This window comes from Panulirus ornatus, chromosome 15 (genome assembly GCF_036320965.1).
Source record: "Panulirus ornatus isolate Po-2019 chromosome 15, ASM3632096v1, whole genome shotgun sequence".
In the NCBI taxonomy this organism is placed as follows: Eukaryota; Metazoa; Arthropoda; class Malacostraca; order Decapoda; family Palinuridae; genus Panulirus; species Panulirus ornatus.
Genome location: NC_092238.1, coordinates 38,011,554 through 38,155,732, shown reverse-complemented (window position 1 = coordinate 38,155,732; position 144,179 = coordinate 38,011,554). Strand labels below are relative to the sequence as shown.

Genomic DNA, 144,179 nt, shown 5'->3' with positions numbered 1-144,179 from the left:
CGGATTCATGGTCTGACAACTTGATTTAGCCACCTTATTCGTTTGTCAACCTTTACATCGTTCTAGAGAAACAACTGACTTTATTGAATTCCTCTTTGTTCACAAGTCAGATATTCTACGGTTCTTTCCCAACTCACACGAATCAATACAGTGGCTTGTGATCCTTCACATCGTTCACATTAATCGGTCGTGAGTTGCGTTTCCAATACATTACTCATGGGCCAAATGACAAGTGTTTCCTGTATATCGATCACTCGCTCGCGTTTCCTTCACATCGCCCTCAGTCTAATCAGCTTTACCCACAATCATCAGACAACGGTGCATTACGAGGATTAATACGAGCAAGACTGTAGCCTAGCCTATCTATATGTTGACACAAATATTTGCAAGCGACTTAACCATTTACAGAACACACTACTTGGCACAGGCGCTTATCCAGCATTTGGTCAAGTGGGTTGCGAATTACCAACTCGCCAAGATCATGAAAAGCTCAAGAGCACTAAACAGAAACACATTGTACCTGAGTGCACCTCGAGTTTCTTGACGTAATTCTGATGTTTACTTTATAACTAATGTTAGTTGCTGATAAAACTAAATACAACTGCTGTAAGAGAGTAAGTTTATCATGAAACTGAATATTTTCTATAACACTAAAAGCAGCTGATAGTTATAATCACAGAAGTTCTGCACAATAAAAAAAAATTGCAGATAATCTCGTTATCGTTAAACATATGGCAAAATGTAAAAACGAACGAGGTTGTTTCATTGGTCGCCAAACCATTAATATCAGTTAGGTAAACATTAATATCTGGTTTTCCTTTCGATGGATTAAAAGAGAATAACTGTATTAATTTATCAAACGTTCATACCACTGAGCTTATTGTATAGTGTATAGCTCAAGAAGTGAGGGCGATCGCCCCATCCAAACCCCCGCTTATCCGGATACACCACTGACATAGCAGGGTTTTCCTCCACCCACCCGACAACCGTCTTGTTCCCCAGAGTTAACGGCTGTGCAGCACGGTCAAATGTCGACCCTCATAATGGCACAACTTTGGTTTCAATCGTCTCGCATTCTAGTGGATTTTTATCCCTAAATCGCCTTTAGATTACACATGATGAATAAGATGTTTGCTGTTGTTGCACTGTATAGATAACTGAAATCTTGAAGGTCACTACAGTGGTGTCGCGAAGAGAATGTATACAGAGGTCGAGCTTAAAGTTTGTTTACACTCCACAGCGGCTCCAGTGAAACATTTGGTGCCGCAAATAGCGCCAACCCCAGCGGTGTATTTTTGCCAGGGGAAATCTTTTATGAAGCAATTCAGAACAAGAACAGTTTTTGTGTCTATCATTGTTATACACCAACCATGGTCAGATAAAGGTGGAAGAATCGTATCACAACTTGAATCCGAAATTGAATATTACCATACGTTACGACCTTCGACAGCTATAGTAAACATCATAATTGAACACAAAAGTCTAAGCCTCACGTGTTAGAATAACGGGAAGTAAGATGAAGGAAAATGTATATATGTTTAGTGCGAAACAATTTATAATGTCTAACATTCACAATAGAGGATACCAAAGCCTATCAATGATTATGACATGTTATGTGAGGTGGCTTAAACGGTTAGTACGTGAATATGTCGAACCCTGGGAAGGACCTAATGCGATTGCCATGGTATTAACGCATCTGGACACTGGACCCGGTAGAGGACTAATAGTACCCACTTATTAGTTGAAAAACGAATATGTCAAGATTTTTTTTTTTTTTTTTTTTTTTTATACTTTGTCGCTGTCTCCCGCGTTTGCGAGGTAGCGCAAGGAAACAGACGAAAGAAATGGCCCAACCCCCCCCCCATACACATGTACATACACACGTCCACACACGCAAATATACATACCTACACAGCTTTCCATGGTTTACCCCAGACGCTTCACATGCCTTGATTCACTCCACTGACAGCACGTCAACCCCTGTATACCACATCGCTCCAATTCACTCTATTCCTTGCCCTCCTTACACCCTCCTGCATGTTCAGGCCCCGATCACACAAAATCTTTTTCACTCCATCTTTCCACCTCCAATTTGGTCTCCCTCTTCTCCTCGTTCCCTCCACCTCCGACACATATATCCTCTTGGTCAATCTTTCCTCACTCATTCTCTCCATGTGACCAAACCATTTCAAAACACCCTCTTCTGCTCTCTCAACCACGCTCTTTTTATTTCCACACATCTCTCTTACCCTTACGTTACTTACTCGATCAAACCACCTCACACCACACATTGTCCTCAAACATCTCATTTCCAGCACATCCATCCTCCTGCGCACAACTCTATCCATAGCCCACGCCTCGCAACCATACAACATTGTTGGAACCACTATTCCTTCAAACATACCCATTTTTGCTTTCCGAGATACTGTTCTCGACTTCCACACATTTTTCAAGGCTCCCAAAATTTTCGCCCCCTCCCCCACCCTATGATCCACTTCCGCTTCCATGGTTCCATCCGCTGACAGATCCACTCCCAGATATCTAAAACACTTCACTTCCTCCAGTTTTTCTCCATTCAAACTCACCTCCCAATTGACTTGACCCTCAACCCTACTGTACCTAATAACCTTGCTCTTATTCACATTTACTCTTAACTTTCTTCTTCCACACACTTTACCAAACTCAGTCACCAGCTTCTGCAGTTTCTCACATGAATCAGCCACCAGCGCTGTATCATCAGCGAACAACAACTGACTCACTTCCCAAGCTCTCTCATCCCCAACAGACTTCATACTTGCCCCTCTTTCCAGGACTCTTGCATTTACCTCCCTAACAACCCCATCCATAAACAAATTAAACAACCATGGAGACATCACACACCCCTGCCGCAAACCTACATTCACTGAGAACCAATCACTTTCCTCTCTTCCTACACGTACACATGCCTTACATCCTCGATAAAAACTTTTCACTGCTTCTAACAACTTGCCTCCCACACCATATATTCTTAATACCTTCCACAGAGCATCTCTATCAACTCTATCATATGCCTTCTCCAGATCCATAAATGCTACATACAAATCCATTTGCTTTTCTAAGTATTTCTCACATACATTCTTCAAAGCAAACACCTGATCCACACATCCTCTACCACTTCTGAAACCGCACTGCTCTTCCCCAATCTGATGCTCTGTACATGCCTTCACCCTCTCAATCAATACCCTCCCATATAATTTACCAGGAATACTCAACAAACTTATACCTCTGTAATTTGAGCACTCACTCTTATCCCCTTTGCCTTTGTACAATGGCACTATGCACGCATTCCGCCAATCCTCAGGCACCTCACCATGAGTCATACATACATTAAATAACCTTACCAACCAGTCAACAATACAGTCACCCCCTTTTTTAATAAATTCCACTGCAATACCATCCAAACCTGCTGCCTTGCCGGCTTTCATCTTCCGCAAAGCTTTTACTACCTCTTCTCTGTTTACCAAATCATTTTCCCTAACCCTCTCACTTTGCACACCACCTCGACCAAAACACCCTATATCTGCCACTCTGTCATCAGACACATTCAACAAACCTTCAAAATACTCATTCCATCTCCTTCTCACATCACCACTACTTGTTATCACCTCCCCATTTACGCCCTTCACTGAAGTTCCCATTTGCTCCCTTGTCTTACGCACCCTATTTACCTCCTTCCAGAACATCTTTTTATTCTCCCTAAAATTTACTGATAGTCTCTCACCCCAACTCTCATTTGCCCTTTTTTTCACCTCTTGCACCTTTCTCTTGACCTCCTGTCTCTTTCTTTTATACTTCTCCCACTCAATTGCATTTTTTCCCTGCAAAAATCGTCCAAATGCCTCTCTCTTCTCTTTCACTAATACTCTTACTTCTTCATCCCACCACTCACTACCCTTTCTAAACAGCCCACCTCCCACTCTTCTCATGCCACAAGCATCTTTTGCGCAATCCATCACCGATTCCCTAAACACATCCCATTCCTCCCCCACTCCCCTTACTTCCATTGTTCTCACCTTTTTCCATTCTGTACACAGTCTCTCCTGGTACTTCCCCACACAGGTCTCCTTCCCAAGCTCACTTACTCTCACCACCTTCTTCACCCCAACATTCACTCCTCTTTTCTGAAAACCCATACTAATCTTCACCTTAGCCTCCACAAGATAATGATCAGACATCCCTCCAGTTGCACCTCTCAGCACATTAACATCCAAAAGTCTCTCTTTCGCACGCCTGTCAATTAACACGTAATCCAATAACGCTCTCTGGCCATCTCTCCTACTTACATAAGTATACTTATGTATATCTCGCTTTTTAAACCAGGTATTCCCAATCATCAGTCCTTTTTCAGCACATAAATCTACAAGCTCTTCACCATTTCCATTTATAACACTGAACACCCCATGCATACCAATTATTCCCTCAACTGCCACATTACTCACCTTTGCATTCAAATCACCCATCACTATAACCCGGTCTCGTGCATCAAAACCGCTAACACACTCATTCAGCTGTTCCCAAAACACTTGCCTCTCATGATCTTTCTTCTCATGCCCAGGTGCATATGCACCAATAATCACCCACCTCTCTCCATCAACTTTCAATTTTACCCATATTAATCGAGAATTTACTTTCTTACATTCTATCACATACTCCTACAACTCCTGTTTCAGGAGTATTGCTACTCCTTCCCTTGCTCTTGTCCTCTCACTAACCCCTGACTTCACTCCCCAGACATTTCCAAACCACTCTTCCCCTTTACCCTTGAGCTTCGTTTCACTCAGAGCCAAAACATCCAGGTTCCTTTCCTCAAACATACTACCTATCTCTCCTTTTTTCACATCTTGGTTACATCCACACACATTTAGGCACCCCACTCTGAGCCTTCGAGGAGGATGATCACTCCCCGCGTGACTCCTTCTTCTGTTTCCCATTTTAGAAAGTTAATACAAGGAGGGGAGGATTTCCGGCCCCCCGCTCCCGTCCCCTCTAGTCGCTTTCTACGACACGCGAGGAATACGTGGGAAGTATTCTTTCACCCCTATCCCCAGGGATAATATACATATATATATACATATACACACACACACATACACACACATACGCACATACACACACACACACACACATACATATATATACATATGAAAAATGTAAGAAACAATTTAGAAAACAAACTTTTAGCTTGAAATGAATGAAAAAAAAAAGAATGTCACATAATGGTTCAACCTCTGGCTATGGAAAGGAAATGTACAATTTATTCACACAAACGTCAATAGCAGTTCTCATCAATTTCACCACTGTATCAATAAGCTTCAATGTCTAAGCTACATTTTTCTCCAACTTCACTATTTTCTTGTCAAAAACACCATGCATGAAAACTATCACTCCAGTAACACAACTATAAACATTTACTTCCCCTTTAAAAGTTCTGGGGAAGTCTGTCTCGATACACTGCGGCGAGGCAGATACTTCTGTTAAACATGATATATATGAAGATACTGCAGTAGGTCAGAGTGATGCTCGTAATTTAGTATTTGCTGATAACCACAAGGAAAATGAAACACGGTAGGTCCTAAGTGGGCTTTCGTGTATAATCACATCGTCAGGGGAGATATGAGTGCTTCCCTTACGATGTGATTATACGCGAAAGTGCACTAAGGACATGTGTTTCATTTTCCTCAAGGTTATCAGCAAACACACACACACACACACAGCGGATGGAACCATGGAAGAGGAAGTGAATCATAGGGTGGGGGAGGGGGCGAAAATCCTGGGAGCCTTGAAGAATGTGTGGAAGTCGAGAACATTATCTCCGAAAGCAAAAATGGCTATGTTTGAAGGAATAGTGGTTCCAACAATGTTGTATGGTTGCGTGGCGTGGGCTATGGATAGAGTTGTGCGCAGGAGGGTGGATGTGCTGGAAATGAGATGTTTGAGGACAATGTGTGGTGTGAGGTGGTTTGATCGAGTAAGTAATGTAAGGGTAAGAGAGATGTGTGGAAATAAAAAGAGCGTGGTTGAGAGAGCAGAAGAGGGTGTTTTGAAATGGTTTGGGCATATGGAGAGAATGAGTGAGGAAAGATTGACCAAGAGGATATATGTGTCGGAGGTGGAGGGAACGAGGAGAAGTGGGAGACAAAATTGGAGGTGGAAAAATGGAGTGAAAAAGATTTTGAGTGACCGGGGCCTGAACATGCAGGAGGGTGAAAGGCGGGCAAGGAATAGAGTGAATTGGATCGATGTGGTATACCGGGGTTGACGTGCTGTCAGTGAATTGAATCAGGGCATGTGAAGCGTCTGGGGTAAACCATGGAAAGTTGTGTGGGGCCTGGATGTGGAAAGGGAGCTGTGGTTTCGGGCATTATTGCATGACAGCTAGAGACTGAGTGTGAACGAATGGGGCCTTTGTTGTCTTTCCCTAGCGCTACCTCGCACACATGAGGGGGGAGGGGGATGTTATTCCATGTGTGGCGAGGTGGCGATGGGAATGAATAAAGGCAGACAGTGTGAATTGTGTGCATGTGTATATATGTATGTGTCTGTGTGTGTATATATATGTGTACACTGAGATGTATGGGTATGTATATTTGCGTGTGTGGACGTGTATGTATATACATGTGTATGGGGGTGGGTTGGTCCATTTCTTTCGTCTGTTTCCTTGCGCTACCTCGCAAACGCGGGAGACAGCGACAAAAAAACATACATATATATATATATATATATATATATATATATATATATATAGTATAAAAAAAATATATATATATATATATATTCTTTTTTCTTTTCTTTTGTACTATTCGCCATTTCCCGCATTAGCGAGGTAGCGTTAAGAACAGAGGACTGGGCCTTTGAGAGAATATCCTCACGTGGCCCCCTTCTCTGTTCCTTCTTTTGGAAAATTAAAAAAAAAAATGAGAGGGAGGATTTCCAGCCCCCCGCTCCCTTCCCTTTTAGTCGCCTTCTACGACACGCAGGGAATACGTGGGAAGTATTCTTTCTCCCCTATCCCCAGGATATATATATATATATATATATATATATATATATATATATATATATATATATATATATATATTGGAAGCTCCACTCTACATAACAGCCGGGCCTTAATTGGAATACAGTGACGTTAATGAAAGGGAGAAAGATGGAGCGAGGAAGAATATCTACGAATTTTGGAGGAAGTGAAAAAATCTGTCTTTTAAACTGTGTCGCGTCATGATTAGAGTGGGAAACACATGAGGAGGTTAGGAGTTCCAGATATTCGAGGTGTAAGGAAAGAAACAGACATCTAGACGGCCCACTCATCAGTTAACACCGGCCACACACGTAAACATGTGACACAGCAGAGTGCCGAGTACGGCGTGGTCAAGCGAATGGTTGGGAACACATGCAACCACTTCTCGGGAGCAAAATCCAAAGTAATATATATACATATATATGTAAACTTCCACCAGCCAGGATCGAACCCGAGACCCCTGCGCAGCAGGCGGGAGCACTACTGCTTGGCTAAGATCACCTGTACAGTGATAATCCCGCTTGCTATGCAGGGGTCACGGGTTCGATCCTGGCTGTTGGACGTTTGTATGTTATATGGTATGCGCGTTCATATACACTATATTCGTCTGTGTGTGTGTGTGTGTGTGTGTGTGTGTGTGTGTATATATATATATATATACATATATATATATATATATATATATATATATATATATATATATATATATATATATATATATATATATATATATATATATATTACTTCGTATTATCATAGTCAAGAATATATCTATATTACTTTGTATTAACCTAGTCAACAATCTACTTTCTATATGCTATTTCAGGAGTGTTTGCTGAGACACACGTATACCGTCCTTGCCTTTACCCAGGATTCCAACGGATGCATTCGGGTTTGAGCACACCTTCCCAGCCTTCGGATATCTTCTTCAAGTCTCCAGCCAAATGTTTGACTGCTGGTTTTTTCACCGTGTAGATTTAACCCACGTGCAGGCAATACCCGACTTATTTCACGCACTGTATCATGGAACCATCCAACTGTTTGTATAATCTTTCATTCGGCAAGTCAGCGAATAGGCGGCAAGGACAGTGTTTCATCCCTCAAGCATATTTGTCTACATCTGCCCACAGTCGTGATTCATGGAGTTCAGACTTTCACTTTATGCTCGAACATGGACGATATAAATTACCAATGACCATACAACCAGCATGGTTTCTGTATTGATGATGCCCATATTTAGCACCCTTCAGTTCATGGTATTTACAAACCTCTTTGACCCCGCAATCCCTGCTAAGAGGCGGCTGCCCATGGACACTAGGACTTAGAATATGCTGGCAAACATGGCTGCACGGGAGTCTGCGCGGGGATTCCACGGCAGTGCTATACGCACTATTGACCCACAACTAACAGATCTTAAACTGTTTACACCGAACATCGAACCCAAGATCGCAAATTGAGGTAACGTATATATGATTCTCATCGATTAATGATTATCTCAGGACCAATTTCTACGAAAGAGTCCTGGTGTTACCCAGGACCTTTCTAAAGGCTCCTCCAGGCCAAGGCTGCGCTACTTTCTGTAGCAGGGAAACAGTATTCCCAATCGTACGGCCTAGCCAAACATGATCTTTCACGCGGGGTGTAAACATGAGCAAGCGGGACCCAGCAGCACCAATATATACAAATGTATACATCATTTCTGAGGGATGGTGTAGGTAATGAATACATGCCGCATACATCTAAGCAAAGTATAGAAATATAGATGGAAGAAAATAATCTACTCCAGCTGGAATAGAAATGGAAATATATTTCAAGGGAGGAATTTGACCAATCAAAAGTCAGAGGACTTGACGCCTACCAATTACCGCTTACTCAGCTGTTTTATCGGTTTAACAAAACTGTATTTTCAGTCAAATTTATTTCAGTCACTCTCACTGGCTGGAAGCCCGCACAGATTAGGGCAAGTTGCCGGCGCCGATGCACCGAAGAGGATGACAATATTTTAGGCCGTGTGACCGGTCGACGCACAAAGTGCTGCCGTTCCCCGTACAATTCAAACCACTACTTGTGTATGTGGCAGACGCGCGTTGATACCGAAGCGCCACACTAACGGACCATGTACGAAAAATTTTACAGAAACTTCTCTTTTTTAACATATTTACGAATATGGTTTAGTTCTGAGATTGATTCATCGATTATGTAATGATACATAATTCAGCGGATGATGAAGCACCTCGGTTATTATTTTCAGAAAACCAAATCGCTTGATTTTTTTTTTCCGTTTTCTCTTTCTACCGATTTGCACAAGAGGCCAGGTGTTCTTACACAGTGGAGCTGTTGCCTTATAGCTTTGCTCGAGTGAATTTACAGAATCTATGGGAAATGATGTCAGGCAGGTTAGTGGACGATGATCATGGAATACTACAGTATGTGTGTGTTATGAGGGGAGGGTTTTACGCGAGTGTACTGCAGGAGGCAAATTGGGCCACGGTATGTTGAAGAATGAGCCCAGAAACGTAATTTTAGGATAATGAATGCGACAATATATATATATATATATATATATATATATATATATATATATATATATATATATATTATTCATTTTATTATACTTAGTCGCTGTCTCCGGCGTTAGCGAGGTAGCGCAAGGAAACAGACGAAAGAATGGCCCAACCCACCCACATACACGAGTATATACATACACGTCCACACACGCACATATACATACCTATACATCTCAACGTATACATATACATATATATATATATATATATATATATATATATATATATATATATATATATATATATATACACACACAGACATATACATATATACACATGTACATAATTCATACTGTCTGCCTTTATTCATTCCCATCGCCACCCCACCACACATGAAATAACAACCCCCTCACCCGCATGTGTGCGAGGTAGCGCTAGGAAAAGACAACAAAGGCCACATTCCTTCACACTCAGCCTCTAGCTGTCATGTATAATGCACCGAAACCACAGCTCCCTTTCCACATCCAGGTCCCACAAAACTTTCCATGGTTTACCCCAGACGCTTCACATGCCCTGATTCAATTCATCGACAGCACGTCGACCCCGGTATACCAAATCGTTCTAATTCACACTCTTCCTTGCACGCCTTTCACCCTCCTGCATGTTCAGGCCCCGATCACTCAAAATCTTTTTCACTCCATCTTTCCACTTCCAATTTGGTCTCCCACATCTCCTCGTTCCCTCCACCTTTGACACATATATCCTAATTGTCAATCTTTCCTCACTCATTCTCTCCATGTGCCCAAACCATTTCAAAACACCCTCTTCTGCTCTCTCAAACATACTCTTTTTATCAACACACATTTCTCTTTCCCTTTCATTACTTACTCGATCAAACCACCTCACACCACATATTGTCCTCAAACATCTCATATCCAGCACATCCACCCTCCACCGCACACCTCTATCTATAGCCCACGCCTCGCAACCATATAACATTGTTGGAACCACTATTCCTTCAAACACACCCATTCGTGCTTTCCGAGATAATGTTCTCGACTTCCACACATTCTTCAACGCTCCCAGAACTTTCGCCCCCTCCCCCACCCTATGATTCACTTCAGCTTCCACGGTTCCATCCACTGCCAAATCCACTCCCAGATATCTAAAACACTTCACTTCCTCCAGTTTTTCTCCATTCAAACTTACCTCCCAATTGACTTGACCCTCAACCCTACTGTACCTAATAACCTTGCTCTTATTCACGTTTACTCTCAGCTTTCTTCTTTCACACACTTTACCAAACTCAGTCACCAGCTTCTGCAGTTTCACACCCGAATCAGCCACCAGCGCTGTATCATCAGCGAACAACTGACTCACTTCCCAAAGACCCTCATCCACAACAGACTGCACACTTGCCCCTCTTTCCAAACCTCTTGCATTCACCTAAAAACCTCATCCATAAACAAATTAAACAACCATGGAGACATCACGCACACCTGCCGCAAACCAACATTCACTGAGAACCAATCACTTTCCTCTCTTCCTACACGTACACATGCCTTACATCCTCGATAAAATCTTTTCACTGCGTCTAACAACTTGCCTTCCATACCATATATTCTTAATACTTTCCACAGAGCATCTCTATCAACTCTGTTATACGCCTCCTTGTATTCTAACTTTCTAAAAGGGGATACAGAAGAAGGAGTCACGCGGGGAGTGCTCATCCCCCTCGAAGGCTCAGACTGGGGTGTCTAAATGTGTGTGGATGTAAACAAGATAAGAAAAAAAGGAGAGATAGGTAGTATGTTTGAGGAAAGGAACCTGGATGTTTTGGCTCTGAATGAAATGAAGCTCAAGGGTAAAGGGGAAGAGTGGTTTGGGAATGTCTTGGGAGTAAAGTCAGGGGTTAGTGAGAGGACAAGAGCAAGGGAAGGAGTAGCACTACTCCTGAAACAGGAGTGGTGGGAGTATGTGATAGAGTGTAAGAAAGTAAACTCTAGATTGATATGGGTAAAACTGAAAGTGGACGGAGAGAGATGGGTGATTACTGGTGCATATGCACCTGGGCATGAGAAGAAAGATCATGAGAGGCAAGTGTTTTAGGAGCAGCTGAGTGAGTGTGTTAGTAGTTTTGATGCACGAGACCGGGTTATATTGATGGGTGATTTGAATGCAAAGGAGAGTAATGTGGAAGTTCAGGGAATAATTGGTGTACATGGGGTGTTCAGTGTTGTAAATGGAAATGGTGAAGAGCTTGTAGATTTATGTGCTGAAAAAGGACTGGTCATTGGGAATACCTGGTTTAAAAAGAGAGACATACATAAGTATACGTATGTACGTAGGAAAGATGGCCAGAGGGCATTATTGGATTACGTGTTAATTGATAGGCGCGCGAAAGAGAGACTTTTGGATGTTAATGTGCTGAGAGGTGCAACTGGAGGTATGTTTGGTCACATGGAGAGAATGAGTGAGGAAAGATTGACCAAGAGGATATATGTGTCGGAGGTGGAGGGAACGAGGAGAAGTGCGAGACCAAATTGGAGGTGGAAAGATGGAGTGAAAAAGATTTTGAGTGATCGGGGCCTGAACATGCAGGAGGGTGAAAGACGTGCAAGGAATAGAGTGAATTGGAACGATGTGGTATACCGGGGTCGACGTGCTGTCAATGGATTGAACCAGGGCATGTGAAGCGTCTGGGGTAAACCATGGAAAGTTCTGTGGGGCCTGGATGTGAAAAGGGAGCTGTGGTTTCGGTGCATTATTACATGACAGCTAGAGACTGAGTGTGAACGAATGTGGCCTTTGTTGTCTTTTCCTAGCGCTACCTCGCACACATGAGGGGAGGAGGGGGTTGTTATTTCATGTGTGGCGGGTTGGCGATGGGAATGAATAAAGGCAGACAGTATGAATTATGTACATGTGTATATATGTATATGTCTGTGTGTATATATATGTATACGTTGAGATGTATAGATATGTATATTTGCGTGTGTGGACGTGTTTGTATATACATGTGTATGTGGGTGGGTTGGGCCATTCTTTCGTCTGTTTCCTTGCGCTACCCCGCTAACGCGGGAGACAGCGACAAAGCAAAAATAAAAAATATATATATATATATATATATATATATATATATATATATATATATATATATATATGATAGCAATGGACGGATTATCAGATTGTCTGAGGAGAAACGGTATGAAAATCAGTAATATTAAACAAAAGTGACGAACAGTACAAGAAACGAAAACCACTACGTTTAACAAGTCATTCTTTATACTTGAGAGTAATTTTGAGACATGAAATACAACAGGAAAACAATATTATCAAATACAGGGCGAACCAGTGGGCTCTCTACCTTACACTGAAAAACAGAAAAAGTCCCACTGAAAAGCAAGTAGTGATATGTATGCTACTTTCTAAGACTCATACAAGATCAGAGATCCAGGCTATCGAAATGAGGGAAGTGATGCAAAGCAGAGAAATCACAAGAATGAGAAACACAACAAAAGAGAGGGTTTGAATATTTTATGTCAGAAATCACTTAAAAGATCAAGCTAGGGTAGTATGGCCATGTACAAAGGATGGAAGGCATGAGATGCGCCTCTAAGTATTTAAAATGAGCCTCCTAAAGAGAGCGTCCACCAGGACGTCATAGAATAGGGTGGACTGAGGGGATCAAGAGCTCGCTTAGAAGAGGTAGGACACTGGAAGAAGCTCAGGCAGAGAGTACGAGGACAGGGCGTGAAGATTGATTGGGAGTCCCACGACAGGCGAAAAAGATGTCAGTAAGGATAATTACCATAATGCAACAATAATTATCACGATGTAAATACACTTTTTGAAGTAATAATACGAGTAAACGGTAAATTCAATACATTGAAGAGGACGATAAAAAATTATTGAGTGTTACCTACTAAATGGAAAGAATGGACACGTTCAAAAGGAAAACGATTGCTCTATAACTGAAGTATTTACTGGATCTCTATGGTAGAATGGTACTCTGTAAATAAGATGTTTGTACCCTGAAACAAGTAATTATCAGTAAAAAGTTAGACTGTCAGTGAAAAGATTATATGCAACAAGTGAGATGAAAACTAAGCAGTCTCGCTTTGATTTTAGCTGAAATGTATTAATTTGGAACATAAGTTTGGATATGAAACTATAACATTAACTATATATATATATATATATATATATATATATATATATATATATATATATATATATATATATATATATATGTATATATATATATATATATATATATATATATATATATATATATATATATATATATATATATATATATATATATTGTCTCGTGCATTATGAATCTTATCTAATGTATGCAAAATGAGGACAGATTACTTCCCATACAAGGCATCTGGGGTTTATAGGTACTTGTAATTTCCCAATTAAGGAGGTTGATGAAAGAAAAAATGGAGCTTCAGCCAAAACAGAAGTGATTCACAGCGACATATGGAGTCAAAGAAAATCAATCACTAACGAGGGAAGGGATTTTTCCAACTGAGCAATGAATACTCAGTGCTATCTTCTATAAATCATAGAAAATTGAATATCAAATACAGTGATAAATTTCACACAGAACATAACAAATGAGCACAGCTAATAATGGTGTAGGAACTTTATGTAATGGTAAAATAACATAAAAAATCTAATTTTGCAAAGCATGCATAATTTTCCCACTGTACAATAATCAAGTCTGCCAAAACTCAGTTCTACATCCATTTAGAATTACTGATGTGCCTGATTCTTTTCTTCAAGGTTCGCTAAATAGTTCTATGCCACTTACATTAACCCCGTTTTGACCATACCATTCCAAATCTTATTGGTTTGGGACATACAGTATAGCACATACAAGCCGATTTGTCACTACAATACTCTTATTCGTCGTACTCTTTTTCCTTTGTTTCTGCATGACCTCGTTAGGTGTATTCTGAGATTGATCTATGGAACCTGACAGAATCTGTCCACAGTATATTCACGTTATGCTGTGCTAAGGTTTTGAACGAAGCTAATACAATCCATGCTTTTTTTTTTACCTGTGTGCAAAATTAACATCGTTTGGTCAGCAGGGCAGTTGAAATCATAGCTAATGCCAATGAGAAATGTATATTTCATTATGATGTTTAAAAAGAAATACGCAGTTCTTCAAAACTAGACAGGCCAAGTTGACATTATGACAACAGGAAATTAAGCATGACAATGAACAGGATGCGAAAAAAATACATCTCACTACAGAATTAAAAGTTAAGGATACAGGAAACAAGTTATGAGAAGAAACTAAATACATGCAATCTTAACGTACAGAATACTGTGTGATACAGGATAAAGTTTGATAGTTATTACATCTCCAGCTTAAAACCCTGTCAATGCACAATTTTCTAACCAAATGAAAAAAAAATTGATTTGTTTCAAGTCGCCCGAGATTATATTACAAGAAGAATTTGATACAGATAATAACAGTATAGAAGATTAAAAATAAAGAAATATCTTTTGCATTATTATTTTCTGATTGTGTTCCAAGACACTTTACGAAAGTATATTCATAATGAATCATGTTAAAAATGTGCTGGAAATATTTATTATGGCATTACTTAGATGTCACTTTAACCAATCAGACATCAGGAAACCCCAGCCTGGAGGCTCAGCTGGACCAATCAGGAGCAACAAGCCCGTCAGCTGACAGATGCTCCGTTTTCCCGCCAAATACAGACGCGTAAACATCCAGGTTGTGGTGTGTCTCCATTGAGAATTAACTGCATATTTTAGCTGACACTTAACTTCCCTGACTTCTCAGATATTATCAGAGTCAAGGTAAGATATACGTTATGTATATGGTGGGTAGATATAACAGATACTTTTCTCAAGGTTGCCTTAAATCCCACGTGATGTAGGTGGACGATGGTCGTGTGGGAATCTGGTTTTCTTGATTTGGGTTTTAAAGTTTGAGAGGAAGAGGTTATGCATGGCAGATTTTTAAGTACATCATCTTGTACTCGAAAGGTTGATAAATTACCAGTCTCGTGGAGTGCATAAAATTAACTTCAACCAAATATTTTTATGGCACAATTGCAAATTCATGAAATTTGAATACACAGTTTTAACCTTCGTATTTAAAATTCTAATACACAATTTTAACCATCGTATTTTGGCCATGGTATATAAGAAATGTTAAATGAAAATGAAGCTTCTCAGTTCAATATAAACTGATCTTAAGGAAATCCATAGGGATTGCAGAATGATTTGTGAAATGCATCTGTACAGCTTTAAGAAACCCATTGGACTAATAAAAAGTTTATATTATCAATTTATTGCTTTTCTGTATGTATTATGACTGTAATTCGTGATCTCCACCCCAGTGCTTCACTACACAACCCAGCCTAACCCTATCATCTAAATTACCTAAATCATGAATTTCAGTCAATTAGGTGTTAAGGATCCCATTAGATTTTGGCTGATTTCATTAACTAGGGTACGAATGTAAACATAGTCAAACAAGGACATATGTTTTACACCTATTATCACTGAATGAAAGTGATCGTGGCTTTACCAGTTACAGTGGTTACATCTGCTGGAGTTATAGGTTATGCCTGCTATACAGTTACACAAGTTACACCTACTGCAGACTTACAGCTTCACCCACTGTATAGTTAGTCAGGCTCCACCTACTGTAAAGTTTCACAGACTACACTTACTGAACTATTAAGGCTACAACTCTTTAGTTACGAAGACCATACCGTTTGTGTTTACACGGGTTACACCCTACAGTAGTTATACAGGGTACACCTGCAGTTACAAAGGCTACACCATCTGCAGGTATACAAGCTACACCTACTGCAATTATGCAGACATGATTTGCATTGTATTTCATCTTGTGAAGATGAGATACTGGGGAAATATGGGATGTGTAAAGAAAAAAGTTAAACACGTTGAAACCAATACAACCTATGAAAACCACCTACCTGCTGATATTCACTGTAGTTTTCAATAATATAGCCAAAATATAACTTTCACATCTTATATACCACAAACTTGCTTTATGTGGGGGTCTCCTCCAGCAAAAACCTTGCACAATGAGAAATGGTATATAGCAAACCAATAAACATACAAAGAAAAATGTAAGTTTTAGTGCAACTTTTTACTGCATTAAAAGTTGGTCTGGTAGGAAAAGGTTCCTTGCAGAATAGCATAATCACATATAACAATCCTGCATAAAGCAAGGACTGGGAAAAACTTTTCTCAAGAAGTGGTAGCATTGCCTGAGATGGGTTTGTGTGGATGTAGACAGGCACAGCAGCCAAACCTTTTAGCAACAGGATGTGAAAGATGCCAAAACAATCACATATTTTTCAAATGATAAAAGAATAAAGTAAATTTTGGCTTTCAGGAGAAGATAGCTGAAGTTTACATAGGTTCTATTGATCTAATCAAATGTTTTATATACTTTTCCCTACATTTCCTTATCTTTATGGCCCTTCCTACTATCAGTGGCTTTTTACTGTAGGTTTGATTTATGCTATGTATTTCATGAGCCCGTCAGAGTCACCTCTAATGTATGTTAGTCCAATGATATACTTTCATTCCCCTTCCATGTGGTTTTTCCATATGGTATCTCTAAACTATATATTTACAACAGAAAAATCATGTAAAGGGAAAAAGAAAAGACAGGTATAAGTATTTTCAAATTTTAGAGGAAGTGAAAAACGTGTCCTATAAAAAGTGTCAGGTCATAATAATTGGGAAAGACATGAGACGATACAGAGTTCCAAAGCTTTGAAGTATAGGAAAAGAAACAGATTTCAAAACAACCCACCCTTGAGTTTGCCAGCATCCACACAATAATCATGTGATGCAGCAGCTTGCCAGATGGTGGGGACAGCTAGCTCTCAGGAGCAAAACCCAAAGCAATACCTATAGAGGAGGGAAAGTGAGCCAACATTGTAGCTTAAGGTAAGTGGATCAGGTTTTAAAGTTGGCCTGGGAGAGTTGATAAGTCAATTACTTTCAACTCTGTCAAGGAAGGTTGCAGTGTTAGAACTACCTTAGATGTTAGAGCAGCACTCTACAAGGACAGTTCAGTCCTTTGTATAAGCAGAGCAACCTTATTGGAAGAAAAGAAATTTTAACACTTATTTTTTTTATTTACAAAACTGTGCCTAAATATTTAAGGTGTTAATACTCCACAAACAGTGTCTTAAGTTCCAGAATTAGAATTTGGGGAGAATTGGTTTGGACAGAATTCTGTTTAGCCAGTTCTTTGATGTTAATCACCACTGATGTGTTTGCTTCAGTGTAGATTACATGGGGTACCACAGATGTGTTTGTTTCAGTGTAGATTACATGGGGTTCCTGTCATTGACAATTCTGGAAAAGTTATGGAAGGGCTGTAGAAAATTGTGAAAACTAACCATTAATGTAAAAATCTTGGAAAACTGGAAAACCAGATTCATCTAAGTTTTCCATAGACATTCAAAAGATTTTGAGTTCTGTACCATGCATTGAGGGTAGTGGTATCATAACTAAGACAGTTTTTCATTTTCTTCATTGAACTTAAATTTTAGACTTTACAGATACTCTCTGTAGAGTAAGCATGGTCATTTTGCATTCATATTCCTCTTGAAAATGTACAATACAACACTGCGGTTACTTTTCAAATGGTGTATGATCCTATTGTATCTTCAGAACTCAATCATTTTATGAAGTTTCCCTTCAGGCAGTGTAGAAGGAAGCAGATGAGCTAGCAAAGAAGTCGGAGCAAGATTATGATTTTTATCATTAGGCTAAGTTTTGAGAAAACATATTCAGTAGAGAAAAAGTGTTCTAGAAGTCAGAACAAGCACAGACCTGCATTTGAAAATGGAAGAAAGTTGCCAGATTAAGGAAAGAAATAAAAGATCTCAAGCACAGATGATCTTTCTTTTGTTAATTGTAATTCTGTAAACCATTCAACTGATACTCCCGTGTTGAGCAGTGATTGTACGTGGTTTAAACACAGATTTGTGGAGAAAGAAATATCTTAGAAAATGTATGTTGATTTTGCTCCATTCATATTCAAATATCATTGCTATCATGATTCTTTAATAAGGCTGGGTAGTCACATCTGGATAAGACTTTTTTTTTATGATTTTGTTAACTCTACTCTAAATTTGAAAAGGGTGGTTCAGGTGGCAGCTGTATATAGACAAGGAGGCCATCTCAGTTGTCTGTAGAACAATTGTAGAAATTTAATTGAGCATATTTATCTTCATTGGCACTATTTGCTGCACAATTTTAATCACTGACCAAGTTACTGTGTAAGCCGTTAAACAGGTTAGTCATGGTAAAATCAGTGTGGGAACCTTGATTACATTTCTGGAGTCTGATACAAATAACAGTATAGTGAAAGATGGTTATAGATGAAACTACACTCAACCAATTTCTTATATCTAAAAGCCAAAATTCAAGTTCTGTAGTTTTATATTAGCTATGGAGGATTCAGGTATTAAAGAATTTTCTCCAATCATCTCATCAACAAAAATAGTGTATTTGAGTGGTTTGAATGCATACTTCTGTATGTGTCAGTGGTTGTGGATTTGTTTATGTATGTATTTTTATTTCTATTTATTATACTTTGTTGCTGTCTCCTGCGTTTGCGAGGTAGTGCAAGGAAACGAAAGAATGGCCTAACCCACCCACATACATATGTATATACATACACGCCCACACACGCACATATACGTAACTATACATTTCATCATTTACATACATATACATACATATATACACTTGTACATATTCATACTTGCTGCCTTCATCCATTCCCGTCGCCACCCCACCACACATGAAATGGCACCCCCTCCCCCGCACGCACGTGAGGTAGCGCTAGGAAAAGTCAACAAAGGCCACATTCAGTCTAACTGTCATGTGTAATGCACCAAAACCGCAGCTCCCTTTCCACATCTAGGCCGAACAAAACTTTTATGTATGTGTGTATATTTTTTCTGTGTCCTATTATGTTCATGTCTTAATTTTCCTCAAATTTTCTGATGTAATCAATGTGTTCCAGATGCACACTGAACAAGACTCTATCTGCTTCCCCATACGTAAGACACGTTCCTCAAGAACTAATTCCAAGAAACCAATTACGTCTCCTGCCAGTTCAACATTGAGTGCTGACTGTTGTGCCAAAAGTAAGATCCTTGATTGCTCACAAAAATGCACCTGCAAAGTAGAAACTCCATTCAAAGCTGACAACAAATGTTGCAGTACACAAAGATCTTCCCAAAAAGCAGAAATGCTGTCCAGAACCACACAGGTTGACATGCTACCCAAACTGATCATTTTATCTGATAGTCCACGGAGATCTTCAAGAAATAAAGACATTCATTCCAAACCTCACCCATGCAGTAGTCCACATAAATCCACAGAGAGGACCAGTACAGCATCTAAACTTGTCAGCGTATTTAGTTTAGAGAAGTCATCCCATGGAAGAGAAATACTGCCTGATTTTAGTAGTGTTCGAAGCACTCCTCGAAGAATTTTGCTTAGGTCATCATCCTCTGCACGAAATGAAAAGGGTGAGGCTGATAAGGGACAGGTGACACCCAGGAAGCAGCGAACAAATTCTCAAGGTAAGGCTGAAAGGGACTTTAAGTAAAAAGACGTGGAGTGGTAGGTACTGATTTTTTTTTTCACATGCAGACTTAGGGAATGTTTTCCCTGGTCAGCAACAAACTAGTATAGATATACATACATTTTTATCTTAAGGGTGAGATGAGAATAAAGGAACTTTATGTTAATATGTGAGAAATAGAAAGAATTGGGTAGGGTCAATAATGTATGGCATTTACTAGAGGGAATGATATTTAAGACCATAGGCTCAAAACTTAACTGAATAATGTTTATAAATTTATAGAAAAGCTCCTTTTATCTGAATTATGTGTGTATATACTTTAACAACCCATATTCTCTTCACTTTTTGTTTATTAATGACTGTCAGAACATAATCAGCATGACTATTTTCTGTAGATTAAGTAATTTCAGTAGAAATACTATGAATTTTCCTTTTGTCTTTGGTAGATGAGCACCTCTAGGCAATGTTAATACAAATTCTGTGTAATTTAAACTCATGCATCATATAGATTTTTACATGTAGTTCATCTTTGTGCTTGTTACTAGCTTGGTTATCCTGATTCTTTTTTCCATTTTGGACAGAAGTAGAAAGCTAGTGCTTTGCTTGTTTGTGAATTCAACTACCTTTCAGACCTATTTAGTAATGAGCATTCATTTTTTTCTGTGAATGTTTAATTTTTGAGGTTATTTAGTGACTGATATAAAGAACAGCTTATGTGATACTGTTAGATAGGAGAATTTTTCCAATGCTTAAGTTTTGAAGTACTTCCTTAATGCATTCCATAAACATAATTTTGATACTGATATGCGAAATGAAAAATTGCAGAAATGGAAGATGGTCTCAGCCCAGCAAAGAGGCCATTTGTTGTTTTGAGCAAGTTATCCATGGAAAGCCCAAAGCTTACATCTAAAGCATGCCGCAGATTGATGTCGGACCCCGCAAAACTGGAAGATTATCCATCTCAGTCATCACCCGAGAAGTCTATGGAGAATTTACCATTAAGCCTACAGAAATTATCCTCTCCAACAAAGACTTCTAGCAGCTTAGAGCCAAGGATAACAAGACAACAAACTCCCCAGAAATCCCCTTTGTCACCATCCACTTCAGCTAGTAACATTACTTCTTCAGACTGTGTAAATAAAGTAATTTTTCAAAGCCCTTCAAAATGCCCCGTTAGGTGTTTTGAATTGAATAGCCCTGTAAAAAAATCACCATCTAAATTCCCTGATTTGAATACTGCAATAAAATCTCCACTGAAACGTTTGGATATGGGCAGTCCAAGGAGATCACCACGCAAATATAACCAAGAGAATAGGTTCAGCCCACGTAGGAGCCCCAGAAAATTACAACAGTCCCCTTTGCAGTTCAGCAGCCCATCCTCACTGGTGTCAAGACTTTCACTTACCAGTCCTGCTAGTAATAAGAAGAACATTGCTGTTGGTCTTTTTAAACCAGATGGTAAGTTGTTTTGAAGCCTGTAGTAAATGTTTTTGTAATTCATCTATTATTAGCACACCTAATATACTTACAACTAAGTGGCTAACAGGACTTCCTCTTAGTCTTTAGTTACTCCCCACACACATGGCTGTTTAGAATATTTGCGTTATTCAGAGTATACTTGATGCATAAATGGCGGATTAGGTTTGAAAATCCATTTCTTTGTGCAAGGAAAATTAAATTTTTTTCCTTTACCAATTGGTATGCAAAAATAGATTAAGATAAAACTTGATATAACTACCTTTACGAAAAAAGAAGTTGATCTGGTCGAGATAAGGTAGCAATAAAGATATTTTTTCTCCTGAACTTACTTTCCATCTCTATGTGTGAGTAAATCTGCAAGTGAACAGGAATAAATTTTGAAATATTACACTACATGTACAGTTTTTGAATGGAATGAGGAAAGTTGTGATTGGCAAGTCTGGGGTTATCCTTCCTCACATCATGATGGGAAGGAAGGACATGGCATTCATGTCTACTTTCCTTTCATGTGTAGGCACAGTGGTGTTGGTGAAAAATTTGTATATAAAGTTTAGAAATTTTACTTTCACTTAGTAATGCACTATGTAGCACTGTACTCATTGAATGATATTCTATTATCGGAATGTGCTTAAACTGGATGCATTTGTTGATGAATGTCCTCTCACATAACTAGAAAAACACTTGAGCACGAGGGTGATTGTACTGCAGATGGAGACATTTGATACTGGCTTCCCTCCTCTTTCCTACTCCTAGAATCTCTCTTTGAGTCACTCACTTCTTCACACTAAACCTTTTCTTCTTCACAGTTGATATATATGGTGATAAGTGTTCTTGTTCACTATTTAGGTCATGTGAATAATGTAAGAAGTCGATGGATGTCACCAACAGTGATAACTAGAATTATAGAATTATTTTCCATACCTGCCTCATGACAGGAGAGTCCTCTGTCAGCTAGTAATTGCATGATAAACCAGCTGGAGGAAAAATTAAAACCATGTTGGCCTCCATTCTGTATACGTAATACAGTTTTAACTTTCACTCTCATATAAAATACTGTAAGATAATAGCAGCTGTTTAAGAGTTAATGAGGAAAGGGAAAGGTAGACATTTGAATTCTGAAGTTTAGCAGTTGCCTTCAGAAGGAAGAAACTTTGAAGATGATTCCCAGTAGTGAAAAATGCATGTTAAGTACTTGATAAGCATAAGTATAGAGATGTTGTATAGGGCATATCTAAATGCCTGAAGATTTCCTTTGCCTTCATAACAAAGGCACACATTTCACTACCTCCTTAAAATTAGGATTCATGAAATGATAATGTGTTCAATCTGTTTTATGATATGATCTTTGGAACAGATTTGAAGTTAGCTCTTGATTTTGTTGTGAGCAGAGTGAACTGATAGTTTCCATTTTTTTCTCCAGTGACAGCTTATTGTGCTCTCCGTCAGAGCTTAAACACGGGAACTCCTACAGTGTTGGTGTGTCGAGAGAAGCAAATCAGTGAAATGCAAGATTTTTTGACGCACCACCTAAGTTGTGCCAAGCCAGGGTCACTTTACATTTCAGGGGCACCAGGTACTGGGAAAACTGCCTCTCTGTACACCATACTAGACAGTTTAAAAGTAAGTGTTGCAGTTTGATTTTTGAAACTGCTAATTTTATATTAACTAGTAGGAACCTTGCTACCAAAAGTTACAATGAAATTTAAACAGCACTACCCTCTACACAAAGTGGTGCATGATCTAATCCCTTGATGCAATGGTCCACCTCCAACTTCTTAACTACACAAGAATTTCATACTTAATTAGCCACAATTCTATCTCCAGTACCCATATTTCCCATTTTTTAAATGACATATTTCCACCTAATGGTATATGATTAACTACCACCATCAAGTTACTCTTGCATAGATCTATCAATCTTCTACAGTGACTGTTTACAGTCACTCCCTATATTCCCTTGTAACTTAAAGAGCCAGCAGCTGTCAAAAATATGTGGTTCACCAACATGTGCATTAAAGTCTTCTAGTACAGTGACTCATTTTCTTTCCCCAACATTTACACTGAGGGAACCAAAATGAGAGACATCACCATAAATTGAATCTTTGGGGGAATGTACACTCTACCAAATCTCTGGAAAACAAGACAATTCTCACCAGATCTGGCCTTCATTTACAAATCTCATTGAAAAACTTTTTACTAACATCATAATACCTTTAGTACATCTGACAGTGAGATCATAGGTTCGCCCAAAACAAATGTCTGCATCACCACAGGAATGCTTTGGGATGATATATTTCTCATTGTGAATTTCTGTACTGTGCAGCATTTCTAATTTTAACTGGAATAATTTTTGATATGTTTACAGGTAAACAAGATAAAAAAAGTTTTCCTGAATTGTATGACCCTCAATACATCTAGTGCCATATACAAAGCTATAGCCTTGGAGATGGGCCTAAAGATGCGTGGGACAGAAAGGGAGAATTTGCACAGCATTGAGAAAGCTATAACCACATCAAAATATCCAGTGTAAGTCAAAAATAAATTTTTCCTTATTGCTAGAGTATCATATCAAACTGTACACAAAATTTTGTCCTTAATTTGCCTCATTGGTAAATTCTTGAGCATATCCATTTCCCTGTTATTCTCACACATTTAATGATTTTCATATGCATGCAGCTAGTGTTGCACTTTATTTTGTTGTATTGTCATTTCAGTAATAAGTGTCTACACTGTATTTTTAAGAACTAGTTATAGATCATGATTAGTTTTCAGGCTATTTAAAAAAAGGTTCTAAAAATGGCCCCTCTTACAGCTAATCTGCAGAAAATCTGCAGGAAAGGTAAGCATGTTAAATATGTGCAGGCTTTCACTGGTGGTTCATTGTACACAAAAGGTAAATGAAGCTCTATGAGTATGGAAGGTCCTTTTCACTACAACCTCTCATTTCTTTTCATTTTGGTGACAGATTGAAGTGAAAATTTTGATTTTTCTCTTGTGAAAGGGAATGTAGTCATTGAATATATACAGGAAACAGGGACATCAGCTACTGTTATTTCTATAAAAAAAAAAAAAAAAAGTGGATTTTGGTGACAAACTGAAGTGAAAATTTTGATTTTTCTCTTGTGAAAGGGAATGTAGTCATTGAATATATACAGGAAACAGGGACATCAGCTACTGTTATTTCTATAAAAAAAAAAAAAAAGTGGATTCTAGGTCGCATATGCATACCTGTGATATGCATTTTTCAGTTAAGTCATGGAAGATTCAGATTCAAAATTTTTAGTTTCATTATTCAGGATGTGCTGTCAGTGGACTGAACCAGGGCATGTGACAGCCAGGGAAGACCATGGAAAGGTCTGTGGGACCTGGTTGTGAAGAAGGGGGTTGTGGTTTAGGTGCATTATACACGACAGTTGAAGAATAGATGAGAGTGAATGAGGCATTTTGTTTGTGTGTCCCCTGGTATTGCTTTGCTAATGTGGGAAGTGACAAACATTAATGAACAAAAGAAAAAATAATGATGGATGTTCCTGTTCCTTTTTTGTTTGGATATCAGTAAGTAGAGTATGATTAAGAAAGTGCTTAAATGATTTTGATATTTAAGGAGGAGGAGCAAAGACAAGTTGACAAAGAGGATATATATATGTTAGAAGTGGAGGGAGGGGGAGACTAATGAGATAAAAGGATGTAGTGAAAGAGGATTTGAGCTATTAGGGTCTGAATGTTCAGGAGGGTGAGAGGCACACATAATAAAATGAGTTGGAGCATTGTGATATATAAGGGATGATTTGCTTTCATTGGATTGAACCAGGGTATATGAAGTGGTTAAGAAACCATGGTATGGTTTGTTGGGCTTAACTTTTAATGTTGGGCAATGATTTTGGTGCATCGCACATAACAGCCAGTGGATGTGAGGAAATGAGGCTGTTTTGTCTGTTGCTGGCACCACCTCACTGAAGCAGGGAACACAGTACAAGTTTGAAGAAAACTCAGTACACATTCTTACATTACTTTGAAAGGACTGTGTCCATACCATCTTTTGATATCTGTAAATGGTAATCCCTACAGCTTCATGCCCTCTTACAATTTTGTATCAAAATTAAGCTTATGCTAAAAATATTTGTATCATTAGGGCTGGACTCTCGTCTTGTTTTGTTATTGTTGTACTAATTTTTCACATGATTAATCACTTGATTTCTCTGGTATGCATTAATTTATTTACTGTAAAGAGTTGCAGATTTTTAATTTGTTCTTTTATTTTTAGGTACGTTTAGTAATTTTGCTTTACTTTTTGCAGATTAATCATGCTTGATGAGGTGGATCAGTTGGACAGTAAGAATCAAGAAGTCCTTTATACAATATTTGAATGGCCAGCTTTAGCTGGTTCCACACTGGTGCTGGTGGGCATTGCTAATTCTCTTGACTTGACAGATCGCATTCTGCCTAGACTTCAGGCACGGCCCACCTTTAAACCCAAGTTGCTCCACTTCCCACCATACACCAAGGCTGAAATTGTTAAAATTATTAATCATAGGATACAAGAGGTACATTTTTGCCATTTGAAGATTTGTTTCCATAAACACTTTTTATGATAATATAATGGGGCATTGGTTGATGAATTTTCATTTACTGCTACAAAATTGCTCTCCATCTTTCACTTATTACAGTACTTCACACAGTTTTTTATCCTAAATCACAAATATCCTTCATTACTTGGTATGGAGAAAGATTTTTTTTTCAATCAAAATGCTGACGAAGCTTTTTGTGGGGATAGTTAGAGTAGAATACATAGGTTGACTTGTGTGAGTCTCATAATATACCCACCCTGCGAGCCAGATCTGACCCACTCAGCATGCATGAGGCTTTCATGTAAGTATTGGGGACCCCATGTTAGAGGATTGGGTGGTGGATGTGATGCTTATGGGATGAGGTAGCATGCAGATGGTAAAGGTCTTGGCAAGTAGTATAGTGAAAAGAGAGGAAGTAATGAAAGCCTTGGGTGAAATGAAGTGTGGCAAAGTTGTAGGAGTTGATCAGATTGCAGTAAAGTTTATCAAAAAAAGGCAGTAACTTTGTTGTTGATTGATTAGTCAGGTTGTTTAGTATTTGCATGGCCCAAAAGGATGTGACAGATCCAATTTGTTTCATAATTGGATCAGTGTGGTACTCAAGGGATGATATTTCATTTCAATATCTACCTTCTTGTGTTCTTTTGCATTTTGGACCCGAAGCTTACATCAGCTAATGAGGGCCCGTGGAAATGGGTTCCTGAGTAACACCAGAGCCCTTTCAGAAAGGGTCCATGGGGCAGTCAAGAATAAGTAAATACATCCGATTCATTTTATCTCCTACACACTTCTTGCCATTCCAGTTGTACATAACCCAACACCCCAAAGCCTTTTTTACTCTATCCTGAGATTTCTTTTTTCTTCCCTTACCTTACTCGCAACACCTTTGCAATGTAAATCTTCTTGTCAGTTTTCTTTGCTCATCCTCTCTATGTGACAACCATTACAATCCACCTTAGTCAGCCCTTTCAATCTTAAGTTGTCATTTATTGCATGATCAACCTAACGTACACCACATACTGTCCACAGGTATTTCATTCTCAACACATCCACCCTCACACACTCCCAAACTGTTTTCACCAACTTCTGGTCCTTTTCTCTGTAGTGGAACTGTTTTATCAGCGTAGAAGTACTTATGAATATATAACCTGAATCTTGCTTTTACAGGCTGGTTTAGGTGACTTGCAAGTAATTCGACCAACAGCTATCCAGTTTTTGGCTGGTAAGGTAGCTTCAGTAGCTGGTGATGCTCGAAAAGCCCTGGATGTGTGTCGACGAGCAGTTGAACTCTGTGAAATTCAAGCACGTAGACAGTCTGTATTGAAACCCTCAAATGGTATGTCACTTTTTTATTTATCAGATTTTTTTTTCACTTGATTGCCATTTCTTGAGGCAGTGCCAGGTAAAGATTAAGAAAAGGCCTCATTAACTTGCATTCATTCTCTTGCTCTTAAATGTAATGCACCAAAACCCAAAACCACAGCCCCCTACCCAGAGCTAGGACCTGCAGAACTCCGTGGTTTCCCATGGCTACTTCATGTGCCCTGGTTCAGTCTATTAACAATACATATTCCTGTGTGTAACACTTGTCCAATTTAAGTATTGTTTTCAGTCAGAAAATATGCAGAGTGAATTTTGTGTGGCATTAATGGATCTAGTAAAAGTGTATGATGGTTGACAGAGAAGCCTTGTGGACGGTGCTACGAATATGTGTTGTGAATGAAAAGTTTACTGAATGCAGTGGAGACTTTTACCTGGACAGTAAGGCATTTTTGTAAGTGGGAAGGGAGAAGGGTAAGTGATTTTTGGTTAAGGTGGGTTTGTGAGGGAGGTGAATACAAGGTTCTTTAGTAAGGGGCAGGTCTTTGGTATACTGGGGGTTGAGGGGCATGGCAGGTGAATCAGTTGCTGTTTGAAGATGATGTCTTTTTTTGGCAAACTCAAGAAATTCCACAAGCCAGTAACAGAGTTAGGAGAGTGTGATGCAAAAAAGAAACTTGAGAATTAATGTAAAACAAGAAAGGTGATTATGTGTATTAGGGAAATGAGACAGGCTGGTGTGAAAGTAAGTCTAGATGGGGAAGACCTGGAGGAAGTTGAGTGCTATAGATACAGGGAAGTGGACTTGGCAGTTTGTGGAACTATGGAGGCTTAAGCGAGTCATAGGGAGTCAAAGGGCTAAGGTCGTGGATGCATTGAGGAGCATGTGCAAGGAGAGGTCTCTGTCTTGTAAGGCAAACCTGGATATGTTGGAAGGGATATTAATCTCAACAGTGTTGTATGTATGTAAGGCTTAAGTCCCAAATGCACAAGAAAGAAGAGGGTGGCTTTGTTGGAAATGAAATGCCTGGGGACAGAGTATGGTTTGAGGGAGGATGATCACATATGAAATTACTTTTAAGAGAGAGATGTGGTAGTAAGTAGAGTATGACTAAAATTTAAGAGTTGATCAGGGTGTGCTGAAGTAGTTTGGGTATTTTCGAAAAATGATTGAAGAGAGATTAAGGATAGTCTTGTCAGAAGTGGAGGTAGCAAGGAGGCTAGGGAGACCATGAAAATGGAACAATGGATGATAGGGACTGCAAGCTTTCAGGGCCTAATTGTTCAGGAGGGTGTGAGGTGTGCATAGGATAGAATGGATCGGAACATTGTGGTATACAGGGGGCAAAATGCATTCAGTGGACTGAGCCAAGACTAATGATGTGGTCAGGGAAAACCATACTATGTTCTGTGAAACTTGATTGTGGATAAGAAGCTCAGGTTTTATGGATAGTGCAGGGCAGGATATGGGTATGAGCAAATGAGGCTGTTTTGTTTGTTCTTGGCACTGCCTTAATTTTTTTCAAGCAGGAAAGAGCTAACAAGTATTGAAAAAAGAAATTAGTATTTGTATTTTGTTGCTTACATATCACAGGAAGCAACCCTGAGGGGGCTGAAAATTATCCACCATTGTATTTTTACTTTTGAAAAGTAGGGACAGAGGAAGGGGCCAAGAAAGTATATTTTCTCGAAGTTCCATTAATTTTTTCCTACTTCTACCCCACTGGCATTGAGTGATTGTAAGAGGTGCAATGAAAGCAGGAGGTTCATCCTCACTTTATTATAAAGAAGTATCCTTTCACAGGAAAGGGGTGGCATCTCCTCTGTCTCAGTCTGACTCCTGCCTGCAACTGCCCAGCAAGCATTCACATGCTGCCGGGTGCCCACTGCCCAACTGTCATACCACACACTAATCCTTAGTGATAGATGAGTTAAAAGAAAGGACGTGAACTTAAATGTGGCACAGAAATAGGTTACATATGGTTTAATGGATCTTTGGCATAAAGGAACACTTCCCCCAAATCAGTCCATTAAGATGAGGGTTTAATGTTTTCAGAAAACTTTTAGACTCTTCTGAAGAGAGATGTAAATAACTAAAAATAGTCTAAGATACATAATTCACAATTAATTCTTGTCTTTCCAAAGGGAGTCCTCGAAAATCTCCATTGAAGCAACAAGAAAATGCACGAATGAAAATGGTTGAAGTGCCGCAGATTTTGTCCATCTTTAACGAGATATATGGATCACGTGTAGTTTCTGCTGTAAAGGATGCTCCAGAGAGTTTTCCACTGCAGCAGAAGGTTTTGATATGCTGCCTCCTGCTCATCCTTAAGCATGCTAGATCTAAAGATGTTACACTAGGAAAGGTGAAACTTAATTTTTTCATAGTTTTTATCATTATCTTGAGATGAAATTGTTTAAAGTAGATTTTTTCATCATCTTTATTGACATTGCAACATATTTCATTATGTGGACATTCCTTTTTTCATTCATCTGTATATCACTTGGTTAAACTGAATGACCATCAGTCATCACTTTTTGGCTCATTGAAGAACTCACTTTAACAGAGTCTATCATTTCCTTGCTACAGGAGGGAATGCAACCTTGAAGCTGCTCGAGTTCCTTTATTTACTGTCATGTAAAACATACTTTTTTTCCTGGAAATTTTCTCCAAAAATTACTGTGCCAAGTGTCAGGCATTTTTTCTTTGATATTCCATTCTAAATTTGGAAGATATTCCATTCTAAATTTGGACTGTACCTTAATGTGATGGGAAATATGGTAAACTGGGTTCAGTGATATTTAGTTTTGCTTCTGATACTATTTTCTAACTATAGCAGATTATGTGGAACATTCTTGAAGTTTTTAGACTAACCGTCATTTTTTCCTAGTTTCATGAAGTACATGCACGAATCTGCAAGAAACGTCAGATGCCAGGCATGGACCAGAGTGAATTTTTGTCCATGTGTACATTGCTGGAGTCTCGGGGCATGTTGCAGGTCAAACGTGCAAAGGAAATACGTAGCTCAAAGGTGAGGCTTTGTTAGCGAACAGAAAACTGCATGGCAGCTTTTCATGTTCATAGTTAATAGTTTGTGAATATTTGATATTCTTTTTTGTTTTGTATTTGATACATTTTGATAGAGCAATGCCATGAGTTATCACTCCAGCAATCATAGATTGAACCTTAACCACAAGCTTAGATAATCCTTTAATCATGAGTTCTGTTTTTATCAGTAAATACTCTTCAGTGTCTGCAGTATCTTATTCATATACTGAAACTCCTGCATTTATTTCTCAGAATTCATGAGGCATTCAGCACAATAGTAACAAGTCCATCTTATGCAAAAAAAGAAAATCCCTTTTGTAAGAAGCCAGAATTGTGTGGCCTTCCTTTGTCATACAGCAATGCATTCATATGGCTGGCTTGTCACTGTCATGCTGGAATTTTAATGGGTTTAGCATAGTTGATTGACCATGCACTTGGGCTGGAAAATGAAGGATTGGGAAAGTGACAAGGGAATGGCAGTCTTATTGAAAGTTTATATAAGTTTTTTAATTAGAATATTTCACTCATACTTCATCACCAACATCCATATTTCTTTTAGATCATCCTGCGTCTTAATGCAGAGGAAGCAGAACAAACCCTTGGTGATCGCAACCTCCTGGCAAACATACTGGAAGACAGAGAGAGTTTAGGAAAGATGTGTAAATCATAGGACATAATTATAATTTTAATTACAGTTGAATTTAACAAGTACATTGACTAACTGTGTTTTTTTAATATGAAGAATTGGTTTTGGTTTTTAGAAGCATATGCATTTTTCATTTGTCCTGAAATCAGCACATATAATTCATTAACATATTGCATGTTGGAAATGTATTTCATCATAGTTTTTACATTACTTTTTCACTCCCAATCTGATCATATTAATTTATACAAAGCAATTACAGTAATCTGTTGGCAACGTACAATTTATTTTATGCTGATGAAACTCTTTTATGAGTGTACATCATTTGTTGATGTTGCAAAAAAGAGCACTGTATTTTTAGCTTTGCATCATCTCATTTACCTGCCAAAGATATGAAAGATATTTATATTGTGGTATGCAATGAATGCTTTTATATAATATTGTATTGTTAAAACTTCTATGTGTACCTAAGGTATGGTCAGTTATACCATACTTTTAAAATTTTGAAAGTAAAAGAATTTTTGGTTTTATTATGAGTTCATTTCTCATCCTGTTTTCCAACATACCCAAGTCTTTCTCAGTGTGGCACTGCTTCAAGTTTGGCATTTCAGTGTATCTTTGTAATGGAAATTAGATCTCAGGACTTTCAGCTATTCATAATTTATTTTATGGCACAATTGTTTGCCATTTCTTATTTTAGTGAAGAACACGAGCAGGCTAAATCACCTTATTTGCTCAAATCCTTCCTATAACTGTCATGTATATGCACCAAAACCATTGCCTCCTGTCCATAATCAAGTCCCACAGTTCATTCTGTAGTTCCCCCTGATCTGTGCATGTCCCCTGTATGCCAAAACAATACAATCCAGTTCATTCTACCCTATGAATACCTCTCACCCTCCTGAATGATCAGGCCCTGACAACTTACAGCCTCCTTCACTGCATCATTCCTTCAATCCCCCCCTCTTAGCTTTACCCTCTCCCTCAGAATCTCCACTTTTGACAAGATATATTCCTTGTCAGTCTCTCTTCATCCACTTTCTCCACTTACCCAAATCAGTAGATGGATACTGTGCTGGCCTAGGTGCTGTATTTAACTTGGTCCTGGACCATGCCTTGTAAGAATGTAGGAAAACACTATTATTTTTTTTTTTTTTTTTTTTTTTTTTTCTTTGTCGGTCTCCCGCGTTTGCGAGGTAGCGCAAGGAAACAGACGAAAGAAATGGCCCAACCCACCCCCATACACATGTATATAAATACGTCCACACACGCAAATATACATACCTACACAGCTTTCCATGGATTACCCCAGACGCTTCACATGCCTTGATTCAATCCACTGACAGCACGTCAACCCTGGTATACCACATCGCTCCAATTCACTCTATTCCTTGCCCTCCTTTCACCCTCCTGCATGTTCAGGCCCCGATCACACAAAATCTTTTTCACTCCATCTTTCCACCTCCAATTTGGTCTCCCTCTTCTCCTCGTTCCCTCCACCTCCGACACGTATATCCTCTTGGTCAATCTTTCCTCACTCATTCTCTCCATGTGACCAAACCATTTCAAAACACCCTCTTCTGCTCTCTCAACCACGCTCTTTTTATTTCCACACATCTCTCTTACCCTTACGTTACTTACTTGATCAAACCACCTCACACCACACATTGTCCTCAAACATCTCATTTCCAGCACATCCATCCTCCTGCGCACAACTCTATCCATAGTCCACGCCTCGCAACCATACAACATTGTTGGAACCACTATTCCTTCAAACATACCCATTTTTGCTTTCCGAGATAATGTTCTTGACTTCCACACATTCTTCAAGGCTCCCAGAATTTTCGCCCCCTCCCCCACCCTATGATCCACTTCCGCTTCCATGGTTCCATCCGCTGCCAGATCCACTCCCAGATATCTAAAACACTTCACTTCCTCCAGTTTTTCTCCATTCAAACTCACCTCCCAATTGACTTGACCCTCAACCCTACTGTACCTAATAACCTTGCTCTTATTCACATTTACTCTTAACTTTCTTCTTCCACACACTTTACCAAACTCAGTCACCAGCTTCTGCAGTTTCTCACATGAATCAGCCACCAGCGCTGTATCATCAGTGAACAACAACTGACTCACTTCCCAAGCTCTCTCATCCCCAACAGACTTCATACTTGCCCCTCTTTCCAAAACTCTTACATCCACCTCCCTAACAACCCCATCCATAAACAAATTAAACAACCATGGAGACATCACACACCCCTGCCGCAAACCTACATTCACTGAGAACCAATCACTTTCCTCTCTTCCTACACGTACACATGCCTTACATCCCCGATAAAAACTTTTCACTGCTTCTAACAACTTGCCTCCCACACCATATATTCTTAATAACTTCCACAGAGCACCTCTATCAACTCTATCATATGCCTTCTCCAGATCCATAAATGCTACATACAAATCCATTTGCTTTTCTAAGTATTTCTCACATACATTCTTCAAAGCAAACACCTGATCTACACATCCTCTACCACTTCTGAAACCACACTGCTCTTCCCCAATCTGATGCTCTGTACATGCCTTCACCCTCTCAATCAATACCCTCCCATATAAATATAAATATAAATCAGGTGTTTGCTTTGAAGAATGTATGTGAGAAATACTTAGAAAAGCAAATGGATTTGCATGTGGCATTTATGGATCTGGAGAAGGCATGTGATAGAGTTGATAGAGATGCTCTGTGGAAGGTATTAAGAATATATGGTGTGGGAGGCAAGTTGTTAGAAGCAGTGAAAAGTTTTTATCGGGGATGTAAGGCATGTGTACGTGTAGGAAGAGAGGAAAGTGATTGGTTCTCAGTGAATGTAGGTTTGCGGCAGGGGTGTGTGATGTCTCCATGGTTGTTTAATTTGTCTATGAATGGGGTTGTTAGGGAGGTGAATGCAAGAGTTTTGGAAAGAGGGGCAAGTATGCAGTCTGTTGTGGATGAGAGAGCTTGGGAAGCGAGTCAGTTGTTGTTCGCTGATGATACAGCGCTGGTGGCTGATTTATGTGAGAAACTGCAGAAGCTGTTGACTGAGTTTGGTAAAGTGTGTGAAAGAAGAAAGTTGAGAGTAAATGTGAATAAGAGCAAGGTTATTAGGTACAGTAGGGTTGAGGGTCAAGTCAATTGGGAGGTAAGTTTGAATGGAGAAAAACTGGAGGAAGTAAAGTGTTTTCGATGTCTGGGAGTGGATCTGGCAGCGGATGGAACCATGGAAGCGGAAGTGAATCATAGGGTGGGGGAGGGGGCGAAAATTCTGGGAGCCTTGAAGAATGTGTGGAAGTCGAGAACATTATCTCGGAAAGTAAAAATGGGTATGTTTGAAGGAATAGTGGTTCCAACAATGTTGTATGGTTGCGAGGCGTCGGCTATGGATAGAGTTGTGCGCAGGAGGATGGATGTGCTGGAAATGAGATGTTTGAGGACAATATATGGTGTGAGGTGGTTTGATCGACTAAGTAATGTAAGGGTAAGAGAAATGTGTGAAAATAAAAAGAGTGTGGTTGAGAGAGCAGAAGAGGGTGTTTTGAAATGGTTTGGTCACATGGAGAGAATGAGTGAGGAAAGATTGACCAAGAGGATATATGTGTCAGAGGTGGAGGGAACGAGGAGAAGTGGGAGACCAAATTGGAGGTGGAAAGATGGAGTGAAAAAGATTTTGAGTGATCGGGGTCTGAACATATAGGAGGGTGAAAGGCGTGCAAGGAATAGAGTGAATTGGAACGATGTGGTATACCGGGGTCGACGTGCTGTCAATGGATTGAACCTGGGCATGTGAAGCGTCTGGGGTAAACCATGGAAAGTTGTGTGGGGCCTGGATGTGGAAAGGGAGCTGTGGTTTCAGTGCTTTATTACATGACAGCTAGAGACTGAGTGTGAACGAATGTGGCCTTTGTTGTCTTTTCCTAGCGCTACCTCGCACATATGAGGGGGGAGGGGGTTGTTATTCCATGTGTGGCGAGGAGGCGATGGGAATAAATAAAGGCAGACTGTATAATTATGTACATGTGTATATATGTATATGTCTGTGTGTGTATATATGTATACGTTGAGATGTATAGGTATGTGTATTTGCGTGTGTGGAAGTGTATGTATATACATGTGTAAGTGGATGGGTTGGGCCATTTTTTCATCTGTTTCCTTACGCTACCCTGCTAACACAGGAGACAGCGACAAAGCAAAATAAATATAAATAAATAAATATTATTTATTTTGCTTTGTCTCTGTCTCCTGTGTTTGCAAGGTAGAACAAGGAAACAGACGAAAGAATGGCCCAACCCACCCACATACACATGTATATACATACACGTCCACACACACAAATATACATACCTATACATCTCAACGTATACATATATATAGACACACAGACATATACTTATATACACATATACATAATTCATACTGTCTGCCTTTATTCATTCCCATCGCCACCCCACCACACATGAAGTAACAACCCCCTCCCCCTGCATGTACGCGAGGTAGCACTAGGAAAAGACAACAAAGGCCACATTCGTTCACACACATTCTTTAGCTGTCATGTATAATGCACCGAAACCACAGCTCCCTTTCCACATCCAGGCCCCACACAGAACTTTCCATGGTTTACCCCAGACGCTTCACACGCCCTGGTTCAATCCATTGACAGCACGTCGATCCAAGTATACAACATCTTCCAATTCACCGTATTCCATGCACGCCTTCCAACCTCTTGCATGTTCAGGCCCCGATCACTCAAAATCTTTTTCACTCCATCTTTCCACCTCCAATTTGGTCTCCCACTGCTCTCGTTCCCTCCACCTCTGACACATATCCTCGTGGTCAATCTTTCCTCACTCATTCTCTCCATGTGACCAAACCATTTCTGAACACCCTCTTCTGCTCTCTCAACCACACTCTTTTATTACCACACATCTCTCTTACCCTATTATTACTTACTCAATCAAACCACCTCACACCACACATTGTCCTCAAACATCTCATATCCAGCACATCCATCCTCCTCCGCACAACTGTATCTATAGCCCATGCCTCACAACCATATAACATTGTTGGAACCACTATTCCTTCATACATACCCATTTTTGCTTTCTGAGGTAATGTTCTCGACTTCCACACATTCTTCAATGCTCCCAGAACTTTCACCCTCTGCCCCCACCCTATGATTCACTTCCACTTCCATGGTTCCATCCGCTGCCAAATCCACTCCCAGATATCTAAAACACTTCACTTCCTCCAGTTTTTCTCCATCCAAACTTACCTTCCAATTGAGTTGTCCCTCAACTCTACTGTACCTAATGACCTTGCTCTTATTCACATTTACTCTCAGCTTTCTTCTTTCACACATTTTACTAAACTCAGTCACCAGCTTCTGCAGTTTCTTACACAAATCAGCCAACAGCGCTGTATCATCAGCGAACAACAACTGACTCACTTCCCAAGCTCTCTCATCCACAACAGACTGCATAACTGCCTCTCTTTCCAAAACTCTTGAATTCACCTCCCTAATAACCCCATCCATAAACAAATTAAACAACCATTGAGACATCATACACCCCTGCCGCAAACCAACATTCACTGAGAACCAATCACTTCCCTCTCTTCCTACACGTACACATGCCTTACATCCTCGATAAAAAATTTCAATACTTCTAACAAGTTGCCTCCCACACCATACATTCTTAATACCTTCCACAGAGCATCTCTATCAACTCTATCATATGCCTTCTCCAGATCCATAAATGCTACATACAAATCCATTTGCTTTTCTAAGTATTTCTCACATACATTCTTCAAAGCAAACACCTGATCCACACATCCTCTACCACTTCTGAAACCACACTGCTCTTCCCCAATCTGATGCTCTGTACATGCCTTCACCCTCTCAATCAATACCCTCCCATATAATTTCCCAAGAATACTCAACAAACTTATACCTTTGTAATTTGAGCACTCACTTTTATCCCCTTTGCCTTTGTACACCGGCACTATGGAAGCATTCCGCCAATCCTCAGGCCCCTCACCATGAGTCATACATACATTAAATAACCTTACCAACCAGTCAACAGTACAGTCACCCCCTTTTTTAATAAATTCCACTGCAATACCATGTGGTTGCCGGCTTTCATCTTCCACAAAGCTTTTACTACCTTTTCTCTGTTTACCAAATCATTCTCCCTAACCCTCTTACTCTGCACACCACCTCGACCAAAACACCCTATATCTGCCACTCTATCATCAAACACATTCAACAAACCTTCAAAATACTCACTACATCTCCTTCTCACATCACCACTACTTGTTATCACCTCCCCATTAGCCCCCTTCACTGATGTTCCCATTTATTCCCTTGTCGTAGGCACTTTATTTACCTCCCTCCAAAACATCTTTTTATTCTCCCTAAAATTTAATGATACTCTCTCACCCCAACTCTCATTTGCCCTCTTTTTCACCTCTTGCACCTTTCTCTTGACCTCCTGCCTCTTTCTTTTATACATCCCCCAGTCATCTGCATTATTTCCCTGCAAAAATCATCCAAATGCCTCTCTCTTCTCTTTCACTAATAATCTTACTTCTTCATCCCACCACCCACTACCCTTTCTAATCTGCCCATCTCCCACGCTTCTCATGCCACAAGCATCTTTTGCGCAAGCCATCACTGGAAAACACTCATGTACCCATAATATGGGGAAAAGAACACAGCCCTCATATCTTCTGCTTGTAGAAGGCAACTACAGAAAAGGGGGAAGCAGGTGGCGGGAAACCCTCCCCTCTTTGTATTTCAATTTCTAAAAGTGGAAACACGGAGTACTCATATCCCATGAATGCTCAGGTCGGGGTGTCTGAATGTGTGTAGATGTAACCAGGTTGAGAAGGGAGAGATAAGTAATATATTCAGGGAAAAGAACTTTGATGTTTTGGCTCAGAGTGAACGTAAGCTCAAGTGAAAAGGGGGAGAATGATTTAGAAATGTCTAAGGGTGAGAAAAAAGGATGGAATGGTATTTCTCCTAAGGGAGTAGTTGTGGGGATATGCTGAAGAGTGTAAGGTAGTGATCTTCAGACCATAGAAAGTGGATATGGTTGGAAGGTGATGTCAGTACTTATGCATGTGGTAGTGAGAGGAGTGGCAAGTGTTCTGGGGGGAGCTGAATATGTGCAGTGGCAATTTTAATCAGTGATGGGAAATCTAACAATATAAGTATGTGATGGGGTTGAGTATATGACAGGTACCTGGTATTGATGAAAATGCTAAACAGCTTGTTGAGTATGTAGAAATGGACTGGGGATTGGGAACACTTGGTTTAACTATTAAACTGTGACGTACATTATTCATACATTATCAATCGATGTAACATACATTGTGTGAGACAGGATTTCAGCAATAGTTTTCAACTGTGCACTAAGTTTAAACTTAAACAATCCAACTTGGTAAAACAAAAGTAGGAAAAGAATCTAATATTTTCATGTTTCATATTTTTGCAATCATGTCTATAATCTTTTAAGAATTTTTTTCTTCTTTTTCCCCCCACTTGAGTTTACTAGTAATGGAGACTGTTGTCATGGCCACCCTCTTGAGGGAGTTCCAGTTGGGAATGGTGACAGATATTGATATATTGACAGCAAACCCTCTTCAGATTCTGTACCAAGGGTAGCTTTCCTAAACTATAACAAAAAAAACTAGTGAAAAGATTTCTTTTCATACTTTTGCATGGATATCTTTGAATTTGAATTTTTTTTTATCTCAGCCACAGTGAAAAAGATAAATTAAAGGTGCATACATAAGTAGATGGAAGTAGGAGGGGTTAGGGGTGAGTGGGGCTTTACTGGATTAGGTACTAACTGATTGGTGTGGAAAGGAGAGCTATTAGAGGTGAAGTGTTGGGAGAGGCAGCCGGTGGGATGTTTGATATCCTGGTGGAGTGTGAAAATTTGCTGGAGCTTTAAGAAAAGGGAAAGTGACAGGTGGAAAGAGTGGTGAACTAAATCAGCTTGGAAATGAGGTTTATGTGTTGAGATATCAACAGAGCTTGGATAAAGAATGATGTTAGGTGAGACTAAATAAACTACGGAATTTGATGAAGACTGGAAGGTATTTAGGGAAGCAGTGATTACATGTGTAGGTGAAGTGTTTGGCATGTGGAAGGTGGGATGTGTGTTTTGGGATGACGAAGCAAAATAGCCTGTGAAAGACTAAAGAAAGTAGTTTGGATGCCACATGCAGGGAAAGGTTGCAAGTGACTGTGATAAGTAAAAGAGGTGGGAAGAGATCAAGAGGAATGTGTCAGTGGTGAAAAAGAGGTCAAATGAGAGATGGGATGAAAGTATTGGTAAGATTCTTGGAGAATGAAGGTGAATACTGTGAAGAGAACAAAAGAACAAGCAGAAGCATCAGAGGTGAACAGATGGAAAATCAGTATCAGGCCAAAAAAAAAATGAGTGCAGTGAGTTGGGTGCTTGGGAAGAGGAGGTATGGTGAATGGTTTGGTTAAAAGTGAAGGGGTGTTGAAAACCCTTGTATGTGATGAAGTGTGGCAAAGTGGCTGGAGTGAATGGATTTACAGTTAAAATTTTCAAGAAAGGGGGTGACAGTCAGGATTTTCAGTGTGTGGCTCAAAGTGAGGTGCCCAAGGACTAGCAGAAAGCTATTATAGTGCCATTATATAAAGATTGGGGGTGCAAAAGTGAATGCTCAAAACAACTGAGGTTTAAGTCACTTGAGTTACATGTAATAAGTTGGATGGGATGTACAGAGAATTAGATTGAGGAGGAGCAATGCAGACTTAGTTATAGTAGAAGATGCATGGACCACAAGTTTGCTGTGTTAGATTTAAGAAAAATACTTGCAGAAAGAAATAAACTACAATTGTAAGTGGCATCTATGGATCTGAAGAAAGCATGGGATAGAATTGATAGCGAGACCTTATAAACGTATTTCAAATAGATGGTGCGGCAGGAAAGCCATTAGAAGTAGGTGAGTGACAAAAGTGTTTAGTGTCGCCATGGCCATTCTATCCCTTAAATCTTGATCCTTGGTCAATTTACAATACTGGAAGAATCAGTATCCATAAACTTCCTCTCCACACGACCTGAACAGATGGCCATCATCAAATAATTCAGAACCATCTTCTGCCTGTTCCTCTCAATCTAGTTTAAAGATGCACAGTTTCTTTCCCAGAAAACATACAATAATGTGCTGCTATTGACATAATTGAATGATCTGACTTTGGAGAGAAATTAACTTGTTCAGTCACCACAGCCACCACCTAGACTTGATGCATGAACTTAAAACAGAGGTGCGAAACTTATGCATAAATATCAGTCTAAACGAGTCGCCTGGCTCATGTTAATATACGTCTGAAGTAGTTAAGGAGGATAATCTGTTTATAGATGGGATGCAGAGGGACGTAAATGTGAAGGTCATGTAAGCTAGAGTTGTGGTGGTTGACAGATGTGTCATTTGCTCTTTGTGGATGATACTGTCCTGGTGGCAGAATCAAGTAAGAAACTGCAAAAGTGCTAAGTATGGGTGTGTATGGAGGAAATTGAGAGTTCATGTGAACATATACAAGTTCATAAAGCTTAGCAGAAAGGAGGGACAGGTTGGTTTGAATGGAAGGTACCTGGAGAAATGAGTGATTTAGATACTTTAAAGTCGGGGTGGGACTGTGAGAGCTGAAGTGAACTACTAGGTGGATGAGGTTACAAAAGGCCCTAGGTGCCTGGAAGAGTTGTGGAAAAAGAGATCACTGTCTGTAAGAGTAAAGATGGGTATGTTTGATGGTATGGTAGTCCCAGCAGTGCTTTATGGGTGCGAATCATTGGCCCTAAATACAAAAGAACAAAAAAAAAAAAAATGGATGTGTTGGAAATGAGATGCTTGAGGATATTAAGTGGTGTAAGGAGGGATGATCATTAAAGGAATGAGTGCAAGAGAGGTCTGATATGATGAGTACGACAGAGAACTGAACATAATGTACTGAAAAGTTTGGAAACATGGAAAGGATGAATGAAGATAAAGTAACCAAGGGATACGCGTGTCAAAAGTGGAGGAAGCATGGGGGAGAAGACCGAGAAGGAGACAGAAGGCTAAGATGAAAGAGGCTTTGAGTTACGGAAGCCTGAACATGCAGAAGGGTGAGATGTGTGCAACGGATAGAGCGAAACGGGATAACGTGATGTCTGTGGACATGAGTAGAGCACATTAAGTTTTTGAGGAAACCACGGAAAGGTTTATAGGGCCAGGCTGTAGTGGATATGGGGTTCTTGTTTTGTTACATTGTGCATGAAAGCTAGAGTGGAAGTGAGCAAATAAGGCTGTACTACGTCTGTTACTGGTGCAACCTTTCTACGGAAGACATGGCAAACTAGAATGAAAAAAATACATGGCCCAAGTAGTGTATAGTACTTTGGCACTGACCCTACCTCAGCAGTTGGACAAGTCATTATGGGTACCAAAACCTTGGCTGTGATGGGCCGTGAGGAACTGAACCATTTTCAGTATGTTAGAGCTCTAAGAAATGTTTAAACAAGCAGTAAGTGTTTAAGAAATCTTAGTATTATCGTTTTAGGAAACTTCATTTTACTACATCTAAGTTGGAAACTAACGGTTACACAGTTATGAAGATCTCGGTATAGATGAACAAATGCATACAAGATCTTTGTTCGTGTCACAAATATATATTAGATCCTCAAGTAACGACCCAAATGACAAAGAAGAATGATACAAAGCTGTCATTCATAAGCAATAACATGTCACCAAAGATAAATAAATTTAACACATGTTATAGTCAAACACCGAAGAAAAAACTCAATGACCACAGGTCAGTATTCAACAGGTATACTCAGAGAGTAATGATTAACACCTCAAAAAGCATGCTCATCGTTGTTGGAATCTCTATCTTCCCCACAGATCTATTAATGCTCTCATACAGTTCCTTAAGTGTGTACCAGACGATGGCAACATTACACTATGCACTACGTATCGCCTGGCATATGACAACACGCTGACTCACTCGGTCAACCATCAAAAAATAGCATGATGGTTATTGGGAATCAAATCAATGATGTCACTGAAGGACAGAGATAATTAAGGCACAGTTGAGCTGTATGTTGGGAGTCTGTAATGACTACAAAAGATAAACAAATCAGGATCATGACACGCGAGAGGTTTGACGAAGACACTGTTCAGTCAAGATCACACAAACTGGCCTCACTTGGAGAACACAACGAAGGAAGAGTCGAATCTGGGGAGATGAACTGTCGGATGTTGAGAACAGTAAGGTCACTGATGAGATTGTTTGAGCTCTTTCCAGCCTGCCCGAAAATGACCATTGCCTGACAAGATTTCTATCAAACAATTCATCTCTCCGACGTGTACTACTAAAAGCCAGACTAATCAGTCAGCTACAAAATGATCTGAGGTTCTTTACAGCCGGTAATGTACCCGTAAAACAAAGAACTAAAAAGTTTCCTTGAAGGCTAACAGACCGAGGGAGCTTGCACAACGTACTGACCTGTAAGATAATATTACATAATCGACCAGGCTCGTACCAAGAGAACCTGATGACTCATTGACCTCAGAAGACAGAGAGAGGACAGCTCCCTGGAATCGGCAAAGGGCATGTGTATGTATACGAAAAAAAAAGAAAAAAAAAAACTGCAGTTTGTCCGTCTTGCAGATAAACTGCACTCACGAGGTTTTCAATTCCTCTCCGAGATTATGATGTGCAACTTACGTAAAATCTAATGCAAAACGAACATATCCTTACCAATGTCGGTACAAATATTCCACTGAGAGATAGAGTGTTATTCAGATTATAGAATCAAGATCACAATCGAACTCTGATATTTGTGCCCTACTGCTGAACATCTTACTCAACCATGTTGTGGACTCGTGCATGATGCAACACATGTTTATGGCTAGAAGTTACTCAACAGCTATCAGGTACGTACGAATGATGTAGCGCACCCAAGCACACAATTCACGGTAACGTGGTGTACACACATTAGTTCTGATGTACCACACAGACACACACTCGTTATCATCTAGGAAATAAACCCGAGTAACAAGAGCACAATTGAGACCAACTGTACGCTAGCAAACATCATTACTGCATTTAAGTTCATGGATAGGGAACTATATTCCGCAAATTGTCCATATTATACAAAAGGTCAGAACTAGAATATGCATCTCAAGTTTGGTCAACGCGACTAAAGAAACACAAAGGGCAAACAGAGAAGGTCGGGAGGAAAGTAACAAAGGTGGCAACATAATAAAGAGACGTGAGTTACAGAGAAAGGCTAGAATTCTTAAATTTGCCCCTATTGGATGAGAGAAGAGTGAGGGGTGACCTAATGACAACCTTTACGTTTTCAAAACACTGATGATGTACACTGTGAGCAGTTTTTGAAGAGATGTACGGACGAAACACCCAGGGGAAATAACACGAAATTAAGGGGGAATACTTTCTCGGGTCAGGATCGGTGGATGAACAGACCAGACCGATGAAGAGATAGAAAATTCGAACACACACACACACACACACACACACACACACAGGGTTAAGAGAGATGAGTTACAGGGAAAGGCTGGAGGCCTTGAATATGTTCACCATGGAAGAGAGAAAAGTAAAGGATGATCTGATCAAAACATTTAGATTTTAAAAACTTTGTCCTGAAGAAGATCGTGAACAGTTCTTGAAAAGACGAAAAGGATGGAACAATCGGAGACCGTTACATGAAATAAATATCCTGTTAGTAGTCAAAGTTTGAGTCGCGACTACATGGAACAAACTAAATGATAAAATTGTGAATGTGGTGAGCAAACACCAGTTGAGGTTGCTGTGTGGTAGTAAAGAAAGGTCAGTAATATTTGAAGTTATGACACACTTACAGGATAATGAGAATCAATTATCAAAACACCAAGTAATTATATTTGCTTTGCGATAAAAGCGCCTGCATAAAAACCACACGTCTCGCATTAAATGCCTTAGAGTACTCATGAAGTACCTCATACGCCTGGCACTGGAGTAGCGAAAGCTAAGAGGCGGATAGAAAACGTAAAACAACAATTTGTCTGTTTGACTTGGACGTTATTCTATATAGAAATGTACGCTCTGAATTATCATAACAACAACGTTACGGATATGATATTTCTAGAATGTCTTTGAATATCCCGCGCACAGAATGTAGTTTAGATATTAGGGAATGCCGTAACGAGAGGGTAAGGGTATATAAAAAGAAACTTGCAAAAAACAGGAGAAATTAGGTGAGGCGTTTCATCACAGGAGACAGACCGAGGGAGGAAAGAGAAAGTGGGGAACACGGCCAGAAGGCAGAAGACAGGAACATCAATAGACGTCACAGAGCACAACAGCTCCGCCACTACTTGGGAGAGGTCAGATATGGACAGTGACGGGAACGTCAGGTTGAAAATAACTCATAGAAATGTTGATGGACCAGTGGTAACTGGCAAGATGAAGTTGTGAGATTCGAATTCGTGAAAACTTGGTCGTATGACAGGACTGTGGTGAGGGTGACATGAGAGTGGGGTACTCTGTGGTGAGGGTGACCTGGGAGTGTTACATTCTGTGGTGAGGGTGACCTGGGAGTGTGGCACTGTGGTAAGGGTGACCTGGGAGTGTGGTACTGTGGTAAGGGTGATCTGAGAGTGTGGCACTGTGGTAAGGGTGATCTGGGAGGATGACACTCTGTGGTAAGGGTGACCTGAAAGTTTAGCACACTGTGCTGAGGGTGACTGGGAGTGTGGCACTGTGGTAAGAGTGACCTGGAAGTGTGGCACTGTGTGGTAAGGGTGATCTGGGAGTGTGACACTGTGGTAAGGGTGACTTGGTAGTGTAGCACAATGTGGTGGGGGTGACCTGGAAGTGTGGCAGACTGTGGTGAAGGGGGGACCTGAAAGTGTGGCAGACTGTGGTGAAGGGTGACCTGGAAGTGTGGCAGACTGTGGTAAAGGGTGACCTGGAGGTGTGGCAGACTGTGGTGAAGGGTGACCTGGAAGTGTGGCAGACTGTGGTAAAGATGACCTGGAAGTGTGGCAGACTGTGGTAAAGATGACCTGGAAGTGTGGCAGACTGTGGTGAAGGGTGACCTGGAAGTGTGGCAGACTGTGGTGAAGGGTGACCTGGAAGTGTGTCAGACTGTGGTGAAGGGTGACCTGGAAGTGTGTCAGACTGTAGTAAGGGTGACCTAAGGTTACATCATTACTACTCCAGATGGCAGCAAAAAAAAAAAATATAAAAAGGGACATCGTAACCACGACAAACAAGTAATATTAAAAAAAAAAATGAAAAGAATAGGAAAATGCAAGTAACCAATCATTTATCCCTCGTGTGGACTTCACAATGAATATCAAAACTCTGGTGGTGGTGTGGACTTCGCCTTAGATCAGCTCTTACTGGGATGTGGTCATCAAACTCTCGGGTCTTGTGGATGTAGCCCCCACCTGGTCATGAGGTCACGGCCTTCCTGCTTTGGCCTCCTAATCCGGATTCTTAATTACGGTTAATCGAAACCTCATCATCACGACGTTACGAGCCTTGAGCAACACGTTACGATCCTTGACCACGACGTTACGAGCCTTGAGCATGTTACGAGCCTTGAGCAAGATGTTACGAGCCTTGAGCATGTTACGACCCTTGAGTAAGATGTTACGAGCCTTGAGCACGACGTTACGAGCCTTGAGCATGTTACGACCCTTGAGTAAGATGTTACGAGCCTTGAGCACGACGTTACGAGCCTTGAGCATGTTACGAGCCTTGAGCATGTTACGACCCTCGAGTAAGATGTTACGAGCCTTGAGCACGACGTTACGAGCCTTGAGCATGTTACGAGCCTTGAGGACGGTTACGAGCATTGAGGACGAAGTTATGAGTCTTGAGGACGATGTTACGAGCCTTGAGCACGACGTCACGAGCCTTGAGCACGATGGTACGACCCTTGAGCACGTTACGAGCCTTGAGGAGGACGTTGCGAGCTTTAAACACGACTTTACGACTCTTAAGTACGATGCCCTGAGCACACCGTTACGACCTATTATTTAGGATCTTGTTAAAGGTCACGCCATCACAATTAATACCTGTACCATCGTGCTGCAGGGTCGAACCGTCGTGTTGGAGGGTCGAACCGTCGTGCTGGAGGGTAGTACCGTCGTGCTGCAGTGTCGTACCATCGTGCTGGAGGGTCGAACCGTCGTGCTGGAGGGTAGTACCGTCGTGCTGGAGGGTCGAACCGTCGTGCTGGAGGGTCGTACCGTCGTGCTGGAGGGTCGTACCGTCGTGCTGGAGGGTCGAACCGTCGTGCTGGAGGGTAGTACCGTCGTGCTGCAGGGTCGAACCGTCGTGTTGGAGGGTCGAACCGTCGTGCTGGAGGGTTGTACCGTCGTGCTGGAGGGTCGAACCGTCGTGTTGGAGGGTCGTACCATCGTGCTGGAGGGTCGTACCGTCGTGCTGGAGGATCGTACCGTCGTGCTCAAGGAGTTAAACAGAAGTAGCTCAGCCAATAAATCTGGCGATGATGCAGTGAACTCCATCAAGCCTAGTTACCACCTGGTCACATGGTAGTCAATTTATTTGGAATTTACCTTGTAAAATCCATTTAGATACACAGGATGTCGTGTGGCAGAAACAAACATCTCAAAAAGTTACACACACACACACACACACACACACACACACACATACACACACACACACACATACACACGTGTATATATATATATATATATATATATATATATATATATATATATATATATATATATATATATATATATATACAAATCCATTTGCTTTTCTAAGTATTTCTCACATACATTCTTCAAGGCAAACACCTGATCCACACATCCTCTACCACTTCTGAAACCACATTGCTCTTCCCCAATCTGATGCTCTGTACATGCCTTCACCCTCTCAATCAATACCCTCTCATATAATTTACATATATATATATATATATATATATATATATATATATATATATATATATATATATATATTATCCCTGGGGATAGGGGATTAAGAATACTTCCCACGTATTCCCTGCGTGTCGTAGAAGGCGACTAAAAGGGGAGGGAGCGGGGGGCTGGAAATCCTCCCCTCTCATTTTTTTTTAAAATTTTCCAAAAGAAGGAACAGAGGGGGCCAGGTGAGGATATTCCAAAAAAGGCCCAGTCCTCTGTTCTTAGCGCTACCTCGCTAATGCGGGATATGGCGAATAGTTAAAAAAAAAAAAAAAAAAAAAAAAAAAAAAAAAAAAAAAATATATATATATATATATATATATATATATATATATATATATATATATATATATATATATAGAAAAAACACAAATGTTATAAGCTCTACTTGGTCCTGCTTTTTTAGGTGAGAGAAAAGAAAAACATTAAAAAAAAAACACCTGGATACTGCAGACAACACTTGGATACTGCAGACAACACTGACCACTGTAGAAAACACCTGGATTACTGCAGACAACACATGGATACTGCAGACAACACTTGGATACTGCAGACAACACCTGGATATGCAGACAACACCTGGATTACTGCAGACAACACGACCACGCAGACAACACCTGGAATACTGCAGACAAACACCTGACACTGCAGACAACACTTGGCTGCTGTGGGCAACATCTTGCTGCTGTGGGCAACACCTGACCACTGCAGGACAACACCTGACCACATGCAGACAACACCTGGATACTGTAGACAACACCTGACCACGGCAAGACAACACCTAGATACTGCAGACAACACCTGGACTCTGCAGACAACACCTGGATACTGGCAGACAACACCTGATACTGCTAGACAACACCTGACCACTGCAGACAACACCTGACCACTGCAGACAACAACTGGATACTGCAAACAACACCTGCCACTACAGACAACACTGGATACTGCAGACAACACTGACTACCGCAGACAACTCCTGACAATGGAGACAACACCTGGATACTGCAGACAACACCTGGACCACTGCAGACAACACCTGGCCACTGCAGACAACACCTGACCACTGCAGACAACACCTGGATACTGCAGACAACACCTGACCACTGCAGAAAACACCTGGATACGCAGACAACACCTGGAAACTGCAGACAACACCTGGATACTGCAGACAACACCTGACCACTGCAGACAACACCTGGATACTGCAGACAACACCTGGCCACTGCAGACAACACCTGGATACTGCAGACAACACCTGACCACTGCAGACAACACCTGACCACTGCAGACAACACCTGGATACTGCAGACAACACCTGACCACTGCAGACAACACCTGGCCACTGCAGACAACACCTGACCACCGCAGACAACACCTGGCCACTGCAGACAACACCTGACCACGGCAGACAACAACGGGATACTGCAGACAACACCTGGCCACTGCAGACAACACCTGGCCACTGCAGACAACACGACCACCGCAGACAACACCTGGATACTGCAGACAACACCTGGAAACAGCAGACAACACCTGGATACTGCAGACAACACCTGGAAACTGCAGACAACACCTGACCACTGCAGACAACACCTGGATACTGCAGACAACACCTGACCACTGTAGAAAACACCTGGATACTGCAGACAACACCTAGATACTGCAGACAACACCTGGATACTGCAGACAACACCTGGATACTGCAGACAACACCTGGCCACTGCAGACAACACCTGGCCACTGCAGACAACACCTGGCCACTGCAGACAACACCTGGCCACTGCAGACAACACCTGAATACTGCAGACAACACCTGACCACTGCAGACAACACCTGAATACTGCAGACAACACCTGATCACTGCAGACAACACCTGAATACTGCAGACAACACCTGACCACTGCAGACAACACCTGAATACTGCAGACAACACCTGACCACTGCAGACAACACCTAGATACTGCAGACAACACCTGGATACTGCAGACAACACCTGGATACTGCAGACAACACCTGGATACTGCAGACAACACCTGACCACTGCAGACAACACCTGACCACTGCAGACAACACCTGGATACTGCAAACAACACCTGACCACTACAGACAACACCTGGATACTGCAGACAACACCTGGATACAGCAGACAACTCCTGACCAATGGAGACAACACCTGGATACTGCAGACAACACCTGACCAGTGCAGACAACACCTGGCCACTGCAGACAACACCTGACCACTGCAGACAACACTTGGATACTGCAGACAACACCTGACCACTGCAGAAAACACCTGGATACTGCAGACAACACCTGGAAACTGCAGACAACACCTGGATACTGCAGACAACACCTGACCACTGCAGACAACACCTGGATACTGCAGACAACACCTGGAAACAGCAGACAACACCTGGATACTGCAGACAACACCTGACCACTGCAGACAACACCTGACCACTGCAGACAACACCTGGATACTGTAGACAACACCTGACCACTGTAGAAAACACCTGGATACTGCAGACAACACATGGCTACTGCAGACAACACCTGGATACTGCAGACAACACCTGACCACTGCAGAAAACACCTGGATACTGCAGACAACACCTGGAAACAGCAGACAACACCTGGATACTGCAGACAACACCTGGAAACTGCAGACAACACCTGACCACTGCAGACAACACCTGACCACTGCAGACAACACCTGACCACTGCAGAAAACACCTGGATACTGCAGACAACACCTGGAAACTGCAGACAACACCTGGATACTGCAGACAACACCTGGCCACTGCAGACAACACCTGACCACTGCAGACAACACCTGGATACTGCAGACAACACCTGAACACTGCAGACAACACCTGAATACTGCAGACAACACCTGACCACTGCAGACAACACCTGACCACTGCAGACAACACCTGACCACTGCAGACAACACTTGGATACTGCAGACAACACCTGACCACTGCAGAAAACACCTGGATACTGCAGACAACACCTGGATACTGCAGACAACACGACCACCGCAGACAACACCTGGATACTGCAGACAACACTTGACCACTGCAGACAACACCTGACCACTGTAGAAAACCCCTGGATACTGCAGACAACACATGGCTACTGCAGACAACACCTGGATACTGCAGATAACACCTGGATACTGCAGACAACACCTGGAAACAGCAGACAACACCTGGATACTGCAGACAACACCTGACCACTGCAGACAACACCTGACCACTGCAGACAACACCTGGATACTGTAGACAACACCTGACCACTGTAGAAAACACCTGGATACTGCAGACAACACATGGCTACTGCAGACAACACCTGGATACTGCAGACAACACCTGACCACTGCAGAAAACACCTGGATACTGCAGACAACACCTGGAAACAGCAGACAACACCTGGATACTGCAGACAACACCTGGAAACTGCAGACAACACCTGACCACTGCAGACAACACCTGACCACTGCAGACAACACCTGACCACTGCAGAAAACACCTGGATACTGCAGACAACACCTGGAAACTGCAGACAACACCTGGATACTGCAGACAACACCTGGCCACTGCAGACAACACCTGACCACTGCAGACAACACCTGGATACTGCAGACAACACCTGAACACTGCAGACAACACCTGAATACTGCAGACAACACCTGACCACTGCAGACAACACCTGACCACTGCAGACAACACCTGACCACTGCAGACAACACTTGGATACTGCAGACAACACCTGACCACTGCAGAAAACACCTGGATACTGCAGACAACACCTGGATACTGCAGACAACACGACCACCGCAGACAACACCTGGATACTGCAGACAACACTTGACCACTGCAGACAACACCTGACCACTGTAGAAAACCCCTGGATACTGCAGACAACACATGGCTACTGCAGACAACACCTGGATACTGCAGATAACACCTGGATACTGCAGACAACACCTGGAAACAGCAGACAACACCTGGATACTGCAGACAACACCTGGCCACTGCAGACAACACCTGGATACTGCAGACAACACCTGGCCACTGCAGACAACACCTGACCACTGCAGACAACACATGGCTACTGCAGACAACACTTGGCTGCTGTGGGCAACATCTGGCTGCTGTGGACAACATCTGGCTGCTGTGGACAACAACTGGCTACTGTGGGCAACATCTAGCTGCTGTGGACAACATCTGGATGCTGCGGGCAAGAGCTGGCTACTGTGGGCAACATCTTGCTGCTGTGGGCAACATCTGGATGCTGTGGGCAAGAGCTGGCTGCTGTGGACAATATCAGGCTGCTGCAGACAACATCTGGCTGCTGTGGGCAATATCTGGCTGCTGTGGGCAACACCTGGCTGCTGTGGGTAACATCTGGCTACTGTGGGTAATACCTGGCTGCTGTGGGCAACATCTGGCTACTGAGGGCAGCATCTGGCTGCTGTGAGCAAGATCTGGCTACTGTGGGCAACACCTGGCTGCTGTGGGCAACACCTGGCTGCTGTGGGCAACACCTGGCTACTATGGACAACACCTGGCTACTGTGGGCAACACCTGGTTACAGTGGGCAACACCTAGCTGCTGTGGGCAACATCTAGCTGCTGTGGGCAACATGTGACTGCTGTGGGCAACACCTGGCTGCTATGGGCAGCATCTGGCTGCTGCAGACAACACCTGGCTGCTGTGGACAACATCTGACTGCTGTGGGCAACATCTAGCTACTGTGGGCAACACCTGGCTGCTGTGTATCAGTTTAGAGGGTTTTCCGTACATACAAACATCGAGGTTACTACCCCCAAATTTGTTTCAAAACTTGAATAAAAGTTTTGCATCATCTTTTTTTTTCTTGAGGAAAGGAAGCAACGAAGAACAATACGTAATCATATGTGCTAGAAATAAGCTGTCAATGACCCCGACGGGAGAAGGTGAGCGCCAGCACCACGAGTACCATCGCCTGGCACAATGCACTTGACCTTTGACCTGAGTGTAACATTAACATCGATACCCCCAGCTCGGCCTCCGCTCGTCATTCTGAATCATTATGTAAGGAAGTGACTTAAGGTGAATGTCGGGTCATTAACACGCGACGGGTTAATTATCATTACGTCGTGTTTATCATGGTGGCCGGGTCCCCATCACGCGGTGGGGGGGGGGGGGCCTCCTTCCTCCCGCGCTGGCTCGTCCGCCCTCTTCCCACCCTCCCCCACATATCCGCCCACTGCCTCCACCTCACGCCCACTGCCTCCTCTCGCCCGCCCACTCTCCCCTATACTAACCTACCCACCTACCGTCTCCCACTCTCGCCCGCCCGCCCGCCCGCCTGCTGCCTCCTGCGTACGCCCACTATCTCACCCTCACTCGTCCGCCCACTCACCCCACCCCCTCCCCACCCTCGTCAGCCCACACACTGCCTCATGCCCTCGCTCGGCCACCCACCACTTCACGTCCCCGCCCATCACCAACTGTCTTCGCCCGCCCAACGCTCACACCACGGAGGACTCATTTCTGAAGAGATTCTCTCTCTCTCTCTCTCTCTCTCTCTCTCTCTCTCTCTCTCTCTCTCTCATCTATCTATCAATCTACCTATCTATCTGACTATCTATCGCCCGTTCGTTAAATCCCCACCTTTGTCTGTGTGTGACTCTTTTTTCCTGTCTGTCTGTCATTTTCGTTTTTGTCTGCCCGTCACTCTGTCAGTCTATTCTTCCCTGTCCGTCTGTCTGCCCATTTCATCTTTTGACAGTGTCTGTGTATCTTCATGCCAGTCTGCAGGTTTGTCTCTCTGACGGTCCACTTCTGTCTGTCTGTCCTATGTCACCTCTTGTTCTGTGTGTGTGTGTGTGTGTGTTTGTGTGTGTGTGTTTGTGTGTGTGTGTGTGTGTGTGTGTGTGTGTCTGTCTGTGTGTCTGTGTGTCTGTCTCTGTCTGCGTCTGTGTGTGTGTGTGTGTGTGTGTGTGTGTGTGTGTGTGTGTGTGTGTGTGTGTGTGCGCGTGTGCGTGTGTGTGTGTGTGTCTGTCTGTCTGTGTCCATTATTCCATGGACGTGTTCTGACGTCATTGGTGAATACATGTTTGAGTCTGGGTTCCAGTACGCCTCCTGGGCTGTACTGTACTGGACCGTTCGCTTTCCAGCATTACCTCCAGTACTCTCAATAGCCTATGCGGCTCTTTCTTTTTTCCCCTCCCTCCCTCCCTGAGCTTCCAGACGTCCTTGATCCGACTGCCTCGAATCTCGTACAGTGAGTGGGTCGAGATCTCATCGGGGCTGAATCTGTGCCAGTGAACACGCCCTGTGCTCTTAATACAAACCTGATGTGTCGAAACCTTCGCCTCCAAGCTGGTCATCGGCGCGAGAACACACGCTCCACAGCCATCAAAGACAAAACAGAACTTATCACTCCACCTTCCGAAAGGTTGAGCGAACACTACCAGCCACGGGGGAGGGCGGCATCAGGTGTGGGAGACACTGATGTCTACATAAGACAGATCTGCTTCGGTCATTTACTCCGGCATCATCCAGCCCTTGGCCGGCCCGTTAGTCCGGAGCCAGCTGGATGCATCTGTGGGTTTGAGCTACGCCCCCGCCCTCTCACTCGACTGTTTTAAAAAGGTCATTCTGGGGTTTTCACTTGATTTTCCCCCTCCGCTTACCTTCTGAGCGCGTCGGCACGACCCCCTGATCAGGCACGACGGCACGAGCCTTGAATGTGAACACTCACCGCAATCTTGAGGGTCAGGTAGTCGTACCGTTGTGGTCAAGATGTTAAGATACAATACCGCAAGTGCTCATTCCTACGTTAGGTAAACATTTCTTCTACTACTTGTGATACAAACAATCTCTGTTGATTCATCGATTATACACACACACACACACACACACACACACACACACACACACACACACACACTATATATATATATATATATATATATATATATATATATATATATATATATATATATATATATATATATATATATATATATATTTATATATATATATATGTATGTATGCAAAGGTGAGTAATGTGGCAGTTGAGGGAATAATTGGTATACATGGGGTGTTCAGTGTTGTAAATGGAAACGGTGAAGAGCTTGTAGATTTATGTGCTGAAAAAGGACTGGTGATTGGGAATACCTGGTTTAAAAAGCGAGATATACATAAGTATACGTATGTAAGTAGGAGAGATGGCCAGAGAGCGTTATTGGATTACGTGTTAATTGACAGGCGCGCGAAAGAGAGACTTTTGGATGTTAATGTGCTGAGAGGTGCAACTGGAGGGATGTCTGATCATTATCTTGTGGAGGCTAAGGTGAAGATTTGTATGGGTTTTCAGAAAAGAAGAGTGAATGTTGGGGTGAAGAGGGTGGTGAGAGTAAGTGAGCTTGGGAAGGAGACTTGTGTGAGGAAGTACCAGGAGAGACTGAGTACAGAATGGAAAAAGGTGAGAACAATGGAAGTAAGGGGAGTGGGGGAGGAATGGGATGTATTTAGGGAATCAGTGATGGATTGCGCAAAAGATGCTTGTGGCATGAGAAGAGTGGGAGGTGGGTTGATTAGAAAGGGTAGTGAGTGGTGGGATGAAGAAGTAAGATTATTAGTGAAAGAGAAGAGTGAGGCATTTGGACGATTTTTGCAGGGAGAAAAAATGCAATTGAGTGGGAGATGTATAAAGAAAGAGACAGGAGGTCAAGAGAAAGGTGCAAGAGGTGAAAAAGAGGGCAAATGAGAGTTGGGGTGAGAGAGTATCATTAAATTTTAGGGAGAATAAAAAGATGTTCTGGAAGGAGGTAAATAAAGTGCGTAAGACAAGGGAGCAAATGGGAACTTCAGTGAAGGGCGCAAACGGGGAGGTGATAACAAGTAGTGGTGATGTGAGAAGGAGATGGAGTGAGTATTTTGAAGGTTTGTTGAATGTGTTTGATGATAGAGTGGCAGATATAGGGTGTTTTGGTCGAGGTGGTGTGCAAAGTGAGAGGGTTAGGGAAAATGATTTGGTAAACAGAGAAGAGGTAGTAAAAGCTTTGCGGAAGATGAAAGCCGGCAAGGCAGCAGGTTTGGATGGTACTGCAGTAGAATTTATTAAAAAAGGGGGTGACTGTATTATTGACAGGTTGGTAAGGTTATTTAATGTATGTATGACTCATGGTGAGGTGCCTGAGGATTGGCGGAATGCGTGCATAGTGCCATTGTACAAAGGCAAAGGGGATAAGAGTGAGTGCTCTAATTACAGAGGTATAAGTTTGTTGAGTATTCCTGGTAAATTATATGGGAGGGTATTGATTGAGAGGGTGAAGGCATGTACAGAGCATCAGATTGGGGAAGACCAGTGTGGTTTCAGAAGTGGTAGAGGATGTGTGGATCAGGTGTTTGCTTTGAAGAATGTATGTGAGAAGGCATATGATAGAGTTGATAGAGATGCTCTGTGGAAGGTATTAAGAATATATGGTGTGGGAGGCAAGTTGTTAGAAACAGTGAAAAGTTTTTATCGAGGATGTAAGGCATGTGTACGTGTAGGAAGAGAGGAAAGTGATTGGTTCTCAGTGAATGCAGGTTTGCGGCAGGGGTGTGTGATGTCTCCATGGTTGTTTAATGGATGGGGTTGTTAGGGAGGTGAATGCAAGAGTTTTGGAAAGAGGGGCAAGTATGAAGTCTGTTGTGGATGAGAGAGCTTGGGAAGTGAGTCAGTCGTTGTTCGCTGATGATACAGCGCTGGTGGCTGATTCATGTGAGAAACTGCAGAAGCTGGTGACTGAGTTTGGTAAAGTGTGAGAAAGAAGAAAGTTAAGAGTAAATGTGAATAAGAGCAAGGTAATTAGGTACAGTAAGGATGAGGGTCAAGTCAATTGGGAGGTAAGTTTGAATGGAGAAAAACTGGAGGAAGTTAAGTGTTTTAGATATCTGGGAGTGGATCTGGCAGCGGATGGAACCATGGAGGCGGAAGTGGATCATAGGGTGCGGGAGGGGGCGAAAATCCTGGGAGCCTTGAAGAATGTGTGGAAGTCAAGAACATTATCTCGGAAAGCAAAAATGGGTATGTTTCAAGGAATAGTGGTTCCAACAATGTTGTATGGTTGCGAGGCGTGGGCTATGGATAGAGTTGTGCGCAGGAGGATGGATGTGCTGGAAATGAGATGTTTGAGGACAATGTGTGGTGTGAGGTGGTTTGATCGAGTAAGTAACGTAAGGGTAAGAGAGATGTGTGGAAATAAAAAGAGCGTGGTTGAGAGAGCAGAAGAGGGTGTTTTGAAATAGTTTGGGCACATGGAGAGAATGAGTGAGGAAAGATTGACCAAGAAGATATATGTGTCGGAGGTGGAGGGAACGAGGAGAAGTGGGAGACCAAATTGGAGGTGGAAAGATGGAGTGAAAAAGATTTTGTGTGATCGGGGCCTGAACATGCAGGAGGGTGAAAGGAGGGCAAGGAATGGAGTGAATTGGATCGATGTGGTATACCGGGGTTGACGTGCTGTCAGTGGATTGAATCATGGCATGTGAAGCGTCTGGGGTAAACCATGGAAAGCTGTGTAGGTATGTATATTTGCGTGTGTGGACTTATGTATATACATGTGTATGGGGGGGGGGGGGTTGGGTTGGGCCATTTCTTTCGTCTGTTTCCTTGCGCTACCTCGCAAACGCGGGAGACAGCGACAAAAAAAAAAGTTTGAATGGAGAAAAACTGGAGGAAGTAAAGTGTTTTAGATATCTGGGAGTGGATCTGGCAGCTGATGGAACCATGGAAGCGGAAGTGAATCATAGGGTGGGGGAGGGGGCGAAAATTCTGGGAGCCTTGAAGAATGTTTGGAAGTTGAGAACATTATCTCGGAAAGCAAAAATGGGTATGTTTCAAGGAATAGTGGTTCCAACAATATTGTATGGTTGCGAGGCGTGGGCTATGGATAGAGTTGTGCGCAGGAGGGTGGATGTGCTGGAAATGAGATGTTTGAGGACAATATGTGGTGTGAGGTGGTTTGATCGAGTAAGTAATGTAAGGGTAAGAGAGATGTGTGGAAATAAAAAGAGTGTGGTTGAGAGAGCAGAAGAGGGTGTTTTGAAATGGTTTGGTCGCATGGAGAGAAATAGTGAGGAAAGATTGACCAAGAGGATATATGTGTCAGAGGTGGAGGGAACGAGAAGTGGGAGACCAAACTGGAGGTGGAAAGATGGAGTGAAAAAGATTTTGAGTGATCGGGGCCTGAACATGCAGGAGGGTGAAAGGTGTGCAAGGAATAGAGTGAATTGGAACAATGTGGTATACGGGGGTCGACGTGCTGTCAATGGATTGAACCAGGGCATGTGAAGCGTCTGGGGTAAACCATTCAATCCACTGACAGCACGTCAACCCCGGTATACCACTCTATTCCTTGCCCGCCTTTCACTCTCCTGCATGTTCAGGCCCCGATCACTCAAAATCTTTTTCACTCCATCTTTCCACCTCCAATTTGGTCTCCCACTTCTCCGCGTTCCCTGCACCTCCGACACATATATCCTTTTGGTCAATCTTTCCTCACTCATTCTCTCCATGTGACCAAACCATTTCAAAACACCCTCTTCTGCTCTCTCAACCACGCTCTTTTTATTTCCACACATCTCTCTTACCCTTACATTACTTACTCGATCAAACCACCTCACACCACACATTGTCCTCAAACATCTCATTTCCAGCACATCCACCCTCCTGCGTACAACTCTATCCATAGCCTACGCCTCGCAACCATACAACATTGTTGGAACCACTATTCCTTCAAACATACCCAATTTTGCTTTCCGAGATAATGTTCTCGACTTCCACACATTCTTCAAGGCTCCCAGGATTTTCGCCGCCTCCCCCACCCTATGATCCACTTCCGCTTCCATGGTTCCATCCACTGCCAGATCCACTCCCAGATATCTAAAACACTTTACTTCCTCCAGTTTTTCTCCATTCAAACTTACCTCCCAACTGACTTGACCCTCAACCCTACTGTACCTAATAACCTTGCTCTTATTCACATTTACTCTTAACTTTCTTCTTTCACACACTTTACCAAACTCAGTCACCAGCTTCTGCAGTTTCTCACATGAATCAGCCACCAGCGCTGTATCATCAGCGAACAACAACTGACTCACTTCCCAAGCTCTCTCATCCGCAACAGACTTCATACTTGCCTCTCTTTCCAAAACTCTTGCATTCACCTCCCTAACAACCCCATCCATAAACAAATTAAACAACCATGGAGACATCACACACCCCTGCCGCAAACCTACATTCACTGAGAACCAATCACTTTCCTCTCTTCCTACACGTACACATGCCTTACATCCTCGATAAAAACTTTTTACTGCTTCTAACAACTTGCCTCCCACACCATATATTCTTATTACCTTCCACAGAGCATCTCTATCAACTCTATCATATGCCTTCTCCAGATCCATAAATGCTACATACAAATCCATTTGCTTTTCTAAGTATTTCTCACATACATTCTTCAAAGCAAACACCTGATCCACACATCCTCTACCACTTCTGAAACCACACTGCTCTTCCCCAATCTGATGCTCTGTACATGCCTTCACCCTCTCAATCAATACCCTACCATAGAATTTACCAGGAATACTCAACAAACTTATACCTCTGTAATTTGAGCACTCACTCTTATCCCCTTTGCCTTTGTACAATGGCACTATGCACGCATTCCGCCAATCCTCAGGCACCTCACCATGAGTCATACATGTATATATATATATATATATATATATATATATATATATATATATATATATATATATATATATATATAGATAGATAGATAGATATATATGCCCACATACGCACATGTACATACATATACATATCAAAACATACATACATATACATACACATACGCAGACATTACATAGATACACATGTACATATTCATACCAGCTTGCCCTCATCCACTCCATCGCTACCCCGCCGCACGGGAAAACAGCATCGCTATCCCCCTGCTTCAGCGAGGTAGCGCAAAGGAATACAGACAAAATCGCCACATTCGCTCACAGTCTCTAGTTGTCATGTATAATGCACCGACACCACAGCTCCTATCCACATCCAGGCCCTACAGATCTTTCCATGGTTTACCCCAGACGCTTCACATGCCTAATTTTCTATATCGAACACAATGTAGCTTAATTCAATTCACTCTTCCCCCGCCTAGCTATTACTCTGCCAATCTATACCATGCCTGCCATTTTGTCCTCCTTCGCTGCTGAAGGCGAAACACCTGTGTAGTAACGTCCTACCACAATGGCATATGCCGCACGTGCATTAGTAACACCTGCTGAATTATTGAACTTCAATTGGCGATGACGTCACCTCTGAATTCATGATACATCCCGGACGTTGCTATACCCGTCATACCATAAACATCTCCGCTCACGTGCGTGATAATCCTGCCCTGTCATCATTAATGATGTGTTCTAGTCGCCGATGAATCATTGAGAAATCATTGCTGTTTGCTGATGCTCAGCTCGGGGCCGCACGCTGCTAGCAGGCGGACTGACCCGTGTGGCGACGATGTAAGGAACACCTGTAGATCATGAGGTTGGCCTTTGCCAGCTAGTGTTATTCCTCTCAATCAATCGTGCCTTACAGTGCAGCAAAATCCCATCAGTTTCCTAAAACTTGCTATGGGAACCGAGTCGAGAGGTTAGTTGATGCGTGTGAGCTGTCGTTTGGTTTGTAAAATAAAAACAAATACCTTCACTGGCACCTGGTGCTAAGGGGGCGGACGCGGTGTATCAGATGGGAAGGCATCAGTCGGTGACTGGCCGTGAAGGCTGGTTGTTGTGGGTACTCGACCTGGTGTGTTGCTAACGTGGCGCTTCCCTTTAGTTCGAAGAATTCAACCGTCGCGATCTCCCATTCGCGGTGACGTGAGAACTTCCACAGCAGTGGTGCACCTCGGGGGGAGATTATATATATATATATATATATATATATATATATATATATATATATATATATATATATATATATATATATATATATTCCACAATGTGAATAAGTTTGATATTTTCAGTGTCTCTTGGGAAATTCTTAGCTGAGTTGACGATATGAAATCGAACATTTACACCAGTCTTGAAATACGCATATCATACATGTCATACACAATATATGAATGGTGATTAAAAAAGTCTGTGTGTAAATGCTAAAGATTTGTATGTCCTCCATAGACACCATGTATTATCATACACGATGTCTGTCATTTTTGCAGAGCTTCTTTGAAAGTTTGAACAGCTATACAAGAACTCTACCAGCACCTTATACAGTAAAACCATAGATGCAAAGAAAAAACAATCGCAACACCTTTCGTGTATTACATCATACGAAAGGTCTTGCCATGATTTCTTCCATGCTCCTGTGGTTATCATCGCATTTTTCACAGGCTGCTATCGTTATCATATATATATATATATATATATATATATATATATATATATATATATATATATATATATATATATATATATATTATCAGTTTTGATGCAAGACACCGGGTATTAGTGATGGGTGACTTGAATGCGGTTAGTAATGTGGCAGTTGAGAGTAAAACTGGAGGGATGGGGTATTCAGTATTATGAATGGAGATGGGGAACAGCTTGCGGTGATGTGTGCTGAAAAAGGACTAGCGATCGGGAATAAATGGTGTTAACAGAAGAACATACCCGAGTAGGCGTATGTGAGCCGGGAAGATGGTCAGTGGGTATTATTCGATTTCATAATCATTAATAGGCGTGTCCAAGAGAGATTTTTGGATGGAAATGTGCTGAGAGGGGCAGCTAGTGGAATGTCTGATCACTGTCGTGTGAAGGCGAGGGTGAAGATTTAGAGAGGTTTTCGGAAAATAGAAAACAATTTCGGTGAGAAGAGAATGGCAAGGGTAAGTGAGCTTAGAAAAGAGACTTGCGTGAAGAAATACCAGGAGAGACTGAGTGTAAAATGGCAAAAGGTGCGAGTGAATGATACATGGGGAGTGGGTAAAGAATGGGAGGTATTTAGGGAAGCGGTGTTAGCATGTGCGTGAGATGCATGCGGCATGCAGAATGTGGGACATGAGATAATCAGAAAGGGTAGTGAGTGGTGGGATAGAGCAGATGCTAGTCAAAGAGAAGATAGGAATTCGGAGGGGTACTTACATGGAAGGAGTGCAAGTGATTGGGAGATGTATAAATGAAAGCGGTATGATGTCAGAGGAAGGGGCAGGGGTTGAAAACGACGGCAAATGAAAGCGGTAAGATGTCAGAGGAAGGTGCAGGGGTTGAAACTGACGGCAAATGAAAGTTGGGGTGAGCGAGTATCAAATTAACTTTGGGAGAATAATATGATTTGGAAGGAAGTTCATAATGTGCGAAAAACAAGAGAACAAATGGGAACATCGGTGAAGAGGGCAAGAGAGGAGGTGGGAACAGGTAGTATGAAGTAAGGTGATGAGGTGAGTATTTTGAAGGAATGTTGAATGTGTTTAATGCTTGGGTGGCAATGTACGGTGTTTCGAACGGAGTGGTATGCGAAGTGAGTCATGGAGAGTTGTTCAGTGAAGAGACGTGCCTTACGTAAGATGAAATGTGACAAGGCAGCTGGCGTGGACGGTACTGCGGTTGAATTTATTAAGAAAAGGGGTGACCGTGCTGCTGATTGGTTACTTTGGATTTTCAATGTATGTGTGAATCATGGTCAGGTGCCTAGGGACTGGGGAAATGCATAAATAGTACCACTGTATAAAGGTATGGGGAATAAAGGTGAGTGTTCAAGCCACAGAGACATCAGTTTGTTGAGTGTACCTGGTAAAGTTGTATGGTGATTGAGAACATCAGAGTGGGGAGGAGCAGTGTGGTTTCAGAGGTGGTACAGGATGTGTGGATCAGGTGTTTGCTTTAAAGAATGTGTGTGAGACACACTTAAAGAAACAAATAGATTTGTATGTGGCACTTATGGATCTAGGGAAAGCATATTAACAGGGTTAGTAGAGATGCCTTATGGAGGGTCTTAAGAATATGCGCTGAGGGAGAAAAGCAGCCAGAAGCATTGAAAAGTTTTCAACAAGGGTGTAGGGCATGTGAATGAGTATGGAGGGAGGAGAGTGAATGGGTTCTAGTGAAGGTTGGTCCGCGGCGGGGGTGTGCAATGTCACCTAGGTTTTTTAAATACCTTCTTTATCTATGGGGTGGTGAGGGAGGGAAATGTGAAAGTCTTGGAAAGAGGAGGCGGGTATGCAGCGTACAGGGGATGAGAGGGCCTGGGAAGTGAATCAGTTGTTGTTTGCTGATGTACAATACTGGTGGTAGATTCGAGTGAGAAACTGAAAAAGTTGGTGACTGAGTTTGGAAGAGTGTGAAAGGAAGAAGTTGATAGTGAATGTGCAAGGTCATTAGGTTTAGCAGGGTTGAGGACAAGTTAGCTGGGGTGTGAGTTTAACTGGAGAAAAATTGGATGAAGTTAAGTGTTTTAGATATATAGGAGTGGACATGGCAGCGAGTGTATCCATGGAAGCGGAAGAGTAATAAGAGGCGTGATAGGGCGAAGGTTCTGAAGAATGTGTGGGAAGAGATAGCGTTATCTGAGAGAGCAAAAATAGGTATGTATGTCTGAAGGAACAATAGTACCAACAATATATGTATGGACGCGAAACATGGCTGTGAGGAGGAGGATGGATGTGTTGGAAATTTTATGTCTGACGACAATATGTGGTGTGAAGTGGTTTGATCGACTAAGTAATTAAAGGGTAAGAGAGAGATGTGTGGTAACAAAAAGAGTGTGGTTGAAAGAGCTGAAGAGGGTGTGTTGAAATGGTTTGGACATTTGGAAAGAATGAGTGAGGAAAGATTAACATAGAGAATATGTATGTCAAGTATAGGGAACAATTAGCACGGGGAAACCAAACTGGAGATGGAGGGATGGAGCGACAAAGACAATGAGCGATCGGGGATGGAACATGCAGGAGGGTGAAAGGCGTGCATGTGATAAGAGTGAGTTGGAATGATGTGGTATACTGGGGTCAACGTGCTGTCAATGGACTGAACCAGGGCATGTGAAGCGTGCGGAGTAAACCATGGAAATCTTGGTGGAGCCTGGTTGTGGATAGAGAGCTGTGGTTTCGGTGCATTACACATGACAGACAGAGAATGAATGTGAACGGATCGGCCTTTCTTCGTCTGTTCCTGGTGCTACCATGCTAACGCGGGAAACGACGATTAAATATAATATATATGTGGTATACCAGGGACGACTTTCTGTCACTGGACTGAACCAGGGCATGTGAAGCGTCTGGGGTAAACAATGGAAAGTTTTGTGGGGCCTGCATGTGGATAGGGAGCTGTGGTTTCGGTGCATTTCACATGACAGCTAGAGACTGAGTGTGAACGAATGTGGCCATTTTTGCCTGATCCTGGCGCTACCTCGCTGGAGAGGGAGGGGGGGGGGATGCTCTTTCGTGTGTGGCGGGGTGGCGACGAGAATGAATGAAGGCAGCAAGTAGGAATATGTACATGTGTATATATGTATATGTCTGTGTATGTATATGTGTGTATAAGGTGAAATGTATATGTATGTATATGTGCATGTGTGGGCGTTTATGTATGTAAATGCGTATGCGGGTGGGTTGACCCATTTCTCGTCTGTTTCCTTGCGCTACTTAGCTGACGCGGAAGACGGCAGTTAGGTATAAATATTATATATATATATATATATATATATATATATATATATATATATATATATATACTTTTATTGGGGTGCTCCTGGAGCTTCTATCCTGCAGGAAAACGGTGGATCCTTTGGAACGCAGTGTACTGACGATGATACAGCCTTTTCGAAGGTGACTTCTTGTCGACCGTGCAAATACCAGCAACTGGACTCGAGTAAACTCTCTCTCTCTCTCTCTCTCTCTCTCTCTCTCTCTCTCTCTCTCTCTCTCTCTCTCTCTCTCTCTCTCTCTGGAGAGAATGAGTGAGGAAAGATTGACCAAGAGAATATATGTGTCAGAGGTGGAGGGAACGAGGAGAACCGGGAGACCAAATTGGAGGTGGAAAGATGGAGTGAAAAAGATTTTGAGTGATCGGGGCCTGAACATGCAGGAAGGTGAAAGGCGTGCGAGGAATAAGAGTGAATTGGAACGATGTGGTATACCGGGGTCGACGTGCTGTCAATGGATTGAACCAGGGCATGAGAAGCGTTTGGGGTAAACCATGGAAAGTTCTGTGGTGCCTGGATGTGAAAAGGGAGCTGTGGTTTCGGTGCATTATTACATGACAGCTAGAGACTGAGTGTGAACGAATGGGGCCTTTGTTGTCTTTTCCTAGCGCTACCTCGCACACATGAGGGGGGAGGAGGTTGTTATTTCATGTGTGGCGGGGTGGCGATGGGAATGAATAAAGGCAGACAGTATGAATTATGTACATGTGTATATATGTATATGTCTGTGTGTATACATATGTATACGTTGAGATGTATAGGTATGTATATTTGCATGTGTGGACGTGTATGTATATACATGTGTATGTGGGTGGGATGGGCCATTCTTTCGTCTGTTTCCTTGCGCTACCTCGCTAACGCGGGAGACTGCGACAAAGCAAAATAAATGAATAAATAAATATATATATATATATATATATATATATATATATATATATATATATATATATATATATATATATATATATTATATATATATATGATAGGGTAAGAAAGTGTGGTATCAAGAAACAATACAGTTGAGGGAGCTGAAGAGTTTGTGCTGCACTGGTTTGGTCACATGGAATGGATGAGTGAGGAAAGGGTGACCGGACTGGGAAGGTACACATGTCAAAAGTGGAGGAGACGAGGCAGAGGATACGCAAAATTGGAGATGGAAGAACGGAGTGAAAGATGCTCTGAGTGATGGTCTGGCTCTCAGGTTGTGGGAGGGTTCGAGGCGTGCAAGGGATGGAGCGCACTGGAGCGATATGGTATTGGGGGGGAAGGGTGAAGTACTGTCAACAGGCTGAACAAACGGTATAAAAAAATGGTCAAAGGGAACCATGGACAAGTCTGTGGGCTTGGCCGTCGATAGAGTGGTCTCGGTGTGTTATATATACGACAGCTAGAGAATGGATGTGAGCGAATGGGACCATTCTTCGTCTGCTCTTTGCACTACCTCGCTAAGCTCAAATGAACAAAAATGAAAAGTAATGTGTTGTTATATATATATATATATATATATATATATATATATATATATATATATATATATATATATATATATATATATGTGTGTGTGTGTGTGTGTGTGTGTGTGTGTGTGTATGTGTGTGTGTGTGTGTGTGTGTGTGTGTGTGACAAGACTCCTTTCATCAACCCATCTTCTTGAGGTTATTCGCTTCATCATATACGTACCTGGACAGTGTAGTTAAGTGTTGGACGGGAAACACCATAAGAAACAAACCATCGCATCAAACAACACACTAACCAACACATGTGTCTTTCCCTTCTAGGTGACCGAGGATAAACCGTCTCTCCAAATGGAGGAACTAAATACCAAGAAAGTTAGAAATATGACCTAAGTAACTGAGACACACATTCATGAACAAAGTTTGGCAGAGAAAGACAGATTTTATAGATATATTTCTTTCTTTTATTCAACCAATAAAAACAGATTGAAAGATAATAAAAAGCTGTCGAACTAACCGGGAGCATTTGTTGATAAAAAGTCAATCTGTGGTGTGTCTTTCTACTATGATAATGAGTCAATGTAATAACAACAACCAAATATGTTATAAACAGTACCATATTAGAAATTAATATACCAGACTCCGTCAGCCAAACGTAAAATTGAAGAGTACAAAATGCCCGATGATTAAGTGAAACTGTATTTGATACAAAATATATGAAACTTTTTATAATCAACTGAGTTACGGAACGAATTTGAAAGTGAAAACTATGGAATGATCCCTTTGCTGGTGAGGTGTTAAAGAGGATATTTTGAAACGCATTTTCATGCGAGTTTTTTGTGTGTATTGTTTTTTTACTTCACTGAAACTGCTCTAGTGGACGACAACCGAAACGTGGAAAGAGAAAAAATCAACTTTGTACAAAATGCGTCTCTTGCCGAACTGGTGCCTTAAGAACACTTCTGTGACCCCCTCCACCGAGACCTGTGGAGGGGGTGGCGAAGGTGCAGCCGCAGCGGGAGTCTACCTGGGCAACGGCACCAGAGTGGACGCCCTCACCAACTTCAGAGGAACATTCACGCCGTCCAAGAGCACCAGGTGAGTGTTGGGGGCCTCGGCCGCCGATGTGGGGAGGAGGCTGTGGATGAAGGGAAGAGGAGGAGGAGGAGGAGTCCTGGGGGATGTGAGGCTATTAAAGGGAAGCATGGGAGATGGTGGCCGATGAGAGGAGGGAGTGGTGCATTGGTGGGAGGGGAGAGGTGGTAGGAGCAGTGGTGGCGGTGAAGATGGGCTGGGAGAGGTGATAGGAGGTGTGATGGTGCAGGTACTGGGCTGGGAGAGGTGGTAGGAGCAGTGTTGGTGCAGGTACTGGGCTGGGAGAGGTGGTAGGAGCAGTGTTGGTGCAGGTACTGGGCTGGGAGAGGTGGTAGGAGCAGTGTTGGTGCAGGTACTGGGCTGGGAGAGGTGGTAGGAGCAGTGTTGGTGCAGGTACTGGGCTGGGAGAAGTGATAGGAGCAGTGTTGGTGCAGGTACTGGGCTGGGAGAGGTGGTAGGAGCAGTGTTGGTGCAGGTACTGGGCTGGGAGAGGTGGTAGGAGCAGTGTTGGTGCAGGTACTGGGCTGGGAGAGGTGATAGGAGCAGTGTTGGTGCAGGTACTGGGCTGGGAGAGGTGGTAGGAGCAGTGTTGGTGCAGGTACTGGGCTGGGAGAGGTGGTAGGAGCAGTGTTGGTGCAGGTACTGGGCTGGGAGAGATGATAGGAGTAGCAATGGTTCCTTTAAATGGGACGAACGCATAAAGCGGGCGTTAATGACGACGTGGGAGAAGCAGGGGAGCCCTACGTGTTGCCATAGGCACACAGACAGTCTCTGGTTTTGACGCCACACTTGCTGTATACTCGCTCGTGACGTCTGCTTTGGCCAGCAATGTTCGCAAACCTTTGAACGCTTGAACACACATTCTGTTGATCATCAAGAGTGACTCAGTGTGGTATAAATGTGTCACTATTAAACGTGCTGTACAATACTCACGGTGACTAGACGTTTCATGCATAAAGATCTTTCCCACTGACTGTCACTCTGATTAGATGATGAATATATTCTGTCTGATTAGAGCGTTACACGTAGATTACATTTCACTTTCCCCTCTCACTATCCTGCTAAAGATGGATCACACTCATCGCCTTTCCATTACGGATGATATGTAAATGATTAGCGTCATTCTGCAAAGTGCACAGTAGCGTACCTCTCTATTTCTTCCTAGTGTAGTTCTTAAAAAAAAAAAAGTTATATTTCTGAGCCTTCTTAATATTTCGAAAAGTGACCGAAAAAAAAAATGCCCAGTGAGATACAATGATGAAGCCTATCATCTTTATAAAATGTAAGTGGTGGCAGGCACTAGTGTGTGTGTGTGTGTGTGTGTGTGTGTGTGTGTGTGTGTATATATATATACCCATGTGAGGGTAAGGCAGAAAGAAAAGACAGCTGCCTTGGTCAGAGGAATGCAGCTTGATAGCTACTGAAGTGCCGGCTTACTACACAGCCATCGCTAACCCTCCCAGTACTCAGGCAGGTAGTACTGGTAATACACCTCCCTAGTCATTCGCTGCCTATCTACTTCCATTTACCTGCATACAATTATTAATGAATATAGATTATTACATAACGTTATATTCATTAATTTTGAAATGGTTTGGGCACATGGAGAGAATAAATGAGTGAGGAAAGATTGACCAAGAGGATATATGTGTCGGAGGTGGAGGGAACGAGGAGAAGAGGGAGACCAAATTGGAGGTGGAAAGATGGAGTGAAAAGGATTTTGTGTGATCGGGGCCTGAACATGCAGGAGGGTGAAAGGAGGGCAAGGAATAGAGTGAATTGGAGCGATGTGGTATACAGGGGTTGACGTGCTGTCAGTGGACTGAATCAAGGCATGTGAAGCGTCCGGGGTAAACCATGGAAAGCTGTGTAGGTATGTATATTTCCGTGTGTGGACGTGTGTATGTACATGTGTATGGGGGGGGTTGGGCCATTTCTTTCGTCTGTTTCCTTGCGCTACCTCGCAAACGCGGGAGACAGCGACAAAGTATTAAAAAAAAAAAAAAAAAAAAAAAATATATATATATATATATATATATATATATATATATACTTCCTGGTCTAGTAGTTCCTTCGATCTTCCTGAGTCTGCTCCAGCACCCAGGAAGCTGGCCACGTGCACAGGTTGGGAGATGGGTCACAAAGTGTGTGCATCTATGTGCAAAGAGTGTAAGGCAATTAAGCACTAAGTGCTCGGTGTCTTCATGACAGATGCATCGTGGGCATGTAGGGCCCTGGCATATGTTCAAAAGGTGTTTGTAGCATTGTAGGGATGCGTGATGTCCATAAAGCAGACTGGAGAGTGTGACTCGTGTTTGTCTAGGGGGTGTGTGTTCTGCTGGGTGTACGTCTGGTGGGTCGGAGTTTAAGAAAGACCGGGTTGGTAGAGAGGATGGTTAGTGCTTCTCAGGTTATTCCATTGAGTCTGTGTTCTGTTAGTGTCATATTTAAGTATGGGGATCTCTGATTAGATGTGACTGAAGAGTGAGGCAGGGGTAGACTTCTTGTTTCCACCTGGAGGCTGGTGGTTCGTCAAGGAGATGTCTGGGTGGGAGGGGGGTCTAGTGTTGTAGCATGGGATGGAGTGGCAAGCAAGTTGAGGTGGGGCTGTATAGTGAGGATCACTGCTTCGTTGTGTAGGTACTGCGTGTTTGTGGTCTGCAGCTTTTTTTTTTCTTGTTTACAGTTATACATCAAGGATGTAACGCGTCGAACTTTATACATATGTATACAAAGTAATACACCAAGGATGTAACACGTCGGACTTTATACATATGTATACAAAGTAATACACCAAGGATGTAACACGTCGGACTTTATACATATGTATACAAAGTGATACATGGAGGGTCCCTGTCCGAGAGAGGGTGATTGCTTCCATTCAGGGTGACGTCAGAAGCGGAGCTGGCCTGGGAGGCGTCCGGCCCACCTGACGGAGCGAGCCTGCTCCCGCCTCCCACTGACTCCTTTATCTGATAACGTGGGAGGTATCGGTGTCAGTACAGTACAACGTGCTGCCATCCCTCACTCCACCTCGTCTTCATCCTCCCCCCCTTGTCCTTCCCCTGCTTGCTTTATCTAAACAGACACATCTACTTTCGTCTCCAGATACTTTATCGTCCCTTCAGTATCTGGATGATGTAACCTGATAAAATGAGTGCGATTCTTTTGTTGTTTTACATATTCTAATTACCGTGTTTTTGTTGACATATTGAGCACGAGGGTACGACCAATGGGCACGACGGTACGACCCTTGGGTACGAGGGGTTGGTGTTTGACCTGGGCCTTAAGGTCAGGTCGAAGGCTCACCTATCACACCAAAGGGTCGTACCGTCGTGATCAAGGAACAGATGAAGCGGTAGGAGTAGCAGCAGGGGATGCACGAGTGTCCACGTGATGTCTGATGCACCTCACGTGGCCGAGTAACGTGACGTCATCAGTGTCCGTGTGAAGTGCACGTGATTAATGCAATACTTCACACGTACACTCACTCGTCTGCTGGGCACAATACCTGCACGTACACTCGTCTGCTGGGCACAACACCTGCACGTACATTCGTCTGCTGGGTACAACACCTGCACGTACATTCGTCTGCTGGGTACAACACCTGCACGTACACTCGTCTGCTGGGCACAACACCTGCACGTACACTCGTCTGCTGGGCACAACACCTGCACGTACACTCGTCTGCTGGGCACAACACCTGCACGTACACTCGTCTGCTGGGCATAACACCTGCGCGTACACTCGTCTGCTGGGCACAACACCTGCGCGTACACTCGTCTGCTGGGCACAACACCTGCACGTACACTCGTCTGCTGGGCACAACACCTGCGCGTACACTCGTCTGCTGGGCACAACACCTGCACGTACACTCGTCTGTAGGACACAACACCTGCACGTACACTCGTCTGTAGGACACAACACCTGCACGTACACTCGTCTGCTGGGCACAACACCTGCACGTACACTCGTCTGCTGGGCACAACACCTGCACGTACACTCGTCTGCTGGGCACAACACCTGCACGTACACTCGTCTGCTGGGCACAACACCTGCACGTACACTCGTCTGCTGGGCACAACACCTGCACGTACACTCGTCTGCTGGGCACAACACCTACACGTACACTCGTCTGCTGGGCACAACACCTGCACGTACACTCGTCTGCTGGGCACAACACCTGCACGTACATTCGTCCAATGGGCACAACTGCACGTACATTCGTCCGATGGGCACAACACCTGCAAGTACATACGTCCGATGGGCACAAACACCTGTATGTACATTCGTCCGATGGGCACAAACACCTGTATGTACATTCGTCCGATGGGCACAAACACCTGTACGTACATTCGTCCGATGGGCACAAACACCTGTATGTACATTCGTCCGATGGGCACAAACACCTGTATGTACATTCGTCCGATGGGCACAAACACCTGTACGTACATTCGTCCGATGGGCACAAACACCTGTACGTACATTCGTCCGATGGGCACAACACCTGCAAGTACATACGTCCGATGGGCACAAACACCTGTATGTACATTCGTCCGATGGGCACAAACACCTGTATGTACATTCGTCCGATGGGCACAAACACCTGTACGTACATTCGTCCGATGGGCACAAACACCTGTATGTACATTCGTCCGATGGGCACAAACACCTGTATGTACATTCGTCCGATGGGCACAAACACCTGTACGTACATTCGTCCGATGGGCACAACACCTGCACTGTACATTCGTCCGATGGGCACAAACACCTGTAGTACATTCGTCCGATGGGCACAACACCTGCACGTACATTCGTCCGATGGGCACAACACCTGCACGTACATTCGTCCGATGGGCTACAACACCAGTCGTACATTCGTCCGATGGGCACAAACACCTGCACGTACATTCGTCCGATGGGCACAACACCAGCACGTACATTCGTCCGATGGGCACAACACCTGCACGTACATTCGTCCGATGGGCACAACACCTGCACGTACATTCGTCCGATGGGCACAACACCTGCACGTACATTCGTCCGATGGGCACAACACCTGCACGTACATTCGTCCGATGGGCACAACACCTGCACGTACATTCGTCCGATGGGCACAACACCTGCACGTACATTCGTCCGATGGGCACAACACCTGCACGTACATTCGTCCGATGGGCACAACACCTGCACGTACATTCGTCCGATGGGCACAACACCTGCACGTACATTCGTCCGATGGGCACAACACCTGCACGTACATTCGTCCGATGGGCACAACACCTGCACGTACATTCGTCCGATGGGCACAACACCTGCACGTACATTCGTCCGATGGGCACAACACCTGCACGTACATTCGTCCGATGGGCACAACTGCACGTACACTCATCCGATGGGCACAACACCTGCACGTACATTCGTCCGATGGGCACAACTGCACGTACACTCATCCGATGGGCACAACACCTGCACGTACACTCATCCGATGGGCACAACACCTGCACGTACACTCGCCTGACGGGAGGAAGCCAGGCCTGACACGATAACGCTGTCCCCTGACCTGACCCCCTGGCCTGAGCCAAGCGTCACCCTAGAGGTCAAGGTCACAAGCCCTCCATCAACAGTTCGTACATATATCAAGAGACAACACGAGAAATGCGAAATGAAAATCAATTCATAGAACTGTAGCCGAGGTCGCCCTCACACACACACACACACAGACACACACACAGACACACACACACACACACACACACACACACACACACACACAGACACACACACAGACACACACCTGGTATAGGTTAGGGTGTGAGTGTGTACATACATACATATACACAAAGTCAAGAGACGGGGCAGCAAAAGTGTAACTCTCTCTCTCTCTCTCTCTCTCTCTCTCTCTCTCTCTCTCTCTCTCTCTCTCTCTCTCTCTCACCGTAACACACAAACAGTAATTACTATGAGTGATCACACGCGGTTCCTCCTGGGAACGGCATGCCGTTCTGGCCGGCGTATTGCAGGTAGCGTGTGGACGGACCCCTGTGTGTGTGTGTGTGTGTGTGTGTGTGTGTGTGTGTGAACCTGATCAATCAGAAGGATCCGGATCTAAGACTATCATAAAGACTGGTCCATTGTGAGCTGGGTGAGCGCTACTGCATCATGACGCGTGGCGAGCCTCACACAACACTGATACTCGACTGAATGATTGTGGTAAAAGACAAATAAGTAACAGAAATTATAACTAGAGCTCTCTCTCTCTCTCTCTCTCTCTCTCTCTCTCTCTCTCTATATATATATATATATATATATATATATATATATATATATATATATATATATATATATTATTTATATATATTTATTTTGCTTTGTCGCTGTCTCCCGCGTTAGCGAGGTAGCGCAAGGAAACAGATGAAAGAATGGCCCAACCCACCCACATATGCATGGACACATACACATCCACACACGCAAATATACATACCTATACATCTCAACGTATACATATATATTCCGGGCAAGGAATAGAGTGAATTGGATCGATGTGGTATACCGGGGTCGACATGCTGTCAGTGGATTGAATCAGGGCATGTGAAGCGTCTGGGGTAAACCATGGAAAGTTCTGTGGGGCCTAGATGTGGAAAGGGAGCTGGGGTTCGGGCATTATTGCATGACAGCTAGAGACTGAGTGTGAACGAATGGGGCCGTTGCTGTCTTTTCCTAGCGCCACCTCGCACACATGAGGGGAGAGGGGGATGTTATTCCATGTGTGGCGAGGTGGCGATGGAAATGAATAAAGGCAGACAGTGTGAATTGTGTGCATGTGTATATATGTATATGTCTGTGTGTGTATATATATGTGTACATTGAGATGTATAGGTATGTAAATTTGCACGTGTGAACGTGTATGTATATACATGTGTATGGGGGTAGGTTGGGCCATTCTTTCGTCTGTTTCCTTGCGCTACCTCGCAAACGCGGGAGACAGCGACAAAGCAAAATAATAAATATATAAATAATATATATATATATATATATATATATATATATATATATATATATATATATATATATATATATATATATATATAAGGGACTGGTTGATGGTTAGAGGGGTCTAAAATGGATGAATATGATTCCCTTTTCAAAGGAACAGGAGAGAGGAACAGGGAGTCACGGGACGTCTAGGACAGTGTAGCTACAAAGTGCACTTCCTCCCGTCAATAAAGCCCACACAGGTGTTCGCCCCAACATCTGACCCTCTGAATCACACCGACGTGGTGATTCCACGTAATCTGAGGCGATTTAACAGGTGTGTGAGAGGTGAATCAGCCTCATATGAGTATGATGACTTATCACTTGAGTATAAGTTAACCCATGAGTATGATGACTTAACCCTGGCATACGATGACCTAGTCCTTGAGTACGATAACTTAACCCTTGAGTACGATAACTTAACCCTTGAGTATAATGACTTAACCCTTGCATACGATGACCTAGTCCTTGAGTACGATAACTTAACCCGTGAGTACGATAACTTAACCCTTGAGTATAATGACTTAACCCTTGCATATGATGACCTAGTCCTTGAGTACGATAACTTAACCCTTGAGAACGATAACGTAACCCTTGAGTACGATAACTTAACCCTTGAGTATAATGACTTAACCCTTGAGTACGATGACTTAACCCTTGAGTACGATGACTTAACCCTTGAGTATGATGACCAAATAGTACCATGACATCCTAGAGTACGATGACGCATCCCTTGAGTACGATGACTTAACCCTTGAGTGTAATGACCTAACCCTTAATTACAATGGCTAAACCTTTCGGCACGATGACTTATCCCTTCTCTGCGATGAATTACCCTTGAGCATGATGACTTGACCACTGAGTCCTATGACTTACCCACGAGTACGCTGACTTAACCCTTGTGAAGGATGACAACCCTCGAGTACGATGAATTTACCGCTTGAGTACGAAGAGTATGAGAACGATGACTTAACCCTTGAGTACGACTTCTTAGCCCTTGAGAACGAAGACAGAAAGGGTAAGGTCCTAGGCCACGCCACCATACCCAAGGGCCATACCATCGTGCTCAAGGGCCGTACCATCTTGCTTAAGGTGCCGTATCGTCGTGTTCAAGGGCCATACCTTCGTGCTCAAGGGCCGTATCGTCGTGTTCAAGGGCCGTACCGTCGTGCTCAAGGGCCGTGCCATCGTGCTCAAGGGCAATACCTTCGTGTTCAAGGGTCGTACCATCGTGCTCAAGGGCCGTACCGTCGTGTTCAAGGGCTGTACCATCGTGCTCTAGGGTTGTACCGTCGTGTTCAAGGGCCATACCTTCGTGTTCAAGGGCCGTACCATCGTGCTCAAGGGCCGTACCGTCGTGTTCAAGGGCCGTACCGTCGTGTTCAAGGGCCGTATCATCGTGCTCAAGGGCCGTACCATCGTGCTCGAGGGCCGTACCGTTGTGTTCAAGGGCCGTACCGTCGTGTTCAAGGGCCGTACCGTCGTGCTCAAGGGCCGTACCATCGTGCCCAAGGGCCGTACCATCGAGCTTAAGGGCCGTACCATCGTGCTCAAGGGCCGTACCATCGTGCTCAAGGGCCGTACCATCGAGCTCAAGGGCCGTACCATCGTGCTCAAGAGCCGTATCATCGTGCTCAAGGGCCGTAGCGTCGTGTTCAAGGGTCGTACCGTCGTCTTCAAGGGCATTACCATCGTGCTCAAGGGCCGTACCATCGTGCTCAAGGGCCGTATCATCGTGCTCAAGGGCCGTACCGTCGTGTTCAAGGGTCGTACCGTCGTGTTCAAGGGCCTTACCATCGTGCTCAAGGGCCGTACCGTCGTGTTCAAGGGCCGTACCATCGTACTCAAGGGCCGTACCATCGAGCTCACGGGCCGTACCGACGTGTTCAAAGGCCGTACCGTCGTGCTCCAGGGTTGTACTGTCGTGTTCAAGGGCCGTACCGTCGTGTTCAAGGGCCATACCTTCGTGTTCAAGGGACGTACCATCGTGCTCAAGGGTCGTACCGTCGTGTTCAAGGGCTATACCTTCGTGCTCAAGGGCCGTATCATCGTGCTCAAGGGCCGTACCGTCGTGTTCAAGGGCCGTACCGTCGTGTTCAAGGGCCATACCGTCGTGCTCAAGGGCCGTATCATCGTGCTCAAGGGCCGTACCGTCGTCTTCAAGGGCCATACCTTCGTGCTCAAGGGCCGTATCATCGTGCTCAAGGGCCGTACCATCGTGTTCAAGGGCCGTACCATCGTGCTCAAGGGCCGTACCGTCGTGTTCAAGGGCCATACCTTCGCGCTCAAGGGCCGTATCATCGTGCTCAAGGGCAGTACCATCGTGTTCAAGGGCCATACCTTCGTGCTCAAGGGCCGTATCATCGTGCTCGAGGGCCGTACCGTCGTGTTCAAGGGCCGTACCATCGTGTTCAAAGGGCCGTATCATCGTGCTCGAGGGCCGTACCGTCGTGTTCAAGGGCCGTACCGTCGTGCTCTAGGGTTGTGCCGTCGTACTCAGGAGGGATCGATACCACCACATCTATTTAACTACATAAAACATTAATAATAGAACATCGTCGAGGAAATAAGTAATGCCAGCGTCTCTTACAGGCTTGCACGGGCCAACAAAGGCAACACGGCAGAGGTTATCAGATGGAAAATCAATCTGCAACTGCATATTTAACTTAGTTGTATCAACAGTAAAAAAAGAAAAAAAAAAAAGAAAAAGAAAACCCACTAGAACTGATGTTTCTCAGATACTGTGGAGAATGGTTAAGAATATATATATATATATATATATATATATATATATATATATATATATATATATATATATATATATATATATATATATACATATATATATATATATATATATATATATATATATATATATATATATATATATATATATATATATTTATATTCAGATCGACTTGTTCAGAAAAGGGCTCCCCAGGGAGCTGATCACAAGATAACGAGAAAGATATGATCACACCGAACAAGAAAGCTAAGATCAGACAAGATAACGAGATGGATAAAAAAGAAAGATAAAATCACACAAGTAAAAGGATAAGGTTTTTCAAGATAACAAAGGGGGAGTAAGATCACACAATATAACACGATAAGATCATGGAAGATAACAAAAGATAAGATCCCATGTAATAATCACTGTCCCATGACCGTCTCCCATGTAACAATCATCACACGATAATATCACCCACCCGTCTCCCACGTAACAATCCTCACCCATGGCTATGTATACGTCCCTCCCCAGTCATTCATCTATCTCCCACGTAACAATCCTCACCCAAGGTTACGTATATTCCCCTCCCCTCCCCAGTCATTCATCTGTCTCCCACGTAACAATCCTCACCCATGGCTATGTATACGTCCCTCCCCAGTCATTCATCTATCTCCCACGTAACAATCCTCATCCATGGCTATGTATACGTCCCTCCCCAGTCATTCATCTATCTCCCACGTAACAATCCTCACCCAAGGTTACGTGTATTCCCCTCCCCTCCCCAGTCATTCATCTGTCTCCCACGTAACAATCCTCACCCATGGTTACGTATATTGCCCTCCCCTCCCCAGTCATACATCTATCTCCCACGTAACAATCCTCACCCAAGGTTACGTATATTCCCCTCCCCTCCCCAGTCATTCATCTATCCCCAAGTGACAAATGTCACCCATGATTATATCATCCCCCAACTTCCACTTATCTTCCATTGATTATCTTTCCTTGAGCGCAGCCGGAGTCAGTAACAAGCTCTCCTCTCTTTCCAGGACCCACCTGACGAAGGCGCTGGTGACGGCGGCGGGCGTGATGGCGGTGGGCGTGGGGGCCTACCTCTCCCGCGACTACGTGAGGCGTGTGCTGCGGTGGGTGGCGGTGCAGGAGGCGTGGGTAGTGGTGCTCGTCTTCCTGGGGCTCTTCACGCTCGTCTCCCTGGTGAGTGTGGGCGTAGGCGTGGGTGCACGGGCGCGGGCCTGGGGTCTGGGCATGGTTTCGTGATCGAGTTCAACTTCAGTATAATAATAATAATAATAATAATAATAATAATAATAATAATAGAATACTAATACTAATGATAATAATAATAATAATAATAATAATAATAATAATAATAATAGAATAATAATAATAAAAATAATAATAATAATAATGATAACAATAATTCACTTAGCATACTTCTGAATTCAGAAAATATAATCCATTTCCTTTCTCGACTCTTGTGTCGGGGGAGACTGGGAGACATAGCCAAATCATTTCTTCTCCTTTAGACTCTATTCTCACCTTTGACTTTCTGAGAATGACAGATTTCAGTGCCTCTCTATTAGCGCATCGAGTTTCCCCCCCGAGTGCGTAAAAAGCCTTACATGGATAAACTGAATTATGTATGATTACCGAATGACGTAAGGTCTTACGTAGCTTGGTTCGTATGTTGCTATAGCCGTCCAGTCTTGGCAGACCTGCTCTACCACTGGTTTAATAGGGAGGCGAGTGTCATGGGTTGTGTCTTCTTGTATCGACAGATTATCATCATCTAATGAGCTAAGTTACGTCATGGGTGACTACCACGAAGGTGGTGGGGAGGAGAACATCATGGGTAGACGAGAATGTACGGGGGCTGTTATGTCGCACTGTCACACAACTGAAGGGAGAGAGAGAGAGAGAGAGAGAGAGAGAGAGAGAGAGAGAGAGAGAGAGAGAGAGAGAGAGAGAGAGAGAATGTCGTTGTGTACCGATGACGCGATTTTGCTGACAGAAAGGGCTATCTCGTAGCGCTCACCGCATGTCCAGCTTGATTGTAAATACCGTTTCTCTCCGCTGTCATGATCATCAAAAAGTTATCTACCTTGGGTTCGTCTGGGACTGATTCCCAACCGCAAGTTAAGATTTAAATGTTTCTGTATCTATTCCATGCATGTTTTCTTTCGTACGGTAGTGCAATGAATAGTATCTAAACTTATTTTCTGGAATGTTCTATAATATTCTTGGAGACTTTAAAACTCTGTTTCTTCCTTGTTACGAGGTTTTTTAGGTACATTCTGCTTTGCATTATCTCTTGAGTTTGTTGCCAAGCCTCGCCATCCCGTATCTTTCTTTCCCTTCAACGTGGCCTGAACACTTCCAGCTCTTTCAGCTTCCCATGGCACTTCATACGCTCCATCCCCTTGGTTCTGCTTCTGAATCCTAAGCTGTTTACTTCCATTCATTTGGTTGGTAACCATATATAGTTTTTTCTCCTTTTTTTTTACGTTGTAGGCTCCACCACGGACAAAAGTCCAGAGCAGTATTCGCTTTCGCTTCTTAAGCAGACATTATCATTAATACTTTCTCTGTCTATCGTTATGAAGGTTCTCATTATCATACCATTCATTACTTGGGCTAATCGATTGGACGACGCTCTCTTAAAGATCTTCCAGTTTGTATTTAAGAATCCTTTCATCTCTCCACTCTGTTCTCTCGTGCTGAACATTCACGTCACTCAGCCCAGTTTTCTTTCGTTGCTTGCATCACGTTCACACTCGTTTAATTCCATGTTTTACGCCGTGGTCCTACGTGTATCACCCACCTCTACCTGTCGGAACTGTGTCATGTTCTTTGTAAAGTAGAGGTCTATAGTGTTGCTCCCTCTTGTTGGTCTGTGGTTTACCTATACAAGGCTAAATGACGGACAAACGTTTATTAGCCACTGTAACTGTTCTCTTTTATCCACTGTTCCGTTATCGATTTTTTCTTCGTACTAGTATCTGCATTCATACTCTGATCCTCTTTCTTGTCGTTTACCGAATGGAAGTTGAAGTGCATCTGCATCCATATTCTGATCCTCATTCTGCCATTTATTGAACTAGTATCTGCATTCATAATCTGATCATCTTCCTTGTCATTTATTGAATGGAAGTTAATGCCACACTAGACAGTTTACTAATGGGATCAGGTACCTTTCCTCCCTTCAGCATTTCTTGCACTTCTGCATGAGAGAGAGAGAGAGAGAGAGAGAGAGAGAGAGAGAGAGAGAGAGAGAGAGAGAGAGAGAGAGAGAGAGAGAGAGAAATTATCATCAACGAAATCCATGTAACCGTTCTCACCAACCTAATTTTCCCTCCAGTCACTCAACTAGCATCATTTACCCAAATTACTCGTGTCCTTAGTCACCTACTTATTTACATGCCTGACATTTTTGTTCTTATTATTTGTAGAACTGATCATAAACACACACTCTTTCGTGCAGGGACTCCTGCGCTAGTAATGACAGCTATTTAAGCACACGTGCGTAAGCGAGAGAGAGAGAGAGAGAGAGAGAGAGAGAGAGAGAGAGAGAGAGAGAGAGAGAGAGAGAGAGAGAAATGCATTATTTTGTCGGCATTTCGTGCCTTTCTCACGCATTCTTCGTAACGTATTTATGTGTTCTGAAGCTGCGATCACGACCGACCCTGAGGTGCCCTGGGACGACCGACCCTGAGGTGCCCTGGGTCGAACGACCCTCGGTGACCCATTACGTGTACTAACGACCCATCACGGACGGCCCTAACGAATTCTCAGTATTACCAACTGTCATTGGTTGGTTAATGTAATGATGACCAGCGAGAAAAGCCGTCACCCCAGTCCGTCCATTACTATAACGACCTGTTTTATCGTGTAATGACATGCAGACCAGGACGAAGCAGCCACACAAGGGGGCTGATGAGACACACACCAGGGGGCTGCTTACGTGAGGTAGTCAGACCTACACCAAAGGGGCTGCTATATGTGATGGTCAGACCTACACCATGGGGCTACTAAATGAGAGGGGTCAAACCAAGACCAAGGGGCTATGGGATGGACAGACCCAGGCGAGAGGGCTATTACATGGGATGGACAGACCCAGGCGAGAGGGGTATTACATGGGACGGACAGACCCAGGCGAGAGGGGTATTACATGGGACGGACAGACCCAGGCGAGAGGGCTATTACATGGGACGGACAGACCCAGGCGAGGGGGCTATTACATGGGACGGACAGACCCAGGCGAGAGGGGTATTACATGGGACGGACAGACCCAGGCGAGAGGGCTATTACATGGGATGGACAGACCCAGGCGAGAGGGCTATTACATAGGACGGACAGACCCAGGCGAGAGGGGTATTACATGGGACGGACAGACCCAGGCGAGAGGGCTATTACATGGGATGGACAGACCCAGGCGAGAGGGCTATTACATGGGACGGACAGACCCAGGCGAGAGGGCTATTACATGGGATGGACAGATCCAGACCAGGGGGCTACAACGTGTGCAGGTCAGGAATACTACATTAGCTGGAAAGATCCCAACAGGAGCGGGACCTCTCCGGGTATCTGAATTAAGTTCAGCTCGACAAATGAATAATGAATCAACCTCTACGGATGTAGGATGGAAACATTTTCAGGATTTCAAAGATGATAATAATAATAATAATAATAATAATAATAATAATAATAATAATAATAATAATAATAATAATAATAATGATAATAATAATAATAATGACAATAAAAATAATAGTAATAAATAGTAATAATTATTATTATTATTATTATTATCATTATCATCATTATCATTATCATTATTATTATTATCATTATCATTTGAGCGTGGAATGAAGTATGAGGAAAGTGGGCAGCATGAGGAAGGGTAGCGAGTGGTGGAATTTGGAGATTGTATGTTAAGGATCTGAAGTGTAGCAGTGCAAGTGACTGGGAGGAGTACAAAAGCAAGGTTTGACAGCTAAGAAAGGGCAAATGAGAGATGGGAATGAAAACTATTGGTGAATTTCAGAAAGAGTAGAATTAATAAAAATCAGGTGAATATCAAAAGAACATGACAAATGAGGGTGAAAAGGAGAAGTGTGGATGGGAAGGAGGCGATATCAGAAAAAGGTGTGAGAAGGAGGTGGAGTAAGCATTTAGAATGTGTTGGATGACAGGGAGGCAAATATGGTGTGTTTGGGAGGAGGTGGCATACACAGTGAGATTAGATGAAGAGGATGATGAATGAGACGTTAAACACTGAAAGTCTTTGAAATTACAATGGAGTTCTACAAGAGAGAGGATGATGGTGTTATTGCCTGGTAAGTTAGACTGTATGACGTGTGCATGGCCCATGATGAGGTATCTGAGGATAGGTAAAGTGCATGTATCGTGCCTATGTATAAATGCAAAGACGACAAAAATATATGTTTGGATGAAAAGGGTACAAGTCTTTTGGGTTTACCAGGTAAGAATTATGGAAGAAGTGGTGGCACGTACAGAGAATCTGACTGGGGAATGGCAATAAGGTGTGGACCATATTTTTTCTATGAAGAGCATGTTTGAGAAATATATGGAGAGTGAATTTTATGTGGCATTTACGGACCTGGAGAAAGCGCATGATAAGGTGAACAGTGATGCCTACGAAAACTGATATGGGTATATAGCGTAAGAGGAAGATTATTAAATGCAATGATGAATTTTTACCATGAAGATCATGTGTGTGTGCAAGCAGGAGAGGAGGGTGATTGGATTTTAGTAAAAGTGTTTTTCATCAAGGATGTGTGGTATCACCATGTCTGTTTAGTCTCCTTATGGACAAGATGGTTGGGAAGGTATATGCAAGGGTCTTGGAACAAGGGACAGGTCTGCTGAAGATTGGAGGTAGAGGGAAAGAGAGAGCAATCAGTTGCTATTGGCAAATGACACCGTTGCGATGACAGACTCTAGGGGAGAAACTCTAGAGCTGGATAGACTTTAAGAAAATATGTAAAAGAAAATTTTGAAAGTTTATGATCATTTATATTATCATTATTATTATTATTATTATTATTATTGTTATTATTATTGTTATTATTATTTATTATTATTATTATTATTATTATTATTATTATTATTATTATCTTTATTATTATTATTATTATTATTACTATTATCACTATCATCATCATTATTCTTATCATCATTATTCTTATCATTATTATTACTGGCTTCAATATCATAATACATTTATATCACTTGTATCATCATCAGTACTATCATCGTCGGGGTCATTATAAAAACAATTATTCATTTCACTGTTACCATCATTACAAATGTTCTTATAACAATCTACATCATCATTAGCAATGCTGTAAATACTGAAGTGTACCTCCTCGTCGCCTGACCGGGTTAACGTGTCTCTTGTGATGTGAGGCCGCTGAGCCAGATCGTCTTCCGAAAAGTGACATTTTTCGTTATGATTTACTAATGGGCGTGGCTGAGGTCATTCACCTGACCTCCCTAGACACCACCCCGTGACCTTGCGACCCCTCCCTTTCCTCCTCGGAGGCAACGACCTAGCTAACGATCCTCTGCATCTCACAACGACATCAGCCATAGATAGGATGTGGCTGCAGGACCTCCTAACCCAGCTTAAACCCGCTGGTGGGCGTGGAGAGGTTAGAGGTCTGAGCTCGCTTAGAATCAGAATCTGATAACTTGGTTTACCTAAACCCCACTCGACAACCCGTGACCTCTGTCGCTGAGGGTTCAGAGGTGGTGCTGTCAGAGCAACAGCGTTTTGCCCCGCTACCGCTGGTGTTGCTGGACCGCCCATGGAACACCGCTACCCAGTGTTCACGTCTGCCGTCCAGGGACACGAGACATAATGTTCCTACCGTCCAGGGACACGAGACATAATGTTCCTACCGTCCAGGGACACGAGACATAATGTTCCTACCGTCCAGGGACACGAGACATAATGTTCCTACCGTCCTGGGACACGAGACATAATGTTCCTATCGTCCAGGGACACGAGACATAATGTTTCTACCGTCCAGAGACACGAGACATAATGTTCCTACCGTCCAGGGACACGAGACATAATGTTCCTACCGTCCAGGGACACGAGACATAATGTTCCTACCCGTCCAGGGACACGAGACATAATGTTCCTACCGTCCAGGGACACGAGACATAATGTTCCTACCGTCCAGGGACTCGAGACATAATGTTCCTACCCGTCCAGGGACACGAGACATAATGTTCCTACCCGTCCAGGGACACGAGACATAATGTTCGTACCCGTCCAAGGACACGAGACATAATGTTCCTACCGTCCAGGGACACGAGACAATATGTTCCTACCGTCCAGGGACACGAGACATAATGTTCGTACCCGTCCAGGGACACGAGACATAATGTTCCTACCCGTCCAGGGACACGAGACATAATGTTCGTACCCGTCCAAGGACACGAGACATAATGTTCCTACCGTCCAGGGACACGAGACAATATGTTCCTACCGTCCAGGGACACGAGACATAATGTTCGTACCCGTCCAGGGAGACGAGACATAACATTTGACCATGCAAGGAGACAATTGTTGACAGCAGATTACCTGTTCCAACACACACGTGCATCTGTACACCTGCACAGCTCCTATGACACAAGCCTTTGTACGAGTAAACATACCTGATTCACACACCCAAGTACCAGCACAGCTGCTATGACACAACACACACACACACACACACACGCACACAAACACACACACACACACACACACACACACACACACACACGCATAGACACACACACACACACACACACACACACACACACACACACACACACACACACACACACCTGTGTGGAGAGGTTAGTCTTCAGGATCACAACCTCCACAGATGTTCACATTAACCTTAGGAAAACAGATGACGAATCTGCCATGGTGAGGGAGAGATGACACTTGATGTGTAGTGTAAAAAGGCCTTAAACTTGACCTCAGCCAATCTCAGAGCCTTCGTATTTTGACAAGAACACCTGAATTCCGTCGGTACACATCTGAGACAGATAGCACAGGGGATACAATGAGCCACTATAGCGAGGGATCAGATATGGGAAAATATATATATATATATATATATATATATATATATATATATATATATATATATATATATATATATATATATATATATATATATACTCACGCGTCGTAGAAGGCGACTAGAGGGGACGGGAGACGGGGGGCCAGAAATCTTCCCCTCATTGTATTTTAACTTTCTAAAATGGGAAACAGAAGAAGGAGTCACGCAGGGAGTGCTCATCCTCCTCGAAGGCTCAGATTGGGGTGTCTAAATGTGTGTGGATGTAACCAAGATGTGAAAAAAGGAGAGATAGGTAGTATGTTTGAGGAAAGGGACCTGGATGTTTTGGCTCTGAGTGAAACGAAGCTTAAGGGTAAAGGGGAAGAGTGGTTTGGGAATGTCTTGGGAGTAAAGTCAGGGGTTAGTGAGAGGACAAGAGCAAGGGAAGGAGTAGCACTACTCCTGAAACAGGAGTTGTGGGAGTATGTGATAGAGTGTAAGAAAGTAAATTCTAGATTGACATGGGTAAAACTGAAAATTGATGGAGAGAGATGGGTGATTATTGGTGCATATGCACCTGGGCATGAGAAGAAAGATCATGAGAGGCAAGTGTTTTGGGAGCAGCTGAATGAGTGTGTTAGTGGTTTTGATGCACAGGACCGGGTTATAGTGATGGGTGATTTGAATGCAAAGGTGAGTAATGTGGCAGTTGAGGGAATAATTGGTATACATGGGGTGTCCAATGTTGTAAATGGAAATGGTGAAGAGCTTGTAGATTTATGTGCTGAAAAAGGACTGGTGATTGGGAATAACTGGTTTAAAAAGCGAGATATACATAAGTATACGTATGTAAGTAGGAGCGATGGCCAGAGAGCGTTATTGGATTACACGTTAATTGACAGGCGCGCGAAAGAGACTTTTGGATGTTAATGTGCTGAGAGGTGCAACTGGAGGGATGTCTGATCATTATCTTGATCATTATCTTATCTTTGCGTGTGTGGACGTGTATGTATATACATGTGTATGGGGGTGGGTTGAGCCATTTCTTTCGTCTGTTTCCTTGCGCTACCTCGCAAACGCGGGAGACAGCAACAAAGCAAAATAATAATAATAAAAATTTATACTGGCGGAGGGAAGTGATTGATATCAAAGGTAAGAGATGAACTGTCAGGGAAGGTGGAGTGTGGTGGTGTACGTTACAGCAGTGAGGAACATTTATGGTTGTTATACGATGTCTGTGATGGTTGTGGTTGTGGTGAGGATGGTCGAGACTGACGTGATGGACAGTCCTGACGATGGTATGTTAATGGTACTGATGTCCCGACTACTTAAGGCATCTGGTTATAACTACCACTACTACTACTATTACTACTACCACTAATATTTACTATTTCTATCAGTACTACAACAGCTACCACTACTACTACAACTACTTACTATTACTAGGACTACAGCTGCTACCACTACTACTACTACTACTACTACCATGCTGACGTTTCTTCTGCTGAGGCTACAATTATTCCTGTCCACTCCTCTTCTTTCTTTTATCTCTTCTTCCTTCATCCGTTCTTTCATCCTTCGTTCTCTGTCTCCCCAGACTTACCCTCCCCACTACCCCCCCCCCCCCTCCTCACGTTCATCTCCACATCGACTCACTCCTGCCGTTCTCTCTCGGTCTGCTCGCAGCCGTTCATGTGGGGGTACATCGTAGTGAACGTGTCGGCCGGCTACATGTTCGGGACGTGGCGGGGACTGGCTGTCACCATCACCACGGCCACGGCCGGCGTCCTTCTGGCCCACGTCCTCATCCGCGTCTGCCTCAGGGAGGTAAGTGCCTTCTCACGAGTCTCTCTCCCAGTGTGTGTGTGTGTGTGTGTGTGTGTGTGTGTGTGTGTGTGTGTGTGGCATATGTTTGTCTCGAGCCAGAGACAAATATTCAGACATGACTGGTTAAGGATACAAATCAAACTGTTATGCATTCCCTCCTATACAGGCCTGCATACAAAACTGATGCTCTAGCCAAACATGCACTGACGAAAGATGTTGAAAACAACACTGGGTGGCTAATGAGAAGCCTGAAAACTGTAATTAGAAAGGGGGCTTATACACCTCTCTGAAGCAAATGACGTGTTCAGATAGGCACAGTGAAATGTGTAAAGTAACAACACACGTATATGGAGAAAGTTATAAGATCAGCAGATTACATGAGGTTGTGACTGCAGCTAAGGAGGTAAGGTAGGTTATAGGTTGCTCTTGACGCTTCGGCCTGTCTGGAGATGTTGATCATGTGAACTATAAAGTTTGTGGTCAAAGATTTCATATTAAATAGAACACTGTCTCAGAATGTGAAAAAGATTGTCTTTAGGGATACATCTAAAAAAAAAAAGAAATGGCAAAGAATATCACAACACCTGAAGATTATATCCTCTTTCTGCATCTAGTCGGTTAAACAAACCATGTGAAAGATTTGGTAAAATATGTAATGAAGCTTTACGTAGTGAGTCAATACTGTAAGAACTATAAAAAGCTCACTGGGGTCTGACGAAGACCTCCTTTATGATCTCTGAAATCCTTTTGCGCTACCGCTCACGGGATGAGCATGGGGTGCACAATAAGTTTGCCGGGATAACGGTACAAAAAAATATCTTAAGAAAAAGAAACGTTGCTCCGTCCGTATGTGACGTTAACTATGTGGTTCTGTCCTTGTCTGTCCGATCGTGTCCTGGACAAGGACGATACCCTGGCTGTGCCCATAGGAGGTAGCAGGTTCGAAGGCGGTACGTGGCACCGTCCTTGTCTGAGCAGGAGGGTACGTGGCACCGTCTTAGTTTGAGGGAGGGTACTTGACTCCGTCCTTGTCTGAGCAGGGGGTACGTGGCACCGTCTTTGTTTGAGGGAGGTACTTAACTCCGTCCTTGTCTGAGGAGGTGTCTGATGTGACCCTTACCCATGGGAGGCAATGTTTCCTGTCGACCTCCAAACACTTCACCTTCCGAGGACTCAAGGCGTTTCCAACAAACTGATATACTTGTCCGTCTTAGTGTAATAAGAAATAAGGAATATGTTCTGGAGGTACGATGGCAGTGTGGGAAATAAGTTGATTACCGAAAGTCCATCAATTCATACCGTACAGATGAACAAAGAGCTGAAGATTTTTTGTTGTTCTTAAAAATGAAAAAAAAAAATGGGTTTTAGGGAAATCAAATGTGAAGACTTTAAACAGGTGCAAGAAGGAAATTATGGAAGAAGAAATGAAGGTTTAAGACACAAGGATCCCGAAGGAGATGAGGTTGTAATATAAGGAATTTTCTTTATTAGCGTCATAGAAAGGTTTGTGGGGAAACTGAACCTCTTACCACAGCTGCTTCGGCATAACTTACAAAGACGAGAGATGAGTAATGCTCTAAAACAAATATGCGTTACTTGTATTTACATAACAAGAAATGGACATAAGTTGAAATATATTTGCCTACGACAAGACGACGATATGAATGACACCTTCATAGGAAGACAACTCCGCAGGAAACCTAAAAAAAACATATCATCATTACGAATAGATAAATGGAAAATACAATTTTGCTCCACAAAAAAAAAAAAAAAACCACAAAGCGCTGAGGATGGGAAAGAGTAACAGATGTACCAAACATAAAACCAACGGAGTGGAAACCAGTAAAACAATATGTGAAAAGGATTTAGAAACGATGGTTAGTTAAGATTTAAAACCAAGATAATATTGTATCAGTGTACGTCAACAGTGGTTGTATAGTATTTGAATCCATATCTACAGCTGTTGGTAACAGGTACTGACTGGATGTACATTGTCTTGTTTATGAAGAAGGATTAAATAATTACATGTTTATCCTTCTCGAGGGCAAAAATGAGGGGGTGATGTGATCGGAGTGTTCGAGGGGGTGAAAAGACTGAACACTAGGGAAATAGATGAAGCACTTAAATCAATCCATCAAGAGAGAACACTTCGCAACATCGGTATGAAACAAGATGGGTTCAGACTGCAAGAAAGATACAGTGAAGCACTAGCTTCCAAACACTTGGGTTGTGAGCGAGGGGAAGACCGCCCCCTGATAAAATTAGCACAACCACACTGGCGAGTATCAAACACTGGCTAAATATTTACGTGGATTATAAAGGCTGGGTGGACACAGGAGCTGCCACGAATGGGTCCAGAGGCCTACGGTAGTTTCCTCTCATTCTTTATGCTCCTATGAGACGCGGGTGTCCGGGATGGGAACTGATGAAACCCATCCTCACACCGTATGATTGTTTCTGATTGCACGTACGTCTTGCTGCTCCTTCGTCTGCATCTGTCACTGTATCTGACACTTGAGTCTTTTCCTGATCGACTCTATTTCATAATATTTTGCCTTTCATTATCTGCCTGTTAAGCTGACGTTGTCTGTTTACCGTTTAAGAGAAGACCATTTCTGCTTTATCTGTCCGTCTCAGGAGGACAATGTCCGTCTCATATCCGTCTTCCTGCCAATCCGTCTGTCTCATGGTCATATATCTTCCCGTTCCAGAACGTCAAAAAAAAACATAAAAAAAAACTCCAGACTTAACAATGTCCACACACGCACACGGGTCCTCCTACGGGAACCGTAAGTGGGCCATCAAGGTTGGGTGACATTTCAGAAGGTTCATCGACTCCAGTACCTCCCACACAACAAAGTTATATCACTTCTTTACACCATGTTCCAGTACTGCTAGGTTCTTGTCTTTGTGCTATCGTGTAACCCGAAAGAAGGGAATCTAACCCTAAACCTAAACGACCTCATGAAGGGTTAACAGTAACTCGAAGGGTTTGAAATGACGTCTGAAAATGTCTGAAGTGGTTGATACGGTTCAGACATTTTACACGTCATCTCAAACCCTTTACTACAGTCTGCGAGATCCCTACAGGAGTTCGAACGCTCTCCACAATTAACAGCATTATGAACTTGGAGGCAGTACTCATGGTCAGCCAAATCTTAGGTGGGCTGGATCCTCCTTGTGAGCTAAGAACACCTTTTAGAATACAATGAAACTCTTTATAGTCCCTAAGGCATCCAAGTGGGTGGAAACTCCTTCCATGGCTGGAAATCTGGAAATTCTTTGCATAGGAACTGATAATCCTGTGTAACTGGCTGTGAGTCCTGTGCACGGGCCAAACTCCCTACCACGGGGCATTACCCGCTCCTGGGCTGCCGAGTAACGAAAAAAAACCTGGATCTTGAGACAGAGAATCTGTCGACATTGATTTGTGTGGTAAAGCTACGGTATACATTATTCAGAGCATATCACGGCTTGGCTATAGTCTCTCTCTCTCTCTCTCTCTCTCTCTCTCTCTCTCTCTCTCTCTCTCTCTCTCTCTCTCTCTCTCTCTCTCTCTCCCCAACCCTACCTCTGACATTGTCTCCGTCACTGCCTCCAACGGTACGACCACCTCCCGTTCCAGCTTCAATCCTCCTCCTCCTTCTCCTCGCCGAACAGCACCGAACTCGACTTCCTAATGAAGATCCTCGCTCACTGTGCAACAGTGGCGGGGCTGAATATCCACTCTCACTCTCTCTCGTGGTATCCACTCTCACTCCCGAGGTATCCACAGTGCTTCCCAGCATCGAAAGTCGATCTTGAGAGGTTAACCATGCACTCGACCCTGAAGTGTGCACGGTACACTTGACTTAGTACGGTACACGGTACACTTGACCTTGTACGGTACACGGTACATTCGACCTTGAACGGCATGAGATACACTTGACCTTGCGTGGTGTACGGTGCAATAGCCCTTGCACTTTCCACCGCACTCTCGACCTTGAGTGCGCCCTTGTTTGTCAAGAGTACAACGCAACCCCCACCTGCCGGCATCTCGAGGCCAGGTGCGGCAACACAAGATGCTGCTGACGGCACCGATACATCGCCAGACAGCAGTCTGCCGTGTGGCGAGTGCATGGCCGCGAGGGAAGTACTACTGCGAGGGAAGTGCTGCTGCGAGGGAAGTATTGCTACGAGGGAAGTATTGCTGCGAGGGAAGTACTGCTGCGAGGGAAGTATTGCTGCCAGGGAAGTATGGCTGTAGTACTGCTGTCAAGGAAGTATTGCTATCAGAGAAGTACCGCTGCGAGGGGAGTATGCTGTCGGGGAAGTATTGCTGCCAGGAAAGTAAATCAACAAGGGGAGTATTGCTGTTTGGGAAGTGCCGCTGCCTAGGAAATATTGCTGCCAGGGAGTGTATTATTGTGAGGGGAGTGAAAGTTGCTACGAAAAGAAGGTTTCGAGATCATTCTTATGACAAGAAAATGTTTGTTTACAAATATTACTCCACCCTGGCAGTATCGTCACAGGTCGTATGAACTGTCAAGAACATACGTGCTTGTGTGTTGATCCTGTGGACTACAACACTGTGTGACTGGCACTCAGGTTCGAATCCCATCTGAGTAGGTAGCGACCTATCAATGTGCTGTGGACCATCTACAGTGATGTAAGTGAAGTGCCATCTGCACCCAAGTGATATAAATCTAAGTGGTTAGCGACACCTCACCACTTCACACTACGAGGACAGTAAACAGCATGCAGTTCAAGTTACGAGGTCCACCTCGTCCTTCAGCTACGAATCAAATTTTTCCGCATGTAAGTTTTATGAATAGATTTCTCCATCCATCAGTTCCTGGGCAGAGCTCTTCTGAATTAAGACCCCAGGAGTTACCCCTGGACCACGCCCGGGGTAGGCCACAACCCCGGGGCTGGTGCCGGCTGGTTAACCTTGGGCTGCCGGAAGCAGGTGTAACGGTAAAGCCTTGGGGCATTACCGTGCGACCCTTGAGCACGATGGTACGACCTTTGTGCATCATGTGAACACGAGGGTACGACCCATGAACATGATGATACGACCCTTGAACATGATGATACGACCCTTGAACATGATGATACGACCCTTGATTATGAGGATGCGACCCTTGAGCATGATGATACGACCCTTGAACATGATGATGCAACCCTTGAATATGAGGATACGACCCTTGAACATGATGATACAACCCTTGAATATGAGGATACGACCCTTGAACATGATGATGCAACCCTTGAATATGAGGATACGACCCTTGAACATGATGATACAACCCTTGAACATGATGAGACAACCCTTGATTATGAGGATACGACCCTTGAACATGATGATACAACCCTTGAATATGAGGATACGACCCTTGATTATGAGGATACGACCCTTGAACATGATGATACAACCCTTGATTATGAGGATACGACCCTTGAACATGATGATACAACCCTTGAATATGAGGATACGATCCTTGATTATGAGGATACGACCCTTGAACATGATGATACAACCCTTGAATATGAGGATACGACCCTTGATTATGAGGATACGACCCTTGAACATGATGATACAACCCTTGATTATGAGGATACGACCCTTGAACATGATGATACAACCCTTGAATATGAGGATACGATCCTTGATTATGAGGATACGACCCTTGAACATGATGATACAACCCTTGAACATGTTGATATGACCTTTGAACTTGATGATACGACCCTTGAATATGATGATACAACCCTTGAATATGAGGATACGACCCTTGAACATGATGATACGACCCTTGAATATGAGGATACGACCCTTGAACATGATGATACGACCCTTGATTATGAGGATACGACCCTTGAATATGATGATACAACCCTTGAACATGATGAGACAACCCTTGATTATGAGGATACGACCCTTGAACATGATGATACGACCCTTGAACATGATGATACAACCCTTGAATATGAGGATACGACCCTTGAACATGATGATACGACCCTTGAACATGTTGATACGACCTTTGAACTTGATGATACGACCCTTGAATATGATGATACAACCCTTGAATATGAGGATACGACCCTTGAACATGATGATACGACCCTTGAACATGATGATACGACCCTTGAACATGATGATACAACCCTTGAATATGAGGATACGACCCTTGAACATGATGATACGACCCTTGAACATGATGATACGACCCTTGAATATGAGGATACGACCCTTGAACATGATGATACGACCCTTGAACATGATGATACGACCCTTGATTATGGGGATACGACCTTTGAACATGATGTTACGAACGTTGACCATGATGATACAATCCTTGAACATGATGATCCGACCCTTGATTATGAGGATACGACCCTTGAACATGATGATACGACCCTTGAACATGATGATACGACCCTTGATTATGAGGATACGACCCTTGAACATGATGATACGACCCTTGAATATGAGGATACGACCCTTGAACATGATGATACGACCCTTGAACATGATGATACAACCCTTGATTATGAGGATACGACCCTTGAACATGATGATACGACCCTGAACATGATGATACAACCCTTGATTATGAGGATACGACCCTTGAACATAATGATACGATCCTTGAACATGATGAGACGACCATTGAACATGAGGATACGACCCTTGAATATGATACGACCCTTGAACATGATGATACGACCCTTGAACATGATGATACGACCCTTGAACATGAGGATACGACCCTTGAACATGATGATATGACCCTTGAACATAATGATACGATCCTTGAACATGATGAGACGACCATTGAACATGAGGATACGACCCTTGAACATGATGATACGACCCCTGAACATGATGATACAACCCCTGATTATGAGGATACGACCCTTGAACATAATGATACGATCCTTGAACATGATGAGACGACCATTGAACATGAGGATACGACCCTTGAACATGATGATACGACCCTTGATTATGAGGATACGACCCTTGAACATGATGATACGACCCCTGAACATGATGATACAACCCTTGATTATGAGGATACGACCCTTGAACATAATGATACGATACTTGAACATGATGAGACGACCATTGAACATGAGGATACGACCCTTGAATATGATACGACCCTTGAACATGATGATACGACCCTTGAACATGATGATACGACCCTTGAACATGAGGATACGACCCTTGAACATGATGATATGACCCTTGAACATGATGATACGACCCTTGAACATGAGGATACGACCCTTGAACATAATGATACGACCCTTGAACATGATGATACGACCCTTGAACATAATGATACGACCCTATAAGATGATGATACGACCCTTGAACATGAGGATACGACCCTTGAAAATGAGGATAAAACCCTTGAACATGATGATACGACCCTTGAACATGATGATACGACCCTTGAACATGAGGATACGACTCTTGAACATGATGATACGACCCTTCAGCAAAACAGGACGACCCTTAAGCCCGTGCGATGACACGACCCTTGAGCACAACAGTACGACGCTGGAGAAGTGCTCGAGGGTCGTACCGTCGTGCTGCGTCGCGTTCAAGGTCTCCGGCTAACATCTCAATCGCACATCATCCTCCGTGTTCAGGTTGATGTATCAATCACTGGGTTAACCCGAGCCACGCGGCCACGACCCAGACACGACAAGCAATCTCGTGACGACGACGGAAAGTTTCGAACAAAGTCAATAACATATCTGGGTCGTTCGTAAGGGAATATTCGACTCGGTTCAGTTGTCTAGTCAATAGTTACACTACTACTGTCACTCGCTAAGTAAAGAGAAACTCCTTCGGTGATCTACCTAAACTGATACTAAAAATTATAATCCACATTTCTCAATTACCGTATCATTCCAGAATTATACCAGATGGGAATTCAACTCGTTTCATCAAGTGTATTACACAACACGTCAGTAGGAACCGTAAGGGATCCGAAATTCCGTTACTGAATCACGAAGGCAACGCTTTAGCTATACTGGACGCCTGCATTCACGTGCCACACGCACGCTGGTTGGCCAGCACCCCGTCTACGTCACGTGTAACACGCACGCTGACTGGCCAAGACCCCCTGTCTCAGGCCTTTCCAACACCTGAGCAACACGTAACACTTCTCTCTCTCTCTCTCTCTCTCTCTCTCTCTCTCTCTCTCTCTCTCTCTCTCTCTCTCTCTCTCTCTCTCTCCGTCCGCCGTGATAACTCGACAGGAAATATATTGAACTGGCCGGCCATCATGTGTGTCTGGCAAGGGAGGGTCACTGGCACTCCCAAGGCAGATAATGATGATGACTGATAACCACGATGATAATAAGAAATGATTATGTATCATTTCTTTCATACACGACCGCCATCTCCCGCGTTTAGCGAGGGACTGCCACGAACAGTCGAAAAAATGGCCTCATTCGCTCACACCTACTCTCGTCATGTACAATGCACACAAACCAATAGCACCTCTCCACAACCAGGCCACAAAGACCTGTCCGTGGTTCCCCCGATCGCTTCAAATGCCCCAGTCCAGCCCACTGACAGCACGTCGACCCCTGTATAACACATCGCTTTGTCCCCTGCACGCCTCACACCCTCCTGCATGTTCAGGACCGGAGCCTTCAAAGTATCTTTCACTCCTCCCTTATTATTAATACTACTGTTGTTATTATTATTATTATTATCATTATTATTATTATTATTATCATTATTATTATTATTATTATCATTATTATCAATTGCTTTTTATCGACACATCAGAAAGCTAATCACCATCATTATCATACTGTGCGTCAGTGTTAACACTAGGCATAGGACGAATCGTCACACTGGTTCCTGAGGACAGGATACCATACGGTTGCCCTTGGAAAGTTATAGCACATAGATATAAGTAAAATTTCTGGGATGAGCAAGTCCTTAAGCAGTTTACTGAGATTTTGTGTGCAATAATCAAACACCATCTCGTGTCCAAGGATATTCATGTTCATCCTGTAAAATGTATAATGATTCAAATGGGTAGACAGTGGTAATGAGTGCGATTGCGTGAGGCGGTGTGTTCCACTGGATGAGGTAATGGAACCTGAAGTGTCGCCGGGTCCTAGTGAGTGCTAGTGTGTATCCTAGTGGATTAGTGGGTGCTAGTGGGTGTGGCAGTGGGCGCTAGTGGTCGAGGCAGTAGTACATCTCTACCAGGCACGAGACGTGCAACTGATCACTAATCAGCCGAATCACTCAGATCTTGGGCTCAGGCTTGGCCCTGGCGACCTCCAACGTCATGGGAAGCTCAGTGTTCTCCAGCCAGGCCACGCTGGCCGTGTTTTGCAACATCGTGAAAGTGAGAGTCGATTTTACATACGATATCTGGATGTCATGTTTACAGCCTAACACCTAAACAGGTCGAACCACTTAAACTAACGACCGTAACCTGCAGCCTAACACCTAAACAGGTCGAACCACTTAAACTAACGACCGTAACCTGCAGCCTAACACCTAAACAGGTCGAACCACTTAAACTAACGACCGTAACCTGCAGCCTAACACCTAAACAGGTCGAACCACTTAAACTAACGACCGTAACCTGCAGTCTAACACCTAAACAGGTCGAACCACTTAAACTAACGACCGTAACCTGCAGTCTAACACCTAAACAGGTCGAACCACTTAAACTAACGACCGTAACCTGCAGCCTAACACCTAAACAGGTCGAACCACTTAAACTAACGACCGTAACCTGCAGTCTAACACCTAAACAGGTCGAACCACTTAAACTAACGACCGTAACCTGCAGCCTAACACCTAAACAGATCAAACTACTTAAACTAACGACCATAACCTGCAGCCTAACACCTAAACAGGTCGAACCACTTAAACTAACGACCGCAACCTACAGCCTAACACCTAAACAAATCAAACCACTTAAACTAACGACCGTAACCTGCAGCCTAACATCTAAACGAGTCTCACCACTTAAACTAACCAACCATAACCAAACCAAACGTAACGTAATTACAACCACATAAGCAAACATCCTTTCAGAAATCCTTCGATGAAGTAACACATATAAAGACTGTTAAGGAAAATCAAACGTCACGTCACAGATCATATCTGCAGGTGGGTAGTGGACTGGCTCACAGACAAGAAACAAAGAGTGGTACTGAACTGGAAGGCATCAGACTGGCTTGGCCTGACAAGCAGGGTTCCACAAGGTTCAGTCCTGTGACACAGGATTTTCATTTTGCACATCACTGACCTAGAGACAGGATTCACCACCAGAATCTCGAACTTTGCCGAGGATGTGGAATTAGGAATTACATCTCACTCACAGCAGGACTGCCTGAAGATTAAACGGTGTTTCGATACACTGCTGGAGTGGTCAGGGACGTGGCAAATGTTGGTCAACCTAGAAAAATGCAGAGTAATGCACTCTGGCGCCAACCACATGAAACACAGTATAAAAGAAAACGAAACTTGGAATGATTACTATCAATAATGTCCTAAAATGCGATTAAAGAATGCGCACCTCCACACAACAATGCGAACAGGATACTACATTTCTTGGTCAGAATTCAAACCACTAAGATTCATGGTCATAGATACAGAATTTAAACCACTTGGATTCATGGTCATAGGATCCATGGTCAGAAATGTAGAATTCAAACCACTAAGATTCATGGTCGGAAGTATAGAATTCAAAACAAAATAGATAACACTATAATGCCTTAGTCAGACCTCACTTGGAATGCACTGTTCAGCAAACGTGATCGAAGATGGAGAAACACTTGAACGAATTCAGAAATAAGTCCTGAGTCGAAGACCTAAAATTGTTCATTCTCAAACAGCGGAGACTCTTGAGATCTCATGGATAGTTTCGAGCTAATGAACCACTTTTGACAACTTGCCATATAAAAATTTCTTCAGACAGACATTCAATGACCAGAAACAATGGCATGAGGAGGAAAGCAAAACGTAATAGTGGTATAAACACATTTTTTTTCTTATTCACTTGCGGAGTGGGGGGGGGGGACTAGTATAAACTATCGGAAGTTATATATGCAAAGACCATTGATAACGTCCAATCGAGGCGAGGCAAATACTTTAATGAAATCGGTTATCAATTATTAGCCACACTTTTCAAGTATCTTTCAACCCTGTCTTTCTTCCTGCAGAATTCACCCCCAGCGCCAGGCTCGATGACTTGTTTGGAAACTTTCTCCCGTCCAGTGCAACTTTCCTATTAAATTCCCATAGCAGCATGTTTCCCCTCCAATATTTTATTCATTTATTCTATTCTTTTCCTCCTAAAACTAGTGCCGGAGGGAGAGTTGAGTGGCAGATGCCTTTTGGTTTACTACACTGTTTCTACCGCAATCTAATACGGCCTAGTTTTTCCTCTCTCTTTTCTTGAAGATTACCTCGTCATAGACCATCAGGTCTCCCGTTGTATGTCCTTCCCACGCGCTCTTCTCACTAATACCAAAAGCCTAACCCGCTTTTTTCTACCCCACTTTCGCCACAAAAACCCGCCAGGTTATTGTCAGGCGGTGGAGCAAAGGGTGGATACACAGCACACCTACGTCTGGAACTGGGGCACAGTGACATGTCTAAACCGGCCGCCCCGCCCTCCGCCACAAAATATAAGTTGCCGAATCTCACCACTTCTTGCATCAAGCAGAAACAAAAAAAAAAAAAGAAGGCACAACCTCAGCTGAGTGGTCAAGGCAAGAACTGCTTAACAAGAGTGAAAGAAAAGTTACGTGATGTAAGGGAGAAATCTTTATTTTCATTATTTCTGTGACCTAGGTACTCGCTTGATCCACCAGACCTGGATTTTGCCACCCGTGTCGGTCTACATATATATCAATAACTAACAGGTTGTCCCATGGAACAAGGGCCATACGTATGGCGAGAGTAATGATAGTCTTATAATCTTGAATACCTAAATAAGGTGTCTAAAAGGTGTTCGACTGGTGGTTACGACAACATCAATGGCCTTAATGATCCTGACAGCTGATAAACGCAACAGCAACGACATCACGGAACACCTGTGTCGCCTGCCAGTGCAGCGCAGCGCAGCTACTGGGGTGATGTGAGAATGGTTGGAAATATTGTTTGAGAAATAGCAAAATCATATGTGTTACATTCCGTGACAAAAGGTGAAATTATCTTCAAGGTATAAGCCAGGTTAGGTTCCTGGTTACACCTTTTTATTAGGATTGGACCGGAATATGAAATCTAGTCTTAAAAGCCAAGCACTGGAGCATCTAAAGCTACTCAGCGCTCTACCTTTTTATTAGGGACCTATCTAAAGCATGATCATATTCATGTGCCACGCTGTTCAGTTTCCTAAGATCATGGATAACAACTTTATAAAGTCTGAGTGTCTGACATCGACTTTTCAAGTTATGACTTAGGTTACGAAGCAGGTTAAAAGGGCGACTCCAGACGAGGAACAGAGACATACTACCTTAAGCGTCCACCGCGCTACGCTGGAAACACACAAAACAGTGTCTTCCTGAATATACTCGTCACGCGAACAATGAAATCGACATCGTAGCGGATTCTCTTCTTGTATCAATAAAAGTGACTGTCAGTTCTCGTCTGTAATAGAACGTGGTTTCAACAGTTTAATCCTTGATAGAGGAACCGGGAGCCTAGTGCTGTCACTAGGTACCCCTGTACAATACTACCAGAAGCATCTGGCAAGTGTCGCGAAATAGAACGTTACGAAGTATTTCGGCAGCGCTCTCGTCGGTCGGGAAGGTCATCCAACAGGACTAATGTCACACGCAGGAGTTGAACTTTATACCAGAGGGACGACAGCAGAAGAAACACAGCGAGGACAATGCTGCCCTTGGCCGGCAGTGCCCCCGGGAGAGACCGTACACTGTCCCTGGGCGGGATCGGCCGCCTCACGGAACAGCCTAGCCCAGACAAGGACCTTACTTTACCGCTAACCTCACGTCTGCAGAGCCTGCGAACGGGGCTCTGAACCTCCTGGAATTTCGTGTGCTGTGTAACTGTTAAGGACTGGCGTTGTGTGTGTCAAGAGATTAAGGCTGTGGTAACTGGAAGACACACACACACTCTGGCACCCTCAGGGCAGAAGTTTCGCTACATCTACACCTCTCACGCCCACGACATGGTGGGACGCCCCTCATACCCACTACAGGTGGAAGACCTCTTAAACACACTGGAAAGTGGAACATCTCTCACACCCACCACAGAACCCCACACATATGAAATCATGAATGCTTCGGATTATTATTATTTTCATTATTATTATTAGTAGTAGTATCATTATTATTATTATTATTATTATTATTATTATTATTATTATTATTATTACCATTATTATTATTATCATCATTATTATTATTATTATTATTATTATTATTATTATTATTATTATCATTATTATTGTACTATAATTTCCATGATCATGGTACAGTCCAACTCATCCATCTGCAGGTTGTGCATCGTCGGGTGGTGACGTCACGTCTCCTGAGGGCGCTGCTGGATGTGCTCGGGGGCACGCAAGCCTTCAAGGTGGTGGCCGTTACCCGCCTCACGCCCATTCCCTTTGGCCTCCAGAACGCCGTCTTCGCCGTGAGTACCATCTTCACTACCGTACTCTCTTGTTACTTACATCGGCTCTGTTCACCCTCGTGTGCGTCATCAATCATTATCAGGTGTGAGCGCGCACGTTCGAATCCTGGTGGCGGCAGTCGGTACACAGTCAACCCAGCTGTTCATCCATCATTAGGAGTTGGTCGATAAAATGTTTACCTGGCTCAGGCTAGGGTATATACAGAGCGTTAATGGCATGGCCTTAATTAGGGCTTCAGTTGTCCGTGCCGTCTTAGCTAACATAAAGAAAATAACTATTTGTATGCTATCTAATGACCTTCCTCACGCGTCGTTGCCCGACGAACCAACAGACCTATTAGCAAACATCTGTCCTGTACCAGGAGGGAATCTTTCACTAGAGGGGCCCCATCTTCCGTATTTTCTTTTTTTTTTTTCCTGCTATAATGCCATTTTCACAACCTCTGTATGCTGTCCACATTCACAGTTTCATCATGCAGTATATTTTGTTCAGAAGAAATCCTTTCCGTCTCATCTAACCAGTTTCTAGGTATCTCCGTGTTATGGTCTCTGGTTGTTCTATCCCTGCAGTTTTCGAAGAACTGCTCACGTCCCCAAACTGGCTTAAAAGAGGACGGTGACAGAAAGCCCTTACTCTTCTCTCTTCCTTGGTGGCAATCCTTACTCTTCTCTCTTCCATGGTGGCAAATGCAAGGCCTCGAACCTTACGCTGTGACTCAGCTCTCTCAATTCTAATGCCATTGTTGCTGTCCTCCTCTGGATCTTCTCTATCAGTTCTTTTGTGCTTCTTTAAGCATGGTGACCAGACTTGAGAGACACATTCTAGTTTCGGCCTAATGTAGAATGTGAACAGTGTTCAATATCGTCTCATCCATATATCTGGATTCTGTTCTAACGTCTGCCAGCAGACAGTAGGTCTCCTTTACTGTTCTCTTGATGTGAGATTTCTACAACTGGTTGAAGACGATGGAGCGGCGCTTGGCTACTCAGAAGTAATCCTACACAGTTTCCTGCAGCTTATTTCCTGACGGTGTATATTCATAACGAGGTCGTTATTCGCTGTGTACCATCAGTGTGATGTGCACCTGTATTGGAATATTTCTTAACCTTGTAATGTACGAAGCGTGTCCTCTTTATTTATGTGTATACACACTAACACGGCACAAGCAGTGTTTTACACTCGTGTTGCCCCGATTCTTAACCTTAAATACATATACCATGTCTTTACTCATCTCTCTCTCTCTCTCTCTCTCTCTCTCTCTCTCTCTCTCTCTCTCTCTCTGTATATATATATATATATATATATATATATATATATATATATATATATATATATATATATATATATATATATATATTATCCCTGGGGATAGGGGAGAAAGAATACTTCCCACGTATTCCCTGCGTGTCGTAGAAGGCGACAAAAAGGGAAGGGAGCGGGGGGGGGGGGGGGGGGGGGGGGGGGGGGGGCTGGATATCCTCCCCTCTGGGTTTTTTTTAATTCTCCAAAAGAAAGAACAGAGAAGGGGGCCAGGTGAGGATATTCCCTCAAAGGTCCAGTCCTCTGTTCTTAACGCTACCTCGCTAACGCGGGAAATGGCGAATAGTTTAAAGAAAAAAAAAAAAGAAAAAGAAATTATATATATATATATATATATATATATATATATATATATATATATATATATATCCAAGGTTTACCAGTAACTGTAGAGACCAGTACCTGACCCTGTGACTCAGCTTAGCGAGCGGCAGGTCTGTCTGCCCAGCCACTCAGCCAGCCACCAGGCCCGTGAGATGTGGGGCCAATGGCCCTGGGGCCCGTTATGGCTAAGCCATCTACACTCTCCCTCCTCACAAGCGGATATCTCAACCACACTCTCCCACCTCACTAGCGAGAGCCTCATCCACACTCTCCTGGCTCCCCAGCGGATACCTCATCCACACTCCCAGCTCCCGAGCGGATATCTTAACCACATTCTCCCAGCTCACGAGAGGATACCTCATCCACACTCTCCTAGCTCACAAGCGGATACCTCATCCACACTCCCAGCTCCCGAACGGATATCTTAACCACACTCCCTCAGCTCACAAGCAGATACCTCATCCATACTCTCCTAGCTCACAAGCGGATACCTCATCCACACTCTCCCAGTTCACGAGCAGATACCTCATCCACACTCTCCTAGCTCACGAGCGGGTAACTCATTCACACTCTCCTAGCTCACGAGCGGTTATCTCATCCACACTCACCCATCCCACAAGCAAATACCTCAACCACACTCTCCCAGCTCACAGGATTTAAATCATCCAAAATTCCCAGCTGGCACGGACATTGCATATTATGTGTGAGGAACTAAGTGTTTGCACACATAATCATAGATATTCGTTTACTACACATTGACAGATGGTGCCCCTCCCCCTCCATCCCCCCCCCCCCCCTCTCTCTCTCTCTCTCTCTCTCTCTCTCTCTCTCTCTCTCTGTCATATTATATATTATATTATATTATATTATATATATATATATATATATATATATATATATATATATATATATATATATATATATATATATATATACATATATATATTCGTATGAGTCCACGGGGAAAATGAAACAGGATAAAGCTCCCAAGTGCACTTTCGTGTAATAAGCACATCATCAAGGGTGACACAAGAGAGAAATATAAAAGTCAGTTGATATACAAAGAAGAGACGTAGCTAAGACGCCATCTGGTAAACATGTTGCATAGCAACTGACTGTTATATTTCTCTCCTGTGTCTCCCCTGATGATGTGATTATCACACGAGAGTGCACTTGGGAACTTATCGTGTTTCATTTTCCTCATTGACTCATAGGAATATACTTGATCACGCGCAAAAATTGAGATCCTTTCCAATATATATATATATATATATATATATATATATATATATATATATATATATATATATATATATTTTATTTTGCTTTGTCGCTGTCTCTCGCGTTTGCGAGGTAGCGCAAGGAAACAGACGAAAGAAATGGCCCAACCCACCCCCATACACAATGTACACACACACACGCAAATATACATACCTATACATCTCAATGTACACATATATATACACACACAGACACATACATATATACCCATGCACACAATTCACACTGTCTGCCCCTATTCATTCCCATCGCCACCTCGCCACACATGGAATACCATCCCCCTCCCCCCTCATGTGTGCGAGGTAGCACTAGGAAAAGAAAACAAAGGCCCCATTCGTTCACACTCAGTCTCCAGCTGTCACGCAATAATGCCCGAAATCACAGCTCCCTTTCCACATCCAGGCCCCACACAACTTTCCATGGTTTACCCCAGACGCTTCACATGCCCTGACTCAATCCACTGACAGCACGTCAACACCGGTATACCACATGATCCAATTCACTCTATTCCTTGCCCGCCTTTCACCCTCCTGCATGTTCAGGCCCCGATCACACAAAATCTTTTTCACTCCATCTTTCCACCTCCAATTTGGTCTCCCACTTCTCGTTCCCTCCACCTCCGACACATAAATCGTCTTGGTCAATCTTTCCTCACTCATTCTCTCCATGTGCCCAAACCATTTCAAAACACCCTCTTCTGCTCTCTCAACCACGCTCTTTTTATTTCCACACATCTCTCTTACCCTTACATTACTTACTCGATCACACCACACATTGTCCTCAAACATCTCATTTCCAGCACATCCACCCTCCTGCGCACAACTCTATCCATAGCCCACGCCTCGCAACCATACAACATTGTTGGAACCACTATTCCTTCAAACATACCCATTTTTGCTTTCCGAGATAATGTTCTCGACTTCCACACATTCTTCAAGGCTCCCAGGATTTTCGCCCCCTCCCCCACCCTATGATTCACTTCCGCTTCCATGGTTCCATCCGCTGCCAGATCCACTCCCAGATATCTAAAACACTTTACTTCCTCCAGGGTAAAGCTGAAAGTTGATGGAGAGAGATGGGTGATAATTGGTGCATATGCACCTGGGCATGAGAAGAAAGATCATGAGAGGCAAGTGTTTTGGGAGCAGCTGAATGAGTGTGTTAGTGGTTTTGATGCACGAGACCGGGTTATAGTGATGGGTGATTTGAATGCAAAGGTGAGTAATGTGGCAGTTGAGGGAATAATTGGTATACATGGGGTGTTCAGTGTTGTAAATGGAAATGGTGAAGAGCTTGTAGATTTATGTGCTGAAAAAGGACTGGTGATTGGGAATACCTGGTTTAAAAAGCGAGATATACATAAGTATACGTATGTAAGTACGAGAGATGGCCAGAGAGCGTTATTGGATTACGTGTTAATTGACAGGCGCGCGAAAGAGAGACTTTTGGATGTTAATGTGCTGAGAGGTGCAACTGGAGGGATGTATGATCATTATCTTGTGGAGGCTAAGGTGAAGATTTGCATGGGTTTTCAGAAAAGAAGAGTGAATGTTGGGGTGAAGAGGGTGGTGAGAGTAAGTGAGCTTGGGAAGGAGACTTGTGTGAGAAAGTACCAGGAGAGACTGAGTACAGAATGGAAAAAGGTGAGAACAATGGAAGTAAGGGGAGTGGGGGTGGAATGGGATGTATTAGGGAATCAGTGATGGATTGCGCAAAAGATGCTTGTGGCATGAGAAGAGTGGGAGGTGGGTTGATTAGAAAGGGTAGTGAGTGGAAGGATGAAGAAGTAAGATTATTAGTGAAAGAGAAGAGAGAGGCATTTGGACGATTTTTGCAGGGAAAAAATGCAATTGAGGGGGAGATGTATAAAAGAATGAGGCAGGAGGTCAAGAGAAAGGTGCAGGAGGTGAAAAAGAGGGCAAATGAGAGTTGGGGTGAGATAGTATCATTAAATTTTAGGGAGAATATATATATATATATATATATATATATATATATATATATATATATATATATATATTTTCCCTGGGGATAGGGGACAAAGAATACTTCCCACGTATTCCCTGCGTGTCGTAAAAGGCGACTAAAAGGGGAGGGAGCGGGGGGCTGGAAATCCTCCCCTCACGTTTTTTTTTTTAATTTTCCAAAAGAAGGAACAGAGAATTGGGCCAGGTGAGGGTATTCCCTCAAAGGCCCAGTCCTCTGTTCTTAATGCTACCTCGCTAATGCGGGAAATGGCGAACAGTTTGAAAGAAAGAAAGAAAGATATATATATATATATATATATATATATATATATATATATATATATATATATATATATATATATATTTATATATATAATATGCGGAGAGAGAGAGAGAGAGAGAGAGAGAGAGAGAGAGAGAGAGAGAGAGAGAGAGAGAGAGAGGGGAAGGGGCATGGAGGGGGAGGGGTACCATCTGTCAATATGTAGTAAACGAATATCTAAGATTATGTGTGCAAACACTTAGTTCCTCACACGTAATATCCAATGTCCGTGCCAGCTGGGAATTTTGGACGATTTGAATACGCAAAGAATTATAATCTTAATATTACTGATGGTCTATACAAATTAGATGACTTTATTGTTGATAAAATTTGTAAAACGATAAGTTTATGGACGCTCGTTGTATGTTTTGGACAATCACGTTTACCAAATGGCGTCCTAGCTTCGCCTCTTCGATGTATATCAACTGACTGTTATATTTCTCTCTTGTGTCTCCCCTGATGATGTGATTATTACACGAAAGTGCACTTGGGAACTTATCGTGTTTCATTTTCCCCATGGACTCATAGGAATATCTTGATCACGCGCAAAATTGTGATCCTTTCCAATATATATATATATATATATATATATATATGTATATATATATATATATATATATATATATTTTTTTTTTTTTTTTTTTATACTCTGTCGCTGTCTCCCGCGTCTGCGAGGTAGCGCAAGGAAACAGACGAAAGAAATGGCCCAACCCCCCCCCCCCATACACATGTACATACACACGTCCACACACGCAAATATACATACCTACACAGCTTTCCATGGTTTACCCCAGACGCTTCACATGCCTTGATTCAATCCACTGACAGCACGTCAACCCCTGTATACCACATCGCTCCAATTCACTCTATTCCTTGCCCTCCTTTCACCCTCCTGCATGTTCAGGCCCCGATCACACAAAATCTTTTTCACTCCATCTTTCCACCTCCAATTTGGTCTCCCTCTTCTCCTCGTTCCCTCCACCTCCGACACATATATCCTCTTGGTCAATCTTTCCTCACTCATTCTCTCCATGTGCCCAAACCATTTCAAAACACCCTCTTCTGCTCTCTCAACCACGCTCTTTTTATTTCCACACATCTCTCTTACCCTTACGTTACTTACTCGATCAAACCACCTCACACCACACATTGTCCTCAAACATCTCATTTCCAGCACATCCATCCTCCTGCGCACAACTCTATCCATAGCCCACGCCTCGCAACCATACAACATTGTTGGAACAACTATTCCTTCAAACATACCCATTTTTGCTTTCCGAGATAATGTTCTCGACTTCCACACATTTTTCAAGGCTCCCAAAATTTTCGCCCCCTCCCCCACCCTATGATCCACTTCCGCTTCCATGGTTCCATCCGCTGACAGATCCACTCCCAGATATCTAAAACACTTCACTTCCTCCAGTTTTTCTCCATTCAAACTCACCTCCCAACTGACTTGACCCTCAACCCTACTGTACCTAATAACCTTGCTCTTATTCACATTTACTCTTAACTTTCTTCTTCCACACACTTTACCAAACTCAGTCACCAGCTTCTGCAGTTTCTCACATGAATCAGCCACCAGCGCTGTATCATCAGCGAACAACAACTGACTCACTTCCCAAGCTCTCTCATCCCCAACAGACTTCATACTTCAGACTTCATTTATTTATACCTTAGACTATATATACCAAGTACCCATTTTATCAACCAATCCTAAGGGGTGGATGAACAGCTGGGTCGACTGCCTCAACCAGGTTTTGAACCAAGCGGTCGACCTTGGGCGGCCCGTGAATGCATCACGGTCAGGAACGCTAACCGTTACACCACGAAGGTGAAGTCCTCTCTCTCTCTCTCTCTCTCTCTCTCTCTCTCTCTATATATATATATATATATATATATATATATATATATATATATATATATATATACCCACAAACTCCGTCAGTACGTTCCTCCACAAAACTCAAGGCCTAACATGATCCTGGCTATCAATTCCTTCCTCCTGGACCTTTATAAAGTACAACACAACAAATGTCAGGTCAGTGTACCCTGACGTCATCCCTCCCGAGAGGAGAGACAGAAGCGATCTGGGGTGCTGTTATGTAAAGCTATACACGTAAAGCCTGTTTCACAAATCATAAAAGTTTCTCTTCCCTATGTGCAACAATTATGATTTTCAGAAATTTCACTTGTGAAATTCCGAGCATAATAAAAGAAATAATAATAAAAATAATAATAATAATAATAATAATGATAATAATAATAATAATAACGACAATAAACTGCAGCCACAGGCAATTAATGTCAGAAAGTGAGCCTATTAACTGAGAATGGGGTTGGGTTAAAGAGATAGGCTTTACATAAACATCGGGGTGGCAGTCTATATATCAGCGAGCGAAAGTTTGACTGTGTTGCTCCACATTAAACATGTGAAGGTTCCCTTGAGTAAGTTACGAGATATCGAACCACTTCAAGCGTTTCGACCTGAGGGTTTTGTGGATAGTAGACCGTTTAAAGCCAAGCGTTTCGAGCTGAGGATTTTGTGGATAGTGGAGCATTTGAAGCCACGCGTTTCGAGCCGAGGACTTTGTGGGGAATAGAGCGTTTGAAACCTAGGAGCGAACGGCAAGGTACTGGCGATGATATAGGACTCGGGACTTGTATATAGACCTATACGACATATGGATTTATTGACATATACTTAATGTGGATGAATTATTTTTCATCTTTTTTGAGATTCAAGATTCGGTGTTTCATGGCAAAACATATACTTAGTAGGAGAAAGTAGGAGATTGAAACAGTAAACACAAAGAGAAACTCAGGTTTCTCTCTCTCTCTCTCTCTCTCTCTCTCTCTCTCTCTCTCTCTCTCTCTCTCTCTCTCTATCTCTCTCTCTCTCTCTCATATATATATATATATATATATATATATATATATATATATATATATATATATATATATATCACTTATAATCAGTGTTCTATATCTATTCCTCCACCAGTTTCCGGACAACGTAAGGCTGGCGCGGTGCACCAGACGCCAGACCCGCTCGAGCACACCCACGTCTGGACATCGTACATTAAATGTACAAGAAACCCAGAAATACGATTCTCTTACTTCGTAAATCACATCATAACTACTGTGCCTCTTGATACCGCCTGCGATATCGTCCACCACAACAGTATAACTATCGGTCTTGTAGTTCATATAACCGTTTCTTTTTTTTTTTCTTCTTTTTTACGTTGGAGGTTCCAGCCACGTACAGAAGTCCACATTAAGGCCGGGTCTTAAGTGAAATATAGAGAGAATTATGAAAGGGAAAAAGAAGAGAGAAGAGAAAGTATTCATGAATTTTGGAGGAAGTGAAAGACCTGTCTTTAAATGTGTTGGGTCATAGTTAATGGAAAAGACATGAGAGCGAAGAAAGTTCCAAAGCTTCGAGGTGTAGGGAAAGAAACAGTTATCAAAGCGGCCCACCCTTGAGTTGCCGACGGCCAGACAGAATTCACGTGACGCAGTGTCGTTTATCACAACAATAATTCAAGTGATCTTTAAGCGATATGTTCCCCGTCGATGGTTCGTCGATCTCAATTGAGAAAATAATAATAATTATACGTCATCCAAAAGCGATGTGGCATAAGTCAGCTTAGCGTAAACGCACATCATTGAACTACTTACTAACACCTCCCACGTTACGATCCCTTTTGAATATGCTCTTATCTCAGTCTTACGTCATTCATCACCATGTTGTACATGATCCTTCACACGCAACAATGACACGTTTGTAAAACTTTCGTTCTTGCCATGTCATGTCATGTTGACACTGTACTGTCCATCCCCATATAAATAAGTCTTCCACTCCCTCTCCCAGGTCACCCCAAGAATTAAACTGTCCCACGCACCCTTTCCCCACCCCGGACATTAGCTTTACCACGGAGATCAATTACCCTCCCCCCCCATCCCCATCTAACGAAATACCAACGCATAGGATGACATTTAAACGAATGATGACGTCACAGTTCTTCCTCCTTCCTGGACTGAAGCACACACACACACACACACACACACACACACACACACACACACACACACACACACACACCTGGCATAGGATAGTGTGTGTGTGTGTGTGTGTGTGTGTGTGTGTGTGTGTGTGTGTGTGTGTGTGTGTGTGTGTGTGTACACAGGAGTAAAAAAATAGTACATATATACAAGGTTAAGAGATGTGGCAACTCGAGTGTACAACTCTCTGCCCGTAACATATAAGTAGCAATCAAACACACACACACACACACGCACACACACACACACACACACACACGCACACACACACACACACACACACGTGTGTAAAGATAAGTGTTTTGAACTTGCAAACATAAAAAAAAAATTGAGCGAAAATCAACCCATAAAAAGTTGTATAAAGACACAGACAAACAGGAACAAACATACAAACACGCTATGAGCAAGAAAAACAGAAACGTGGAAAAGAAATACACACACACACACACACACACACGCACAAGCGGAAACAAAAACACAAAGCTATCAAAGGATATACATACATATATATATATATATATATATATATATATATATATATATATATATATATATATATATATATATTTATTTATTCATTTATTTTTTATTTTATTTTGCTTTGTCGCTGTCTCCCGCGTTTGCGAGGTAGCGCAAGAAAACAGACGAAAGAAATGGCCCAACCCACCCCCATACACAATGTATGCACACACACGTCCACACACGCAAATATACATACCTATACATCTCAGTGTACACATATATATACATACACAGACACATACATATATACCCATGCACACAATTCACACTGTCTGCTCCCATTCACTCCCATCGCCACCTCGCCACACATGGAATACCTTCCCCCTCCCCCCTCATGTGTGCGAGGTAGCACTAGGGAAAGACGACAAAGGCCCCATTCGTTCACACTCAGTCTCTGGCTGCCACGCAATAATGCCCGAAACCACAGCTCCCTTTCCACATCCAGGCCCCATACAACTTTCCATGGTTTACCCCAGACGCTTCACATGCCCTGATTCAATCCACTGACAGCACGTCAACCCCGGTATACCACATCGATCCAATTCACTCTATTCCTCGCCCTCCTTTCACCCTCCTGTATGTTCAGGCCCCGATCACACAAAATCTTTTTCACTCCATCTTTCCACCTCCAATTTGGTCTCCCACTTCTCCTCGTTCCCTCCACCTCCGACACATATATCCTCTTGGTCAATCTTTCCTCACTCATTCTCTCCATGTGCCCAAACCATTTCAAAACACCCTCTTCTGCTCTCTCAACCACGCTCTTTTTATTTCCACACATGTCTCTTACCCTTACATTACTTACTCGATCAAACCACCTCACACCACACATTGTCCTCAAACATCTCATTTCCAGCACATCCACCCTCCTGCGCACAACTCTATCCATAGCCCACGCCTCGCAACCATACAACATTGTTGGAACCACTATTCCTTCAAACATACCCATTTTTGCTTTCCGAGATAATGTTCTCGACTTCCACACATTCTTCAGTGTGAACGAATGAGGCCTTTGTTGTCTTTTTCTAGCGCTACCCCGCACACATGAGGGGGGAGGGGGATGGTATTCCATGTGTGGCGAGGTGGCGATGGGAATGAAAAAAAGGCAGACAATGTGAATTGTGTGCATGGGTATATATATATGTGTCTGTGTGTATATATATATGTGTACATTGAGATGTATAGGTATGTATATTTGCGTGTGTGGACGTGTGTGTATATACATGTGTATGGGGGTGGGTTGGGCCATTTCTTTCGTCTGTTTCCTTGCGCTACCTCGCAAACGCGGGAGACAGTGACAAAGCAAAATAAATAAAAATAAATATATATATATAAATATATACATATATATATATATATATATATATATATATATATATATATATATATATATATATATATATATATATATATATATATAATCGTGTAGACATCCATAACAAAGTTGTTGGCTCACATTAAAACCCAAAATGATTTTTAAGGAAAAAAAAATCCAACTGATACTACGCGACATCATCTGCCAATCGTAATCATCAATACAGAGTTTAAACATCATAAAAGATTCTGTATTTTGCCGGCCCACATCGTGGCCAGGTGGTCAGCGCCCACCGCCCGTGGATCCACCCAACCCCCTTCCCCTGGGGGATCGATAACACATGACCCGTGGACGAGAGAGAGAGAGAGAGAGAGAGAGAGAGAGAGAGAGAGAGAGAGAGAGAGAGAGAGAGAGAGAGAGGTCAACCGGAAATAGCGGGACTCCCCATCGCGGCGTCGTTTTCTATGGGATTGCGGACGTCTGCTGCATGTCAGACGGTGAACGCGCGACGAGCAGCAGCCGCTGAACGCCTGTTGAACGCTTCCTGAACTCTCGCGTAACACAGAACGTCATACAATCCCCTAATGAACGTGTGGTCAAGAAGGTTAGAGGAACGCACGGTGAACGCCGCGTGACGGGCCACATTGAACGCCCACAAAACGCCTCTTCAAAGTCTGAAGAACGCGTTGTGAATATCCTGAGAACGCCTGAATAACACCGAACAGACAACTAACGAACGAGCTGAACGTGTGGTGAACGCATGTGGTGCACTGGCCCGGTGATGAACGCCTGGCCGGTGAACGCGTGGTGAAGCTCTGACCAAACACCTGGTATGATAATGATCACTTGTTCAACGCCTGGCAAAACGTATGGTTAACGTGTCGTTACACCGGGGGAGAACCAAAGGACCACGTTGAACGCTTCCCATCCCTGACCACTGCGATGCACTGTTAAGAATCAGTGAAGTTTGCCACATTGATCATCATGTTCAGATGTGGCCAATCACAACCTTGTCCTCAAAATGTTAAGAGGCTTGGGAGTTGGAGGGCAGAGTGTTGGAGGTCATAATGTTAACATGCCAGGGTGTTGGAGGTCATAATGTTAACATGCCAGGGTGTTGGAGGTCATAATGTTAACATGCCAGGGTGTTGGAAGGTCATTATGTTAGCATGCCAGGGTGTTGGAAGGTCATTATGTTAGCATGCCAGGGTGTTGGAGGTCATTATGTTAGCAGCCAGGGTGTTGGAAGGTCATTATGTTAGCAGCCAGGGTGTTGGGAGGTCATTATGTTAGCATGCCAGGGTGTTGGAAGGTCATTATGTTAGCATGCCAGGGTGTTGGGAGGTCATTATGTTAGGAGCCAGGGTGTTGGGAGGTCATTATGTTAGGAGCCAGGGTGTTGGGAGGTCATTATGTTAGGAGCCAGGGTGTTGGGAGGTCATTATGTTAGGAGCCAGGGTGTTGGGAGGTCATTATGTTAGGAGCCAGGGTGTTGGGAGGTCATTATGTTAGGAGCCAGGGTGTTGGGAGGTCATTATGTTAGGAGCCAGGGTGTTGGGAGGTCATTATGTTAGGAGCCAGGGTGTTGGGAGGTCATTATGTTAGGAGCCAGGGTGTTGGAAGGTCATTATGTTATGAGCCAGGGTGTTGGGAGGTCATTATGTTAGGAGCCAGGGTGTTGGAAGGTCATTATGTTATGAGCCAGGGTGTTGGGAGGTCATTATGTTGGCAGCCAGGGTGTTGGGAGGTCATTATGTTGGCAGCCAGGGTGTTGGGAGGTCATTATGTTAGGAGCCAGGGTGTTGGAAGGTCATTATGTTATGAGCCAGGGTGTTGGGAGGTCATTTTGTTAGGAGCCAGGGTGTTGGAAGGTCATTATGTTATGAGCCAGGGTGTTGGGAGGTCATTATGTTGGCAGCCAGGGTGTTGGGAGGTCATTATGTTGGCAGCCAGGGTGTTGGGAGGTCATAATGTTAGGAGCTAGAGTTGTTGAGGTCATAATGTTATTGGAAGGGTGTTTGAGGTCACAATGTTAAAAGCCATGGTGCTGGAGGTCACATTGTTAAGGCCAAAAGGTGTTTGAGGTCATAATGTCGGAGGCCAGGGTGTCAGAGGCTACGCTGTTTGGAGCCAGAGTGTTGGAGGACATGACGTCAGAGACCCGAATGGTGAAGGCCACGGGGTCAGAGGTCAGACTGGTGGAGAAAATCAGTCTTCGGGGTCAATACCAGGAACTTAGCATCTCCATTACCAACATTAGTGTTAATTACCTTAATATAATACCGCTTACACGCTCATAATTAAGGGGTCACCGTAATGACATTGTCATAACACGGAAGAATTATGATGATGATTATGTGATTATATTGCAATCAATGAAATGGGATGATTCAATGGCTGAATTAACGTACGTGTGTGTGTGTGTGTGTGTGTGTGTGTGTGTGTGTGTGTGTGTGTGTGCTCGCGCGCGCGCTAGCGCCAATTTTTACTGTACGAGGAGGGTTTTTACACTCGTGGGGCCACATCTCTTGACCATCCTCCGCCATCATACAACTGTGTATGCAGTCCATATCAACCAAGTCTTTATTCATTTCATTCCATTCATCTATTACTCTTGTGCCATAAAAGCACTTCTTCACGCCTCTCTAACCCAGATTCTTCGTTAATTCCACGTTACGTTCCCTGATGGTTCTATCCCTCTGCATCTCTCAAAGAACTGTTCACTGTTCCAGAGACCAATTTGCAGTTTTAAAAACTCAAATGTTGTGATCAGGTCACCCCTCATTCTTCTTTCCTCCATTGATGGGCAAATTAAAAGCCTCTGTAATCCTTCCCTTGTAACCCAGTTCTCTTGATTTTGGTATCACCTCTGTTGCTCTCCTCCAAACCTTCTCTATTAGCTCTATGTGATTTACCAGGCGCGGTGACTAAGCTTGAGAAGCATATTCCAGCTCTGGATGTCAACAGCTTACGGAGTATTACCCTCTCCATGAAACTGAATGCAATTCTCATATTCACTAGCTGACCGTGTGTGTGTGTGTGTGTGTGTGTGTGTGTGTGCTGAGGGGCACGAAGACACCCGAGGAGTGGATGATCTGTGTTGTGTGTCCTGTGGCTGCCGTCCTACCACTGCAGAATTGATTGGCTCACACCACGTCACTGCACCAGAGAGAGAGAGAGAGAGAGAGAGAGAGAGAGAGAGAGAGAGAGAGAGAGAGAGAGAGAGAGAGAGAGAGAGAGAAAACACTGTTCTTTACACCACCCATTAAATCAAATATGCGCACTGAAGGTAAGGACAGAAGACACATGCACATTATCTGCCGAGTCCGTGCGTTAACGCTGTATCTCGTGCAGTGTACAATGCTCACCACTACACTTCGTCACGCGTCAAAATGGTCACTGGAAACCTCGGTCATATAACAAGAGATCTAAAGTGGATCTCTCCTCACTTTTTTTTGGCCATTTTGTAAAATGAAACACTGACTCTCCTAATGTTTCAGAGAGGAAGTCATGTTCCAATTATATACAAGACCAATCAGGTTTATATTGTTCTATGCTTATTTTTGTGCTTCTGTTCATTCCATCATCTCCTTACCCAGATGAGAAAATGGGGACGGTAATGGGGAAATGGAGAGAGTGAGCCGCGAAAGTACATGTTGAAATGGAGAGGACAAGTGAAACAGGGATGAGAGGGAAGCCTAACTACCTGTGACATGATTAACGATCCGGCTGAGGTAATTGGAGTGGCAAGGTGGTAACTACACGAGTCTGTATAGACTTGTGTTGTGGTGGTGGGAATTATGAATAGTGTTGTCAGGTGGGCGCTGTGTCTTATTGATTACTAACGTTACTTCTCTCTCTCTCTCTCTCTCTCTCTCTCTCTCTCTCTCTCTCTCTCTCTCTCTCTCTCTCTCTCTCTCTCTCCTTCGGAGGCAGCAGCCCCTGCTGTGCTCAGCTCCGCCGGGGTTTCCCCTTCCGAGTATAAACTGGAAGGTCGAGAGCATCTCGCCTCGCTTGCTTCCTCTTTGTAAGGCCATCCATTATTGACTCTTCCCTCCCACACCACTCAAGGTGACTTGGGGGTAGACAGTGGCTCTAACGCTGCCAACGCTGAAGTGGAGACGGACGATGTGGTTAACGAGGTACATCACCTTCCACGCTGAAATCTACGAAGGTTAAAGACGACGATAGAGCATGGGTGAGAAATGACTAGAAATCGAGTGGAAGATAAGTTCCTCAAACCCGTGGAGTGTCAAAACGTCTCACTGGTATTCAGGTATTATTACTCAGACTGCAGACGAATCTGATGTAGCTATCGCTAGTGGTCCCATGAATAAGGCAACGGGACACAGAATTCTCTGAAAGCCATAGAAATATAAGGTACGACATCTGGTGCCCTGGAGCCAAACTGAAAAAAATACGTCTTGAATAGTTGCAATGAATTCGCAAGCAATACAGCCAAATGTGCGTCGACTGATGTCCATGTTGGCACACATGATGTTGCTCGGGGCAGATCTGAGGACTCAGGGAGGCAGTATATGAGGAACGAACTACATATACACCCGGAGATAGCACAAGACGTGTACTATCTGGGACGTTCTTTAAAGAGATGTCGTCAGTGGGTTGGCCATCAGTCGCATCAAACGTTATCACCGAGTAAGTGCAAGAACTACGGAAGAAAACACTGTATTGATCGCTGGGAAGATTGCTGGGGGTGGAGAAATAGCCGCTCCTTCTCGTCCAACTCCCTTTTACCCCAGCCAGCTTGAAGAGCAGATCACGGCGGATGAATCATTCAGCGGAACCCAAATGTCAAGCGCCGTAAAGGTTCAACTCCCACCTGCCTATGTCCAGGAATCTACTTTCTACACTGGGCTCTTCCCTTGAACTTGCTGCAGCCTCCTCATTTTTTCTGTCCGTCTCTCATCATCTTCTTTCTTCTTCTTCTTATGATTATTCTTATTTTCATTATCATTATTACTATATTATTATTACTATCATTATTATTACTACTATTATTATTATTATTTCTAATATTATCATTACTATTTTCATCATAATGATAAAGCAATAATAATAATACTAATAATAATGATAATAGTAATCTTTAATATCATTATCATTACTATTTCTTTCGTTTTTTGTTGCATCTTCTTCCTCAGGTCCTGCTTGATCCACGTCACACGTCATCTTTCCCTCCAGCCGAGTGTTGTCCTTCACACTAACAATGACCAGATGATCTCCCTTTATTCGACATCTTTTGCCTCTTCGTATTTCGCTTTCTGGTCCGTCTCTCTAGCGACGGGACTGACTGTGCGACTGACAGTATCATAGAAATGGGATGTGTAAATTGCAAATGAAAGACGAGAGAAAGAATTCTACCTTCGCATTACTTGCCTGCAGCAGAAGGCGGAACGGGAGCGCGCGCGCGGGGGTGGAGGGGGTGGGGTGGGGGCTGAAAACCCAGCCCTCTTCTTGTGTTTCAGTTCCTAAGAGAAGGAACAGAAGAAGGAGCCAAGCAGGGAGTGCTCATCCTCCTCGATGGCTCAGACTGGCATGCCTGAGTGTGGATGTAACCAAGATGAGAGGGGGGGGGGGCAAAAGAGGAAGTTATAACAGCTAGTGATGAAGTGAGGAGACGGAGTGAGTACTTTGAAGGAATGTTGAATGTGTTTGATGGTAGAGTGGCAGATATAGGGTGTTTGAATCGGGGTGGTGTGCGAAGTGAGAGTCAAGGAGAGCGGTTTGATGAGAAGAGAGGTGATGGTGAAAGCCTTACGTAAGATGGAATGTGGCTAGACGGCTGGAGTGGATGTTATTGCAGTTGAATCTATCAAGAAAGTGGGTGACAGTCGCTGATGGTTGGCAGGGATTTTTAATGTTTGTATGGACTACGGTGAGGTGCCTGAGGATTGGTGAAATGCGTGTATAGTGCCACAATGTAAAGGCGATGGAGATAAAGGTAAGTGTTCAAACGACAGAGGTATAAGTTTGTTGAATATAGCTGGTTAAGTTCAATGGGAGGGTATTGATTGAGAGGCGTGATAGCATGTACAGAGCATCAGAATGTAGAGAAGTGTGGTTTCAGAAGTGGTAGAGGATGTGTGGATCAGGTGTTTCCTTTCAGGAATGGGTGTGAGAAACACGAGAGAAGCAGCTGGGTTTGTATGTGGCATTGATGGGCTTGGTGAAAGCTTATGACAGTGCTGACAGACATCCCTTGTGGAAGGTCTTAAGAAAATAGGGTGTGGAAAGAAAGGTGTCAGAAGCAGTGAGAAGATTTTATCAAGGGTGTAAGACATGTGTACGAGTAGGAAGAGAAGAGAGTAAATGGTTCCAAATGAAGGTAGGTCTGCTCCACGGGTGTGTGATATCACCATGGTGGTTCAAATTGTTTATGGATGGGGTGGTGAGATAGGTAAATGTGACCGCCTTGGAGAGAGGGGCAAGTATGTAGACTGTTGGGGATGAAAGGGGCTGGAAAGTCAGTTAGTCGTTGTTTGCTGATGATACAGTACTTGTTGCGGATTCGAGTAAGAAACTGTAAAAGCTGTTGACTGAGTTTGGAAGAGTGTGTGAAAGGAGGAAGATGAAAGTGAATGTGAATAAAAAAAACTGGGTTATTAGGTTTAAGAGGGCTGAGGGACAGGTTAGTTGGGGTGTTAATTCGAATGGAGAAAACTTGGAGGAAGTTATGTGTTTTAGATACCTTGGAGTGAGATTAGCAGCGAAAGGGAACATGGAAATGGTGGGTGAGGGAGCGAAGGTTTTGGAAGTAATGAAGAATGTGTGGAAGGATAAGACGTTATCTAGGAGGGCAAAATTGAGTTTGTTTGAATGAACAATAGTCCAAAAAATATCATATGGACGCAAGGCATGGCTTACAGATAAAGCTGTGCGGAGGAGGGCGGATGTGTAAGAAATGAAATGTTTGAGGACAACATTTGGTGTGAAGTCGTTTGATCGAGTAAGTAATGAAAGGGTAAGAAAGATGTGCGGTAATGAAAGGAGTGTGGGTGAGAGAGCAGAAGAGGGTGTGTTGAAATGGTATGAAAGGTTGAAAAAGATGATATATGTGTCAGAAGTGGAAGGGAACAAGAAGGCGAGACCAAATTGAAGATGGAAGGATGGAGTGAAAAATAGTTTTGAGCGCTCGGGCCCTGAACATGCAAAGGGGGGGGGGGGGTGTATAAGGCGTGAAAGGGATAGAATGAATCGAACGATGTGGAATTCTGGGGTCGACATGCTGACAACAGATTGAACCAGGGCACGTGAAGTAGCTGGGGTAAACCATGGAGAGGTCTGTGGGGCCTAGTTGTGGGTAGGGAGCTGTGGTTTCGGTGCATTACACGTGACAGCTAAATCATGCATGTGAGCGGATGCGACCTTTCTTCGTCTTTTCCTGGCGCTGCCTTGCTAACGCGGAAAAGGCGATCAATTATGGAAAAGAAATCACTGAATCCGCTATAGCTTCCAGTTCCATTCAAGTTACTGTGTGACGTCGGCAGATGAGATCAGATTTGGTAGCCAGGGCTTCAGTGGCCCCTGAAGCAGGTGGTTATCAGAGGGACTGAGAATGACCCTGCCAGGGAGGTCACCACGAAGGCGGTCAACAAAAAGGAAGGAAATAATATTCCATGTGTCTTGCGCAAGTTGAGAAATCTCCGACATTCGTATGGCTGTCCGAGCTCACTCGGATGCTTACTAGGAAAAGGAACAGCTTTGCTCATCTTTCCGGGAAAGCGATTTTTTCAAGTTTAATGGGAGACGGACTTGTACAGATCTGGATCACGGGGGGAAATGTTTTAAGTCTACAAGCCAAGGAAAAGACAAGGTTTGTAAGAGAGAGAGAGAGAGAGAGAGAGAGAGAGAGAGAGAGAGAGAGAGAGAGGAAGTGGTGGGCCGTCTCGTCCGAAAACCAACTCACGAAGCAAACGAAGCAGTTCCGTGCGAGCCTCAGCCAGCCAGCCAAGGTCGTGGTGCCGCGAAGACGTTCGTGTGTGTCTGTGTGTGTAGGTCCCGGAAGGGCCAGGTGGGACAACATGCTGGCACGAAGCAGCCAGCATGGCTCCCTACAGCCTCCGTTGCGTGAGGTCAGCGGGGAACATCATAAAATATCCATCCCTGACTCACTGTCGGCTGCTGAGCTCACCAGAAGACCAGATAATCAATGTCGTTACAAGACCCCCGTGTACTATGTCGATACCGTCCTGGATTCTTTTATGTGGAGTGTGTGTGTGTGTGTGTGTGTGTGTGTGTGTGTGTGTGTGTGTGTGTGTGTGTGTGTGTGTGTGTGTGTGTGTGTGTGTGTGTGTGTGTGTGTGTGTGTGTGTATGTGTGTGTGTGTGTGTATGTGTGTGTATGTGTGTGTGTGTGTGTGTGTGTTGTATGAGCATAAAACCATTTTTTCGTTCTCGTTCTTTATGATATTACCTTTGGGAGAATATCAATCACTTTCAGAGTACTCTCGTTCAACACCTCACCAAGACGACACAGCACCTTTCTGGCCAACCCAACCCACTCTTGGAACCCATGGGTGTGAATATCTTCACCCATGTCGACTGTGGCGAGCACCCTTTCCTTCCACAAGAACCCCAACTGTTCTTATCATCTGAGACGAGGAGAGAACTGGCCAACCACCAAGTCATCAGTTACTCCCGTGGGGGAAGCCGACGGAAAGGACGGCTTGTCGAACATCCAGCCCATTTATTCGATAAAGGTGTTCTAGCCACACCAGATGCCAATGACTGATCCTGGTCGTCTTTATGACCTGTAACCCACTGCCTTGATCTGGGGTCAATACGTGTCACGATCATGGAAACGCTACCGTGGTCTATTTACCTTGACTTATTGATGGGTGGGAGACATACCAACAGACCTGATCATACTATACTTCACCCGCGGCTTTGACCTGGTACCGGGCCAGTTTGTACACTAACGCTATGCCCCACAGGCCAGCACAACAGCACGAACAAGTGACAGTGAATTTCATATACCTGTTAACACTTGCGTTTCCGGCATTTGGTTCTCGCACACCTGTCCCTTTCACAGTTCATCCTCCCACAGCTGCACCTCCCGCACGGTATCTCTCTTACAGCTGTCCCCACCAAAGCTACGCCTCTCTGGACACCCGTTCATTTTCACGAGCTGCATGCACTCTTGTCCCTCTATCAGGACTCACCTCTCATGATTGTCACCTGCCTCCTCATGCATCTGTCCCCTTCTCACACCTGCTCTTTTCGAGAGTTCTCCTCACTGCCCCCCCCCCCCCCTCAAAAGGAGTACCCTGCACACCTTTTTACCATTAAGGTAAGTTCTGTCACACCAATGCCTATTACAGTAATTCTACTAACACCTGTTCTCTCACATCTGCTCTTCTCACAGGAATTCCCAGCACATCTGTCCCTACTTCAGTGGTCCCTCTTACACCTACCTTTAGCCCGTCATTTCTCCCTCATCAGGTTTCACAATTTCCTCCAACCTACGCTCTCACACGGAGGACCCATACACCTCTCTCATATACCGGCCCTTCTCAACAGGTGTCTGGCGTCCCGACATGGCTGTACCTGGCGGCCACGGTGCTGGGTCTGCTGCCAACGCAGGTCCTCAACTGCTACCTGGGCACGACCGTCCGTAACCTGGACGACGTGGTGTCGCAGTCCTCCTCCGCCAGCGCCACTGGCTGGGGTGTCTTCGCTGCCCAGGTGAGAGGGAGGAAGGTGATGTGTGGGAGGGTGGAGGAAGGAGGGTGACGTGTGGGAGGGGGAGAGGGAAGGGTGATGTGATATGTGGAAGGAAGAGGGGAAGGTGATGTGTGGGAGGGGAATGGAAAAGGGAGATTCGAAGGGAGGAAACTAGGCGAGGATGAGACTATACCTCAGCCACAATTCGATGTGTAAGGTGGGACGTCTATGAGGCAGAAGAGAAAGGAAGGAGACTGATGAGGGTGAATAGAAGGAGGCTGATGAGTGGGAAGTGGAAGGAGTCGCCTGTGTGGGAAGGTAAGTGTGTTAAGAGGAGAGTGAGCGAGAGAGGCTGGCGGTCACTTGCCAATCAGGTGTTACACAGGTGTTTCGTTTCTTGATGGTACTCGCGCCGATATTGAACGAGCAGTATTACGACAGGTAATGTTGCTATGATAGACTAAGACTCATGCTTTGTTTATCCTGGCAAAATATCAAACTTCTCTTCAAAATATCTGTAAACTATTAGCTGTTTCAAGTCTTCAGGAAGTATTATATCTACTTAGATCTTGTTCAAGGTTTGATAACCTTTATGATGTGTAAATGTCTTAAAATTCCTTTATAATCCCTCCAATGTCTTCAAATACACTGGGCGTATTTTAGACTCTGATAGTTGGTTTCCCAAACTGCTATGCCATGTTTGAACCTCCTTAAGGGTCTATTTCTATATATGTATCTTTAATTATCTCTATGGGTCTATTTAGATATCTATATCTTATATCTCCGTATAGGTCTACTTAGATATTCATATATTCAGATCTCCTTATGGGTCTATTCCTGATATCTGATCATAAAACTTCCCTCACACTTGCTATTGTATTATGAAGATTTTCTTTAATTTTCTCACGAATTTAAACATTCATCTTAATCCACAGCTGCTGTTTAGTTGTGTCTTCAGCATGCCTAACTCGGGGATTCAACTTGGATTCCGATACCTTCCGCAGGATTCTATTTACAGATAATCGGATAATCGCACATTTCTTGCCTCTTAAGTCGTCGATGTTAAGATGTTTATCTACGAGAAGCCTTGAGGTCCTCAAGTCAGTTTGTCCTTCATTCTTTAGCTCTTATAGTTTGCCTCACACAGAAATATTCCAATGCATATCCGATCCTATCTTTGGACTCCACATTTCTGCATTTGGTCCGTCTTATGATCATCCTCTCTCTCTCTCTCTCTCTCTCTCTCTCTCTCTCTCTCTCTCTCTCTCTCTCTCTCTCTCTCTCTCCCCCTCCTCCAGTGCCCTGCTTCAAAATTTTGACATCAAACACTGACATTTCTATGTGTTTCACGACAGCCTTTGTACACCTCATTCTTAACGAGGTTCTTGATGTTTTACTAATCACATCCTATAAATCTTCCAGGTGTGAACCTTCTAAGCATTCTTTTCATTAAATCTAAGTCGATGTGGCGCATAATACTTAAACCAATTCCTTATATACAGGCTTACCACTGTGGTCTGCACTGTGTTACAAGCTTTAGAATTCTGGGTTGAACGTTTAGAACGGTGCTTGTGCAAGAAGCGCGAGTGGACGTGAGTGGGTAGTGTCTGCTAGCACAGGGGAGTACGTGTGCAAGACAAACAATAGAAGACCCCGCGGCCTATGTGCTCCGGGACATTAACAGCATCCTGAAGGTAACAGGTCTCTGAAGCAGACGGGTTGAGTGACGTGAGTGAGCCGAGTGCGAGTGCAACTGGAGACTGTCAGTCAGCACAGTGGAGGTCGCTGGACTGGAAGGAGTGTGGTGGGGATGGGTATACAGTAGGCAGGGTGGGTCCAGTCTGGTACTTCCAGGAGTAAATCCGGCCGTCGGTAAACCCCGCCAGAAGCCGAAGGCCCTCCGGGATCTCTTCATGTCTGGCCCCTCAAGCGAAGCGTGGGCGCCGGTATCATACATACATTCGTCCTGACCTCAAGCCATCAAACCGTTCTTCAGAAAGGCCAGTGTACTCGCTCTTCTATTCAGCCTTCGAAGAATTCTGGTGGTTCCCGTCACTGTGCATTATTCAGCTCCTCTTGGCAGATGGCGAGCGGCATTTGGACTCCCCCATCTAAAGGGTCTAGGAGTGTCCATGGACACCGAGAGGCGTGCATTCCTTCCCTCTGAGCATCTGTGTTGACTGTCGAGAAACATTCGTTTCTCTCTGGTGTCTCGTGTGTCGATTCTGATCAATCTATATTTCCCTGAGGAGTGCGGTGTGTCGTACGAATGTAATGGTGTTGATTCTGCTTCTGGATTGTCAACTTGTGAGAGAGTTTCGTAGTTATTTGTTTTTTGCGGGAAAGTGATGACTGCCTGAGCACTTCGGATGAATATGAACGTTTTTTTTTTCATAATGAATAAGACACAGAAAGACAAAAATGCGTACTTTCTTTCCTATCTCTGTCTTCTGCACTCTCTCTCTCTCTCTCTCTCTCTCTCTCTCTCTCTCTCTCTCTTCTCCTTCTTCTTCTTCTTCTTCTTCAGAAGTACATTCAGACTTAAAAGATTCTTAAAGACTTTTTCTTATAAGAAATACATTTTAGTAGTGGAAATGAAACAGGACTGAAGTCATGTACTTGGCTCAAAAGAATACCTCTAATGAGACAAGAGAGATTATACTCACAAATAATGGTCTAAGTTTCTGAAGAGAGTTCAAGGTTGGCTTAACAAGCAAACAAAAGACAACGATTGGATTGAAACACCGGAAGACACTGGTGGTCAAACGTAAGCTGGGGAATACCACCCGGCCCACACCTCAGTCTAACCCTCTCCATACAGGTAAGCTCTCTCTCTCTCTCTCTCTCTCTCTCTCTCTCTCTCTCTCTCTCTCTCTCTCTCTCTCTCTCTCTCTCTTTAAGGTCCACAGCGACACAGAAATAAGCCAAGGGAACCAGAGTCACCAGCAACTTAAGAGTAAACTGATTTCATCCTCCTCCTCACTACTACTTCTCAACCAGGGCACGTAACATGAGGCCGAGCTGGACTAGAATGGCTAAGGCACAGCAGGAGTTCCGCAGCCTCTGGAACTGCAGAGTCATAGAGAGGAAAAACACTGTTCACTCATCATGCTCGAAGTAGACTCGAACCAAACCCTCGTGCTTAGCAGTCGAGTGGAATACCCAACAGACGGACTCACTTCACATTACAACTAACACTGGTGAATTTGAGGAAACAGGATTTTGAATCGTGAGAGGCCAGATGTGAATACAGATATCAGAAGAAAAAAAATCCATACTTTCCCCTTCAGGAAGCATGCCTCGGTTAAGCCCGTCCCCACGTACGAATTAACCCGTTCCAACCTTTCTCACCATCGCCCTCACTTATGCTGTCTCCAGTCTTCGAAATTCTCCTTAATTCTCACACTCTTCAACACTTCGTATCTCATTTACTTCATTCAGGTCACCAATACTGCTCTCACGGCTGGTGACCTACCCTACGGGACCCAACTTTGGTCCTCTTCTCTTAGGAATTTTGCTGGGTCTTTGGTCGCGTCCCTTGACTTCTCTAGACAGGATCTGGCAGCGTGTGGCACACGTCTCAGCTTATCAAACTTCACTCCTATGGCTTCTCCGTTTCTCTCTGTTGTCTGATACTCAGTCTCTTCCAGTCATTCCTCAGCAGTGGTCACTGAGGGAGCGACAGCTCTGCCTCTATCACCGGTGTTGCCGTCATGGCTCTGTCTCATGGCTGACCCTCTTCCTCGTCTCCATAAATAATTTATCCTCAGCCTCCAACCCTATTCAGTCTTACAGGAACAGTTTCATCTCACCTTCCCTCCTGTCTCAGACACACCTTTATTTTTTTCCCCTCATACTTCACATATTTCCTCTCTTAACATGGACCTCTGTAGCACCACAGACTTGGCAAGCAGTAACCCGTGTACATTCAGTGATGAGAACACTCATCTCTTCTTGTATCTTTTTTCTATGTGACGTCTTATGTTTTACACTGACTATCAAAACACTTGCGTGATTCGACCCTGCTGTAACACAAACAAGCTGGGCATAGCCATACCCTTCGCTCTGTCCTGGAAAACACCACGCAATGAACATTTCAAAACCTGCTTCCCAAAAGCTGAGGGTGATGTACACTGGTGCCCAGCTGTTCCCATACTGTGCTGTGCTGGCCACGACAGAATAATAAAACTATTGGTCGGATAAGAACAGACTGGTCTCGGATTCGTACGTGGCGTCAATCTTAAGTACACTACACAAAGTATAAGTACACGAAAGGGAAGCCAACTGAGTGGCAGTCTTGCTTACCCGAAGGTTTGATTATATTTGACACAGTAAACTTGTCTCTAGACCTCAGTCATCTAGAGATGACAGTGCAAATACAGACTCCACATGTGTGTGTATACTCTCTCTCTCTCTCTCTCTCTCTCTCTCTCTCTCTCTCTCTCTCTCTCTCTCTCTCCCCAAGTGTGCCTGCTATCCCCCGGAAGCAGATGTGAAGTAATCACGTAGCCACCGAGATGAGTCACCTGTATCCAGACCGTCACACACTTCACTCGGCAAACTTCATGTCTGATTTTCTTTTTCTTTTCTTTTCGACAAATCTTGGATGATGACGATCATGTATCATCTTCCCGATGATCCATTAGGAAACCTACTTAACATAATGTGAGACATTTTTATTTCCCTCTAGTTTTGCATTACGACTGTTCGTTGTTTGAATCAGTCAAACGTTTTGGTAATTTGCCACCCATCTAACATCGTATCTAAGTCTCATAAACTAAGAAAAATTTGATTTCGAAGAACAGACCGTAATGAAATCACACGATGGAGTGATAACGCCAGTGTGTTATCAACGAGATTCGAACCAGTGAAGCCTGGAGTCATGGGATACATTTGTATGTAATCACATTTAACTAAAACTGTATTGTTATCTCAAACATATGACTTCCGAATCTCTCGAACCATCCCATTCAACGTTTCACGGACCAGCCAGGACTCAGAATCTCGTATACACCAATTACACTCAGTCCCATGATCCAGTGAACCACCAAACCCGAAGCCTCGAGGCCTCTTCCTGAACGAGCTCGGCCAGATCTTTCCGGTACGCTCGGCGGCGTTCGGAACATCGGTGAGGGCGAGTCCATACCTGGCCCTCGCCTGAAACATTCAGCCGGAGGTGGCGGCAGGCCGTGTACACTGGAGGGCGGAACGCTTCGCTGGCCTCCCTTCCGCGCCTCCGCCAGTATTGACCAGTGTCACTACAACACACTTGCCAGAGAAAAAAAAAAAAAAGTCCGTTCAATGTATGCATTGCAAGTTTTGGCTTCAGGACCAATCAGGGATCAAATGGCAGTCAGGTCCAACGACACACGAACATACTAATACTTTCTCATACGAAAACAGTGTCGCCTCTCTCTCTCTCTCTCTCTCTCTCTCTCTCTCTCTCTCTCTCTCTCTCTCTCTCTCTCTCTCTAATGTTCGTCAGTGTCTCTATTTGTACTTGAAACAAGACGTTTATGCCAGGCGTCCGGAGATGATGTACCTCCGAAATGTCCGGTGTTCTTAAAGTTTCACCGAGCCAGACAGTCTAGTCAGTCAAGTCGGTCAGTTGAACTCGCAAGGAAAAAGTAAGAAAGTAGAGATCAAGGAGCATGAATGCTGCACGTCAGAAGACGGAAGCCAATGTGTTTAGAGAAACGGAGTTCTCCCAGTGCTTGTGTAGCACTTAATGACCTGCACTTCTCTTATGTGCCATTCATTAAACTGTTTGTTCATCGAATTTACAAAATGACATCTTATTTTCATGTTTACATCCCTTATATTACTTGTCCATATATGATCTACATAATTCACTCCCTTATTTCACCACGATCTGACCTTGTCCACACATTTTGCTCTCGTATCATCCGGCCACACCAGCCGTGTTCCCAACGATGTACCAGAACCTTCTACTCCGCCAGTCTTTCTCTAACTACACAGATGAGGAACGTGTGATGCCTGTGTAACGTTCCTCCAGCAGACACCTACTGTCAAATACCGTCAGAGCTTCTACTGCTTGTCCTTCCCAATGGAACTACCTCCCATACACCCTTGTTTACCCTCTTACCATCCGCTTTTACAAGTTTGTTTACCTGTTCACAACTACCACTGTTTACGCCTAGTTTGCATGCATCCCCTGGCCAGATCGTCATCAGCATCGGCTTGACCATGTGGGTCGTGAGGCGGGCCAAGGCCGAGCTACGGAAGACCATGATCGCCCAGCTGCCAGACACCGAGCCCGCCCTGGCATCCTCCTCTTCCCCCGCCCATGCCGGCACGCCCACCGGCTCGCCCGCCGCCCAGACCCCCATACACTCCTCCGGCATACGCCCGCAGACCCAAGTGGACTACCTGATGAACTTGCCCACGTCCCACCGGACGAAGATTGGAGGTTAGTGATGAGAGAGAGAGAGAGAGAGAGAGAGAGAGAGAGAGAGAGAGAGAGAGAGAGAGAGAGAGAGCAATAGAGAGAGTATGGAAGGAATTAAAGGAAAGAAAAACAGGGAAAGATGGGCAGAGAATGGAGAGACGATAGGAGAAAGAACATTGGTGGGTTGAGTGGCGATGGAAAGGTGAGAGACAATTGAACACGACAAACTACGTGTGTACATAAGACATATTCATGCACAGAGGCATGGAAAGAAAAGCGAACAGACAAAAATTGATAATACAGTGTGAAAACATAAGTATATACAGACGAATACATATATATACATGAAAAGGGAAGTAATACGATCTACAGATTAAAGTTGATGCAAGAATGTATGGATAAAGATACGACCTAAAGTCACATATAAATACAGAAATATAAACATTGCGTAGTAACAGTACTTCATCATCATTATATAACCCCAGGACCCCTTACACTGAAGGGAATCCTGCAGCTTCAAGTCTGCGCTACTTCCAGTAGCAAACAGCAAGGGAAAGGATAGACTCCTTTGGAGTGGGAAGGTCCTCAACGGGACTGTACCTCCTTCCATGAACAGACGATGACACAACCTCGCCGAAAGTGAATTTTGACTCCCCGTGTAACCACAAACAGGAGATGGCCGGTAATATCACACGAAATTACACACACACTCACACAGACACACACGCATATTATATATATATATATATATATATATATATATATATATATATATATATATATATATATATATATATATATATATGGGTAGCCACGAGGAAAATGAACCCGAAGATCCGGGAAATGAAACACGAAGATCCGAGCGCTTCCGTGGTGATTCACAAGATCGTTCGGATCTTCGTGTTTCGTTTTCCTTGTGGTTATCAGGCGTATACTCCTGAATCGCGTGATCTCTTGTGTTCTCCTTGCACGTATGAATCATTTGTCGGATTGAACAGCCAGCAACAGCCGGAGGTTATCAAGTCACAACCCACACCATACGTAAGTCCTACAGTACACAAAAGTCGTACTGCCAACTTGTACAGTTGCGTGTATGATCTTGCTCCTGGCTCAGGTCCTACATCAACAATTCTGAAAGTCGCTGAACCAAAATACCTAACTCAAAATATACAACACAAAAACTGACACCGATAAACATGCTGGTTATACTTGTGTGTCAGTGTGTTGTTGTCTTTTTAAACGGCCAACGGTAATTTGACTCCCCGAGTACAAGAACACGATCCGTGGGTATGATGACTATAAGGCTCCGACTGCACGTGGCAACACCGTGAGTGGGCAGTCAACCTTTCACGGGTTAGTATCATCATCGTCGTCAGTAAACAAAAAGAGGAGGAGTACACTGCTCCTGAGGTCCTTCCCGTCCCAAAGGATCCTCTCATAGAATAGCCTACTCCCGCCCCCGAGAGCAACCTGGAAGTTACACCAACCCTATAAAAAGGGTCTGAGGACTTAATAATAACAATAATAATAATAATAATAATAATAATGATAATTATTATTACTATTATTATTATTATTATTATTATTATCATTATTATTATAGTAATCAATAAAGATAATGATAATAATCATTATTATAGTAATAAATAATAATAATAATAATAATAATAATAATAATAATAATAATAATAATAATAATATCGGAATGGCTTCCCTCAAGCGCGTTCGCCGCGAGATTTGGCTGTGGATGGTGGGCTCTGGTTTCACTACACTATGCATGACTGCAAGATTGGATGTGTGCAAACAAGGCCATTGTTCGTGTGTTCCTGACACTACCTCAGTAAACGGAAGAAAATGCATCATTTTCATTTTCTGTGTGATATCAGCTAAGTATAAAAAGCTCTAGAAATATACACAGCTGTGGGAGAGGAGCCTGTCTGAGACGCTGAACAAAATAACCTTAATCTGTTATCGTAAGACTAAGTACTGACACACACACACACACACACACACACACGGAACTCCATGGTGGTGAGCCCTTCCGGTATCGGGCCCGCATGGGCTCGAATCCTGGGTGCGGCAGTCGGCCTACACCCAACTCTGGGGTTCAGTCTTTACTTCAAGCCTGGTCAGTAACTAGGTACTTAGCTTAGCTTGGGTGCATGTTTGTGAATGCAAATACACACAGGAGTAAACACACAATACACACATATACGACGTTATGAGGGGCAACATGAGTGCACAACTCGCTCTCCATAACACAAACAGTAATAACACAAGTGCACGTGCACATATGCCCTCCCCGTAGCGTACATACAGGTAATAAGTAACCATTAAAAGCAAATATTTAATTCTTCCCCCCACCCATCCAAGGGCCTCAGGGTTGCCATGACTGTTATACTAATCTAAATTTTCCCGCTCTGCACATCTTCAGTGACAGCCAATGAGATCATGACTTTTACGTGACGTCAGCCATGACCACACAGAAGTAAACTGAAAACCCGCCATGCGACAGTTGATAGACCTGCCATACAACAGTCGACCTACCATACTACAGTCACCCTGCCAAACGACAGTCGACCTCCCGCTGTTGAAACAACTCCAGTCTAGACAGGATCATGCCTGGATATCAATATGTACAAGTGATCTTATCCACCATCAAGTAAACCTTGATTTTCAAATAATTTACAAACTTTTATTTTGTTTCAGACATGAAGATGTAATCATGATAACATATTGACCTATCATAATTCAACCTTTTGTATTTTCTGTTTTACAGTCATTGTAGTTTGTAAGTCTGTTTCAGTTAACACAAACTGTTTCTGTTTGAGGTAAACTGCCTTATTTAGTATTACAATGTTTTCTAATAATTTTTTCATTTCATAACTGATTCATCTAGTCACAGTTAGGTCTGGCCTTTAGTTTGTCATGTACAATGTACTTGATCAATTTATAAACATTATTTTTCTAATTATCTTTTTGTTTCCCTTGATGCATTTCAGTTTTGATTATTTCTAGAACATCTTGATATATGGAAATTATTTCTACCACAAGGTTATTTGATTTTGACCATTTAATCAATTTCTTTTCTCACAGCAACCAAGTACTCCAGAAACTTTATGACTTACATACTTTTCCCCAGTTCGTCAACTTAGCGCGAGGAAAATAAAATCAATCATTCCTAATCAGGATGGAAAATTATCGGACATTTCACTTTCTAGTCTATGATCCACACACACAGACACAAACACACACACATAATCGGTCAATAATTTCATCTCCTTCAGATGAAGATTGAACAAAAAAAAAAATTAGATTCTCTGAGTGACACTTTCGTAGGAATCTGTCGCTAATTTATTTTCTACGTTGATAATCTTACAAATACCTGTACATTAATCAAGGCACAATTTACTTATCATTATGTAAATGTGAGTAGTCTGGCATGGTGTTTGTATGCATATGATTATCGTTATTACCTAAGAATAAACGATATAAATCATTTAATACAAAAAAGCTATAATTTGATGACTTGTCAGCACCCATCGTCGCTACAACCAATCACAAGCCTCTGTACAGAAGTAGGCGGGGCTTATTCAACATTTCATATGTAACCGGTGTATAAAGAGAGGCAAATGATGCTCGATGGGGGACTCGAGACGAAGTATTTTTTCAATTCTCTTCTTAAACGCTGCTTTCAACTGTTCATTTTCGTCAATCATTCACATGTTAACAATCTTTTGAAGAAACAACAAGTTGCCTCATTCGAAGTAAATCGTTTGTTTACCCAAGTATTTGTATCGAGCCTTGACTGCCGGCTACTCTATCAAAACTGCCCGAGCCTTTGTCATTCTTTAAAGCCTGCATCAGACCACCTACCCTCTTTCTGAGGCAGATAAGTCTAAGTTATCGAGTTGGCTCTCACAGGATTTGCTTCTCTGTTCGGAAAATCACTCAGGCAGCTCGTTGCTCTACTTCCTCTTATATTCTTAAAGAGACTAAAACTGGACACATGATATATATAAGGTGGAGACGAGCAAATTGGGAGAGCGAGGGGTGACTCGTATTATCAGTGCCCCCCAATATGTGACTTAGTATTTTGCTTGTCGTTTCTAGTCTTTCCACGAACTGCCTACTTGGCTATAGGTCATCTAAGATTCTTATACCCGAGTCCATTTCCTCGTTAGACCTTCACAGCTCAGCAGAATTCATACTGTAGTTTAATCCCTCGTTTTTTAATCCCACTCTGTAACGCTTTTGCACTTGTCAATATCAGTCCGCGGGTGGGGCTACAATCTGCTGATCGATCAATCATGAATTAATTCTAATGCTATTTTCTTGTGAAGCTTATCTGTAATAAGTACAGAGATGAAGTTAATGTCAAATGCTACAACATGATGACAATTGAGTTTAAGAACAAGAAAACACCAATTATATTACTTACCCTGTCGATATCAAATACGGTGTACGCTGGGACAGCATATTTGATAAGGAATCTGTGCTTCTGATGTGTAACCAGGATTCACAAATATCTATTTAATCATTACTTTGTTAATTGTCTAATGCAATGGCATCTAAATCTGAAAATTTTGTTACGTACACTGCATGAATTTACAATGATGTTAGTGATTATGACGATCGTTATATTGACGACTGTAATGACAGTGATGATAATGATCATGGTGATAATGGTGACAGTGATAACACTGATCCTGACCATAGTAATAATGGTGATAATTAGGGTCGTGATGATGATGATGATGTTTATGCTAATAATGATAATGGTGATGATAGCACAGTAATGACGTGGATGGCAGCGATGACAGTGAGTGATGGTGATTACGTAGACGGTGATAATGGTTAGGTTAGCAGGATGATAACAATGATAATTGTGATGCTGATGGGAATGGTACGTAATATCTACTGATGATGGGTGAAGGGGGATGGTAGGGTCGATAATAATGATGATGATGATGGTTCAGATGACAGTGAATGAAGATGATGGTGATGATGATGATGAGAGTGATGATGATTAAGATGAAAATGAATGATGATGATTGGTACTGATGATCGCTGATGATGGCAATGATGAGGGTGGCAGTGATGATGATGATGATGATGATGATGATGCGTCTGTATCAACAGCAGCGGTAGGCACGTCCTCAGTCAATTAACTGGTCAGAATACATGAATATTTCAGGTAGTAATTATGGATTTGATGATGATGATGGTAGTGATGGTGCGGACGATGAACTAATCCTGGCTGCTGGTGTCTCCCCCACCACCTCCCCCAACAGCTCCTCCAGGAACGCCACCACCACCACCTCCACCCTCACCAACCGCTCCACCACCATCCACCACCTCTCCCCCGACACCACCTCCTACAGGGACGCCGCCGCCGATGACGTCGCCGACGACGACGACCTGCTCATCCTTCTTGACAGCCCTGCGTGACGCCGCTGCCGCCCGCAGGATGCGCCTCCTGCCCCACAGGAGGAGCAAGCGGCACCTCAGACGTCACCAGGTCGTGCCCGTCGGAGAGGCTACATCTGACACGCAGCGGGCTGCCTTTGACACCCAACAAGCCAAGGATAAAACACAATGGAGTACGTCTGACACACAACAGGCTCAAGACAGATTAGAGTGGACTTCGTCCGACACACAAGACACAGCTCACTCGGACACGCTTGACGAGCAACAGGCTACATCCGACACCCAGCAACAAGACACCAAAACACACTGGGCCACGTCTGACACACAGGAGACCCAAGACACAAGACAGTGGGCCACGTCCGACACACAACAGGCCAAGGTGAAGAGAAAACGAGTTACATTTGACACAGACGAGGTTAATGATGACACACAGTGGGACAAGTATCACACAATACAAGCCAAGGACAGATCGCAGTGGGCTACATTTGGCGATGACCAACGAAACGAAGATCAACAAACTGTGGCCATCACTGCTGAGGTCATGTCCGAGGCAGAACAGACCACAGGCAGTACACAAGTGACTGCACCTACAACACAGCACACGACAACCAACGCACAGCAGACTGGATCTACCATACAAACGCCCCAGTCTATCGCAGATCGGGATCTGATGACCACAAACGCTATGGGCCAGGGTAGACGAGAAAGCTTCACCGCCATACACAATGATAAGGCAACGATACAGTACATCACACCCTCCACACTAGAGACCATACAGCAATCCACACCCACTAAAAACAAAGCTACACAGACTAAGAAGCGGGAGGCATCTGTGAGAGAAGAGCACCTGCTCGGCTCTCCGAGGCTCATAGTCCTACGAAAGGACCTTGCAGTACCCCGTGACGTCCTCAGCAAACTATCCACATCAACGTTAAGTACGACCACAACACCCACAGCAACCAGCACCCCGCCTTCCACGTCCGCGCCGACCACCACCCTCACACCACCAAACACACCCACGGAGCCCTGCGCATCAACCAACGTCGCATGCATCACAGACAACACGGTACCCTCTACCACCGCCAAACCATCCACCATGAACGCCACACCACACTCCACGACCACAGCCATTACACCGCCGACCACACCACCCGTCACAACCACCTCGCCACCGTCCACACACACAGTGTCCGGTACTCCCACCTGACGAACGCCCTCCCACACCTGACAATGACCAAGTGCCAGAACACACCTACAGTCTTCATCTGCAGTAGCCATCTTACTTCTTACACCGTTCCACTGAAGACTAGACGCTACAAGGGAAAGCCTCAAGACACATGATAAACGTCTTGCAAGCCAACTGCAGGTTGACATGTTTAGGTGAAAATAAACATTGATCTCACTCAAAACACAGACACTGATGCTTATTTCTAGGTGAAAATAAACAGTGATCTCACTCAAAACAATCTATTTTACTCAGCTTAAACGGTAATTTTCTTTTTTTATATATATACAACAGTCGATGATATGGATGAGGAATAATCATTTTCCAGCTGAATGACAACACCGATACAATGAATCAACATTATTTACGATAATCAACATCGTAGGTAATACACATGGAAACATGTAGACAGCCTTACCTAAGTAATCTGTAGTCTCAATGCAAACAAATGACAATTAGTTAAAATTACCATAATTTTTATGGCAATTTGCCTCCGACTACGCCTCATGGTTTTGTACGGCAGCTTTAAAGTGTAAACCGTAAAAATGTTTACCAATGGGTTTATCATAAATGTGAATGACACCGTAAGTGGATTTAGATTTTTGTACTACAGGTGATATGTGCTCTTTCCTACGTATATAGACTCTTACATGAGCTCATAGTTTCTTTACGAGAGCTAAAAAGATGAGTATTATGAAATGAATCTTTTTCTTAGATTCCCTTGTGAACAGTTCTGGTTTACCATATTCGAGCGATCTTAGTGGGAAATAAGAAAGTATACGATGGCTTTGACGAAAGACTAGGCCATACTCATGAACACAAGACAACCGGGTGTGTAACACAACTTAGCTATGATTCTATAACTTATTGCTTGACACGTCCAGATTTGGTTCCGTCCATAATGAAGTGCCTTGATTTACGGTCTCTGACGGGCGTTCCCAGAGTCCTAAATGAACCACTATTATTTTCGGGGTTTTAACAACCTCGTACATGAGTCCTCATGTCTACAAGCAATGGGTTTAGTGATAAAGAATATGAAGCATTTCGTAGATGTTTTCTTCACAAGAAATTAAGCCTCTAGAGTAAATTATTCATGATTACTCTAAATCATTCATCTTGATCGGCGTTTTCAAGATTCCACTGTTAAACCTCAAATCATCTGCAGTTTATCATGTGTGATTACTTCTATAATGAATTGATTGCACGTGTTTTGTTCTACAGGTACTCGTAAAAGTATTGCTTAATCTAAGAGTCAGAGGCCCAGTATGATTCCTAAAGATTGTAAATGACAATCACAGTGACGAAATATAGCGTGTGTCATACAAAAGCAGCAGGAAGCTAGGCTAGCGAAGGCGAGTGAGGCTTGGAATCCTGGCCTTTGATGCATATTGAGGCCAGGAATGCTGGCCTTTGATACTATTTGTGGCAGTCAACTCCATTTGGCAAAACTAAATGTCACTTCGACAGCAAGAGAAGAATGTGACGTCTAAGTCGAAACCAGTTAGGTTATGAAAGGTTCGGTCATAGGAGATCCAAAATTGTCGGAACCAGTTAGTTTATGATAGGCTTGATCATTGAAGATTCAAAATTTATCATACCTCAATGACAAAACAACAAATTGAATATCATCAAGTCTTATATGGGACCCCAGTTTTTCATTTTTTAGGTAGGAAGACTTGATAACTCTGGCCATTACCTATAATCTTTCATGAAGAAGAGGGCAACGTAAAACTGGAATTAGGACAACTTGTACAAAGTCAAAAAAACGGCTGACAATATCTTTTGTCTCCCAGGCCTCGTGAACAACTCTCCATACCTGTCAGCTGGTTTACATATGTCTGTCCTCTGAGTGAGGAAAGATCTATACATTATAGTTTGCTGGCGTGTGATTTTGTTTTGACTTCTGCCCCTCATACGGTTAGATCCATAGTCAGGGAGGTTAAAGATTACTAAATTATCATTAACAGAATTGCTGATATATATATATATATATATATATATATATATATATATATATATATATATATATATATATATATATATTGGAAATGATCACAATTTTGCCCGTGAAAAATGAAACACGATAAGTTCCCAAGTGCATGTTTACCAAATGGCGTCCTAGCTTCGTCTCTTCGATGTATATCAACTGACTGTCATATTTCTTTCTTGTGTCTCCCCTGATGATGTGATTATTACACGAAAGTGCACTTGGGAACTTATCGTGTTTCATTTTCCCCGTGGACTCATAGGAATATCTTGATCACGCGCAAAATTGTGAGCCTTTCCAATATATATATATATATATAGTTTTTGTAAAAATTTTCGCCTTTCCTATGGCTACACAAGATTTTAGATTTAAAGAAATCATCATCTTAAGACTATCTTTTGAGTGATCACTCGAAACGTTCAACTGAATGATTTTGTAACGTATTTCCCAGTAATCCGAATTTGTTTCATGCACATGTAAGCCTGGAGTAAAACAGCTGTAAATGCTCGGTATAAAGAAGGAAGGAAATCAGTTTATTCTGATCGGCGTAAGTAAGATGCAGTGTATTGTGTGTTCAGCAGGAGGCTTTCATAAATGACTCCTGATGCCTGCGTGAGGAACTGTAGAGCAATCAGTGGTGACCGAAGCCGGTGTGCAGAACTGTACAGCAATTCGTACTGAGTGTAGCTCGTGTGAAGAACTGTAGAACTATCAGTGTTGACTGTAGGTACAGTGAACTGTAGAACGATCAGTGTTGACTATATGTACAGCGAAATGTAGGACAATCAATGTTCAATGTATCTGAAGTCTCGTCAAAAGATCAGTGTGACTGTAGCTCATAGGAAGTGTAGACATGATTACCGTTTTCTGAGCTAGAGAAGATTGGAAGCCACTCCTTGCAAGACTTCATAACACCCTCATCTTTATATGACAATTCTTCGAGTAAACTGACAGAGACGGAGTGTTAATATATATATATATATATATATATATATATATATATATATATATATATATATACATAAAAATGAATCAAAATGTATGATCTCACATAATGATCAAGAAAGAATGATAGGGGTTGTACCAATGTTGATATCACAATTGTGAGAACTCGTGTTACGTCATAACCAAGATATAATCACGTCAACGAGACGAATATTGCCTATGTATTTTAACCTGATATTCAGCGTCAATATTTCTTTTCTTGGTTTGCCTCGTTTGTTCATGAAAGTTTACATTATCATCAATACCGCAGACGATCCCTCTGCTTTACTACCCTGTCTCAGTCATCCCTTGCGCCCTCCTACCCACCCTCAAGCACACAGCCGATATCTTCCACTCAGCACACGCTCACATACATTTCTCACTAAGCTCACAGGCTCCTTCACTCCGTCGTCTTCATGCACTATGGTCTACATAATCCAAGGTGGATCTCATGACCTGCAGCTGCCACTTATGGCGGTGCAAACTAAAAACAAAAATCCCTCCCTGTGTTTATCGTTTTCCCTCCTCACTGCCACAAAGAGATACCTTTTACAAAATATTGCATACATGAGCCCAACTTGCACCTACTTCTTTTTCCCCTTGCTTGCACAGCACGCTTGTAAAGCACAGAGCAATCCATATAAAGAAAAAAAAAAGAAATAGAAAATGCAGCTTCTGGTACCTGCATGCCTGCCTATCCCATGCATTTGTGTGTGTGTGTGTGTGTGTGTGTGTGTGTGTGTGTAATATTCATTTTCCCCCACAAACTCCTTAACGTTTGTTCGGTATTTTGACGATGACGAGAGGAACACAGCACAACATTCTGAATCACGTTTATCCTCCACTGTAATTAATGATGAAAACAACGAATGAATGCATCGAATGAAGCAGGTGTTGCAAACATCTTAACCTGGGCATTTTAATCTTTTTCTTCAAATTTCTTTTCCAAGGAGTCCTCAGCCTACGTATCAACAAAAGTACATTCATGTGACCGAAATATTTTCTTCCTTATCACACATTTCCAATTTTGCTATAAAGAGACGGGTCGTGTTGCCCTATTCTTGTATGTATTGAGTATGTAGTTATCGTCTCTCAGGCACCTGCACTGTAGTAGACTTACTGAAATATATCAAGTAGAAGTCCTGGAATATATACATATATATATATATATATATATATATATATATATATATATATATATATATACAATAAAAAGAGAAAGAGAGAGAATTATAGATTATATGTTACGGTATTTTTCTATATGTTCAGTGTGAGGTAAATAATGTTATAAAGTATGATTAGAAAATGTATACACCGTACAGAAAGTACTTTACTTAACTGCTACAGTAGTATCATACATGGAAAAAGTTTCGTACGATTGTTGTACTTTATATATGTCGCATCAAGCCGTTGATATTTGTATCAAAAAATGTATTAAAAAAGTATGAAATTATTTGTCATTTTCTAACCTAACGTGACAGTAAGAAAGGTATTCAACCTTCCAATCGTCAGAATTTGTTGTATTCATGTATACCTTCTAAGTAACATTCTCTCCCGAGAAGCCTTGGGCAGTTCTATTCGTCTGTTCTGAGCGTCTCTGGGAATTCTCACAAAAGAAGTTCCTTTTAAGAAAGGAAGGTAAGAGGGGCGTGTTTTTTTTTTTCTTTTTTTTTTTTGCAGACTACCGAGGACGGCGAAACACTGAAATACCCTAGCAGTAATTAAGCTGAGGGTATGTGGAGGTGAGGCGGGACAATTTTGAGATAATTGGTTATAATTTCCGTATATGAAACACACTTAGGTTACTGCAACCAGAACCCATCCTCCACTGCCCAAACCCACACACTATCCCATGCTTTACGTCTTCCCCCGCCCCGACCCCGTCGATCTAATTCATTCCTTCTCATACACACTCCCTTTCACCCCCTTGAATGTTCAAGCCTCAATACTTCCCAAGGCCTCTTTCTCATTATCCTTCCATCTCATCATCCCCCTTACTGCCTCCACTTTTGACGTTCATCCTCTCCCTACGTTCGAACTACATCAGCATACCCTGACCAGCTCTCTCCCAGTCATAAGACATTACGACGACGCTTCTCTTTTACACCGCCGATCCTTACACGATCGATCCACCTAACACCACATATTATCCTCGGGCATTTCATATCCATTTTTCTTTCTTTGTGCATTCAAGACACCATAAAACACTGTCGGGACTATCGCGTCCTTAGGCACGTCACCCACCTTTGTCCTTCCAGGCGCTCCAACATGCACCCAGAACCTTACCTCCCCATTACCCACCCTACGACTCACTTCTGCCACTTAGGTCCCATCCACTGCCATGTCCGCTTCTAGGTACCTAAAACACTCCACTTCCCGTTAAAGTGCAGATTCAAACCATTCTGTCATGCCACATGGTAAGTGACCCAGTAGTAAAAGCATGGTCTGAGCACAATATACCAGCACAGCAAAAACGACTAAGCACCACAGCAAAACATCAGCATCATTCATAACGTACAAACAATAATGTTTATGATTTTGAATGATTTAAAGACTTTATGTCCGTAAGTGGAAATGTTTCCCTAACATAAGAAAGGTAACAGGAGCACTTGAAATTGATCCAAATATCATTACTAAAAAAAAATCCTAAATTTCTCGACACTTGAACGACTTACACATAAATATCGGCAACATGTGTATGAAAATGTATTCAACAATAAACAAGGTTACGTCTAATCAACATCTGGATTAACCTCAACGCATGATATACAAAGCCTTCGCCTCTCACGTTGGCTTCATCTCGTTTTCACCAAACATTTTCCTAAAGATTAATCCGCTACATTAGCAAATTTGTGACAAAGCCAACACTAAGGAAATGATTGCAAACACCGGAATGTGTATACAATTAAAAGGATAAAGCCTGAACTTAACTGCCTCCAAGTTCGTAGTAAGCATAATGAGTTAGATGTGCACGGCTGAAGTCAACCAAAAAGTCCAGGAATCAAAAGCTGTGCGGGAGACAGAGGTCCCGTACTGACAAATCGCTACAATCCTGGTTGCTTTAAGGGAAAGTAAACACACTGATCCATGAAAATGTGCATGAAGAGGGGCGTCCCTTGGGTCGTCAATGAATGTATATTTCCGTGGTTAAGAATCACTCCTAAGAAGCGAATAGTTGCAGACTCACGTATCATCAATTCAAAAAACAAAACTACAAGAGGCATTGCAACCTTTCAGGGTAGAACCAACAGCAGGATATACCAAGTAGACTTACGTCAGTGGCATCTAACAAGGCTGTATCCTATGAGGGTAGGCTGGCTAGGTCCGCAGTAAAAAGGTCTTGTTTCGTCGGGTCCTACATAGACAAAACTCGCTTTTCCATCTGTATCCACTGATTTTCCAAGTAACAAATTAATACACTACAATTACCACGTAATCAGTTAGACTGTAATCATAGGTAACTATAATACAAACAAACTCTTGTCTATAAATATCATGGAAAACAAATCACCATACCATACATCGAACACTCAGTATGTCCCACTATCAATCGATTAAATACATAGCAACAGGAATAGAGTTCTTATTGAGATCTGAACACAGTGGTCTCGTTTTGTCATACCAAGAAGCTACAACTCTTTCATTCCTCCAGCTGATCCTGGACAAGAGGCATGTCACTGCGAGAAATACGTCACCAGCTAGTGCACCACAATTGGAAGGCCAAGCGCACCAATCACAACTGTCTGTGTAAGCGCGTAGTCCTCGCCCCTCTCAGCCTTTCTCTTATTGCTAAGTGATTGGTCACAGAAGGGGCGGGGCACCTGTTGGTGCAGTCACTCCCTTAGCACCGTGTGAAGTTGTCCCAGCCAGCCAGTGGAGATCTCTCCCTTCTCGCGAGTGGCTGTAAGATCACTAAGACGTCACAGAATAGGTGGGGCTTTCCCGTGCTGGATACAAATGGTGGAATATGTAAGGCTTGCGGTAGCCTTGTGTCAGTAGATCCTCTAGGACAAACTCTTCTGTCAGCAAAAATCTTGACTGGGGGGCCTGCACAACTCCACTGGTAATACCACAAACGGTAGAATGGCCACAAGGTGAATCAGAAGTCGACATGAAGGGTTGAACGCTACCAACAGTGATCGTTAGCTTGTAGATAAAGTGCCTAGTGGATTAGGTACCACGGAGATGACCTACCGCTGCACACCGCTGATAACCTTCAAGACAAACGCTGGAACTTCATGCTGATGTGAAAGCTTCAGCTGTAAAAATGATATGCAGGTGTGTTCAAAATTATCTCCCGGGATATACCATAAAAATCAATTGCTCACACCAGTATACAAGGGTCACTGACTTTATCCACCCGTGTTTTCACCTGGTCGCCCGGCTCTCCACTATCTCTAGCTGGCTCCAACTTGCTCTGGCACTACAAAATTCAAGCGTTAAACGATCTTTTCTGATCCCAGTATTCATCTAATCAACTACATCTGGCAACAGTTTGAGAAGGAAGCGGAGGTGTTACGAATCGAACAAGCTATCTGAATCCTAGGACTGCTAAGGAAGAGTCGATCGACCTTCTTTAAGAAAGCAAGGACAATTCCGAGGATTTTTTTTCATGAGGCACTACCGTGTAGAGCCTAACATTTGTTCAAGTAGGTACACAGGATGGAGGAGATCCAAGACAAGTCTCTCATAACGAAGGACGTGAATACGGCACTGCTACGTAGGTATAATGTAGGATAATTTACGGAGATCTACAAGGTGAGCAGTATACTGTATACCTATATCCCGTTAACATAAAAAAAAAAAAAGATAAGCTGAAAATATTCCTCGCGCTAAAAGAAAAAAAAATCTAACAGAAGAATTAGTATATGAATTAACACTAAGCAGGAAATACATCCTTAAACAAACATATTTAGCAATCACATAAGTCCTCTGATCCTCATGATGTATCTGCTAGAATCTTAATTGATCCCGAAGTCCTTTATGGGTCGGAACAGCAGAAACTCGCCACTAAAAATAAAGGAAGGGGGACTGGTCACTTGCCTGAAATCATCGACGATCTAGCAAGTCTTTGGTGGTAGAAAAGCTACTAAAAGCAACAATGAGAAGTTCGAAATGATCCTGAGAAGCAGTATGATAAGGGATTCAGAGCAAAGTTTCACAGGGAGACGTTTATGCTTCCCTAGTTTACTTTCGTTTTCTCAAAAATATTAGCAGTTAACAGCGATAATGATACTTATCTCAATAAAACTGGCCAAGGGACACATTGTGGAAGGAGAAACTGAATTTATGTTTGAAGAGAAAGTTAGCATCAACATGGGTAAGCCAGCCTGGAACATTAAGTGGTGTCCTATGGGCTCTGCTTGGACCTTTGTTAATGATAGAGATAGAGGGGCAATTGGTAAGAGCAAATCGCAGACGATACTACAATTAGACGAACAATAAATCTAAACATTCCATTGCACTGCAGCATGACTTAAATATACATTAGAATGGACAAAGAGGAAGCTTTTTTTTTTGTTCGATTCGGTCATGGACAAAAGGTCCTGTCGCGATTAGACTGCATCATCGTAAAACAATGACCTTGAAGACGATATACAGAAATATAAACTATTGGTTTGATAACGGAGAAATGTGGCAGATCAGCTTGCCAGAGGGATGTAGGGAAATGGTTAGCTGGATTATGAAGTTAAATTTTTGTTCGAAAAATCACAAAAAGGATACAAACGTATTGAAACGTATTAGAGGAGCAATGACAGAATTAACTGACAAAATATTAGAAATTTGTCTGACAGGGACTGATTACATAAACTGAATATTCCTTTTCTTGAAAATCACACAAAGGCAGATTTGACAGCTGCTTGAATAGATGAAATAGTTAAGGTGCGAAAATAAAATATTCAAGACCACGAAACAATCATTTCAATTCACACAAAGTTAGATAGACAAGTAGTATATGTTTGGAAAAAAGACTGTAAATAATAAGAATAGATTAACATATCATCTCAAATACATAGGATAGCTTGGAATGAAGAACAGGTCGATAAACATGTGAATGTGACTACGAGATGCCTTGTGTAGGCCCGTAGACCTCATTTGTTGACACTTACTTTCTTTCCCATTTCCCTAACAAAAATGACAAATTGCCTAAGATATTTTTGATACATCTGACAGCCATGGAGCGTTTGATACACCTGACCGCCAAGCAACCTATGAACTACATGACCGCCATACAGCGTAAGGAATACAAATCTAATCTAGATGAAACATGACTTTAGAAGACAACATATTACGATCTGAAAAATGGTAACTAAGATGGCAATAAGTAATCATATTACTTACCTTTATCTGCCAAGCAGGTGTAGAGGGCTGGACAGATCAACTATGAGTGACCACTATTCCTGGTAATCACACTTTTTTCAACTACAGTCCATATTTCCGAAAGCTATTTTGTATACTTCCAAACACAAGTAATCACACTATTCAGTTACTGTATATGATTCCATAAGCTATTTTGTATTCAAGTCCAAGTAATCACACCATATTCAGTTACAAGCTATATGTCAAAAGCTATTTTCTATACAATTCAAAGAAATCACACTATATTCAGTTATTATAAATATTTCCAAAGGCTTTATTGTATTCAGGTATAAGCAATAACACTATATGCAATTACCACATATAATTTCCAACATATATTGTACTCAAGTTCAGGTAAAAACACTATATTCATTTACTGCATATATTTTCAAAAGTTATATTGTATTCAAGTGCAGGTAATCACACTCTACTGTATTCAAGTTCATGAAATAACGCAGTACTCATCACTTTATATTTCTACAAGCTCTGTTGTTGTCAAGTCCAGATAATCACACATTAAATTATATATATATATATATATATATATATATATATATATATATATATATATATATATATATATATATATGTACTGAAGGGCTATATTGTATTTAGGGTAATTACACTATATCTAGCAACTAAATATTTCCGAAAGGCTATATTGTAGTTCATTCCAAGAGATTACGCTGTATTCAGTTACTATATATATCCCTAAAATCTATATCACCTTCAAATCCAGATAATCACACTATACTCAGATACTATATCTACTTTCAAAGGCTATATTGTATTTAAGTTCAAATATCACACTAGTATCAGTTTCTACATATACATTTTCCAAGGCTATACTGTATTCGTCCGGGTATTAACACTATTATTCAGGTACTATTCAAATTCAGATAATTACACTATAATCATTTACAATAGATTTCCTAAGACTATAATGTTTCTAAGTCCGGGCAATCACACTATAGTTAATACTCTGTTGTATTCCAGTACGGGTAATCATACTATATTACAATCAAGTCCAGGTAGCATCACTATTTTGTTAATA

At 43.0% G+C, this 144,179-nt stretch overlaps 2 protein-coding genes across 4 annotated transcripts; both read left to right on the top strand.

Annotated features, from left to right (window-relative positions):
• Positions 1–15,277: 15,277 nt before the first annotated feature.
• Cdc6 (Cell division cycle 6) lies at positions 15,278–31,801 on the top strand. Its single transcript, XM_071670806.1, has 10 exons — positions 15,278–15,414; positions 19,646–20,210; positions 21,038–21,670; positions 23,112–23,311; positions 24,057–24,217; positions 25,989–26,235; positions 27,427–27,595; positions 29,725–29,945; positions 30,471–30,611; positions 31,188–31,801. Exons 2-10 carry the CDS (start codon positions 19,646–19,648, stop codon positions 31,296–31,298), a joined length of 2,448 nt encoding a protein of 815 aa, XP_071526907.1. The 5' UTR covers positions 15,278–15,414; the 3' UTR covers positions 31,299–31,801.
• A 28,315-nt stretch (positions 31,802–60,116) lies between these two features.
• LOC139753861 (uncharacterized) lies at positions 60,117–135,790 on the top strand. Of its 3 annotated transcripts, none has more exons than XM_071670802.1 (8): positions 60,117–60,153; positions 65,820–66,593; positions 77,400–77,565; positions 86,145–86,285; positions 99,793–99,930; positions 120,587–120,751; positions 126,914–127,160; positions 132,434–135,790. In XM_071670802.1, the coding sequence occupies exons 2-8, from the start codon at positions 66,421–66,423 to the stop codon at positions 133,774–133,776; spliced, it is 2,373 nt and encodes a 790-aa protein (XP_071526903.1). In that variant the 5' UTR covers positions 60,117–60,153; positions 65,820–66,420; the 3' UTR covers positions 133,777–135,790. The 3 variants fall into 3 exon arrangements, with proteins under 3 accessions (XP_071526903.1, XP_071526905.1, XP_071526906.1); XM_071670804.1 differs by having other exon boundaries at positions 60,122–60,219; XM_071670805.1 differs by having other exon boundaries at positions 60,127–60,153; positions 66,373–66,593.
• Positions 135,791–144,179: the final 8,389 nt, after the last annotated feature.

Bases quoted from the DNA above. Each gene is read 5' to 3' on its own strand.
- LOC139753861 (XM_071670802.1), top strand. From the start codon at position 66,421: ATGCGTCTCTTGCCGAACTGGTGCCTTAAGAACACTTCTGTGACCCCC. The intron at 77,566-86,144 runs GTGAGTGTGGGC...GTCTGCTCGCAG, and splicing joins TCTTCACGCTCGTCTCCCTG to CCGTTCATGTGGGGGTACAT. The intron at 86,286-99,792 runs GTAAGTGCCTTC...ATCCATCTGCAG, and splicing joins TCCGCGTCTGCCTCAGGGAG to GTTGTGCATCGTCGGGTGGT.
- Cdc6 (XM_071670806.1), top strand. From the start codon at position 19,646: ATGCACACTGAACAAGACTCTATCTGCTTCCCCATACGTAAGACACGT. The intron at 29,946-30,470 runs GTGAAACTTAAT...ATTTTTTCCTAG, and splicing joins AAGATGTTACACTAGGAAAG to TTTCATGAAGTACATGCACG. The intron at 30,612-31,187 runs GTGAGGCTTTGT...TATTTCTTTTAG, and splicing joins AGGAAATACGTAGCTCAAAG to ATCATCCTGCGTCTTAATGC.